Source organism: Schistocerca gregaria, chromosome X, assembly GCF_023897955.1.
Source record: "Schistocerca gregaria isolate iqSchGreg1 chromosome X, iqSchGreg1.2, whole genome shotgun sequence".
NCBI lineage: Eukaryota > Metazoa > Arthropoda > Insecta > Orthoptera > Acrididae > Schistocerca > Schistocerca gregaria.
In genome coordinates this window covers 696853208-696997386 of record NC_064931.1, presented here as the reverse complement: position 1 = coordinate 696997386, position 144179 = coordinate 696853208, and the positions used below count along the sequence as shown (strand labels likewise).

The 144179-nt window shown below is 40.6% G+C and overlaps 1 protein-coding gene across 2 annotated transcripts; it reads left to right on the top strand.

The window, feature by feature from the left end:
• Nucleotides 1-25080: 25080 nt before the first annotated feature.
• LOC126297599 (OTU domain-containing protein 5-like) lies at nucleotides 25081-122708 on the top strand. 2 transcript variants are annotated; one of them, XM_049988580.1, is made up of 9 exons: nucleotides 25081-25522; nucleotides 78289-78431; nucleotides 81047-81239; nucleotides 86652-86807; nucleotides 108101-108257; nucleotides 115790-116001; nucleotides 116073-116198; nucleotides 116311-116584; nucleotides 116861-122708. In XM_049988580.1, exons 1-9 carry the CDS (start codon nucleotides 25400-25402, stop codon nucleotides 117010-117012), a joined length of 1536 nt encoding a protein of 511 aa, XP_049844537.1. In that variant the 5' UTR covers nucleotides 25081-25399; the 3' UTR covers nucleotides 117013-122708. The 2 variants fall into 2 exon arrangements, with proteins under 2 accessions (XP_049844537.1, XP_049844538.1); XM_049988581.1 differs by having other exon boundaries at nucleotides 25249-25522; nucleotides 81050-81239.
• The last annotated feature ends 21471 nt before the right edge of the window (nucleotides 122709-144179 follow it).

Below are 144179 nucleotides of genomic sequence, written 5' to 3'. Positions count from 1 at the left end.
CTAGTGCATTTACTTCTTATCTAATCTGTCTATTGAAGGTTTAGCTTTTCTAAACGTAATTAATTCGAAAAGGAAGTATTTCCTAAAGGCTGGCAGTCGCGAGTTTGTTTACATACTTAGTCGTAAATTTCGTACCAGCGTAGATATTTGTTTTTGACTAGACTTAGCGCTTCAGAGTTAAATTAATCGGTGTCTCTCATCCAGAATTTGTGTGGTTAATTAAAAGTTTCTGAAGCAGGTTTATAAGTTTGTTTACATTAGTGTTTAGTTGCGTATTAGTACAGGTTACGAAACTATTGTGTTGTCGAAGTTATTTTCTGCTTTTGTGTTACGTTTTAATATCAAACCATGTGTAACATGTGTGGTGGTTGCCGCAGAAATTTGGAGAAGGGTGTGTTCTGTACAGACTGTAGGTTGTGGTTTCATTGGGGCGAGTGCAGCGGAGAGGAAACGAGGGTAGGTAATGAGGCTCTTCCATGGCAATGTAGGCTATGAAGAAAGGACAGAAAAATCGCGGAACAGGAGGCAAAGATTTGTGCCCTTAAGGCTGAATTAGAAGTCGCGAATTTTGAATTATGTAAGCTAATCGAGGAAAAGGACTCTGGGCGGTGGGAAAAGGTAGCAAGCAAAGGGCGAAAAAGGGAAACAATTGATAAAAACTTCTGAAATTCAGTTAGCAAATCAGTTTGGCTTGCTATCTGAAGTAGTGGAGGAAGGGTCTCATTCAGATGTAGTTGAATGTAGGTTGAAGCAGAATACCAGCTTATAGAAAAAAGACAGGTCGGGGTCAAACCAGAATAGGAAAAGAAAAATTCTGCTTATAGGTAGCAGTCATGGGAGTGGTGTGGGCCAACAGCTTCAGGAGAAATTAGGGACAGAGTACCAGGTCACAAGTTTTGTGAAACCAAGTGCTAGCCTTATCCAGGTGATAGTAAACTTAGGTCAGCTATGCAAGGACTTTGAGAAGGAAGATCAGGTAATTATAGTTGGGGGAGCAGGAAACAGCCTGGCTATGAATCCAAGATACAGTATTAGGAGTGACCTGGATAAAATATGAGCAGAAACTGGGCACACAAATGTGGGGTTTGTGGAGGTATTTCAGCGCCGTGATCAGCCCTGGGTAAACACTGCTGTAAGGCGTGTTAACACTGAGCTGAACGGGATGCTCCATACACTGGCAAACTCTCATATGAGTGTTGTTCCAGTTGATACTATTGGTAGGTGTGGTTACACTACACATGGCCTGTAAGGGAGGCCACAGTGACACAAAGGGGGATCCCTGTGATTATTGGGACCAGGCAGACAGGTTTTTTAGGTTAAAGCCAAACTCCAGACAGACAACAACCAAGGAAAATAGAAGAAAAGAAACTTCATGCACAGCAAATAGGGATAAAGCTAAGTGTGGTTTCAACTTACTTCACCAAAATATCAGAGGAATAAAAAATAAAGTAGATGAGCTGATAATGTTTTTAGATGATCTCAAAATTAAGCATGAGATTGATATACTTTGTCTGCCTGAGCACCATGTAACTGTGGGGATGGAAAATGTCAGTATAAATGGGTATAATTTAGCATCTTACACTTGTAGATCTAGTATGGTTAAAGGAGGAGTTCCCATTTTCATAAAACAAGGGTATAAATACAGCACTCTTGAAGTAAGCAAATTTTGTGTTGATCAGCACTTTGAGGTTTGTGCATGTGCACTTCAGATAGATAATGTTGTGTTGATATTAGCAACAGTGTACAGGTCTCCACTAGGAGATTGGGAGCTATTCATAAAAAAGTTTGACTCCCTATTATGCTGTCTGTCAGACAAAAAGAAGGAGTTATTAATCTGTGGTGATTTCAACGTTAACTTTCTAAGCAATTCTGATAGGAAAAGTGAACTAGAAGTGTTGTTAACAAGATATAACTGAGAATCAGTGATCAATTTCCCTACATGTACAGCTCAGGACAGTAGTACACTAACAGATAATGTATTTGTACAGCAAGAGGGTGTAGAACAAACACATGTTTTCTCTGTGGTAAATGGATTATCTGACCATGATGCACAACCAATTAACTTACAAAACCTAACAGGGTGTACACTTCAGAAACCATTAAGTAAAAGTGTGAGGGTGATCAGCCTGGTATCTATAGATACTTCAGAGAAAGTTTAGGAAATGTCAACCGGGAAGATGTATATAATGAGCTAAATGCTAATGATAAATGCAGAATATTTTTTTATAAATTTGCATCCCTTTTTGAACATTGTTTTCCAAATAAAGTTACTAAATATAACACCACAAACATTTCAAAGAAACCTTGGATTACTACAGGTATTAAAGTGTCTTCAGAAAGAAAAAGAAAACTGTATGAGACAGCAAGAACTAGTAAAGATCCAGAAGTAGTTTTACACTATAAACATTATTGTAACATACTGAGAAAAGTTGTAAGGAAATCAAGAAATTTTTATGTTAGAGAAGAAATTAACAACTCCAGCAATAAAATCAAATCAGTATGGAATGTTGTTAGAAGGGAGACAGGAAAAGTAACGACTCGGGTAGGTAGTATTACTTTTAAAGAGAATGAGACCATCTTAACCAACAGTACACAGGTAGCCAATGTATTTAACAATCACTTCTTAAGTGTAGGAGAAAAAACTGGTGAGAATAGTTGAAGAGAAAAAGACAGTCAGTATATGGATGAGCCAGATTTGAAAAATTTTATTCAGATTACGTTTCATCTAACAACCTGTTGTGAAATAAGGAAAATTATTAAATCTTTGAAAAAAAAATGTAGATGACATCTCTAACAAGTTATTGAAACAATGTGGAGCTATTAAAGCTGATGTTTTGAGTCACATATGTAACGTATCACTGACTCAGGGTATTTTTCCAGACAGGTTAAAATATGCCATTGTCAGGCCTCTCTACAAAACGGGGGAAAGGACAGATGTCAATAATTACCAGCCAGTAATCTTGCTTACAGCATTTTCAAAAATCTTTGAGAAAGTAATGTACTCAAGAGTGGTTAGCCATCTCAACAGTAATAGGATACTTAGTAATTCACAGTTCAGATTTCAGAAATGCTGTTGCACTGAGACAGCAATATACAATTTCACTGTCCACTTAATAGAGTCTTTAAATAGTAAAATGTCACCAATGGGAATATTCCTGTGACTTATCCAAAGCATTTCATTGTGTGAACCATAACGTTATGTTAGAGATATTACAATTCTGTCGTATAAATGGAACGGCATATGAGTGGTTAAAGTCATATCTACAAGAACAGGAAGCAAAAAGTCTCTTTATATGCTTCAAGTGACTCAGAGGAGTTTGCCACTTCATCTAAGTGGGGTGAAATTACATTAGGTGTTCCACAAGGTTCGATCATGGGTACCCTCCTATTCTTGATATATGTGAATGACCTCCCTTCTTATGGAAACAAGATGCTGAACTCACACTGTTTGCTGATGATACAAGCATAATGATTAATCCAATAAAAGGAAGTCCGATAGAAAATGATACAAATAAGATCTTTGGAAAAGTTATTACTTGATTTTCTGCGAATGGGCTTGCTCTGAACTTTGAAAAAACACAGTACATCTAATTTTCTGCTGCAAAAAGTATAATTCCTTCAATAACACATCAAAAGAAGTCAGTAGCCAGGGTAGAGTAAACTAAGTTCTTGGGTGTACATATAGATGAGAATATTAATTGGAAAATTCATATTTTGGATCTCCTAGGTTCAGAAACTTCTGCAATCAGAATAATTGCCAATTTTGAGGATGTAGAAATTAGTAAGCTAACATAATTTGCATACTTCCACTCTCTGATGTTATACGGAATAATATTCTGGGGCAACTAAACATTTAGGCAAAAGGTTTTCACTGCTCAAAAGAAAGTAGTTAGAATAATGTGTGGGGTTCATAGTCGCACATCTTGTAGGCATCTGTTTAAAAGGTTAGGAATTTTTACAACTGCTTCACAGTACATTTACTCAGTAATACAATTTTTTCTCAACAACACGGACCAGTTTAAAATCAACAGTGACATACATGGTTAAAATACCAGCAAAAAAATAGACCTACACAATCCTTTACTGAACCTATCTTTGGCATAGAAAGGGGTAAAATATGGTGCTATATACCTTTTTGATAAATTACCAGATGAAATAAAATGTCTAACTGACAGCAGTAATAGTTTCAAAAACAAATTGAAATCATACGTCCTTGACAACTCCTTGTATACCATAGACGAATTCTTGAATATGAGCAAATAAATTTGGAGATACAATATATGCGTTTTGTGTCATTTAAGGGAATGGGATTGATAACAGAAATATTTAGGTATAACACTAATATAAGCAAAAAATGGAAAAAAACTTGTTTCCTCTGCGTATTTCTTGTGCATTTGAAACGTTCCACATCATAACGGTTTTTCCGTGCTATTGGTCAATGGAACATGTAACTAACTAACTCCTCCACATTCATTCCCCTTGCCTGAATTCTTACGTTAAACTTTCGCGCTCTGATTTCGGACTAACCGACTCACTTCCGTTTTCAGAATTACTCATACTACGTGACTGTTTTGTATCCGCGACATCTATAAATGGAAGTTGAATTTCAGAGTTAAACTCTATCTCACTACTTGCACAGGCACTTACCTGATCTGAAATGGTTCCCTCTGCCATAGTGATGCCGTCGGTTGTAGTGCAAGTCGACAGTGAAGACTGCCGTGGAGTACCCGAAGAAGCTGCCGTCGTACTGATGTTGATCTGCGTTCGCCGCTGGAGAAGTCGACTGATGTAATCGTAGCTGCCACTGCCAGCCCACAGTGTAATATATGACTGTGGCCACCCGTTACCGTGTGTTCCAAACGTATCGGATACCGCTGTCCGTTAAACGCGCTAACCGCTTCTGTTCCCTGCACTCAACTTATTTAGACTCTGAGCCCCCACACAATTTGCCTATAACCTGATAGATTAGGACCTCTATCGATAGCACGTGTTAGTTGTGATAATTACTGTGTAATTTCCCTATTTCCAGAAAACTACTTGCGAAAAAAAACGCGATCTCGCACTGTATTTTGTGAGAGGTTCACTCTACAGAACTCTCTACTGGTTTTGCAAAGGTTTTTATTTATTTATTTATTTATTTATTTATTTATTTATTTATTTATTTAACCTGGCAAGATTAGGGCCATCAGGCCCTCTCTTACATCTAACCAGGCATTCTACTTATTTTACAGTCATATGTTTCAGTAGGCATGTTAAACTACATCTAATACAAAAAGTGAGATAAACAATTAGAAAGGTACACCTCGAAAAATACATTATTGAAGAGAAAGATTTAAGATAGGAGTGCTGGCAGCAGGGAGTATGAGGGAGACTCATGGTGAAGCGAGGAGAAGAATAGAGAGACATGATGAAACATAATTAAGGAAAATATAAAGGAAAAGGAGACTGCGTGTCTAATAGAGATAGATGAAGAGGAAGGCATCTCAGGAGCAAGATAGGAGACACTAGCTTTGCTATTTGACAGATGAGAGGATTTGCCTTGCACATTAATTTTGTGGAGAATTTTATGCGGATGATAGTAGGAAATGCTTCAACTTCTTCTTAAAAGCAACAGGAGATTGAATTTTCCTCAAGGTAAGGGGCAGTTTGTTCCAGAGGCGGACAGCGGCAACTGAGAAGGAGTTTGCAAAAGTTTTTGTTTTGTGAGTGGGCACAGTTAGGATACCAGATAAGAGTGACCTCGTGTTTCGATTATGATGGTATGACAGGATTTTAATCTCTGAAGCTAGGTACTGGGGTGCTTGCGCGATGAGGAGTCGGTGAAGTAGACATAGAGTGTGGTAGTCACGCAGTTTGTCCGGCCGCAGCCACCCTAGCTCGGAGTATGAAGCACTAACATGATCATATCGGCGAATGTTGCAGGTGTAACGCACACAGGCATTCATGGTTAGCTCTAGCCGTCTTTTGTTTTCACTACTCATGCCTTGTTGAATCACATCACAATAGTGGAGGTTCGGTAGAACGAGTGCTTGCACGAGCTGGCGTTTCAAGTCCTGTGGGAATATGTTCCGAAACTTTTTGAGAGCATAGAGACAAGCAGACGTTTTTCGGCACACTGCGACTGTATTCTCCGCCCAGTTGAGATGCTCGTCCAAAGTTACACCCAAGTTCTTCACTGTTTTCTGATATGGTATTGGAGTACCTTCGAGCAGAATAGGAGGTAGCCGTTCGCGGAAATCTGAACTTATTAATTTCTGATGGGCTATTAAGATTACTTGCGTCTTTTTTGCATTTAATTTAAGCCCCAGGTTTTTCGCCCATGTCACTACTGAAGACAGATCATCATTCATCAGAGCGATTGCAGTGTTTACGTCTTCAGGTCTGACGCTGAGATAGAGCTGGAGGTCGTCGGCATAGAAATGATGTTTACAGGAGGACAAAACCGACGAAATATCGTTGACATATAAAGAAAACAAAAGTGGTCCTAAGACTGATCCTTGTGGCACTCCCGAAGAAACATGTTTCCAGGAAGATTTTTCATTTGCGCAGACAACACATTGCTGTCTGTCTTTTAAGTAGCTTTCAAACCATCTCATTGCACTATCAGAGAAATTAAGCTGTTGCATTTTTCTGAGTAATATGTCAAAGTTAACAGTGTCAAAAGCTTTGCTGAAGTCCAGTAGCGTCAATATTGTTGCCTTTCGATTGTCGATGGCATATTTCAGGTCATCAGTTACTTTAATTAGAGCAGTGTTTGTGCTGTGATGTTTACGGAAACCGGATTGAAATTTGTCATATAGACTGAATTCATGCAAGTGTTCAGTGATTTGGTCATGAACAATATATTCCAGTGCTTTGGAAACAGCAGGCAGTATGCTAATTGGTCGGTAATCACTAGGCAGTTGCGGGTTTTCGACCTTAGGGATGGGTCGAATTATGCTTCTTTTCCATGCAGTGGGGTATATTCCGTTCACGAGGGAAAAATTAAATATGTCAGTTAAGACAGGTACTAAGATATCGGCAACATTCTTAATCATGGTTATACCGATACTGTCGTTGCCTATTGCATCAGAAGAGATTCTCATTATTGCTTTTCTTGCCGTATTTGTTGTTACATGTTTTAGATGAAAGGTATCGTTGTTAGTTATCCTGTTTGGGGATTCTTGTGGACGGAAATACTTTGCATAGTACGCTGAATAACAGAGAGCAGGGCACAAATCCCGGATGAGCCTCCAATTGCAGGCTTTCAAATAATAAATTTTGATTATGGTGTGGAGGCCTTCAACTATGTACCTTCAGACTCAGAGTTGAAATATTATAAGTTTTGGCTGGTTTCGTTGACTAGGGTCTGGGATATGTAGTTGCCACATTACAAGCCAAATACTGCTTAGACTACAGTATACAATATGTATATATACATGAATCGAATGGTCGAAGGTTCCTATCACTCAGCAATTGCGAATTTTGAACTAATATTGACATTTATAAATGAAAGACTGCAATTAAATAAATTCTGCAGGTACTATTTTAATGACTTTAAATGATGACTACGATAGCAGAAGTACCTTTAAGAATGCCCTTTATTACTTTAAAACACTTATTGGTGTCGATGGTCCAGCAATTAAATAAAATATAAGTTTAATAACAGGGAAACAATAGATTCCTACTGCACATAATTAGTAATGAAGAACAACATAGCTCGCAAGATATTTACTTCTAAACGCACACTACGTCTTTTTTTTATTATTATATTGTTCTGTGGGACCAAATTAAGGAGAAGTCTCCATGGTCATGGAACGAGTCAATACATGAAATTATAAAACGATAGTAGAAACAGATAAAATGAAATATAAGTAACATATTCAGGCGACAATTCGTAAGTTTAAATAAAGAAAATCAACAATGTACCACTGGAGTTTTGCTTAATTTTTCAGCTCTTCCAGGAGCTCCTCGACATAATAGAAGGAGTGAGCCATGAGGAAACTCTTCAGTTTGGACTTAAAAGTGTCTGGGCTACTGCTAAGATTTTTGAGTTCTTGTGGTAGGTTATTGAAAATGGATGCAGCGTAATACTGCACTCCTTTCTGTACAAGAGTCAAGGAAGTGCATTCCACATGCAGATTTGATTTCTGCCTAGTATTAACTGAGTGAAAGCTGCTAACTCTTGGCAATAAGCTAATATTGCTAACAACAAACGAATTAACTGAGTGAAAGCTGCTAACTCTTGGGAATAAGCTAATATTGCTAACAACAAACGACATTAAAGAAAATATATACTGTGAGGGCAATGTCAGAATTCCCAGACTATTGAATAGGTGTCGGCACTGTAGAAGCCACGGAAATCTCACAAGTGCATACTACTGGCCATTAAAATAGCTACACCACGAAGATGACTTGCTACAGAAATTTAACCGACAGGAAGAAGATACTGGGGTATGCAAATGATTAGCTTTTCAGAGCATTCATACTAGGTTGGCGCCGGTGGCGACACCTTCAAAGTGCTGACATGAGGAAAGTTTCCAACCGATTTCTGATACAAAAACAGCAGTTGACCGGCGTTGCCTGGTGAAACATTGTTGTGAGGCCTCGTGTAGGGAGGAGAAATGCGTACCATCACGTTTCCGACTTTGATAAAGGTCGGATTGTAGCCGATCGAGATTGCGGTTTATCGCATCGCGACATTGATGCTCGCGAGGTATTTCCCATAGGAGAGCGTGAAGTGTCTCAGGGACGGTTTCACAAGTGTGTCGCGATCTTTTAAGAGTCGGTGTTCGAGTGTGGCTGTGGTGGTATTCCTCGGAATAAAACCTGTAGTTTTTTTAATATTTTCACGTCATCTGCAAAGCTCTCTCTCTCTCTCTCTCTCTCTCTCTCTCTCTCTCTCTCTCTCTCTCTCTCTCTCTGTACACTAGTAGATTTAGGTCCAGTGCCATCTTCAAGTTATGTATGTGACAAAATTCCACAACACCAGATGTAATAATTTCCAAAGCAATTCGTGTTCGACTACAATGAGTATCCGTGTGCTGGGGATGTTAAGGAGCAAAGCTGTTGGTATTTCCAACGTGACAGGAAGTTCGCGGCCGCACTGAACCCAGCGTGTGGCCTCTGGGGGACAGGGAGGGCGAATGCACAGGAGTGAATATCCTGCCTCTTGCACTTCGGAAGAGTGACTGGACTTTATCGAATGATTTACAGTTACAGCACACGCATTTATCAGCATAATTTGGAAGTGTAACTTAGCCTCGTCATGCTGCATCTTCATTATTTGATGAAGCATATTCATCTTCACCAAATATTATTGCTATTGACACAGCCCCTCAGCTGCATGATTGCGGCCAATATACCCGTCAAACTCCTCCTTCTCTAGCACAAACATCTCATCCATTGAATACGGTAAACAAATGCATCTGTCCTCCCAGTCCAACAGCTAGAAACAGAGTCAGTCCTTTTCCTGCCAATTTCCAGATATCTAGATGGGACAGGAGAGGGAAAAGAAGGGGAGGGGGATTAGGTTATTGGAGATAGCACAACTAACTTATTTTCGAGCCAAAATTAGAACTTCCCACCACGACATCTTTGTGATGTTACTACATCTATGGCCACCATCTTGGATCCGCCATCTTGAATAGATGTGGCAACATTGCAGAGTGGGATGATGCCGCCATTGTCCCCCTACTATCAGTTTAGGAAACGAGATACTTAAAGTAATAGATGAGTTTTGCTATTTGGGCAGCAGAATAACTGATGATGGGTGAAGCGTTGTCTGCCATAGCAATAGCGATTTCATCAACCACCAGTGATGCAACCGGACGTCGGCCTCTTCCTGGAGCGATGCCCAGTTCTCCAATTGATTCCAACTTCTTCATTATGCTCCGTACAGCAGATGGAGACAGAGGACCCTTCCATAATCCTTTCAGCCAGCGACTTTCTCGATGTGCAGCTGCAGCATTACTGATGTTTTGACAACAGAGCTCCACCAATAATGCCTTTCTCCTTCTGTCCAAGCTCATTTTGAAACGTCAACAAGTGCACTGTGGCTGGTCAGGTGTGTGAAACTGTAAATCACGATGACTGATCGCGACACCTGGTAGCCATAGTTGGAACTGGACGGTGGCGCTGTGACTACTAGAGTAGCGATTCTCCAGCTGAAAGAGGTTCCTACTCAATGGTCTGAAGATGACCACAGCTGTGGTCAAACCGGTCACCTTAATAAATAAATCGTGATCAAGACTGTTTTTAATAGTAAATATTTACAACACATTGATCACTGCCACTCCCATAATGTATTCAAAAGTAAAGAATTTAAAAGTTTAGGTGACAATGAAAGAGCAAAGGATTACAACGATCGACAGAAGAGATTCGTGGTTCTGTAGATCAAGCAACATTGCGTGCTAAATTTGCAAGAATGCAGCAAGTGAAGAACCTAGTGGAACAAATAGGAAAATTTCTGAACTTCCACGCATTATTCCGAGTCAGTTGCAACAATTTTCGATGGAGCTGAACGAAGAGCATGGAGACTTTATACACTGCTGCAAAGTACGTTGTTTGAGTCAAGGGGCATGCCTGCAACGATTTTTCGATTTAAAACTCTCTACTCTAGAATTGATTAAGGAAAATGAGTGCAGGAACGAAAATTAGAATATCCGGAATGGATTCTGAACATTGCATTTTAAGCGGACTGCCCACAGTAAGACATTGCAAGATGAGAAACAACTTCTTTCTAGTTTGATGGGGACACATTTAGAAATAAAATCGCGTTACAGAAAGGACACATTTTCACGAACACAATTTAGTTTCCTAAGCTCACTGCCGTTAAAGAAAACGCTAGGTTCGAAGAATTCAATGTACAGTAGCCTTGAAAGAATTACAAGGGTAGTTTCGTAAACGTTTTGAGGACGCTACCAATCCTACATCTGTTTTCGAGCTACACACATCAAAAAAAAGATTTGCATCGCCCTGGTTCCAGAACTCCTGGAGGGGGTCCGACAGCCGATCAGTTCCAGTCATTACACCAGCATGGAGGTACACGGCTCATGTTGTCTGTAGTTCAACCATGCCTAGACGATCAATATCGCGGTTCGATAGCGTCCGCATTGTTGCTTTATGCCAGGAAGGGCTCTCAACAAGGGAGTGAACCAAAGCGATGTTGTTCGGACATGGAGGAGATACATAAAGACAGGAACTGTCGATGACATGCCTCTCTCAGCCCGCCTAAGGGCTACTACTGCAGTGAATGACCGCTACCTACGGATAATGGCTCGGAGGAACTCTGACAGCAACGCCACCATGTTGAATAATGCTTTTCGTGCACCCACAGGACTTCGTGTTACGCCTCAAACTGTGCGCAATAGGCTGCATGAAGCGCAAATTCACTCCCGACGTCCATGGCGAGGTCCATCTTTGCAACCACGACACCATTCAGCACAGTACAGATGGGCCCAACAACATGCCAAATGGACCGCTCAGGATTGGCATCACGTTCTCTTTATCTATGAGCGTCGCATATGCCTTCAACCACACAATCATCGGAGACTTGTTTGGAGGCAACCCGGACAGGCTGAACCGCTGAACGCCTTAGACACACTGTCCAGCGAGTGCAGCAAGGTGGAGGTTCTCTGCTGTTTTGGGATGGCATTATGTGGGACCGACGTACGCCGCTGATGGTCATGGAAGGCGCCGTAACGTCTGTACGATACGTGAATGCCATCCTCCGACCGATAGTCGAACCATATCGGCAGCATATTGGCGAGGCATTCGTCTTCATGGACGACAATTCGCGCCCCCATCGTGCACATCTAGTGAATTACTTCCTTCAGGATAACAACATCGCTCGACTAGAGTGGCCAGCATGTTCTACAGACATGAACCCTATCGAACATGCCTGGGATAGATTGAAAATGGCTGTTTATATGGACGACGTAACCCACCAACCACTCTGAGGGATCTGCACCGAATCGCCGTTGAGGAGTGGGACAATCTGGACCAACAGTGCCTTGATGAACTTATGGATTGTTGCCACGACGAATACAGGCATGCATCAATGCAAGAGGACGTACTACTAGGTATTAGAGGTACCGGTGTGTATAGAAATCTGCACCACCACCTCTGAAGGGCTCGTTGTATGGTTGTACAACATGCAATGTGTGGTTTTCATGAGCAATAAAAAGGGCGGAAATGATGTTTATGTTGATCTTTATTCCAATTTTCTGTACAGGTTCCGGAACTCTCGGAAGTGTATCTTCGAGGCTATTTACCCTTTCAGTTGAAAGCGCCGCTTTGCATGTGCAAGCGTAGCTCATTTACGTGAAAGGCAGTTCCCGTTTTAATTGCAAATTCTTTTGCAGTAAAACTGTCCAGGACGTCTACATTGCTTCCCTTAGACAGAATTTCCACGGCTCCATAAGAGATTGCAAAAGTGCTACAATATTCCGATCGACACATTTGTATGAAAGACCTTTTTTCGATTAAGAAACAAAATAATTCACGATTACGTGGTAATAAGAGTACGAAAATGTGTGAAATTGTTTGCGTCTGTCCGTCTGCCGACAGTTTGTAACAGATAAAAATCATATTATGCCGTCAGCGCGGCAAAAATAATTAAACAACACTGAATTTTTTTTGGTTTTGATCTACGTTGATGCGAAATGTGAAAGAATACAGAAACAGCTTTCAAAAACTCGTTGACGATAGAGGACTGCAGCACCATTCCCTCTTTCAATTATCGAACAAACGAAAGGATGGCTGACATAGTGTTTAGTGTATCTGGGTTTGTAAAACAGTTAAGATCCTTAGCCGCTAGGAAGACATCTGGCCCAGACGTATCCCGGTAAGATTTTATGTTGACTATGCTACAAATATAGCACCATTCTTATCCGTCATCTATCAGAGATCATTGGAACAGCGGAAAGTTCCACGGGACTGGAAGAAGGCCCAGGTCATAGCAATCTGTAAAAAGGGTAGAAAATCGGATGCACATAATTACCGGCCAATTTCACTGACATCGATTTGTTGCAGAATCATGGAATATATCATGTGTTCAGACATAATGACCTTTCTAGACTCTGAGAAGCTCATCTGCAGAAACCAGCACGGTTTTAGGAAACAGCGGCCATGCGAGACACAGCTGGCTCTCTTTGTGCATGATATACAGCAGGCTCTAGACACTGGCTCCCAGGTTGATGCCATATTTCTCGACTCACTTCCGCACTGTCGCTTGCTACAAGAAATGCGCTCTTACGGTCTATCCAGTGACTTATGCGGTTGGATAGAAAGTTTTCTAACAGACAGGGAGCAGTATGTCGTCCTTATGGGATAATTTCAACATAAACAAGAGTAACTTCAAGTGTGCCCCAGTGCAGCGTAATAGGTCCTCTGATTTTTAAGATTTACATAAACGATCTGGTTGATGGTATTGACAGCGGCCTTAGCCTGTTTACCGATGATGCTGTAGTGTACAGGAAAGTAGTATCACACGAAAGTTGTGAACAAATCAATGAGGATTTGCAGAAAATAAATGCGTGGTATAATGTCTGGCAGTTATCTCTCAATATTAGTAAGTGTAGCCTACTGCGTATAACAAGGCGAAAATCCCCAGTCATGTATGAGTACAAAATAAATGACCAGTCTTTGGAAGCGGTAACATCAGTCAAGTATCTGGCTGTGACTATTCGAAATGATCTCAAATGGAATGATCAGATTACACAAGTAACGGGTAAGGTGAACTCTAAATTGCGCTTTATTGGTAGAATCCTGAAGCGATGCAGTCCTTCAACAAAGGAAATAGCTTACAATACGTTAGTTCGTCCAGTCTTAGAGTATTGTTCGTCTGTATGGGACCCTTACCAGTTGGGTCTGATTCAAGAAATTGAGAAGGTCCAAAGAAGAGCGGCAAGATTCGTGACTGGTACATTTAGCCATCGCGAGAGCGTTACAAATCTCATAGAAAGTTTGAAGTGGGGCACACTTGCAGATAGAAGACGCACTAAACAGAAGGGGCTGCTCACTAAATTCCGAAATCCCATCTCCACCGAGGATGCAGAGCATCCATTATTACCACCAACTATCAAATCGCATAATGATCATCATTCAAAGATAAGGGAAAGAAGAGCTCGTACTGAGGCGTTCAGACAGTCATTTTTCCCTCGTGCGATCCGCCAAGTGGAACACAGGGGGAGGGGGGGGGGCGGGGGATATGACTTTGGCGCGAATTGTGCCCTCCGCCACACACCGCTTGGTGGCTAGCGGAGTATACAGGGTGTTACAAAAAGGTACGGCCAAACTTTCAGGAAACATTCCTCACAAACAAAGAAAGAAAATATGTTATGTGGACATGTGTCCGGAAACGCTTACTTTCCATGTTAGAGCTCATTTTATTACTTCTCTTCAAATCACATTAATCATGGAATGGAAACACACAGCAACAGAACGTACCAGCGTGACTTCAAACACTTTGTTACAGGAAATGTTCAAAATGTCATCCGTTAGCGAGGATACATGCATCCACCCTCCGTCGCATGGAATTCCTGATGCGCTGATGCAGCCCTGGAGAATGGCGTATTGTATCACAGTCGTCCACAATACGAGCACGCAGAGTCTCTAAATTTGGTACCGGGGTTGCGTAGACAAGAGCTTTCAAATGCCCGCATAAATGTAAGTCAAGAGAGTTGAGGTCACCGAATCTGTTGTTCAGAACCGTACGAACACTTCGACTGAAAATGTGCAGGATCTCCATCGTGCATGAACCACATGTTGTGTCGTATTTGTAAAGGCACATGTTCTAGCTGCACAGGTAGAGTATCCCGTATGAAATCATGATAACGTGCTCTATTGAGCGTAGGTGGATGAACATGGGGCCCAATCAAGACATTACCAACAATGCCTGCCCAAACGTTCACAGAAAATCTGTGTTGATGACGTGATTGCACAACTGCGTGCGGATTTTCATCAGTCCACACATGTTTATTGTGAAAATTTACAATTTGATCACGTTGGGATGAAGCCTCATCCGTAAAGAGAACATTTGCACTGAAATGAGGATTGACACATTGTTGGATGAACCATTCGCAGAAGTGTACCCGTGGAGGCCAATCAGCTTCTAATAGTGCCTGCACACGCTGTACATGGTACGGAAACAACTGGTTCTCCCGTAGCACTCTCCGTACAGTGACGTGGTCAACGTTACCTTGTACAGCAGCAACTTCTCTGACGCTGACATTAGGGTTATCGTCAACTGCACGAAGAATTGCCTCGTCTATTGCAGATGTCCTCGTCGTTCTAGGTCTTCCCCAGTCTCGAGTCATAGGCTGGAATGTTCCGTGCTCCCTAAGACGCCGGTCAATTGCTTCGAACGTCTTCCTGTCGGGACACCTTCATTCTGGAAATCTGTCTCAATACAAACGTACAGCGTCACGGCTATTGCCCCGTGCTAATCCATACATCAAATGGGCATCTGCCAACTCCGCATTTGTAAACATTGCACTGACTGCAAAACCACGTTCGTGATGAACACTAACCTGTTGATGCTACGTACTGATTTGCTTGATGCTAGTACTGTAGAGCAATGAGTCGCATGTCAACACAAGCACCGAAGTCAACATTATCTTCCTACAATTGGGCCAACTGGCGGTGAATCGACGAAGTACAGTACATACTGACGAAACTAAAATGAGCTCTAACATGGAAATTAAGCGTTTCCGGAGACATGTCCACATAACATATTTTCTTTATTTGTGTGTGAGCAATGTTTCCTGAAAGTTTGGCCGTACCCTTTTGTAACGCCCTGTATATGTAGATGTATGTAGATTTCGATCTACACTCCTGGAAATTGAAATAAGAACACCGTGAATTCATTGTCCCAGGAAGGGGAAACTTTATTGACACATTCCTGGGGTCAGATACATCACATGATTACACTGACAGAACCACAGGCACATAGACACAGGCAACAGAGCATGCACAATGTCGGCACTAGTACAGTGTATATCCACCTTTCGCAGCAATGCAGGCTGCTATTCTCCCATGGAGACGACCGTAGAGATGCTGGATGTAGTCCTGTGGAACGGCTTGCCATGCCATTTCCACCTGGCGCCTCAGTTGGACCAGCGTTCGTGCTGGACGTGCAGACCGCGTGAGACGACGCTTCGTCCAGTCCCAAACATGCTCAATGGGGGACAGATCCGGAGATCTTGCTGGCCAGGGTAGTTGACTTACACCTTCTAGAGCACGTTGGGTGGCACGGGATACATGCGGACGTGCATTGTCCTGTTGGAACAGCAAGTTCCCTTGCCGGTCTAGGAATGGTAGAACGATGGGTTCGATGACGGTTTGGATGTACCGTGCACTATTCAGTGTCCCCTCGACGATCACCAGAGGTGTACGGCCAGTGTAGGAGATCGCTCCCCATACCATGATGCCGGGTGTTGGCCCTGTGTGCCTCGGTCGTTTGCAGTCCTGATTGTGGCGCTCACCTGCACGGCGCCAAACACGCATACGACCATCATTGGCACCAAGGCAGAAGCGACTCTCATCGCTGAAGACGACACGTCTCCATTCGTCCCTCCATTCACGCCTGTCGCGACACCACTGGAGGCGGGCTGCACGATGTTGGGGCGTGAGCGGAAGACGGCCTAACGGTGTGCGGGACCGTAGCCCAGCTTCATGGAGACGGTTGCGAATGGTCTTTGCCGATACCCCAGGAGCAACAGTGTCCCTAATTTGCTGGGAAGTGGCGGTGCGGTCCCCTACGGCATTGCGTAGGATCCTACGGTCTTGGCGTGCTTCCGTGCGTCGCTGCGGTCCGGTCCCAGGTCGACGGGCACGTGCACCTTACGCCGACCACTGGCGACAACATCGATGTACTGTGGAGACCTCACGCCCCACGTGTTGAGCAATTCGGCGGTACGTCCACCCGGCCTCCCGCATGCCCACTATACGCCCTCGCTCAAAGTCCGTCAACTGCACATACGGTTCACGTCCACGCTGTCGCGGCATGCTACCAGTGTTAAAAGACTGCGATGGAGCTCCGTATGCCATGGCAAAGTGGCTGACACTGACGGCGGCGGTGCACAAATGCTGCGCAACTAGCGCCATTCGACGGCCAACACCGCGGTTCCTGGTGTGCCCGCTGTGCCGTGCGTGTGATCATTGCTTGTACAGCCCTCTCGCAGTGTCCGGAGCAAGTATGGTGGGTCTGACACACCGGTGTCAATGTGTTCTTTTTTCCATTTCCAGGAGTGTATTTACATACCCCGCAAGCCATCGTACAGTGCGTGGCAGAGGGTGCCCTTTACCAAAACTAGTAGTATCCTTTCCTGTTCCACTCGCAGAGAGAGCGAGGGAGAAATGACTGGCTGTATGCCTCCGTATGAGCCGTAATTTTTCGTATCTTATCTTCGCGGTCCCAGCGTGTAGTGTATGTTGGCAGTAGTAGGATCGTTGTGCAGTCAGCCTCAAGTGACCGTTCTCTAAGCTCTCTCGGTAGTGTTCCTCGAAATGAACGTCTTCTTCCTTCCAGGGTTCACACTCAAGCCCCCGAAGCATATCTGTAACACTTGCATGCTGATCGAACCTACCGGTAACAAATCTAGCTCTCGCACCTGAGTTGCTTCGATGTCTTGTTTCAATCCGACTCGGTGCGGATCCCAGACACTCCAGCAGTACTCAAGAATAGGTCGCCCTAGCGTCCTGTATGCGGTCTCCTTTACAGATGAACCACGGTTTCCTAAAATTTTCCCAATAAACCGAAGTCAACCATTCGCCTTCGCTTCCACAATCCTCGTATGCACCTTCCATTTCATATAGCTTCACAAAGTTTCGCCAAGATATTTAAACGACTTGACTGTGTCAAGCAGGATACTACTAATGCTGTATCCGAACATAACGGGTTCATTTTTCCTACTCATCCGCATTAACTTACATTTTACTACATTAAGAGTAAGCTGCCATTCATCACACCAACTTATCTTCGACACCTTCTTGTACGTCACAGTATCATCAGCGAACAACCACCCTGAAACTTCCTGGCATGTTGAAACTGTGTGCCGGACCGAGACTCGAACTCGGGACCTTTGCCCTTCTCGGGCAAGCGCTCTACCGACTGAGCTACCCAAGCACGACTCACGCCCCGTCCTCACAGCTTTACTTCTGCCAGTACCTCGTCTCCTACCTTCCAAACTTTACAGAAGCTCTCCTGCGAACCTTGCAGAACTAGCACTCCTGAAAGAAAGGATATTGCGGAGACATGGCTTAGCCACAGCCTGGGGGATGTTTCTAGAATGAAATTTTCACTCGACAGAGGAGTGTGCGCTGATATGAAACTTCCTGGCAGATTAAAACTGTGTGCCGGACCGAGACTCGAACTCGGGACCTTTGCCTTTCGCGGGCTAGTGCTCTACCAGACAAAGGTCCCGAGTTCGAGTCTCGGTCCGGCACACAGTTTTAATCTGCCAGGAAGTTTCATATCAGCGCACACTCCGCTGTAGAGTGAAAATTTCATTCTAGAAATATCCCCCAGGCTGTGGCGAAGCCGTCTTCGGACCGCTCGCCTGGTGCAAGTTATTTGATTTGACGCCACTTCGGCGACCTGCGCGTCGATGGGAATTAAATGATGATGACTAGGACAACACAACACCCAGTCCCTGAGCGGAGAAAAATCTCCTACCCAGCCGGGAATCGAACCCGGGCCCTTAGGATTGACAGTCTGTCGCGCTGAACACTTCTTTTTTTAATCTCATTTTGTTCGGTTCTGTTCGTTGCACCTGCTCGAGGCGGACGTCGTAAGACATCCGTTTAAGTTCGTTGTTGATTGATTAACTCAGTTTTTTTTATTACAGAGGGTAGCTAAACACTCTGACCGAACACGCTGAGCTACAGTGCCGGCATACCACTCAGCTACCGGGGGCGGAATCTTTCAGGAGTGCTAGTTCTCCAAGGTTCGCAGGAGGGCTTCTGTAAAGTTTGGAAGGTAGGAGACGAGGAACTGGCAGAAGTAAAGCTGTGAGGACAGGGAGTGAGTCGTGCTTCGGTAGCTCAGTGGCAGAGCACTTGCCCGCGAAAGGCGAAGGTCCCGATCTCGAGTCTCGGTCCGGTACACAGTTTTAATCTGCCAGGAAGTTTCATATCAGCGCACACTCCGCTGTAGAGCGATAATTTCATTCTAGAACAATCACCCAGTCTGCCAGATCATTTATGCATATAGAAAATAGCAACCCTCCAGTCACAGTTCCCTGGGACACTCCTGATGTTACTCGTGTCTCCAATGAACGCGCGCCGTCGAGGGCAGCATACTGGGTTCTATTATGAAGTCTTAGAGCCAGTCACATATCTGGAAGCCTATTCCGTATGCACTTACCTGCGTTAACAGTCTGCAGTGGAGTGCTGTGCAGAATGTTTTTCAGAAATGTAGAAAGATTAAATCTGCCTGTTGCCCTTCATCCATAGTTCGCAAAAAAAGCAATACGGGTTTCGCTCGAGCGATTCGAGGACATGATCTTTTCGGTCTCTAAGAAATTAATATATTCGAACTTAGAATATGCTGTAGAATTCTGCAGCATATTGGTCTGTAAAAATGGCTCTGAGCACTACGGGACTTAACTTCTGAGATCATCAGTCCCCTTGAACTTAGAACTACTTAAACCTAACTAACCTAAGGACATCACACACATCCATGCCCGAGGCAGGATTTGAACCTGCGACCGTAGCGGTCTCGCGGTTCCAGACTGTGGCGCCTAGAACCGCAGGCCACCCAGGTCGGCTATTGGTCTGTAATTTTCGGGTCTGTTCTTTTACCCTTCTTATACACAGGAGTCACCTGAGCTTTTTTCCAGTCGCTTGGCACTTTGCGCTGGTCGAGAGGTCCGCGATAATTGCAAACTAAGTGAGGTGCCAGTGACGTAGAGTAGTCTTTGAGGGACGCAATTGGGAGTCCATCCGGACCCGGCGACTTATTTGTTTTCAACTCTTTCAGTTGTTTCTCTATGCCAGGGGTGGTTATTACTATATAATCCATATGAAACTCTGTGCGATGATCAAACGACGATACATTTGTACGATTCTCCTGCGTGAAGGATTTCTTAAATGCGAAATCTAAAAATTCTGTCTTCCTTTCGCTTTTTTCTATTGCCAAACCAGACTGGTCAACGAGGGACTGGGTGGAAGCCTTAGACCCACTTAAAGATTTTTTTTTGGGTTCTCTGCCAGATCTTTAGCCAAGATATGATGGTAGTAGCCATTGTATACTTAGCGCATATATCTTTTCTCAGACGCACGAATCTACTAATCTTTCCCTGTCGTCATTTGCGCGTCCTTTTTTCAATGGAGACTGCAACAGCCTTTGAATCCTCAGAATTTTCCGAATTTAGTTATTAAACCACGGTTGGTCTTATCCATCCTTAACCCACTTACTAGACACATACTTTTCCAGAACACGATTTACAATCTGGTTCAACTTTGCCCATAATTCCTCTATGGGCATCATTCTGGAACTAACAACAGCTTATCTGCTCTTTCTAGCAGAAAGACTGTCCTAGCACTCTTGAGTGATTCAACAACTTTCGCAACCATAGTCGTTATGATGACATCATGATCACTAATCCCCGTCTCCACACTGACGCCGTCGATAAGGTCCGGCCTGCTTGTTGCTACAAGATCCAAGACACGTCCATTGCGTGTTGGCTGCCAAACTATCTGCTCAAGATGTTTTCGGAAAACGTGTTAAAAAGTACTTCACAAGACTGTCTGTCTGTATCCACTGCAACGAATTCATACACGTCCCAGTCTATACTCGGCAGGTTAAAGTCACTACCAACTAGTGTTGTATAATCTGAGTATTTATGCACAACTGACCATAGACTTTCTTTGAACGACTCTAGAACTGTCACAGCGGAATCAAAATGGTTCAAATGGCTCTGAGCACTATGGGACTTAACATCTGAGGTCATCAGTCCCCTAGACTTAGGACTACTTAAACCTAACTAACCTAAGGACACCACACACATCCATGCCCGAGGCAGGATTCGAACCTGCGACCGTAGCAGTCACACGGTTCCAAACTGAAGCGCCTAGAACCGCACGGCCACTCTGGCCGGCTCAGCGGAATCGGGTGGTCGCAAAAAAATCCAACAATTAATTTGGTTTCACCTAGACCTGTTATGCGCGACCAGATAACTTCACTGTCATTCAATTTCAACCTTCGTAGCGACAATATTTTTGTCGACTGCAATGAACAGTCCTCCTCCTAGGCGTCTAATCTGTCTTTCCGGGCCAGCCGGTGTGGACGAGCGGTTCTAGGCGCTACGGTAGCAGGTTCGAATCCTGCCTCAGGCATGGATGTGTGTGATGTCCTTACGTTAGTTAGGTTTAAGTAGTTCTAAGTTCTAGGGGACTGATGACCTCAGAAGTTAAGTCCCATAGTGCTCAGAGTCATTTGAACCATTTTGTCTTTTCGGTAAACATTCCAAGAGTCCCTAAATATCTTGGAGCATTTTCCTTCTGGTTTTAGCCAGCTCTCAGTCCCAAGAATAATTTGAGGTTGAGAACTTTCCTGGAGGGCAGTAAATTCTGAAACTTTGTTACGAATACTTCGACAATTTAGTGATAAAATTTTGATAGTTGAACTGTCTTTACTCTGAACGCGGTCTGATTTCCCTATATGCCTATCGACTGGCGACTGTTCTCGAAGAGTACGTCAAACTACCGCCTACCCTAAAAAGCCCCTTTGTGCGCTCACAGATACTTTGCTACACGAGTAGCTGCTTCCTTTGTGTAGTGCACCCCAGACCTGTCAAGGGGAGTCCTACAAGTCCTCACCCGATAACTCTGGTCCAGAAATCTGTATCCAAGACTGCGACTAAATTGCCTTTTAAATGCGGCGCCTTCAGCGTTTTTCCCTCTTGCCCCTCCTCACGTACAGACAGCGGTGGGGGAAATGCGCAGCGAGACTGAGCTCTATGGCAGTCTTGGTCACCACTGCTCCAGAATCTAAATCACTAAATGATCTAGATTCTAGAGCAGTGGTGACCATGAGGATGATTCTGTGGTGACGTTAAAAACTTTCAGTGATGATGAAGAAGGGCAAATGTATCAATATGAGGCACAGAACCCTGATCCGGGAACGACCGAGTCGAAAGTTATGAGAGAAAATTTAATTGTTCTAATTCTTCTGACAGCGGAATGCTTGTGTAGCGGCGCTTTTGTTGCTGAAACTGCATGGCATGCAACTTCCCTGGGTGGCAGTACGAATCAAAATAAGAAAAAAATGTCCAGTAAATATGGGCTCTAAAATGTTATGTTGAGAGCTATGGGCACTTGTTCGGTAGAAGAGATGTGTTTCACAATGGCAAAGAAGAACAAGTACCCATAGCTCTAAAGGAATGCATCTTAGAGTCGATTGTTACTAGACAGATTTTTCTTGTTTAGTCCGTACTACCACTTCTGGCAGTTGCCTACCGTACTATTTTAGCAGCAGCAGTGCCAGTACATGTATTCCACTGTCAGAAGTATAAGAACGATTTTAGCTCGCAACTTTTCACTTAGTCGTTTCTGGACCAGGGCCCTTTACCTCAAATTGAGATATTTACAATTCTCCAACGAACCTGAAAGTCTGTAATACCATCAAGGATTAATCCTATATATTGTAAAGAGCAAGATATCAAAACTCCTTTGGGGTTGCAAAAAAATGGTTCAAATGGCTCTGAGCACTATGGGACTCAACTGCTGAGGTCATCAGTCCCCTAGAACTTAGAACTACTTAAACCTAACTAACATAGGGACATCACACACATCCATGCCCGAGGCAGGATTTGAACCTGCGACCGAGCGGTCTCGAGGCTACAGACTGTAGCGCCTAGAACCGCACGGCCATTCCGGCCGGCTTTGGGGTTGCAGAAACAGTTTTTATATCTTTTGATTTCTCGTGTTAACAACGACATATTGAGTTCTACAATCTAGAAAGTCAAGAAACCAGTAACATATCTAATCCGAATATTTGACAGGCTTGTATACTGTTCACTAAACGACATACCTGGATTGTATTGAATGCCTTCCAGAGTTCTAGCAACACGTCATAGGCTTGGGCGTCGTCTGCGACGCTCTGAAACTCATCGACGAACAGGGAGAGCTGTGTTCGGTATGATATCTGTTTTCGGAATCCGTGTTGATTTTTATGGAGAAGATTTTCATTTTTCAAAAAGGTCGTAATGCATGAGCATTAAATACGTTCCACAATTCTGCAACACTTCTTGAAAATGGGGAAGATACAAACTTTTTTTTTTCAAACGGCTTGGTACTCGGCGTTTCTTCAACGGCCTACGATAAACTGCTGTCTCGAACAGGGAAAGTTCTTTTGCATAACCTGGGTAGAATCTTACAAGTACCTTATCCGATCCAGATGCCTTTCTTCTGTTGAACAATGTTAGTCGATTTTCTATTCCGTGATCGCCCACCTCTATAGCTGTTTTTTCGCCATTCGTGCCACAATTGAAAGCAAGAATCGTATTATGATCTTCCTCAGTAAAACAATTACCGAATATTGAATTCAATACTTCGATCTTCTCTCTGACATTATTCGTTCTGTTTCCTGTATGGTCGCTGAGCGACTGAATAATTGACCGCTAAAGCTTACTGACTTTACGTTAAACACTAACTTCTTAAGACTTCTGTTCATTTAGGCTGGCAAAATTTTACTTTCCGATTCATTGATCGCTTCCTGTATTTTTCTTCTTCCGCTCATTTTGGCTTCGTTAGATTTCGTTTGTCAACAAGATTTTGACTTCACTTAAATCTATGAACACGCTGTCCTTGCTTTCGTGACAACTTTCTAACAAGGCTATTGAATCTCTTTGGGACTCCATACCACTCACAACAATGCTCAGCATATAAGGCGTATTGTATAATCTTCCCAATAATATCCATATGTGTTCCACATCTTCGTCCGCAGAGTTTAATATTTGATTTTGGCTACTCAGATACTGTGCAATTTGCTAAGTAAAAACTAGCTTTCTCCACATTCCTGGTAGCAGTTGTAGTCATTGATCCGGTAACATCATTTTCTACGTTAAATGATTTAAAAAGTCCGGGTACGTTATTTACTGGGAAGTGTAAGACGCCCTCACGAGTCGATCCTTTAAGAGCACCGAGTACTTGTCGGGGAAAAACTTTGACAAAAATTATAACTGAGGCCTTGTCTCTAGAACCAGTTTCAGTCGCACAACACTGCCAATGAATAGTTCGAAAACTGAAGTCTCTCCAGATTTTAATTTCATGGTCAGAAAACGTAGCTCACGAAATTCTCTCTAGTTTTTCTTAAGCTTTCTGCGAGTACAACTCCTGTAGCAGGTGGTCTGTAGAGGCATTTGATGCTTATCTGCATTTAAGATGAAACGGAATTTAATATGTAAAGTTTCGAGTGCTTATTATTAGAAAATGTGAAAGACTTTTAATCGATTTCCTCATGGGAATGAACAAAAGCGGAAGCTACTGAAATCGGTGGCTACACTGTGGAATCTACACTTTACAAATATGACTAAAGCACGGCGTCAAGAAAATGTATTAAAATTTGTGAAATAGTAAACTAAAGCATAGCACCGTGGCGCTTTGAACTCTGTATTCTACTGCTACAACAATTGGCATATTTTAATGTGTATATCTTTTCCGTAAACGAAAGCAAAATGTGACGCAAGATCTTTTACTGTTTATGTCTTTCTCGCAGGTGAAAAAGAACTATGACGCAACAGCTTTTAGTGCTTATATCTTTCCCGCAGGCGAAAGGGAAAAGCGGAAGCTACTGAAATCGGTGGCTACACTGTGATCTCTACACTTTACAAATATGACGAAAGCACGGCGTAAGAAAATGTATTAAAATTGAAATATGTGAAATAGAAAACTAGAGCATAGCACCGTGGCGCTTTGAACTCTGTATTCTACTGCTACAACAATTGACATATTTTAATGTGTATATCTTTTCCGTAAACGAAAGCAAAAGGTGACGTAAGATCTTTTACTGTTTACATCTTTCCCGCAGGTGAAAAAGAACTGTGACGCAACAGCTTTTAGTGCTTATATCTTTCCCGCAGGTGAAAGGGAACTAAGACAGAGCGTCTTTTACTGTAGATATCTTTTCCGAAGCCAAATAAAATTTTGTTGGGACATTTTTAGACGACAGACGGGCGTGGCCACTAGGATATTCTCTGGTCAATGTGTTTCAGAGAAGGAAACCATGTGACGTGGAGTGACTCAACAGTGCTGCTCTCTGGTGGAGGGGAGGTAGAGTTATTAATGTGTTTGGCGTAGTGTGTGTTGGTGTGCGTGACCGAGTGAGGGCTGTTGTGGTTATTGAACTGGTGCTACGTGTGGTACATGACGGATTCTTGATTTAGTATCCAGAGAAGATTCTGTCTCTGTAAATATGACTATTTTATCCAAGAAGAAGTCCAGTGGGCCAGGAAAATCGGAAGATCAAAATGACTCGGGGAACCATCATGGAGGAACTCATTCTCTTTCACTGGCGTCGATACAGAGCCATTCTCAGGTGAGATGCAAAGGCTTTATTTTAAATAATGGTTCACGCGTAGAGTACAGCAAGAAATGGGATTCTATAGCCTCGCACGAAGTTACGTGAGACACTTGTTTCTTCCCTATTTCCGATGATGTATTAGTGGATCGTATTGCGTATAGATAAAACTTGGACAGACTGCCCGAGAAATACGTCATATATTCCGACGCAATTGTTATGAGGCAGGTTGTTTTCCAAACTTTGTTTCCTCAACAAGGTTTTAAAAAGTAAGGTATGTTTATTGCTTGACTGACGAGATTGGTAATAATACTTGTATATTCTGATAACTTCGCTGTTGTGCGTATTAGTTGACACAGCGTAAGAGTCAAGGCAAAGATTTTAATATAAAGCACATTTTGCTGCACAAGCGCTTGGATGCTGTTGCACCAACAGTTAGCTGTAGGTACAAACCGTACACTGAAAATCGTGACCTGAAAATACTGTGCCTCTTTTTTTTTTTTCTCCATAATCTTAGTTATTTTGTGTCCTGTAATAACCACGGTTAGTTTGATTTTTGTTTCCCACCAGTTTACATTGTAATTGCTTCAGTATCTCTTGTTGTTAGCCATTAAACAATTCCAAATACTAGTATTTGGTTTATGAGTGAGATTACTTTTTGTTTGCTATCTCCCTAGATTTACTATTCATCAAAACAAAGTTAATCCCCCCCCCCTCTCCGGTTCTCTCCTAGTTCGTTTTCGTAATAATAAAGATATGGCCATTGTAATAAGATTTTTTTCAAAATTGACGTGTGAGGCAGTCGGAGTTCAGTGAATTCTAAATTCATTTTAATGTTTTGCTGTTCTGCTATCTAAGGTGATATTAGCTTCAGTTGCAGTAACGGGCCTGAGCTTATTAACAGTTAATATTATTTGCCTGCAGTTCATTAACCTTTTATAGTTTGTGTCCCAGTAAATTTCGAAATTCATGGTATATGGTCCCGAGAAAAGTTCCTTCTGTCTTTTACTGAGTAGTTCTTTTCAGCCTGAACATCTAATTTATGCTTTTTGTAGAGTTTTTGAAAAGCAGATTGTATCAAAGTTGTGTATATGCTATTAGCATGTAATATTTATATTTGTTGTTCTCTGCAGAGTTTGCTTTTGGCTTTTATTGCGGTACTTAACCTTTTTACTGTAAACAACACAAATTCTGTGTGTGGCTCAATTGTGAAAATGTTGATTATTTATTCCAGTCATTATCTGTTATCCTTAGATAATGAATGCCATAATTTGTTACCTTTTTACCAGCATTTAGTTTTCTTGTTTCTTTGCGTTTCTTTCTTTGTCGAGTTAATTGTCGCCTTTTTTCTGAAATTCCATGATTGTGTCTTAAATAAGGTGCCTGTCATCCATAGTTTTACAGTGAAACAGCTGATTATTTCTTCCACTCATCTTTGTGTTTTGGTTATATGGAGGTGTTACGTTGTATTACTTGAGTACGTCTTGAATATTCTTTGTGTCCATAGGCATTGAATAAATGAAAGTAACTTGAGGGGGGGGGGGGCTGTTTATTTATTTATTTGACCCCTTAGGTGATTGATGCATCGGTAGTTTCTTCAAGTGTAAACAAATATGGGAAACGTTGAATTAATGGGCGCGTATGACCCTAGTTGTTTTTGCGCCCTGAAACAAAAACTTGAATTAGTAGCTTTGCTGACTATTCGAAGAAATCCGGTTGCGACTATAAACTCGTTGAAATGGCAAAACTGTTACGTTGGTGATAACAGGAGACGATTTCGTCAGTGGCATTTGCTATGCAAGCTAGGGTGTGCATCACGTCTGTTCAGACAAAGAAAAATCTTAGTAATACTGGAAGTGTTAGATAACTGTTGCTGTTCACCGTTCCTGAAAGTGATTATAGTGAAAAACTTGAACATGAGTACATTCGAAGAGCACAAACAATGTTAAAAGCTGAGAGATGGAAATCATTGTTCTTACTGAAAACAGTAAATGGATGCATATGTTACAGATTTTATTAGTTGGCCTGTGATTAAGAACAGTAGTGAACGCATTAGAGAAAACCAAGTAAATTATCAAGTAGTGTTAGTAAACACACTTTGTTCTTGAAGAGAAACTTCTTTGTGTAAGATATAACGATGTGAATACTAGTAAGAATATTTTTGATTTGCGTGAATGGAATCCAAGGCTACGTGGAAATTAAGAAGTGTTAACACGCGGTCTGTCAATGAAACTGAGAAATCTCGAAACACGACTGTTGTGAAAAACTGCATTAAGTAGTTCCATGGGAAGTAGTATAAAACAGTAGTATTGAAACCATTTATGCAACTGCGATTTATTATGGTCGTATTGATGACTAATTTAATAATGCGATAACTTACGTAAATACAATGTGAGACGACTTGAACCAGGATATAAAACGAGAATTGTTCGCTAGTAGCACACTGGTACTATCTAACGTGAAATTTGTGCGACAACTGAAATGTATATTTCATTGGCGTAAGTACATACGGGTGTTCCATCGTGGCGTATTGTATAAGTGCAGGATTACCAATGATAGGGTCCGGGGTTCGATCCCCAGTCGTTCCTTAATTTTTTTTAAGGCAAATCATTTGTTTTTTATCACATCAGGTTATTACAAATATGAAAAATAAGCTGTACCATTGTTCGGAGTGCACGTTAAACTTTGTGCCCTTTTATAATTCGGTGGTAAGTCATTTCGAAAGTAGGAAGTCAAGGTCTAACCAGCAATAGGGAGTGTCTTGTAAGGCATCATATCTTTGTAATCCAACTTCGCGTTGAGGAAAACTTTACCAGTTAACCACAGAAAACCTCGTTTCTTATTTCGCTGGAACAAAACATGTATACTAATTAGCTTGTTCTCTCTGAAAGGAGGCAAAGACACCCACTAGTATTAACTAAGCTATGTGATTTTTAGACTACATCTCAGAAGTACTGGTGTTAAACTCTGTTCCTGTATGGATTTATTTCTTGGCTGAATATCTGGCAATAAGGTATTTCGTGTATACGAAAAAAATGGTACGTCCGTGCTTCAATCTGTGTTACCCTTTTTTATGTTCTAGTGATCATTTGCACGCTTTCTTCCGAAGTTATTTGGAAAGATTCTGTATAGTGTATGAGGCAGAAACTGGCTGGCAAAGCTATTCTCAGGTTAAAGGCAACGGCAGAGCGCTTGTAAAACATTGCCGTGCCGAAGCGTTGTTTGGCGGTATCATTACTGAATTGTTTATGCCAGAAAGCTTATCGTTGGTAGTATAACCAAAATAATAAATAGTTTTAATGGATGTTTGCCAAGTTTAAACTCTTCTTCGTGCATCACAGTGCGCTTTTGAAATACTGCCGAAGTCACACACTGCCGGGTGTACTGGCTATTCAATTAACATAGGCTTGTACAGTGCGTTTCAAGAGGAATCCGGCATGCCGATTAGGGTTTAGATGATACTGTGTCATTCAGAGTGGGAATCGTCGTGTTAACATGTGCCCTGTTGTCACATGTGCTCTGTTGTCAACACAGCTTTTTCAGGTCGAGGAAAATGAGCGGATGATGGTGACGTGTGTTTATTGGAAATGTCGTTTCACAGCACATTCGAAAGTGCCACCACAAATTACAGACCGTTTTGCTATACCTTGTGATCAATGCTATATGTTAATCGGTGTTGGTGTAGCTTTAATGTATATCAAATTGTTTAGAACGTGAGTAAAATGCTTTGAAGTTTGCGAAGGAACATTTGAACACGAGCTATTATAAGAAATTTACAGATTTACAATAAAACACAAGTTGTTACAGTTACCAGTCTGAAGCTGCATTCAAGACTTGTTCTCCCTCTACAATTTTACCTGCCTCTCCCCCACCCGTTGCCCGCCGTCCTTACACATTCGCTCCAATACGTTATTAAACTTTTCCGTAGTATCTCTGGCTGTCTGTGCTGTCAAGCCCACTAATCGTTTAGCCAAATTGTACTGTAAAACTCTTTTCTTCACAATTCTCTTCAGTACCTCTTTATTAGATACTCGATCTACCCATCTAACCTGTTCTGCAGCACCACTTTTCAAAAGCTGCTAGCCTCTTCTTGTGTGTAATGTGTATCGTCCATGTTTCACTTCCATGAAGGTGACACTGAAAATAATGACTTTCGGGAAAGTTTCCGGAGTTTAGTTTCAAACTGCAGAATTGTATCAAAATATTCACGAGATCATTACGGTAGTCGTTTAGAACATCATAGTACTTTAAAAAGTATGGTTTTTTCCCATCCTGCGAGGTGATAAAGCTGTTAGTGCCCTGTACTTGCATTCTGGAGGGCTGAGGTTCAAACATTCGACGGGCAATCGAGACTTTCGCTTTCAGTGTTCTAAATTCGAATGTCGCGCTGGTTCATTCGAAAACGTCGTGGTCACTTTCTGTCCCATCCTTGCTTAATTGGAGCTTCGACTATTCTCTACTAGCATGGTCGTCAGCAGGATGTTACACCATAATATTCAGCCAGTTCCATCATTTTTAGTGTATCCACCCTACAGTAGTCCAGTATCTAAAGCGACAGTGTTCACATTGTTCAGGTCTTTACCATGAACTTTTTCATTCCACCTGTCTCAATCGCAATTTTAAACATGACTGTGAGACACCAATCGTACAAGAATATGATAGGTATAAAACAGCCAACCGGAAGGAACAAAATTTTACTTATAGGAGGTTACACGTACTATGGATGTCTTCATCAGAAAATCTAGTTCCCTAATTGACGAACAAATTTTAGAGATATACTGTACTCGCCACGTTAAATACGTCATTGAGAAGTTAATATTAAAAACATTGGAGTTGACGTGTAGCTAGTAATTGACAGTAAAAGTATAGTCACATAGAGGAGCACAGCACGGGATGTTACAGGTAAGTCACTGGAATTGACATCAGACTCGTTTCGCGCGTTTAGTATTAATAAGAAAATAACGTAAGACACCAGCTTCAGCCCCAGAAAATATTCTGGAAGTATTGAAAGTGTGGACATATCTTGTTTGAAGCATTTGCTCTTGGTGGTTGTGTCTGTTCCACGGCATTGCTTCTCTGAAATCCTTAGATTTCGAACGTGATTATACACAATGCTAAAATTTTACACGAAAATGACCTTGATGAGTGACACATCAGTCGTATCTTTTTCAGTAACCCCCTCGTCTAGTACAGCAACTTAAAATTGATAACCAGAAACTTCGCAGATAAAAGGTGGCATAGTTAAAATTTCGGTGGATTTTGTTAGTTATGGTCCTACGAGTGATTGTTCCTGATTGGGGTACAACTCTGACACTCAAAGTGAAATGTTTGAAGCAGACTTGACATCACACGTTGGCTTCGTTACATGGCACTAATCCCATACTGTGATGTTGACAGAACTTAAAGGGGGATGTTTGTATGAAGCCAAGCCATTGTTGCCACAAATTTGATTTGTGTACACGTAGGCGGTACAGCAGTTCCACTACCTGTGTCATATATATCTTGTGTAAGGATCATCGAATAAGACTCATTTACCCCAAACTCTGTACGCGGGCACAATAGGACAGGGTGACTGATATTGACACGAAGTATCCTCTGCCATTCAGTGCACCTAGAGATGAGCAAACTCATTCATATGTGGGAAGCAGTTCACTAGTAATCCTTCCTTTTTGGGAACCCTTCATCGTTATCCCTTCGCCGTACCTTTTCTGTTTAATTGTGCAGTCTATGTGGATTTTAGAGAAATTTCCAAAACATACCAAGTACACGCAAGAATTATTTCTCCACGATACATTCGTTGACTACCTTGCGCAGTGTTTACTTCTATTTCCTTAGCTGAATGCGTCCTTAGAAAGAATCATATTTGTCGGGCCAGTGACCGCAGGCTCTACGGAAGATGGAACTGTTTACGCCCCAGCGCGCATCACCCCACTTGTCATTCACTTTCGAGAGGAAGACATAATCGTAGCAAGTACAATGTCCTCGTTTTCGCTTCGTTTAAAGAAAATGATATAAACGTACATGAGCATTACTAGCATGAAATAACTGCAAGTAATCTATGATCTGTGAAACCAACAGAATACTATTCATTTACGATATGCGTTTGCGTAAATGAAGTATGCATTCAAGTGCCATATCGCAGGCGTGGGAAGTGAAAATTTGTTTGGAAAAATCGTAACTTTCGACACTGTGGGAAATTATGTATTATAATTAGCAGCTTTGCATCACTAAAGGGGCAGTTGTATGAAAATACCGGGAAATCGTTGGAACTTCGGTAAGTGAAAAGAAACAAGATTCTTTTTTCACAACCTTGAACTCATAGAACACATCAGTGCTTTGATGATATTTACAATGAAAAACATAACCAAATTTTGTTCGGTTATCAGGTGAGTGGAACTCCTAGGTTCATGCACGGAATCAGTCGTCAGGTATTTGGGAAGGAACGACTGAGCCAGCACAGACAACCATTAACAGGCAAGAGTGAAACGAATATGAAAGTCAACGAATTGAATATGTATTAGTGTACTTAAAATACAAATTTTACACACAGATGTATTTAAAAATAAAAGAAAATTAAAGTTCACTTCTAGTTCAATGATAATTTTATGTATATATCGATCATTTTACTTAGTACGGAAAAGAGCAGGACAATGTACATGAAACTCGTGAAGAATGACTTTTTAATTAGAAATCATTAGTTTCTGTCGAAACACCTTAAAATACGACCACTTTCGGTGGTGCTTGTGTTTTGATTGAAAACGTTTTGGAAAAAGAACTGTGTTTAACTTGCACGCATAAGATACATGAGATGATAGTTTTTCAATCAACTGCGAACTCTTGTCTCGAAGAACCATCTCCTGGAGTATCTTTCCGTGCTCCAAAGGGATCTATCATACAAGGTGGATGGCGAAAGCCATATTATACCTATTGAAAAAGTTGCCTTAATCTTCTGAATCAGTGACTACACTGACCCATGAGGCAGAACCAACAGACTAAAGGAACCAAATGGGAATCGATCAAATCGCAAAAATTACGACTAATGGGATGGAAAAGTTCGTCACTAATAAAATAAGAGTATCTTTAAACGTATTTTGAGTGGCGAGTTCTTTTAATACAGATTCTTCCCAGCGGCGTGAAAATGAAGATGTCAACGTTCGACACCTAGTTACTGAGCAAAAGTTTTAAATTATCCGTCTTGAGGCACGCGTCAAGGTCCTGGAATACTGTAACAAAACAGGTTTTTTTTTTTTTTTTTTTTTTTTTTTTTTTTTTTTTTTTTTTAAATGTAACAAGCTATATATACTTCTTCTTGTATCTGAGTATTCCGATGAGATTCCAGAGGGAAAAAAAGCTTTATTGAAGAATAAGCATGTATAAACTAAAATCTGATTTTCTCCTGATATTTGGCTCGCACACTTAATAAATAATAGGTTTACAAGTGGTATTATCAAAATTAACACGGCAGTACGGTGTTAATAATTAATCTGAAAGTAAAATAAGTGTTTCGTTTAAAAGGTAATTGTGAACAATATTTTCTGATTCTGTTCCATTCTGTGATCTTTCAAATAGGGAGGTTCCCCTTCCCCTTTTCATACTAGCCGAAATCACGCACAGCCAAACTGGGACCGAGCGGGTGGCGCAGTGGTTAGCATTCGGGAGGACGACGGTTCAAACCCGCGTCCAGTCGTCCTGATTTAGGTTTTCCGTGATTTACCTAAATTGCTTCAGGCAAATGCCGGGATGGTTCCTTTCAAAAGTCACGGCTGACTTCCTTCTCTTATCCGATGGGACCAATGACCTCGCTGTTTGGTCACACACACACACACGCCCCTCCCCCCTCGCCACCAAAATCAACCAACCAACCAAACTTGAAAAATAAAGAGCCTCCCTAAGTCTCATGTTTTATTTTTGCAGGAAATGCGAATTTCTTTCTTACACTACAATTAAAAAATGCTTAAGTTTTCTTAAAAACTAAGCGTTAAATCAAGCAGACGCAATTAAAAACCTGCGAATAAAAAAAAAAAACCTTGATTGGTGATAAGTGTGCATGTTCTATAGTTGATCATAACGACGAAGAGAGAAACAATTTCTCTTTATTTTACATGAAAAATATGTATGTATTCTGGCCGTATGGGAAGTATACAAGCGGCAAGGAACAATCAATACCTTCACTGCGCCATAACAACGGCAATGTTACTGATGACGGTGCCACTAAAGCAGTGTTACGAAACGGGTTTCCGAAATTCCTTCACAAAAGACGGCGCAGTAAATATTCCAGAATTAGAATCTAGGATAACTGCCAACATGAATAACTTAGAAGTAGATATCCACAGTTGAGCGATGCGGCTTAAATCACTTAATAAAGGCAAGACCTCCAGTCCAGACAGTAGACCTATTAGTTTCCTTTCAGCGTAGGCCTACGCCGATACAAATCTCCATACTTAGCAATCATATACAGTCAGTCACTCGTCGAAAGTATCGAAAATTGCACAGGTCACACCAACACTCAAAGGAAATAACAGTAATCCGCTGAATTACAGACCCAAATAACTGATGTCTATTTGTAGTAGTATCTTGAAACGTATACTGTGTCAGAACATTTTAAATTACCTCGAATTAAACGATCTATTGACAAATCGTCAGAACAGATTCAGAAAATGTCGTTCTTGTGCAACACAACTGGCTCTTTATTCTCAAGAAGTAACGAGTGCTATCGACTGGCGATCTCAAATTGATTCCAAACTTTTAGATTCCCAGAAGGCTTTTTGACACCGTTTCTCATAAATGACTTATAATCAAATTGCGTGCCTGTGGAATATAGTTTCAGTTGTGCGACTGAACTCGTGATTTCCAGTCGGAAAGGTCACAGTTCGTAGTAACTGGCCGAAACTCGTCGAGTAAAAAAGAAGTGACACTTGGCGTTCCCAAAGTAAGTGTTATAGGCCCCCTGCTGTTTCTGCTCTGCCTAAGAGTTTTAAGAAACTAACTGATCAGCCCTTTTAAATTGTTTGTGGATAATGCTGTTATTTACCGTCTCGTAAAGTCATCAGATGGTTCAAAACCGGCCGGCCTGAGTGACCGAGCGGTTCCAGGCGCTTCGATCTGGAACCGCGCGACCGCTGCGGTCTCAGGTTCGAATCATGCCTCGGGCATGGATGTGTGTGATGTCCTTGGGTTAGTTCGGTTTAAGTAGTTCTAAGTTCTAGGGGACTGATGACCTCAGATGTTAAGTCCCATAGTGCTCAGAGCCATTTGAACCACTTTTGATTCAAAACCGACTGCAAAATGATTTAGACAAGATATCTATAAGGTACTAAAAGTGACAATTGATTGTAAATAATGAAAATTGTGTACTAAAAGGAATCAGCTAAATTTCGGTTACACGACATATAACAAAAATCTAAATGCTGTGAACTCAGCTAAATACTTTGGGAGTACAATTTTAAATAACTTAAATTGGATCGATCACATAGATAATGTTGTAGGGAAAGGAAACAAATAACTGCGATCTATCTGAAGGTCAATAGGTCTACTAAAGAAACTGCCAACACTACGTGTGTGCATATTCTTCTAGAGTAATGCATCGCGGTGTGGGGTTCGCATCAGACAAGATTGATGCGACCATCGAAAAAGTCCAAAGAAAGGCAGTTCGTTTTGTATTATCGCAAAATGGGAGAGAGTGCTACGGATACTGGGGAATGGGGAGGTCTTAAAACAAAGGCGTTTTTCGTTGCGGCAGCATTTTGTCACGAAATTTCAATCACCAACCTTCCCCTCCGAATGCGAATATATTTTGTTGGCGCCTACCTACATAGGGAGAAATGACCATTGTAATAAATTAAGAGGGATTAGAGATCGCACGGAAAGATTTAAGTGATTTTCCGCTCGCTGTTCGAGAGTGGACCGGCAGAGAAATAGTGTGAAGATGGTTCAACGAATCCTCTGCCAAACTGCAGTGTAGTCACGTACATATAGATGTTAGGCAAGTAACATCTTTCATACAAAGCAATTTGCGATTAAGTAAAGCGCTCATGAAGAACACGACATTACTGTACTAGGCATGGTCCTATTGCTTAACCTTTGATGCGACAGCCAGCCAGTTTTAAGGGGAAACTACAGTTTAACGCGCGCTCCGAACCACGGCACAACTCGACGAATATTACCATAGATGAAAGTGCTAAGTGACAGATAAAACGGGGCATCGTACCCACCAACTTCGCTTTTGTGTTCTTTGCACTTTCACAAGATTTTGCCGATGCTGAAATGTAAGAATCATTCATTTTAGAATAGCTATGATTTTTTGTGTTTCGTCTGCGCAAATGTTACGACATATTCAGAGTCTGTAATGTTATTAACGCTTTCAAAGTCGCTCTGACTAGTGACATGTCACACGAAGTCGTTTGTCTCCGGTCGGAGATTGACTGCGCCTTTTAACCGATTTGTTAGCGTTCGACATAGCGACGCCTTTGCGTGTGTATTTTGTGTAACTTAGGAAAAGGTTTGGGATCTGAGGAGTAACTGGTTTGTTATTAGTGTTTGTGTTGTCATCAGTGCTTAGCGACGTAGACTCGTAATCAGCAGGACCGGTTTCAAAGTCATGTCAAGGCAACTAAATGTACTTTCTTGGGTGGTTACCGTACACAAGTCCCGTCGGATGCTGTCTCCGTTCCGTGGCACAGGACACGGATAATTTTTCTTTTCCAGCTCTTTCCAGTCCGAGTTTGCGTTTCGCTTATAATGGAGCTCGTCAGTTTGAAGGTAAACCCTATTCATCCTTTTAATTAACGGCTGCTCCTTTGGCTCCTCTAGTCTCACACCCCAGTACTTCAGAGCAAATTGTCTTACGTGCAGTTTTAGGCCATCGTTTTCTCATGTAGCACGTATTTCTCGTAGGTTCGAGTCAGTTAACTTACCTCCACCTCCCCCCTTCTCTCTCTCTCTCTCTCTCTCTCTCTCTCTCTCTCTCTCACACACACACACACACACACACACACACACACACACACACACACACACGAATCCGTAATTGGTCGTCAGTGACTTGTTACCTCTGGCGAGCAGTCGACCAGACTCGTAAATATGCTAAAACTGCGTGTCTGAACGTGCCACAGCACAGACAGATTTCATTAACAGTTCCTGCATTCTGCTGACTAGTGCTGACTCACTTTCGGTATCTTTACGTGAAGCACAACGCCGTATCGCACAGCGGCCATATTCTCGGTACTTTGGGCAGTATGAGAATGAGTGACTGCATTCAGACAATAGTTTTTTAAAATTTTTCATGTTGGTTTTAAGGCAGTGTGTTTTATTTGTTATTTTCACGACAGTGAAATTTCGTGTCTCAAAAAATGGTAAACGAAAAGAGACGTTAGTGTAGGAAGTAAGATACTACTATAAGAAGGGAGAGAGAATGGTTGATGCTTTTGCCAGATAAATCTGGTATTGGAAGAAATAACTACAGTACAAACGGGACTTTAAATAAGAAAAAGAGAGTGTCAACTATTCGAAGGTTGGTTTGTAAATATAATTTGACAGTGCGTTGAAATACCTAAGCCGAAACAAGGCCCGTGGATTAGACGACATTCCTTGAGAAGAAAATCCGTTGGAGAGCCAGCCACGGCGAATCTATTTCACCTGTTGTGCAAGATATATGGAACAGGCGAGAAATACTATCAGACTTAAGAAACAACGTAAGAATTAAAAATCAAAAGAAGACGGGTGTTGAAAGGTGTGAATATTACGATCTATTAGTTAATAAGTTATGGTTGTAAAATATTGACACGAATCATATACAGGAGATTTGGAAAACCGGTAGAAGCTGTCCTTGGGACTATCAGTTTGGGTTCCAGACAAATGTAGGAACACGCGAGGTAATACTGGCCCTACGACGTATCTTGAGAAAGCTTTTGACAATGTGGACTGCACTTTCTGAAATTTTTGAAGCAGCAGAAATAAAGTACAGTGACCGAAGGTTTATTTGAGGCTTGCGCAGAAACCATACTGCAGCTACAAGAGTCGAAACACACGAGACGGAAGCCATAGTTGAGAAGGGAGTGAGACAGGGTTGTAACCTATACCCCATGGTATTCAGTCTGTATATAGAGCACGCTGTGAAGGAAACCGAGGAGAAATTTGGAAAGAGAATGAACGTTCAGGGAGAAGAAATAAAACCTCTGTGGCTTGCCAATGACATAGTAATTCTGAGAGACGACCGCGGGCATGACAAAGCAGTTGATCGAAACATACATTGTCTTGAAAAGAGACGACAAGATCAACACAAAAAGTAAAACAAGGGTAATCGACTGTAGTGATGCTGAGGGAGTTGATTAGAAAATGAGATACTAACAGGAGTAAATGAGTTGCGTTATTTGGGTAGCAAAATTACAGATGTTGGCTGAAGTAGGTAAGATATAGAATGCAGACTGGCAATAGCAAGAAATTCGTGTCTGAACAAAGGAACTTGTTAGCTTCAAATATAAATTGAAGGGTTAGGGAATCTTTTCTGACGGTATTTGACCGAGGTTGTGGTTTCTAAGTAGGAGAAACATGAGCATCAGGCAATTCAGAAAGAAGACAGAAGCTATTAAAATACGGTGCTACAAAAGAATGCTGAAGATTAAATGGCTACGGCATAACTTGACTAAGAGGAATGGAAATAAGTATGTGGGGTAAAAATAGTAGTAGACAAAAGCGTGAATACAGTAAGCAGGCTCAAATGGACGTAGGTTGCAGTTTTATGCAGAGACGTCGAGGCTTGCACAGGATAAAGCTGCATCAAACCAACAACAACAGTCAAACATTGCCAGAGGTGAAGAAAGTTGGGCGTAACAAGTGGTCAATGGTCTTTGGCGGAAATACATGAACAGAAATTAAGGTGCAACATTTGGATTAGTGACACTTTTTGGAGGTAAAGCAGTTGGCTTACTTTATTTTATTTGTATATTATTCGACACAATCACATGAGCATTTCAGAATGCCGCTAGTGGTTTCGACCAGCCAGAAGTCATATTCTGTCTGTCTGAACTGGTAAGAGCATTGTGAAATTCTCATGTGACTTTGTCTAAAAATATAAAAACGAAAATCGGATTAGTGCTAGCAGCAATCAAGACAACCGAACGAATGAAATTTGTAACGTCATTCTTACTGAGGTTAGAGCTACGTGCGTTCGTCCGACTGAAGTAAACTGGAAGTGTGGGCGGATGCAGCAGTTGGTAAGGCTTGGCCATAAGATTCGTCCCGAGAAAAAATGTCTGAGCCTTTTTGGCCTGTCTACAGAGTAAAAATGGTCGCTGGTATTAATTTAAATGAACTTAAGTCATTGGCATTGGGGTCATTTACAAAAAGGGGTATAACATAATTCTGTGTTTCATATACCATTGGCAAGGTTTTTTACCATGTATACATATTTTTGTTTGTATGGCCACATGTTGGCCGTTAACAAGTTACTAAATAGCGTAGTAGCTTAAATTTAGTAGAAATGAGCGTAGCGTTTTTTTTCAATTGCTGCCATGCCTAGTGCAACATATTTCAATTTAACAACAAAACTAAAGAACTTTATCGTCTGTAATGCACATTGTGGTAGTTTTTAATTAAAAATTCGTCTGTAGAACGGGAGTTCCCCGGAAGAAACAACTTCGGATTGGTCTTTCAGTTTGTTTCCCAACGTATTATGTTGTTCAGCAAATGACCTGTGATTTTTGTGGCTCGTATTGAACTTCTTTCCGAGCCATCGACAGCTATTATCTAGGACGAAATTCACTTGCTCGCGCACAAAACTCAAAACGCTTGTCTTTGTCGTCGTTATTGAGCTTTCAATTTGAATGGTTTCATAGACAGTGTCATTGGAGTCATTACGAGTTCACGGGATGCACGATGCACCGATTTCTTTGGACTCCTTATGAATGGACTGATGACCATAGATGTTAAGTCCCATAGTGCTCAGAGCCATTTGAACCTTATGAATGTCTCTCGTACGCGCTCCACATCCACTTCACTCACACTGGGACGTCCGCTTCTCTTTGCCAGGCACAACCAACCCGTCGTAACGGATTTCTTGTGACAGCGGTAAATGGCCTTCCTTATTGGTGGCTTTTTACCGTACTTGGTTCTAAATATCCGTTGAACAGCTGTTGCACACTTGTTTTTGTCGAACTCCAACACACAGAAAGCCCGCTCCGCACCTACTCGCCATTTTTGCCACTAGCGCTGACTATCGGCGAATTACCAAACTACGCTGTGGCGGTATACATGGAGGGAGAAACAAAAAAGAAAGAAAAACACCTTTCAAGGGTTCTCTTCAATGTGACAAATATCTGTACAATGTTTGGTTCTTGTGCAATAAATAATTGAAAGTTCCTGGACTTAATGTGCACCCTATACTTTCGCTCTTTGTGGTTTAGTATTGTGTATTCAACGGACTGTTCCATAGATGGCTCCACCCTTGAACTGACGTTTTATTCTAGGCCAGCTTACCCTCCTCCTATGCGGCACGTACTCGCAGCAGATCGATCGCAGCTAAGGCGCGGGAGTGAATCTGAATGTTCTCAGCAACCCTGAAACTTCAGCTGTTTGTCCCGAAAGATGTAGAATGCAAACTCTTCGAAATTAGCACGTTTCACGACTCGAGGTGGCCCATGAAGCCGGTATTCTTGTCGCAGTTATTATGCCGGAGGAGCATGTCAATTTGTTTCGTAGCGAACACCTACACAAAGATTTAAATATTGACGCGTGTGTTGAATTTTGTGCTCGTCAATTAGCTCTGTATTAATTCACTAGGTTTATGTTCTTGCGTATTCCGCGGTTGATATTTGCTATGTTTGTTTGCACCAATCAGAGAAAATACACAAAAGGAAACAAACGCCAGGTGTAAAAAGAAGAAAAATGTACAGGATTGTAGTAACAGTGATAGTAGTAGAGAGTAATCGATGTACAATGGTAGGGGATAGAACGCCACGAAATGAAGGAAAAAGTGCATGCATAGAAACCCAGAACATACGTAGTTATAAAGTTGTACTAATGCACCTAATTACTTCGACGCTGAAACGAAAATTGTATGTAAGCATCCTATCGCCTATTTAATCATCAGATGGACAAAGATCGAGCAGCAAGTAGGTGCGTCCGTGATGAAGGGGGCCTTCCCAGAATTTGCTCAAAGTAATTCAGGAAGCCACTGGAGGACCTAAGTGTTTGGCTAGATAGGGATATGAAACCCATTCGTACAGAATAGCGTACTGTGTAGTCAGTTCGTATACTTTGCGTATGGTATGTCTAGGCCACCAATGCTATTGAAACTATAAAGCCAAACGCATAAAACTCGCTTTAACATAGCAAATTACAGCTGCGCAGTGAACTAATACATGATATTTGTTAATTATTTAAAACATGATCTGACCTTTTGGGCCGTTCCACATGATATCGTTGCAATGAAGTAATGCCAAGGTCAAAGCCTTATTTTGTAGATAAGTGTCGTTGAAGTATTGGTTGCGTGGTAGAGGTTCCTGAAAAATGGGTAATGAAATAGAAGTAAAACAAGGATAGTACATTGTAGCTGATGCTTGGGGAATTAGATCGGAAAATGAGTACTGAGAGAGGCAGACGAGTTTTGATATTTGGGCAGCAAAATAACTGGCGACGGCGGAAGTAAAGAAGATATGAGATGTAAACTTAGAACAGCAAGTATAGCTTTCCAGAAGAACAGAAACTTGTTAACTTCGAATAAAAATGTGCTAGGAAGCGTTTCAGGAAAGTATTTGTCTGCAGTTGAGCTATATATACAAGAGGAGGATAGCCTTTGTAATGTAGCGGAGATTGATATACCGATCGAGTTAGTAATGAAGTATCCAGAATAAATTTTCAATTTGCAACGGAGTTTGTGCTGATTAGAAACTTCTTGCCAGGTTAAAACTGTATTCCGGACTAGTGCTCGAACCTGTGACATTAGTCGTTCACTTTCTTACGAAAGGAAAAGGTCCCAGTCCGGCACATAATTTTAATGTCAGAAAGTTTCAAGTAATGAAGTAACTAACTCGAATTAGAGAGAAAACTGCTGTATGGCACAAACTGAGTAATAGAAGGGATGAGCTCGAAGGACACGTCCTTGAGGCATCGAGTAATAATTGTGAGGTTACAAGCTGCAGACGGAAAAGAAAGTAACGACGTCAAATGAATGTAGGTTGCAGTATTTATGCTGCAGTAGAGACCTGCACACAGGGTAGGCTCAGTGTTTTGACGATGAGGGAACATCCTGCGAATATGTCCACTTTTCTGTGCACAGCTATGCGAATTAGCGAAGTGATTAAGACACTGATTTCTGAAATTAGTGACTTGTTGCACGGGAAGAGCGTGGTTTAAAACTCCGTCCAGTCATCCAGATTTAGTTTTCCGAGGTTGCCCAAAATCTATCAGAACCAATGTAGGAAAGGCGCCTTTGAAAAGGACCTGGCCGATTTTCGAACACTACCCCAACGGAGCGTGGTTGTGCATATTGGTGAAAACGTAAATTGGAGAAAAAGAGTTCAGATGTACTGTATATTTTAGATTCAGATACTTTTGTCAGTAGAATAATTACCAACTTTGGAGACAGAAACATACTTGACATATTTCCATCCGCTGATGTCCTTCGGATGAATATAGTATTATTGGGTAACTCCTCACTTATATGTAAAAATTATTCATTCTTCAAAATAATTAGGAATATATATAGCGTTCACACATATTGCAGACATGTATCGAAACAATTGGGAATATTAAACACAGTTTTGCAGTACGTTTATCCATTCACGAAATCGTTGCCTACGTCAATAGCGTTGTGAGAGTAACAGAGATATGCACCAATAGAATACCAGAAGGAAAAAGTGATCTCCTCTTCCTTCTAACTTTGACACAGGAGTAATGCAATACTCAGCCATAAAAGTTTTTGGTTTATCTGCTCGTTAAAATAAAATTTGTGGCAACCAGCAGTAATGTTCGGTTCGATTCCCGGTGGGGTCAGGGATTTTCTCTGCCTCGTGATGGCTAGGTGTAGTGTGATGTCCTTAGGTTAGTTAGGTTTAAGTAGTTCTAAGTTCTAGGAGACTGATGATCTAAGATGTTAAGTCCCATAGTGCTCAGAGCCATTTGAACCATTTTTCGGAGCTTAGTCTCTATTGGCGGAAGTGTCGACTGAAAGATAAAATGCAGTCATTCTTCTTTGGTGTATCTTCGAACAGTAAACAAACACAACAGGCCTTGAAGGCCAAACGGTACTGACCGGCCGCCGTGTCATCCTCAGCCCGTAGGCGTCATCAGATGCAGGTACGGAGGGACATGTGGTCAGCACGCCGCTCTCCCGACCGTTGTCAGTTTTCGTGCCCGGTGTCGTTACCTCTCAATCAAGTGAGTCCTCAGTTGGCCTCACAAGGGCTGAGTGCAGCCCGCTTGCTAACAATACTCGGCAAACCCGAAAGGTATCCCATCCAAGTGCCAGTCAAACCCGACAGCGCTTAACTTCGGTGATCTGACGGGAACTGGTGTTACCTTCGAACAGCAGCCTCAAATGAAATCGAAAAGTGTCTGGAACTCCTTAAAACAGCTTAGGCTTGAACATATTTTATTCAGTATCCTTGTTCAGCAATTACGGCTTACTTGTCTGTGTACTTGAACCACCTCGTACTATTCGGCGGCGACTCTTGACTGTGCAACACGCCTTTGAAGCCCAATCGGCTAGTGCCAACACCGACTCAAAGGAAGGCCTCGGCGCTTGTTGGTGACGTCACGTCAGCTAGGCACGGCGGAACGCCAGGTCTGTTGCAGGCAGAAACGCCTGGGCGTGCTTATCACTATAAATCTCTTATTTTTGGACAAACTGTGTGGTATTGTTTTGGATTCTGCAGTTTTATTTAGATGAAAGATTTTCTTACTATCGTAAAGCTACAAATGAAGATCATAGTTCTGTATTACTGAATCCTGTCGAAACAAACGTAGATCAATATGAGAAGAAGCTTTGCTCCATTGCAAGCTTGGGAAATTTTACATTCAAGAAACTATATTTACTTGATCTATTTAGCTATCGAAACTTACCCCAACCCCCTCACAATGAACTCGTTTTATTTATTTATTTATTTTCGTTTGACATCGTCACTGGAAATGTGAACTAATTAACATGTGTAAATATCCAACTGTTGCCAGTCATTAGATTACAGTCGTTTTCAACGAAAGGAATTCTAAACAGGAAACAAAATATCTTCATACATCTAAAATACTGCTGAGCTTAAACTTTTATGAACATTAGAAAAGATAAATATTCCCCTCTTGCAACTGAGAGGAGAAACTTTATAAGATAAAAAAAAATTATTTGATAAAACAAGTATCTCTTTTTCCTCTTCTTCTGTCCCCCACCCCCTCCCCCAACGTGTACAATCGCAAGATATTTCATTGACATTCAGTGCTCCTCATCCCATAGTCAACCAAGATACCTAAAGAAGAGCACCAATATGTTTAGTTTCTTGTAAAAGCAACCCAGTACAAACGCGACTTCCTCAGATTTACAAATAAGGTAAAGTAGCACGAATTCTGTTGCTGCTGCACCATGAAGTTGTTTTTGTATGTCAATCCTTAAAACAGGTGGAAATTTAAGTTCAGGAGTACACTATTTGTTAAGAAGTGTAATGAATTGCACAATTAATTGATTGCAGAAACCTCTCAGAACAATGTGTGTTGGTCAACTACCGCCAATAGTTTCACATTTTCCTATGTCAGAGAGGGAGACACCACCATTATGAGTATGCCTGCAACAGACCTGGCGTTCGCAGTGCCTAGCTGACGTGACGTCACGAACAAGCGCCGAGGCCTTCCTTTGAGTCGGTGTTGCTAGTGCCCGTCTTTGCTAACAGCCATGCAGAGCGGCAACAAAGCTGTTAGGAATCCGGGCGAAAGAAGGCACGGTAGATGACATCTCCTGCAGTGTTGGAACAAGCTCACACATTTACTGATCACGAGGCCTCGGATAAATTTTTAATTACTTTCGTATGAGAAGCCAATATGGCACACATTCCGTCGGATTTTAAACACACGCTGTAACAGTACAGTAGTTTATGCCGGCACAATACGAAAGCAGTTGCTGTTCCGGCTTTCCTCAGATAAGGTCCTGAGGACTCATCTATTGGCAGACTTAAAGCGTCGTCGATGCCGAGTATATACAGTCCTGTGACCTATTAAAATGGCTCTGCGCACTATGGGACTTAACATCTGAGGTCACCAGTCCCCTAGAACTTAGAACTACTTAAACCTAACTAACCTAAGGACTACACACACATCCATGTCCGAGGCAGGATTCGAACCTGCGACCGTAGCGGTCGCGCGGTTCCAGACTGAAGCGCCTAGAACCGCTCGGCCACTCCGGCCCTCTCACCTATTAAGCAGGTGACGTGTCCATACAAGTATTTTCATCCGGTACGACTCGCAGAATGCTCTTCAGAGTATCCGAAGAATTTGCAGAGACAGAGTAAAAAGTTTCTGTGTGATGGGACACGACAGAATGAGATCGCTGTGGCTTTTCGAGATAATGCGGCGACATCGCCTTCCCCACGGGAAACACGGGCCCCCTCGCAACGACTATGTGACGTCACAGTACTAGCCCGACATTCCTCGCGTACGCTCGGCTACGTCCGGGGCCAGACGGGAAATCTGTATGTCAGTGTAACGGTATCCATCATCCCTTAACTTTGTCGTATGTTATTTATAACGTGTGTTTATTTAAATGCACAGCTTCGAAGTGTTGACGCTGTAACTCGTAAAATCCGTTGTGTCACACGCTGTGACGTACGCCACAGGGTCCGTATATATCGTTGGCCCCGCCTTGCCGCCAGACACGTCATCGACGCTAAGGGCATTCGTGGGGACGTGGGTGAGAGTGAATGGTTAGTAAACTTAACAGTTAAACTGAGCCCTTGTCCCTGGAGTACCTCCACCCACTCAGACGAAACGAGATAATTGTCGCTCGCCTTTGTGTAGGGGCACTGCCTAACCCCCGACTTCCTACCGTCTCACGAAGAGGATCCAGGGTGTGATGCGTGTCGCAACGTCTTTCCAGGGCCATATGTTGACAAGGAATTTGCATACAACCAACAGGGCGTGAGGCTGCTTGTCAAGACATGTCCTCTATTCTATTCGGAAAGACCATTGCTCGGCTGTGGCACGGGTTCCAAAATTTTGTGACGAATCTTGACTCAGTTTTGTAAGCGCAGATTTTAATGTGTGCCTCATTCTACACCTGTTCTTACTATCACAATTTCGCGAGACTTGTGTGCGATATAGTAACATGTCACTTCTCTCTTCTTCGAACGCGTGTTTCCGGAATTTTAACAGCAAATCAGGATGTTCAGTGCCCATCTCCGTTCCGTTACTAAACAAACCCTTCACTAAATACTCGAGAATCAATAAAAAAAAGTTCAAACGTGTGTGAAATCTTATGGGACTTAACTGCTAAGGTCATCAGTCCCTAAGCTTACACACTACTTAACCTAAATTATCCCAAGGACAAACACACACACCCATGCCCGAGGGAGGACGCGAACCTCCACCAGGATCAGGTAGAATTAATCGAACGAAAGTTTAGTGAACCACCATCTCCCTGGGTGAATTAAATTTTCTTAAGAGTCGTCAAATAAATGTCTGGAATCTGACTTTCCTCTTAATTCTATCAGACCTTTCAGTTTTAGGTTCATGGGACGCTTTAGGTTCATAGGACGCTTACTCTCAGATCATTTGCTATTACTGGTTTTCTCCAGTTCTTTTGTATTCGTGATTACCCAGCTGAGTGTATCTGCGGGAAAAGTTCTGCTTTTTATTCAGATAGTACTTGTTTCGTTAAGATTAGAAATAAAACTTTTATAGGCAGTAATAACCTCGCTGTTAGGTTACACCAATCAGAAAACCATACACTATCAGCCCAGTGTAATTGACGGCTAGGTGTCACTGGATGTCGTCTCCCCGACGCTTCTAAAGCTGCCCGAATCGACTTTCGGTGATGTGACTGTGAAGCAAAAATGCGAAGGAACAATCACAGCTAAACAACATTATATACTGACTGATAGGAACCGTCGAGTACTGAGGATGATCGTTGCAAAATCATCACGTGAAACCAGCAGAAGGAATCGCTCGTGCGTTTCGCACTGCGACCAGCAGCTCAGCTAGCACAATGTGCGTGGGGAGGTAAAGAGTGACGTACAATGTTTGAGCAGCTCCACACATTTCTGTAGTCAGACTGTCGAGTTATGTGGAGTGACGAATCACCGTTATACCTCTGAGAATCCGATGGAAGGGTATAGATTCGGCGAATGCCAGAGGAACGTGTGTAGTACGGAGGAGCTGGTCGTACGGTGTGGGTTTCTGTGGTTAAGATTTGAAATCGCTAAATGCGGAAGAATATGAACACATTTTACATAATTATGTGCTGCGTAGTGTTGAGGAACAATTCCGAACTTGTGATTGATTGTATCAGCATGCTCCCCCCCCCCCCCCCCTACCCCTCCTCCGCCATGAACCATGAACCTTCCCGCTGGTAGGGAGGCTTGCGCGCCTCGGCGATACAGATAGCCGTACCGTAGGTGCAACCACAACGTAGGGTACAAACGGTGTACTTCCTGAAGGGGGCAGCAGCCTTTTCAGTAGCTGCAGGGGCAACAGTCTGGATGCTTGACTGATCTGACCTTGTAACATAACCAAAACGGCATTGCTGTGCTGGTATCGCGAACGGCTGAAAGCAAGGGGAAACTGCAGCCGTATTTTTTTCCGAGGGCATGCAGCTCTACTGCATGGTTAAATGATGATGGTACTCAGGAGGACGTCGTTATCAGGAGGAAGAAAACTGGCGTTCTACGGATCGGAGCGTGGAATGTCGAATCCATTAATCAGTTAGGCAAGTTAGAAAATTTAAAAAGGGAAATGGTTAGGTTAAAGTTAGATATAGTGGGAACTAGTGAAGTACGGTGGCAGGAGGAACAAGACTTTTCGTCAGGTGAATACAGGTTTATAAATACAAAATCAAATAGAGGTAATGCAGGAGTAGGTTTAATAATGAATAAAAAATATAGGAGTGCGGATAAGCTACTACAAGTAGCATAGTGAAGGCATTATTGTAGCCACGATAGACACGAAGCCCACGCCCACCACAGTGGTACAAGTTTATATGCCAACTAGCTCCGCAGATGACGAAGAGATACATGAAATGTATGATGAGGTAAAAGAAATTATTCAGATAGTGAAGGGAGACGACGAAAATTTAATAGGCATGGGCGACTATAATTAGATAGTACGAACAGGAAGAGAAGGAAACGTAGTAGGTGAATATGGAATGGGGATAAGAAATGAAAGAAGAAGCTGCCTGGTAAAATTTTGCACCGAGCATAACTTAATCATAGCTAACAATTGGTTTCAACATCATGAAAGAAGGTTGTATGCGTGGAAGAGGCCTGGGGACATTGGAAGGTTTCAGGTAGATTATATAATGGCAAGACAGAAATTTAGGAACCACTTTTTAAATTCCAAGACATTTCCAGGTGCAGATGCGGACTGTTACCACAATCTATTGGTTATGAACTGTAGATTAAAACCAAAGAAACTGCGAAAAGGTGGGAATTTAAGGAGATGGGATTTGGATAAACTGAAAGAACCAGTGGTTGTAGGGAGTTTCAGAGAGAGCATTTCAGAAAGATTGACAAGAACGGGGGAAAGAAATACAGTAGAAGAAGAATGGATAGCTTTGAGAGGTGAAACAGTAAAGGCAGCAGAGGATAAAGTAATTAAAAAGACGAGGGCTAGTAGAAATCCTTGGGCAACAGAAGAGATTTTGAATTTAATTGATGAAAGGAGAATATATAAAAATACAGTAAATGAAATAGGCAAAAAGGAATACAAACGTCTCAAAAGTGAGACCGACAGGAAGTGCAAAATGGCTAAGTACGGATGACTAGAGGACAAATGTAAGGATGTACAGGCATATATCACTAGGGGTAAGATATATACTGCCTACAGGAAAATTAGAGACCTTTGGAGAAAAGAGAACCACTTGTATGAATATCAAGAGCTCAATTGGAAAACCAGTTCTAGGCAAAGAAGGGAAAGAAGAAATGTTGAAGTAGTATATAGAAGGTTTATACAAGGGCGATGTACTTGAGGACGATATGTTGGAAATGGAAGAGGACGTAGATGAAGATGAAATGGGCTATATGATACTGCGTGAAGAATTTGACAGAGCACTGAAAGATCTACGTCGAAACAAGGCTCCGGGAGTATACAACATTCCATTAGAGCTACTGACTGCCTTTGGAGAGACAACCATGTGAAAACTTTACCATCTGGTGAGCAATATGTATGAGACAGCGAAATACCCTCAGACTTCAAGCAGAATATAATAATTCCAATCCCAAAGAAAGCAGGTGTTGGCAGGCGTGAAAATTACCCATGAATTGTTTACAGACGAATGGAAAAACTGGTAGAAGCCGATCTCGGGGAGGATCAGTTTGGATTCTGTAGGAATGTTGGAACACGTTAGGCAATACTGATCCTACGACTTATCTTAGAAGACAGATTAAGGAAAGGCAAACCTACGTTTCTAGCATTTGTAGACTTCGCGAATGCTTTTGAATATGTTGATTGGAATACACTCTTTCAAATTCTGATGGTGGCAGGGGTCAAATACAGGGACCGAAAGACTATTTACGGTTTGTACATAAACCAGATGGCAGTTAGATGAGTTGAGGGGCACGAAAGGGAAGCGGTTGTTGGGAAGGGAGTGAGACAGGGGTGTGGCCTATACCCGATGTTATTCGATCTCTATATTGAGCATGCAGTAAAGGAAACAAAAGAAAAATTCGGAGTAGGAATTAAAAACCACGGAGAAGAAATAAAAGCTTTATGGTTAGCCGATGACATTGTAATTCTGTCAGACAGCAAAAGACCTGGAAGAGCAGTTGAACGGAATGGGCAGTGTCTTGAAAGGAGGATATGAGATGAATATCAGCAAAATCAAAACGAGGATAATTGAATTTAGTCGAATTAAATCAGGTGATGCTGAGGGAATAAGATTAGGAAACGGGACACTTGCAGTAGCAGATGAGTTTTGCTATTTGGGGAGCAAAATAACTGTTGATGGGCGAAGTAGAGAGGATATAAAATGTAGACTTGCAAGGGAAAGGAAAGCGTTTCTGAAGAAGAGAAATTTGTTACCACCGAGTATAGATTTAAGTGTCAAAGTCATTTCTGAAAGCATTTGTATGGAGTGTAGCCATGTATGAAAGTGAAATGTGGTGCTACGAAGAATGCTGAAGATTAGGTGGGTAGATCACGTAACTAATGAGGTGGTACTGAATAGAATTGGGGAGAAGAGGAATTTGTGGCACAACTTGAGTAGAAGGTAGGATCGGTTGGTCGGACATGTTCTGAGGCATCAAGGGATCACCAATTTAGTACTGGAGGGCAGCGTGGAAGGTAAAAACTATAGAGGGAGACCAAGAGATGAATACACTAAGCAGATTCTGAAGGATGTAGGTTGCAGTAGTTACTTGGAGATGAAGCAGCTTGCACAGGACAGAGTAGCATGAAGGGCCGCATCAAACCAGTCTCTGGACTGAAGAAGACGACGACAACAACAACAACAACAACAACAACACGTATCAGCATGACAAAATGCTCTGTCATGAAGTAACATCTGTAAGACAGAAATTTGTGGACAATACGTTAATGAACTGGATTGCCCCTTGGAATAGAACGTGGACTTCGCTCGAGACCCAAGCGTCCAACATCACCACCTTCTCCGGTTTCGGATCTCGAGAAAGAATGGACTGCCATTCCCCCCGCAGAGATTGACACAGCATTGAAAGTCTCCTAGAGCTGGGTGCAGCTGATATTAATGTTCACTAACAACTGTCCGGATACTTTTGATCAGATGGTGTATAACCTACCGTTTTGTTAACAGTTTACGAATACCGTAAGTATTATGCAGTTACCCACTGGGGGACTTAATGAATTGCTGTTTCTTTTCAATCTCGCTTTTTTCAGTGTCCATTCAGACATGTTAGTAGAAAAGAAGCATTTAGTAGTAACACCTTCTCTTATAAACGTGTCAACTGAAGACTGGTTTTTTATCCCCCTCCAACATACACGTTTAGTTGTTTCTTTCATTGTTTCTCATTTTCGTAGTACCACGTTATCTAGAACTGTTAATCATTTATAACATAACTCATTTCTCACTCTTAGCTTCCCAGTGACAATACTGAAGATTGCCCCGCAGCGTGAGCCACCAGTAGGGCAGCAGTGTAATCGTTTCTTTGCTTAGTGATTGGTTGGGGGAGGGGGAGGAGACAGGAAGTTCTTTCTGCGGGCTCATTCGCTCGATTAAACGTTGTCATTCACCAAAAGGTACCTAGAGATTGAAGTCCTGGACGCCGGTCTGTATTACCTCCATGACCCCCTGGCGAGAAGTGCCCATACAAGCATTTACAGCTGTGCCCGTTTTGATCCCTAATGCTAATGAAAAGATCATATTTGTATAAAATATATCATCGAAAATTTGTTAAAATTTCAGTTTGATACTATGGAATTCAAATAAAAAAAATGTTGTTAGTGACAATCGAAACAGCGAATACGTGATTGCAAGGCAAGAACACTACACTGTGGAAGCGACTCCATTAAGACATTTGAAATGTCTTACAATTATTACTGTTCGTAACACTTCATAGTGGATTTTTTCGAATGTTCTGAGAAGTAAGTCGCGCTGCTACAGCAAATTCGTGTCAGGGAAACGACCTTCAAATTCGTTACAAGTACGAAGAAAATAGAAGTGGGTCAGTCCGTTACATGCCGTTGCAAGAGGAAGTACCCGCGTTGGAATACTGCTACCACAAGTCTGCTGCTGTATGTTAGACGGCGCTAAGAAATGATGATATTCATAGTTTAGTTTCAGTTTGGCAGCCTTTTCAGTAAGTTGGGCTACTTCGTCTTCGCGTAAAAGGAAAAAAGTGCTGTTTAGCGTTTGGAAGGGGATTTCGAAACCTAAACCAAATTGCTTAACATCTTTCAATATGTTTCATATTTGACTTCTTGGCTAGGAAAAGCGAATTTATTGACAAAATAATTTTGTAAAGGTTTCGTTTTTACCGACTGGTGTAATGACCCCTGAAAAGTGACTGTATACAAAAACCCTTCTTTAACTTCCTTTCCGAAGCTCGGGCGTATAGCTAGTATTACATAAGGTGAGGGTGCAAAATATGTCGGTCCGATGTGTGCCAGTATTGCTGACGTTGAGCAACAAGCAGCGTCTGTTTTAATCTTTGAAGCCGTCATTGTATCAATTTACGCGAACTCCGAGGAACTTTTGCGTCACGTTTTCACTGAAGATGAGATCTGGATACACCACTGTACCCCAGAGAGGAACAGTCAAAACAATTGGTTACTCCTGTTGAATCTGCTCCAGAGAAGGCGAAGACGGAATGCGAAGGCGCTATACTCGTAAACGCAAGTCTGAGCGGATAATAAAAGTTTTAAACCCCTTTAATCTGTTCTTTACGCCGGAGCTTGCATTTGGCCCTAATTTTCGTCAACTGACAGTCTGACCTTGTAATTTACATTCCATTGACTACGAACGTAGAGGCTGCTCGTGACCACAAATAATAAATCATTGATTCATATTCTTGATACGTTATGTAAATTAGTTTCCTGTCGTAATTACCGAAACTGAGGTTTCAAATTTTTCTGTGAAGTATTTACGTAATATTTGAAAGTCAAATGAAATCGCTACAAGTAGTCGCATAATACATACTGTAAAATGTTTTTAATGTTGTTCGTTTATAAAATGTACGTTAATTCACCGTAATGGTAAACATGTGAATGTTTTCTGCAGTTCAATGTAATAAGCGTTGCATTGTGTACTTGTAAATACATTTAAGAGGATATTGAGAGATTCACTGTTTGTTTACTGTCCATTATTTGTCGTATGTGAAAAATAAACAGTAGCCAGATTGTGGAGCGAAGGTTCCAAAGATTTGAGTATCCTACAGTAGCCTGTTTTCCACTTTGTGCAACTTTTGGTAATTACGTAACTGACAGCTGTTACTGCAAATGAAACCGGAATCACCCAGACCTAGGCATTTGCACGGGTTTTTATCTGCAAAGTAATTACTACTGCAAGTATACGAATCTGTGCAAGCCTTGAGTACATTTCTAAGAAAATGGAGGATCGATCATTCAACAATACTACAATGATATACTGGACCGCCTAGTCAATAAATGGAAGGAAATATTGCAAATTTTGGTAAAGGAGAAAGTGCTGTCTTAGCACTACAACGCCACTGTACATTCAGCAGGAGTTGCATTTTCGCCTCTCATTCCGTATTGATGATGTGATCTTGCTCCCTACCGTTATCTTCTTATCTCCAAACACAAAGACATGGCTCGCCGATAAAACAGAGGGGCTGCTCAAACAAGGTGAACATCAAACGAGTCAGAGGCGTATTTTGAAAGAGCGTGACAATTTCTATTTTCGGAGGGATACAAAATAGATAGGATGGCGGAGAACCCCAAACGGGGTTTATATATAAAAATAGTTTAGATTTGAAAGGATTGGCGTCCTCATCCCTCTCGTATATATTACGCCTAACGAAGTGACGCAGTGGTAAGAAACGCGATCTGCATTTGGGAAGACGGCAGTTCAAATCCCTTTTCAGCCATCCATATTTAGGTGATTTCTCTAAATCGCTCAGTGCAGTAACCAGGATGGTTCTTTAGAAAAGTACGCGGCCGATTTCCGTTCCGCCCTTCCCAAACGCGACCTTGTCCTGTCTCTAAATGACACTGTTGTCGGTGGGACGTTAAACCTTAGTATTCCTTCTTTTTTCGCAAACGTACTTGTCTGTCGATTTTACAACACAGGATACATGTAAATTGTCAATGGAACATGGTGATAATCATTTAACCGATCTTAGGAAACTTGCACTTCAGCTTTACAAGAATCAAAATTCATGAGAAAGCAGATGATCCTTTTTGGGGTGAGCTTGGCAGCGCTGTCGGCGACTAACGTCCATAAGTCCGTCTTCCTCTTGTCAGTATGACGCGGCTGCGAGATGTAGGTGCTGCGTGGCGCAAAATTAGTACTCACTGACGGTGAGTCAAATGAAAACATTAAATGTGTTATAACAAATCGAAATATCGCGCCGTTATCCTGTAAGTTGGTAAGCGTGCAGAATGGCCTGTAGGTGGCAGCATAGTGTAGATGCACACGTACCGTCGCAGTATCAGTATAAAGATGGCCGCCACACTTGCGACTTGCACCAGGGAAGTTATTCGGTTTTTTGCGTAGTGAAGGTGTGAAACCTGCTGAAATTAATCGACGAATGAAGGTTCAGTACGGTGATGCATGTTTGTCACAGCAGCAAGTCTACGAATGGAGTAGGAAGTTCGCAAATGGCGTGACTTCAGTGGAAGATGCTCCTCGTCCAGGTCAGGCACAACGAGTTGTGGCTCCACAGAACATTGAGCGGTTGAAGCCATATAGTGAAGGAAAACCGCCGAGTGACACTGAATGACATTGCAGCATGTTTACAAATTAGTCATGGGTCAGCACACCACATTGTGCATGATGTGCTCCAATTTCACAAAGTGTCTGCAAGATGGGTTCCACGGCAGCGGACTCCTCTGAAATAAGAGAACGACGTGTTGATGCTTCTGAAAAACTACTTCGACCCTTTGAATGAGAAGGTGATGGCTTCCTTGCAAGAATTGTAAGTGAAGACGAAACCTGGGTTCACTTCCATCAACTGGAAACGAAGAGAGCGAGCATCACCAAAACCAAAAAAGTTTCGAACAGAACCATCAGCAGGGAAGGTTATGCTGACTCTTTTGGGACGAAAAATGCCTAGAGGGAGCACTGTCACCAGTGCATCACACACACATTTCCTACAAAAAAAAAAAAAAAAAAAAAAAAAAAAATACCGAGCGAGGTGGCGCAGTGGTTAGCACACTGGACTAGCATTCGGGAGGACGACGGTTCAACTCGTCTCCAGCCATCCTGATTTAGGTTTTCCGTGATTTCCCTAAATCGTTTCAGGCAAATGCCGGGATGGTTCCTTTGATTGGGCACGGCCGATTTCCTTCCACATCCTTCCGTAACCCGAGCTTGCGCTCCGTCTCTAATGACCTCGTTGTCGACGGGACGTTAAACACTAATCATTACCACCACCACCACCACCACCTACAAAATCATCTGCGGCCTGCAATCAAATCAAAGCGACGTGGATTGCTGTGAACAGGCGTCCTTTTGCAATATGACAACGCAAGGCCCCACACTGCCCGTACAACAGTTGCAACAATCACAGACCTGCATTCTGAGTGTCTTCCTCATCCACCATACTCACCAGACCTTGACCCCAAGTGATTTCCATGTATTTGGACCACTCAGAGACACAGTGGGAGGAAAGAATTTACGTTCTGATGAAGAGGTACGTCACGCGGTGCATGAGTGGTTGCGCGATTACCAAAAGAATTTTTTTCTAAAGGAATTTATGCACTTTGTAAGCGCTGGAGGTCTTGCATTGAGCGTGGGGGAGATTATGTTGAAAAGTGATACAGCTTTACACCACTTCTGCACAATAAATATTTAAAAAAATATTTAAGTTTTTCATTTGACTCACCTCGTATCTACAGCTTGCGGAAGCAAAGTCGCTCCTGATGAAATACACCCGAAGAAGAAGACGCACACCATAAAGGAATTATCCAATGGGACGGAAATCGGAAGATGTTGTGTACATGTGCAAATATACTACTGATTACAGTCCCAGAAAGAGTGGAGTTTTTATTCTAGAGAAAGCACTTCACAAAATGAGTAAGTTAACAACGCGTTGGTCCACTGCAGGCCCTTGTGCAAGCAGTTACTCGGCTTTGCATTGGTTGATAGTTGTTGGATGTCCTCGTGAGGGATATAGTGTTAAATTTTATCCAGTTGGCTTGTTAGAGCGTCAAAATCCCCAGCTGGATGGAGGGCACTGCCCATAATGTTCCAAACATTGTCCGCTGAGGAAGTATCCGGTGACCTTGCTGCCGAAGTTAGGGTTTGGCAAGCACGAAGACAAGCAGTAGAAACTCTCGCCGTGTGCGGGCGGGCATTGTCTTACTGAAATGTAAGCCCAGGATGGCTTGTCGTGAAGGGCAACAAAATGAAGCATAGAATATTGTCGACGTACCGCTGTGCTGTAAGAACGGCGCGTTTGACAACCAGAGGTGTCCTGCTACGAAATGAAATGGCACCCCAGACCATCACTGCCGTATGGCTGGCGACAATCCCCTTGGTATACCACCGCTGTCAGGGACGTCTCCAGAGTGTCTTCGAAGGTCGTCAGGACTCATCACTGAAGACAATTCTACTGCAGTCTCCGCCGGAGACGTCCCAGACGGCAGCTGACGGTTGTCCGCCATACAGCCCGACAACCAGGAGTCGTGGTCTGGGATGCCATTCCTTTTTCCTTTGGGTATCATCCACGGCACCTTACAGCACAGCGGCACGTTGACGATTTTCTACGCCCCGTTTAGTTGCCCTTCATGGCAGGCCATCCTAGGCTTAAATTTCAGCAAGATAATCCGCTACCACGGACAGCGAAAGTCTTTACTGCTTGCCAAACCCTACATTGGCCAGCAAGGTCGAAGGGCCCTCCATCCATCGTGGGATTTTGAAGATCTGACGCGTCAGTAGGGCAGAATTTGGCTCGATATCCCTCAGGAAGACGTCAAATAGCGCTACCAACCAATTCCGAGCCGAATAGCTACTTGCATAAGGCCAGAGACGGACCAACACGTTATTGATTTGCTCAGTTTGTCAAGCTCTTTTTCTTGAATAAATCGTGCAATTTTTCTGAAATTGTAATCACGTGTTCGCTTGTACATCTACCTATTTCCATTCCATACGGTTCATTCCTTCGTGGTGCGTCGTTTTTCTTGTCTTAGAGTGTTAGAGTGTGTTCATTACAGTCGTGGCAGTAATCTTTACTTGGGCATTCGAAAACTGGGCGAAATCAAAAAAATGTTCAAATGTGTGTGAAATCTTATGGGACTTAATTGCTAAGGTCATCAGTCCCTAAGTTTCACAAACACACACACACACACACACACACACACACACACACACACACACACACACACACACACACACACACACGAGGGAGGACTCGAACCTCCGCCGGGCTGGGCGAAAAGAACAGATATCAGACATTAAGAGGTGGCAGTATACTGTTCACAAGTAAAAACGCCGTTTTGACTTCAGTGGCTTTCGGAGTACAAATAAAATGGTTCAAATGAGTCTGAGCACTATGGAACTTAACTTCTGAGGCCATCAGTCCCCTAGAACTTAGAACTAGTTAAACCTAACTAACCTGAGGACATCACACACATCCATGCCCGTGGCAGGATTCGAACCTGCGACCGGAGTGGTCGCGCGGTTCCAGACTGTAGCGCCTAGAACCGCTTGGCCACCTTGGCCGGCCTTCAGAGTACAGCTCTTTACCTTCAGCACTCTTGACATGTTGACTTGACTGCACACGTGGTCTGTTACGCTGCAAAATTTTTTTAGATTATTTAGATACCGAAATCTACTCCAGGAAAGTGCAAATATGAAAGAAATTGTTCAGATTTACGATAACTGCATCTAGGAAGTAGACGAGAATAGAGGAAATATTTGTGGTAAGCTCTCTTGAGAATTGTACACGGAACACGCTTAGAGTAAGTACAGGGTGTTTCAAAAATGACCGGTATATTTGAAACGGCAATGAAAACTAAACGAGCAGCGGTAGAAATACACCGTTTGTTGCAATATGCTTGGGACAACAGTACATTTTCAGGCGGACAAACTTTCGAAATTACAGTAGTTACAATTTTCAACAACAGATGGCGCTGCAACTGATGTGAAAGATATAGAAGACAGCGCAGTCTTTGGGTGCGCCATTCTGTACGTCGTCTTTCTGCTGTAAGCGTGTGCTGTTCGCAACGTGCAAGTGTGCTGTGGACAACATGGTTTATTCCTTAGAACAGAGGATTTTTCTGGTGTTGGAATTCCACCGCCCAGAACACAGTGTTGTTGCAACAAGACGAAGTTTTCAACGGAGGTTTAATGTAACCAAAGGACCGAAAAGCGATACAATAAAGGATCTGTTTGAAAAATTTCAACGGTCTGGGAAAGTGATGGATGAACGTGCTGGAAAGGTAGGGCGACCGCGTACAGCAACCACAGAGGGCAACGCACAGCTAGTGCAGCAGGTGATCCAACAGCGGCCTCGGGTTTCCGTTCGCCATGTTGCAGCTGCGGTCCAAATGACGCCAACGTCCACGTATCGTCTCATGCGCCAGAGTTTACACCTTTATCCATACAAAATTCAAACGCGGCAACCCCTCAGCGCCGCTACCATTGCTGCAGGAGAGACATTCGCTAACGATATAGTGCACAGGATTGATGACGGCGATATGCATGTGGGCAGCATTTGGTTTACTGACGAAGCTTATTTTTACCTGGACGGCTTCGTCAATAAACAGAACTGACGCATATGGGGAACCGAAAAGCCCCATGTTGCAGTCCCATCGTCCCTGCATCCTCAAAAAGTACTGGCCTGGGCCGCCATTTCTTCCAAAGGAATCATTCGCCCATTTTTCAGATCCGAAACGATTACTGCATCTCGCTATCTGGACATTCTTCGTGAATTTGTGGCGGTACAAACTGCCTTAAACGACACTGCGAACACCTCGTGGTTTATGCAAGATGGTGCCGGGCTACATCGCACGGCCGACGTCTTTAATTTCCTGAATGAATATTTCGATGATCGTGTGATTGCTTTGGGATATCCGAAACATACAGGAGGCGGCGTGGATTGGCCCCCCTATTCCCAAGACATGAACCCCTGTGACTTCTTTCTGTGGGGACACTTGAAAGACCAGGCGTACCGCCAGAATCCAGAAACAATTGAACAGCTGAAGCAGTACATCTCATCTGCATGTGAAGCCATTCCGCCAGACACGTTGTCAAAGGTTTCGGGTAATTTCATTCAGAGACTACGCCATATTATTGCTAAGCATGGTGGATATGTGGAAAATATCGTACTACAGAGTTTCCCAGACCGCACCGCCATCTGTTGTTGACAATTATAACTACTGTAATTTCGAAAGTTTGTCTGCCTGAAAATGTACTGTTGTCCCAAGCATATTGCAACAAACGGTGTATTTCTATGGCTGCTCGTTTATTTTGTATTGCCGTTTCAAATATACCGGTCATTTTTGAAACACCCTGTATGTTCCCTTGTGAAAACACCCTACGTTTGTAGCACTTATAATTAGTTTTAGGAGCTTCATTTCAGAACAGTAGCATCTAAACAATGTAATAAAAATATGAGCACGAAACGTCGGATCAGTTTTACTGCTGACTACACGTTTGTGACGTTCTGAACTGTCATATTAGTTGTGCATTTGTCTAATGTTCGTAAAATACCATCTGTTCTGCCTCATAACGTAGTTTTCCATGAAAATTAACGTCGACTGCCCCGCTAGCGTAGTTTCCTATACACAGAATATACATTTTCTACGTCGCCAGAGGATCATGTTCCGAGGACTGAAATTACGCCGGGTATTGATAATAGGAGTAATTTTGACAAATTTATTGGTAATTTTTATCCAGTAGCGTTATCCTGAATTGAGATGTTCTTACAGAAGCAGCATGTTGTTTCGATTTACGTGCCGTGTCTTAATTTGTGTATAAATTTTTCTGGTAGTGTTTCATAGTGTTGGTAGAACCCAAATTATCTGGGAAGTATGCCAGCTCGAAATACCAAAATTTTAAAATATGGAAGCACCTGTTCTGCTATCCAACAAGGTCATTTACATACAAGACTTTGCATTTATGTACAACCGATGCGTCAAGGTTAACGATTATAAAGACAGAGCGCCGAAGAAACAATACTATTTAATTTTTTTGCCCATCTAACATAATTCTTTGTGTCAATACTCACTTATAGGCCTAAACAATTTGGCTTATACGTTCCTATACTTTCTATCTTTTGGATATACCTGTAGTTAACATTTGCAGTTATTAAAAAGGATAGACTGCTACTCATCACCGTAAAGATGATACATTGAATTACAGACAGGCACAATGAAAAGACTGTTACACAGTAAGCTTTGGACCAAAGCCTTCTTCAGAAAAGAACGGAAAATACACACATTCACACATGACCGCTATCTCCGGCACCTGTTGGCAGACTGCAAGTGTTGCGTTATTTGTGCAGAGATTCTTTGGATATTACAATATGATTGTGCTTGTATATCTATATACTCGTAAAATGTCCCATATTTTCGAAGAACAATTTTTTTTACAGCTATGAACTCTCGCTGAAGTTGTGCACATGATTTAGGGCAAGAGGCAACAGAAAATGTAAATTTTCAGGGACCGCTTCTGAAGTTTCAAAAGACTGTAACTCACTTAATATATGCTTAATTTTTTATTTTTAGTCACTCAGAAGCACCCTGCACCAAACTGTATATCATCCTCTTTATCCTTTTCCAAGTCTTGTCTTCTTCTTTCTGGACTTATTAGTGGCCAACTGTGCTGTATATGTTGCTTTATGAAAGCGAACCTTGTCCATCCGTTTAAGTTCTCTGATGCAGTTGGCTTCAGGATTAATTCCAATTTGCTGCAGCACTTTCTCCCTACCAATGTTGCCATCATTAAAGGCAATAACATCATCACTGACCCCCCACTTTATTGTCTTCATTCCAATAAAAACATTTTTTGGTAAGCAGGTCCATATAAGATTATTGCACTCATTGGGATTTTGAGTCTGACTATGCAGACTCTTCTTCAGTAATTCAGGATTTGCCAGGTCTCTGTAAATAGGTTTTATGATATCCATTACTGCTGCTGGGATGGAATGTCTATGGCTGTATGAACTGTTGGAGTACTGGGCATTGCGGTAATTGCACCATGAACTAGGTCCAGGAGGCAAAGATGGTGTACTGGTTTTTCATCAGTTGTCAGCCTGTGGAAGAAGGTAGCCCATACTGCCAGCTTCATTTCCAACAAATCCTCAGTATTATTTCTAATAGCCCTCCCATAATACTGCTGTAGTTCATCAATCATTTTGTCTGTCAACCTGCCTCTTATGGTTTTACCATCAGAAAGTTTCTTGTTCCACAAACTTTGTTTCAAGTTCCTCAACCTGGTGCCCATCCTCGTCTGGGAATGAACAATACAAACACTTGATTTAACGTTTATAACGCTATATATATATTTATTTATTTTCGGAAAATTGCAAATTTTATAATGAGATAAAAATCCGAAAATGTGAAAGAAAAGACTCTGATCTAACCCCCCTTAGGTACCGTGTAACACAGGTGTCATCAGCTGATGAAGAAATCACATGTGAGGCATTATTTGGTAAAAAGTTAAACATTTGGCTGAAATAGCCGGAAATAATATTTGCTGTGTCTTGCAGTACTTAGTCATATTTTGAAAACAGAAGTTGCTGTGTTATCGTTTATTCTTCCCTTATTCATTATCGAAGAGCAAATGTGAAGTTTGAAATGATTAAAACACAGTGAAATGAAGTTATGTACGCTTGACAACGGCAACATGTAGCCATTCTACTCGTACCTCATTTTCGATGTGTCCACAGTGCAGCAGTCACAGTGATCGCATCTTTCCCTGGGCTGTTCTATTTGACTGTGTTGTAATCACTTCGTAGAAAATCCATATTTTCACTACAGTGGGGAATAGAGGAAGAACGTAGGACAACACAGCAACTTCTAAACCTTTATTTTGGGAAATATGATTCTGTAACTACTGCATGTATTGTCTCGGGCAAACGTTTAGCCTTCTGCCAAATTACACCTCTTGTGAATCTGTTGGTCATCAACACGTCATACGTCATCATGTACTCACTGACTAACGCTTCTGTTGTAGTGTCTTAGATGCGTTAACTTTCGAACATCGATAATACACAAATGCTGAATTTTAAAGAAATGACCTTGATAATATAACACACGTCAGTATTTTAATATAATTATATTCGGTTTTAGCCGTTAGAGCTTCTGTACCTCAGCTGTTAGTGGCAGAGAACTACTAAGAATGTATCTGCGATGCGACGGATTCAAAACGGATATGGAGGTCACACACGTGCCCGTCACGTACTTACGTAATACACTAGCTTGTAACTCCGTCTTCTAGTCTCGCTCCCTTTGGGTGCCTGGGAACTGCTTTAGTATACCCACAGCATATGATGCATTCGGTGACGTGATTGCAAAGCAAGACTCAAAAGTCTGTACACCCTTCAGTTTATCAGCTGTTAACTTTTCTTCGTGACTCTTTCTTACATTTTTTCCTGAAAAAGAAAGTGTTAATATTCTGTTATGTGTTGTTTTTTTCCTCGGACACACTCACGAGATATTAATTAATCGTGAAAGCAAGCACAGTCGAACATATAATTTAACAGGACTGTATTAAAATCTGCATTGGCGTGGAGCATTTCGTGGGTGATATATACTGTGGTCGGACTCAGACCGAGCGAGGTGGGCTCGCATTCGGGAGGACGTCGGTTCAGTTCCGCATCCGCCCATCCAGATTTAGGTTTTCCGTGATTTCCCTAAATCGCTTCAGGCAAATTCCGGGATTATTCCTTGTAAAGGCCACGGCCGATTTTTTTTTTTTTTTTCCTATCCTTGATCCTTGAAAACATTCCGAGATTGTGTTCCATCTCTAATGACCTCGATGTCGACGGGACTTTAAATCCTCACCTTCCTTCCTCGGTCAGATACTGTTAACAGTCGATTGTTGTCTGTTTATTATTGAAAACACTGACAAAAATGGTAACAGGAATAATACTTATTGTAGTTAAGCAAGCTTTAGGAATGTTTTAAATCAGATAAAAAGTAATAACCACTGTCCACTGCACGCTGACTTTCTGTCGTTATTACATCAGCGTATGGGTGCGAGCGGGAAATAACTTGAATACGTACACCAGTTATCTTATCTTATTCCCATATTCGCGATGTATGCAACAGATTTGTTATGATCATAGATTTAAGAGTTTATTAAAAGTATTTAAATTCAAAATACAAATACTTGGTTATTTTTTCTATTTCAGATTGCTAAACAAATATTATATTTAAGGAAAATTTTTATACAGTTGGATATCTCTTCAAGGAATCTAGACCAATATCATTATATTTTAAATATTGTAATGTTTCCAGATCTATTGTACTGTTGCCACTATCGCAGGCTACAGACGAGTAAGTCCTCAACAAACATATAATATGATTCAATCCTCTTTTTATAATTTCGATCAGCACACCACATTATGTAGGTTTGTCCATTTGCAAACTGCTTTGCAGTCTTTACGTTCTCAGTATTTCTGGCATAAGACATGCATAGTAGGTATCCTTTGCCCTCCTAAACTTGTTATGCTGTCAGCAGTAGGTTTTGAACAGCTTATGTTTTCATGAAGAAAAGGTATTTCAGTCCCTTTAAAAGCTGCTAATACGAGTTTCCTTATGTTTCTTTTAGTGTGTCCTTGACTGCGAGTAGATCTTGACAAGAATTACAGTATAAATTGCATCGTGTTGGACATGTGTGAGTAGGGGATTTTCCAGTTGATTCTAAATAGGTTTCGTAAGCTCTAGGAGACCTTGAATACAGATTACAAAGTGCTTGTTATTTTGACATGGCTGCCTCATAAAAATTTTTGGGTGAGTTACTTTGAGGTCTGGCTTTAATACGTGCTATCTCTTGAAACTATTAAATGTAATGTGTGTGACCTCGCTCCCTCCTCCATTCAATTCCAATTATCAGATTTCGGTACGTTTAACGTTAAACAAACAATAATGGTGAACATATAGTATGTACTCAAGCCAGGGTCATGGTCATATTCACTTGACAGGGATACCTCTGGCGCTTTTTGCGCCATTGTAGCCGTCGTGGGCCTACGTCTGTTTATAAACAAATGACTCCTTAAATAAATGAAAACGAAGTATGAAATTAAAAAAAAAACGAGAGGCATTTTGTATTTTATGAATACAAGAATCAATATTTTAAGGATCTCAAATAAAATAGAAAATGCTTTTCGAAAAAATGAAAATAGGTATTTTGCATTTTGTATTTGCATTTCAAATAAAAGTATTTCACATAATGCACATCTCAGCTTACGATTCTGTTAACGAGAATCTTCATTCGTTTGCTGTCGGATGTGTAAGGACTCTAGAATTGTCGAAACTAACTTAAAATATACTGGTCCTGTTACGTATGCAATGCACTTTCCCACAGCCCTTCCAATAAATTAAATTTTGCACTAGACTTCTCTACAAAAAATTTTACGTGTTCAAACTGTTTCATTATCGCTTTGTAGTATTACCTTTAAACATTTAAATGTTATGACGAGCTCAAACAGTTCGCCACAAATCTTGTAATAGCGTTCTCTCTCATTATCCATATTTAGAGAGAGCTGTCAAAAGGGGAAATACGATGTTTCTCTATGCATTTGCTGTGTAGTGCGTTGTCTGCACGTCAGCTGAGGCAAGTTTAATAATTTACCCCTTATTTGACACTGTTTTAAAGTTTTCAGAAGACAGTTATTGTAGCGTTGTTTGGAATAAATGGGGCGTCCTGAACGCAATAGAGCATTTACACTAATTTGTGTAAAAAATATCGGATGTTGCTTTAAAAAATTCTTTCCAGTACACGTTTCATTGTTTTGTATGTAATTATTAATTTACCTGTATGAGTTTCATAAAAATGAATTGATAACGCTTGCTTGAAAGCGTTTTCGCATTTATAAGCAAACTACCCACGGCAGCTCACAGTTGGGTGTAATCTAGTGACAAAATACTGCACTGATTGCCAATGGATAACTGGATGCAACAGTGCTTCATAAAATGTACTAGAATTCTTAGTGCTTATACCATATGTTAGAAATCGTTGTCAATTAAAGGATTATGGAACGTATGATGTGGTTGTCAGGCTATAAACTGTACACCTACGGCTCTGTTCTCTCTTGTTCCATTTTCTTTAGTTTTCGTGAACGGCCTTCACAATGCGAGAGTCCCTCTACGGCTGTGTGGGTGAGTTAGGCCCAAGGAAGGTATGGGCAACTCGAGGCCAAATAAATACAAAAACAACTCACATTTGAGAACAGAACGTTGGTGGTCAACTAACTTTCGGATCGATGACATCCTTACACACGATTTTTCTCACGAACACTTTCTTCCTTCATTGAAGGGACACACAGCATATCGTGTCACTGCTCCCCATCTTATCTCCGCACGCGTCGGAAGTATCATATTAGCAGTTTAGTTAATGTTGATCACTCATAATGCTTGGATATTTGGGTGGGAAGAGTAACTCTGACGGAACGCCTCTTCGTCTCAAATGTAACATACTAATCAGTAATGAAAATATTATGGCATTTTTGCACTGCCCGTGTAATTATGATAAGAATGTAAAATATTATGTGAAACTAGGCTGAAGTGCGTCTGTGGAGAATCGTAATCATCGTCAGTACTTCTATATCACACGAAAGTTTAAAGTTTTTCTAGTACTGTTATTCTGTTGGGTCACACTTAATTTTATGAAATTTGGGATTGTTAATTTTTCTTGTTTATGGTGTGTGGAGGAGTGGTTCACGGTTCTAGACTTTACTTTACATTTCAGTCAAGTGCTGATTCGAAACTTCGCCTAGGGTTTATTCCCCGACCTTCTTGTAAACGTGGTTTTCTTGAAAATACCGTGTTATAGTTCTGATTTGTCGGTTCACTTAGTTTACCATGTTGTCGTTTCACGTTGGTTAAATTCACGGGAAGAGTCTGTTCATAAGACTCATCTTTCTGGGAACTGCTCTCACAATTTTATGCTCATTCTGTAATGGACGTTTTCTTTGGCCCCGAGATGCCATCCGTGTTATGTACTAACTCGTATCTGCCCGTATGTTGATGTAGGCCTACTATCTTCTTAGTGAGCTGCTTTACTAACACATGCGTTTATGCTGACATACACAATTTTAATATAAAATGCACCTTTCGGCAAAAAAATGCCCTTACTGTATTTAGTATTTAAATGTTGTTAATTTATTTGCTGTGGAAGAACTGCCCATGTAGACTATTCATTTCCAGCCCTTGGTGCAGCAAAATCATGCATCTATGTTATTTCCTCGCCAAATCCCATCATATGCGTACAGGTATTGTCTTCATTGAGTGACTGTAGGAAGAAACAGGACGACTTAGACATAATTTCTACTTAGTGTGATTAATTGCAGCTCGCTGTAAACGTAGAAAAATGTAAGTTGATAGAGATGAGTAGGAAGACAACCCTCTATTGTTCAAATATAATGCGACTGGTATGCTGCTGGACACAGTCACATCGATTAATTTAGATGTAATGTTGCAAAGCTATATGAAACAGAAAGAGCACGTAAGGTCTGTAGTGGGGAAAGTAAATGGTCGGCTTCGGTTTATTGGGAGAATTCTAGAAAAGTGTAGCTCACCTATAAAGGAGGTCGCTTATAAAACTTTGGTGCTGTCCATTCTTTAGTACCAGTTGAGTACCTGGAATCGCCACCTGGTCCGATTAAAGGAATACATAGAAGCTATTCAGAGGCGTGCTTCTAGATATATCATATATGCTCTATCATCGTGGTAGTATTACGGAAATGCTCCGTGAACTCAGGTGGGAATCCGTGTAATGATGACGACGTTCTTTTCGCGTATCACTATTGAAAAAATGTAGGGAACCGGCATAGAACCCTCCGCCGTACATCGAGTGGTGCCTTGCCGAGAATGCATGTAGATAAAGATCGTTTGCGAAATGCGAAAGGTGTAAGTTGAAATTAAATTCATATTAAGGAATAGTGATGGTTCAAGTGATTCAAATGGCTCTGAGCACTATGGGACTTAACATCTAAGGTTATCAGTCCCCTAGAACTTAAACCTAACTAACCTAAGGACATCACACACATCCATGCCCGAGGCAGGATTCGAACCTGCGACGTAGCGGTCGCGCGGTTCCAGACTGAAGCGCCTATAACCGCTCGGCCACACAGCCGGCGAATAGTGATGATTAGGCGTATTATATGAGGGAATTCGATAACTTTTTATTTAGTCCGTCTCAATTGCACTGATATAAAATTTAGCTGTAGTGATTACCGGTTCCAAGCAGACAGGCCCATTCTTAAACAACACACACCTTGCTATATGGTAGTTTGGTTGTCAGTCAGTTGCAACGGGGACACAGGCTAAGTAAGATCGGTGAGGGTACTTGTTGTCCATTGTATACTTCGTTGTACAGAAGCTGTTCGTGCCTTTTGCCACCAAATTGTGTGAATAATTACGGTTAATAGCAAGGTGCGTGGTTGGAAAATGGGCATGTCAGCCCGAAACCGGCAACCACTACAGCTGATTTTTTTATATCAATGCAACTGAGATGGACGAAATAAAAAAAAAATATCCAATTTCCTCGGTACTGAACAGTAGCGGACCTACCGTCCCGTCCGGTGGCTGCATGCCTCGAATAAGCGTCCCGTGGCTGCATGCCTCGAATAAGCATTATTATGAAATGCAAATTCGGTTTTTTTTATAACATATAATGTTGAAGTGAAATGATAACACAAAATAAAAATTTAAAAGTTTGTTGCTCTTCCACACGAAATGAATAAAATTATTTGTAATATTGAATTACTGATTTTGTTCCCCGACAAAGTTTGTTTTACGTAAAACGTCAAAGAGGCGGAAGGCTAGTGCACAAGTCTGGTGCCTGCCCACGGGACTTGCACGGCAAATTCGTGCTCATTATGACTAAGGCAACACACACAAATTCTACGTCGATACTCCCAAAAACTCGAAAGTGTCAAGTCAAAAGTTAACAGGCCACCGTCTTTTCTTCGACGATGGAACATTTTTTGGTGTCGAATTTGATCGTCTCGTTTCGCCAGCTAACGGTTACGGCTCCAACCGCTCTCTTTACCATTTGGTTAGAACTCCTTAGATACAAATGTAGGCAAATATAGTGAAGGGCGTTTACGTGTAGTACGGGTAGAACAGTGTCTAGAAATGCTGGTTTCGCTTCCAGTAGATTGTTGCTCCATGTATTCACTCTTCCGTATTTAAATCGTGATTAGGTTGTTAGGCTGCTAATTACTTTTTAAAATGATGGTTCACGTAGAGTTATAAACGAAGTGATCCATGTGGAGTGAAGGGAAAGCAGATGTATTGGACTGACGAGTAAGTTGTTCCCTTTATTTAAATGAAGAAACCACTTTCGTCATGATTAACTTCAGAGTTGCATATAAATCATGAAATATTTGCTGAATTATCAAAAGTGAGTTGTATGGCAACCACACTATTCCTGCGTTGGTGGCTAATTTGTAAACTGCTGTACGCGCTATATCTTTTTGTGGAAAGATTCTCGCCCACAGGCAGTGGGATAGGTATGTTTCTTTAATCATTCGTAAGTTTTCTACGCATTTAAAATCTCCAAATTTTGGAATGCATTGTTGTGCCAGCATGGATCACTTTGTGCTTTTTTCCACAATGTGCGTTATTTGGCTTGGTGTATTACCGTAACAGTTTCGCGGGCATTAATTGGCGTGGATAACATTTTCAAAAATCATTTTTGAACGATCTCCCCTCCTCCCTCTCACCCCTTTAGAGTTCACGGACATTTGTGTGTGTGTGGGGGGGGGGGGGTTAACTACATGTTTATTAAAAACTATTACGAAGGTAGTGACAAACTTCGTTTCATGATGCTGAAGAAGTCTGAAACAGCTGATCTACACACACTATCTGTGTGCAACTACTAACACTCGGAAAACAGAGATTTGATCGCCCTAGCAATACCTGTTCACGTCCACTACATCGAAATTCAGTTTCCGTCTTCCGTAACACGTGTCGCGTGTAAATGTTGTGACGTGTGCCCTGTTGCGTCGTACAGTGTGCGACCTTGCCGCGCATCTAGTCGTCACGTGATGTCGCACAATTCTTTCCTGTGCGAAACCTTTCGAAAAGATGGCGTTCTTTTTCAAGCGCCTTGATTACTCTGTGTTCTGAGGTCAGACGCGATGTGTATTCACCTCGTCACTCTGACTTTGGTTCCCATATGTTCCACTAAATCTTCCAAGCATAAATAGGGGCGGTACATAAAGGACACAGTTCAATTCATACCACATCTTCCGTCTTTTGTACTGTGCGGAATACCTAGTGTTCGGCTACCGTTGTTAACGATTACACTTTATTTTCCAAATCAGTATCGAAAATGACCCCACATTCACTGGTATCTTCTGCATTCATTTCTATCGCTAGCTGCTTGTGCACCGAAGTGAAAATTTTTTATGTCGCGTGCAAGCCCCAGATCGGGAAAAATTCTTAAGATGCCAGTGAAGATGGGACATGCTCGATACTTGTTTTGTAAATAAAGCATGATGATTAACATTAAAAGTTTTTCGCGTGTTAATGAGTTAACATACCCCATCAAATGATTTCAGTGTACGTGGCTTAATTTATAATGCAATGAAATTTTCAGTTGTGCAGATCTTTAAACTTTCCTCATCATTTAATCATTGTAAGTGGTGCTTGATATTGTTAGTATGACAAAGTGCAAACAATTTTCAAGATTTTACATGTGTGAATTTTTTTTTATTCTTCCGGGTATTTTAAACTATTTGTGTCGTCATTCGTCCAGATCATTGTCTTACTGATGTTACATGTTCACATATGGAAAATAAATCTCCTCTATCTATATCCAATATTGGGTAAAATATGTCGTCATTTATGAATAAAAGTTCACAGTGAGCGCCCACATACTTGCAAATCACATATTTGTTTCTGCCTAACAACATAATGGCAAGGTGCCAGTGCAATTGCTGTCTGAAAAGTTGCGCGTCTTCACCCGTGGAGAATCTAAGCATTAAGAATGGAATGGCATTGATTTTTAATCAGAAGTATGGTTTTATTTCCTCGTGGTACTATTTCAGGCATTGGGTGGCAACAATTAAATAGTTAATTTAATAGTGAAAAAGAAAATGCAGCACAAAGGGTTTTATCAAGAATTTACTGAAATGCATATTCATACACAGAGAAGCTGATTGAGAGAGAGTGGCATTGCACATAATGAGAACAGATCGACACCATTTCAAAATTCAAGTGTAAATTCCTGCTACACTAGTATTGTTATTTGCAGGGAGAGGGGCAGGTGAGGGGGGCAGAAAATAAATGTGTTTTTACTAAGCTAAATTTCCACAGGCGCTATTGTTTTCAAATTAACTGCAAAGCCTTATGCCTGGCCTTATTGCCTTGTGATTTGTCTAAAAATCACTGTGTTCTTTTTCAAATAGTTAATTGGCAGCAATTTCTTTTAAATACATTACTGCTTAAGTTTATCTCATTGAAGAAAGTGTGGTTCTCAGTGTTATATGAATGGCTTAAGCTCATCTGAAGTAAATTTAGTAATGTAGATAAGGTGATAAGTATCAGTGTTGAAATAGCTTTAGCAAACAGCTTACAACAGATTGGAAAACAAATGGAAGACCTTGTTAAAATAACAAAACAAAAATTTCATCTAGTAGCAATACCCTACTCTCATTTCAGAGTCAAGTGATCGATTAAATAGGATGCCAGCCACTGGGACAAAATTATTCATAACATGCTTTAAGAGGATAGGACAGGTAGCCTATGGGTATAGCACAGGTGGTCGGCTGTGGCCTTTATTAAGAAACCGTTCTGACATTTGACTTAGCGACCTAGGAAAACCAAAGAACACCCAAATTACGATGGCCGGACAGGGCAGCTCCATCCTTCTGAATATGAGGACAGTGTCCTAACAGCTGCACTGGCTGATTCAGTAATTCTCTGTTGTTTAATGTTTCTTCATTTACACACACATTGTTTCAGATAACTTGCAATATAAAACATAGTTTCCCTCTTCACTGTCCACACACTGAGGTCACCTACTGGAGAATCCTGGACTAGTTCCAGTCACTTTTAATGTAAAACACTGTTCCACTCTTCACTGATGCTCGCCCTAAGACACCCACCAATGGTCCCGGACTGAGAAGTTGCTGCTGTGCCCCTGGCCTCAATTCTGGAATCCATATTTAGCTATGTGCTACTGCCCAACTAAAATATTAAGCAGACAGGCATTGCTATTGTGTATTATACATCTTGTCAGATGATCTTCGTGAAATCTGTAAACATTTTAGTACTTTCAACATTGCAGCCCAGTCACCAATCGTGATACTCTAATATATAAGAAACTATCAGCCTCGATTGCAGTAATGAATCAAACCTTTATCCAGGTTTCAGCCCAAGTAATTGATCCTTCTGAAGAAGATAAACCTGATTCTATAATATTTCTGTGAGGGCATTGTCTAGAAATAAAACTAAAACAGCCTGAATTGGCATAGTCAAATTGAGTTTCACATGAGCTTCCGAGGCACACTGCATGGTGTCCATGGAGACGAGGCGCTCGCTGGAGCTTAAGACAAGTGGTGACTTAGTACCTATGTACCGCATTTTTAAAATATGACTACACCTATTCTGGCTGTTTTAGTTTTATTTCTAGACCATGCCCTTGTAGATATATTATAGAATCAGGTTTATATTCAGAAGAAGGCTCAATTACTTGGTCAGAAACCCAGGTAAAGGTTTGTTTCATTACTGCAATCGGGGCTGATAGTTTCTTATATATTAAATCTGTAAACACATCATGTACTGAAATGTGACGAGGTGCTGTAGTTATACTCTTTCATTACTATCCAGTACTCTGAGTCCTCTTAAGTAAACTTTGCGTAATATGTAAAACAGTTTTATCCCCTGATATAAAATGCAGTTTTGAATTTTTCTTGATTTTTTTTCTGGATAAATGTAACTCCAAACTGGCTCTTGTTCCATGATTGTGTATAGAACTATTAGTGTAAACACCCTTGAGGGTGTCATTTACTTTCTCTAATAAGAGTTCTGATGTTTTATCAGTGTCGAAACAGGATTAATAATGTCTAGACAAAACTCATCATGTAATGACGAGAAACATTTTGACAAATGAAAACTGTGTGCCAGGCTGGGACTTGAACCTGAAATATTGTTTTTTGCAGGAAATTCTTGTACATGCTTAGATATCCAATTACAACCCAGGATCTACTTTCACAGTGTCAATTCTATCACTATGGCTCTCCTTTTCAAACTACACAGGTTGTCTCCTACATTACATGTGAAAGAGTTATATTCCCCATTTGAGCCTGGTCTGGCTCACAGTTCTTATCTGTTAGGAAGTTTCACAGTAGTGTGTACTCTGCTGTAGAATGAAAGATTCAGTCTGCAAAAATTACTTGTTTATTTTGTTTATTGTCATAGTAACATCCTTAAATACTGTATTCTGTTTTAATTGTTCATTACTGTTTGACATTTGTTTAGCTAAATAATAAACAGTTGAGGCTTAGTATGACACAGTCATATATTGTCCAGGCAGTTGTTTGAATGTGTCTGAATTATGACTTTCGTATCAAACTAAATTAACGTGTTCAGGAGAAAGTCGCATCCAGTTTTAGGAAAAGAACAAAACACCTATGGCAACTAGGGAATTGGATTAAAATCTTTTCTATTACTAATTTGTAACTTAACTATCACAGTTCCGTGCTTGTCTGTACACACGCGCAACAGCATGGACATACCTAATATGTTGCGTTGAACCACACCCTTTTTCAGTAGGGACCATCTGCATACCTAACAGAAGGATAATCTTACAGTAAATAACCTACAGTACAGGGTCTTCCTCCATCTTAGGCAAATGGGCCAAATCAGCGGGTTACTTTTGCATTAGATGTGGTTTACAGTGCACATTAGGGGTTTATGGAGGCACCATTTAGTTCATGAGAAAGGCTGAAATTTGTATGAGGTATTCCTAAGATCCCAATCTTGCAGAACTGTGAAAATTTTCTTGAATCTTTATCTGTTTCTGAAATACAGTGGTTCAAACTTACCTTACATTTACACGTAAAATTCAGGGTGAGGCACAAACATTTATAAAGTGATGTAGCACAGAGAGATACACTATAAAGTCTCTCTTCTATCATAGAAGGATTCAAGGAACCACAGGTTGTTTTCAGAGAACCACATGTTGTTGTACTGAAGCCCACGCAAAATTTTTGTGCACATAAAATCCGGTCTGAGGTGTTAAATTTTACAGTTTTGTGATATTTCAACTTGGCATAAGTAAACTATAAGTATTGTAGTGACCCTTAAACTTTCTTTTTGTATGAGTGACGTGGCCTGCTGTAGCAGGGAAAAGAAAGCAACCGACAGAAAAATGCTCCTATCAGAGTGCAAAAATGTGAATATGCTTCTGTTTGTTAAAAGTCTGACTGGAAAGTGGGTCCTAGGTGCCTCATTCTGTCTTTCTCAGCACCTTTGAAAACTGTCCCAATAATTTTGACTTGCAAACATATTCACACTTTTTATGTTGAAAGAGGAGGATACAGTGGCAGTGTGAAAGAGACAGATACGTAATAAATAGTGGAAGGTAGTAGACACTTGTGTATAGGAAGAGTGACGGAAACAGTGGTATTTTGAGAGGAGGAGGGACACAGTAGTAGTGGAACATAGTGGACAGTGACAGAACAGTGCTAGGAAAAGAGGGAAGAAAATAGTGCCAGTGGGAGAGGAATAAAGAGAAGGTGGGCATGGGTGAGAGGCAGTGATAATGAGACAGTCAATGGCAATGAAGGGGAGAGAGAGAGAGAGAGAGAGAGAGAGAGAGAGAGAGAGAGAGAGAGAGAGAGAGAGAGAGAGCAGCAGTGGGAAGGAATGACGGAGGTGGAGGAGGAGAGAGCAAGAGGGAAACGTGACAGTGAGAGCAGACAGTATTAGGAGGACAGAACAAAGGAGACTGGCTATGAGACCGGACGGTGACAGTCACAAAGAGAGACTGACAATGAAAGGAGACTGGCTATGAGACCGGACAGTGACAGTCACAAAGAGAGACTGACAATGAATTTGGCTGAGTGGACGAGTGAGAATAGGCAAGTGGGAGTGGGTGGGTGAAAGACTTACGGTGTCGGACTAGTGAGTGTGAATGAGTTACAGCTGAATAGGATCTTGTGGGAGTGGGAGGTGAGTTGCATGTTAAAAATATCATTAATATGTTCGCATTAAAAAATTTGTGGGCAAATTTTTAAAGGTGCTGAGGAAGGTAGAATGAGGCAAATGATACTCCACTTTTCAGACGATCTTTTAATAAACGGGAGCATATTTGCCATTTTTTTGCTCCGATGGAAATATTTTCCACCGCTATGTAATAGCGTGAACTGAAATGGAGAAATGAAGTATGAAAAGAAGTGTTGGCTATGATACATACACTTCTGGAAATTGAAATAAGAACACCGTCAATTCATTGTCGCAGGAAGGGGAAACTTTATTGACACATTCCTGGGGTCAGATACATCACATGATCACACTGACAACCACAGGCAACAGAGCATGCACAATGTCGGCACTAGTACAGTGTATATCCACCTTTCGCAGCAATGCAGGCTGCTATTCTCCCATGGAGACGATCGTAGAGATGCTGGATGTAGTCCTGTGCAACGGCTTGCCATGCCATTTCCACCTGGCGCCTCAATTGGACCAGCGCTCGTGCTGGACGTGCAGACCGCGTGAGACGACGCTTCAGCCAGTCCCAAACATGCTGAATGGGGGACAGATCCGGAGATCTTGCTGGCCAGGGTAGTTGACTTACACCTTCTAGAGCACGTTGGGTGGCACGGGATACATGCGGACGTGCATTGTCCTGTTGGAACAGCAAGTTCCCTTGCCGGTCTAGGAATGGTAGAACGATGGGTTCAATGACGGTTTGGATGTACCGTGCACTATTCAGTGTCCCCTCGACGATCACCAGAGGTGTAGGAGATCGCTCCCCACACCATGATGCCGGGTGTTGGCCCTGTGTGCCTCGGTCGTTTGCAGTCCTGATTGTGACGCTCACCTGCACGGCGCCAAACACGCATACGACCATCATTGGCACCAAGGCAGAAGCGACTCTCATCGCTGAAGACGACACGTCTCCATTCGTCCCTTCATTCACACCTGTCGCGACACCACTGGAGGCGGGCTGCACGATGTTGGGGCGTGAGCGGAAGACGGCCTAACGTTGTGCGGGACCGTAGCCCAGCTTCATGGAGACGGTTGCGAATGGTCCTCGCCGATACCCCAGGAGCAACAGTGTCCCTAATTTGCTGGAAAGTGGTGGTGCGGTCCCCTACGGCATTGCGTAGGATCCTACGGTATTGCGTAGGATCGTACGGTCTTGGCGTGCATCTGTGGGTCGCTGCGGTCCGGTCCCAGGTCGACGGGCACGTGCACCTTCCGCCGACCACTGGCGACAACATCGATGTACTGTGGAGACCTCACGCCCCACGTGTTGAGCAATTTGGCGGTACGTCCACCCGGCCTCCCGCATGCCCACTATACGCCCTCGCTCAAAGTCCGTCAACTGCACATACAGTTCACGTCCACGCTGTCGCTGCATGCTACCAGTATTAAAGACTGCGATGGAGCTCCGTATTCCACAGCAAACTGGCTGACACTGATGGCAGCGGTGCACAAATGCTGCGCAGCTAGCGCCATTCGACAGCCAACACCTCGGTTCCTGGTGTGTCCGCTGTGCCGTGCGTGTGATCATTGCTTGTACAGCCCTCTCGCAGTGTCCGGAGCAAGTATGGTGGGTCTGACACACCGGTGTCATTGTGTTCTTTTTTCCATTTCCAGGAGTGTATATAAGGGAAAATGAAGTGAAGGGAGTAACTGAATCTCTCATTCACTTGCTCACTCTATTGAGAAAACGATAAGTGAAAAGTTGTCAAACAATTTTCTGTGTGGAATGAAAATGTTGACTTTATAATGTTTCTATACGTATCTTTTCAAAGTACCCAGTAAGTTATTTCATAAGAAGTAATTAACCTGATATGAAATGAAGCTTTCGGTGTGTTCTGTTTGGAAAGATTTTCTGTAGCAGTATAAAATTGTAGTAACAGCAGCAATAAGGGTATGTACATCAACTATGGATGCCTGTGTCTAGAAAACATTGGCATTATGGAAAATAATGTAGATAGTCCTACGATCTGTCAGTTCTAAGGTTCTGTCAATTATCGTGTGTTACAATAGTTAATAATGCCAATTCACACATGGAGAATTTTTTAAAATTATAGTCAATGAAAAACAAAGAATCGAGATACATATGATGATTTTTGTGAGATTCAGTGGCCCAGTGCAAGTACTTCAATCAAATGCCACTTCGGCGACATTTCTCTCTTCGACCTATCCCAGTTATCTGAGCAGGAAATCAGAACCTTGATTTGTTTCTGAGAGATGTCAGCACTGTTGAGAGGTGAATGCTAGATTAAAGACAGACTGAAAAATCAGTGATACAACCGGGATTCAATCCCACGACCTTTTGGTTTCTGGCAATGCACTTCACTGTTAAACTGCCGGGCTTGACAGGGTTGAGATAAACAGAGATCTCCTATTATAATATGAATAAAATGATTGAACACTTAGAACCTACTTAAAGCACAAGCAGCAATAATGAATAAATTCTCATACTATTTGAGCATTTGACTTACTCATACAAAGGGAATAGAGGATGACTCAGTAGTCTGTTCCTAACAAAAGGTTATATTTTGAATTAATGTAATTATGCTAGAGATTAAGTTAAATTTGTAAAATAATCATTGCACAAGCAACCAATAGGGAAAAAAATCAAAAGGAAATTTCCACTCTGCACTGGAGCGTGTGCTGCTATGAAATTCCCTGGCAGATTAAAACTGTTTGCTGGACCGAGACTCGAACTCGTCACCTCTACCTTTTGTGGTAAAGTGCTCTGCCAACAGAGCTGCTTGAGCAGAATTCATCACCCATTCTCACCGCTTCCTGCCAGGAGTGTTAGGTTTGCAGGACGACTTCTGTGAGGTTTGAAAGATAGGAGACAAGGTACTGGCAGGAGTAGCTGTGAGCACAGGTCATGAATTGTGTTTGGGTACCTCAGTTGGTAGAATACATGTTTACGAAAGGCAAAGGTCCTGAGCTCGAGTCTCAGTCTGGAACACAGTTTTAATATGCTAGAAAGTTCCAGAAAAATTTCATCTTTAAAGTGTTGGTGGGATTGAATGGAAAATAATTGCAAGAAAGTGACATTGTGTAAAACACACTATATGATAAGTGCAATAATGACAAGACATTTGCCATTGAAATATGTGAATCAAAGCTAACTAGTTAATTTTATGCTTGAGAACAGTATGCTACAAGATGTGATACATTCATGCAAAGAAAGTGTAGCTTGTTTTGAAATAACCTTAAAGTGAATATTGCTCCCGATTGTGTTTATAATAATCATTGACCATGGAGTGAACAAAGTTGTACTGATTAAATAATGGTGCCTACATAAAAATGTGAGGTATATTACACCAAAGTTGGGAATACACTGGGAATAGTGGAGTCCACAATAAATACAATTTTGCCATTGTGAAACACAGACAAAATTATGAATTACTCTTGTTCCTCATAAAGATCTCCACATTACTTAAATGGTTATGTGCCTTAAGATAAGGGTGTTCGTAAGCTGTAAATCAATGGGGTAGTTATTGCTAAGTGCCTATTGTTGCATTCTAAATAATGGCAGATTATCCTATGTTTTTGGCCTGCCATAAAATGATGCACTGTTTTGCAATAATTGGCTGTTGTGATGTTATATGTCTTTGTGCTAACTCAAAGTATTAAGCTACCAAAGTTATACTGATAGTTTTTGTATTTTCATCTGTTCTTAAGTGACATTGTCTGAGGAACATTTTAAGATTACACAACTGGCTGATTATAAGTGACAGTTGTTAATTTTGGGAAGTAGTGCAGTTCGTTGCAGTTGACTCCTAAGCTGTGTTAAAAATGGGAGTTAAGTTCTCTTATGGCAATGTCTGGCAGGAACAAGACTCTGATCAAATTACAAATGTGATATAACTCACCACTAACAAAAAATCGTAAAAATTTAGTCACATTATCATATGCAGAAAAGGTTATAAAAAGTCAGCGTAAATACAAGTAGGTTCTCCTTCAGGCTTGTGCATCCATACAAAATCCTAACCCTCCAGTGAATTTCACCTGTAGTCAGTGTTTGTCATAGCCATCACCAGAGTCATGTTTGACCTTTCAAATTGATTTTCATACCAAATGTGAATCACTAAATTAGTGTGGATTGTTAAAAATGATCTTCAGTAACGTCTCCTCAAATTGAAAACAAACTAAATTATTTACCTACACTGTCGTGCATGGCATATCATGGCATGACATGAATTCATTGTTTGTTTTGATGTCATTATGAGATCAATGATTTGACAATAAGTCTCAGAACTTGCTTTTAAACCTTGGTCTGCCAGAAGTACAGGAGGACAAGTGAAGTGGTTTCTGCCACCATTAACAATGCAAGATAAGTGCTCTTGTTTTAATACACTTGAGCTTTATGACATTATAGGAATCATTCATATCAAGAATTATAAATAGAATTGCATCACAGTACATTCAGATTGTTGGTAAGGACTTTTATCTCTCCTTTGTGCAAATTGTATTTGTATTTTTCATGATTCATTTGATGGGACTCTCAACTGATACACTACCACTTTCTCTTAAGCTGTTCTGAAACTTGATTACAATGCTTCAGCACCATATTTATGTCATCTTATGGATCAATTTTTTTAACAATTCAAAATTTATTCCTGTAGGCCAGTGAGAGTCATGAAAGACTAAACTCACCATCGTGCTGGTCAAGGGAAGAGAAACGAAGTCCACATTATGATGACTATGAACATGACAGTGGCCCAAGCCATGGAGCAACAAAACGTCGACACCGTTCCAGTCCTCACAGGTACTGATATCAGAACCACAACTATATATACTAGCTTAGCGCCTGCTGCTTCGCTCACATAGACTGTGTGGCCTCCATAGATTTTTTTAAAATCAAATTTTGTATGTTACACCCATTGCTCATCTGTTAATCTACACACAGTGCAAATAGTATATCTATTCTATGCAACCTAAACTTCAAATAGGCTATTAAAGTTTAATAAAGCAATTCTTCCTACAAGATTTGGAATTTTTATAAAAAAAATTTTAATTTAAATACACATTGTACGTGTACAAATCAACAATCTAGAAACAGTGCACCTAGTCATCTCAAATGGATATTCCTGTATATGGAATTGCATTCGAACATGGTATCTATTTTGTCATCACTAATGATTAGTTTGTGGAGTATTTACAACAAAAATAATTTTACGACTATATATTAGGTTTATTGAAAATTTAATGTATTAATGAGCCATTTCTTTTTGTATGTGATTCTGACGGAACCAATTTGTCATGGTGACTGTTAAATAGCTTTCTTTGGTTTAGTTCGCAAATTGCAACACCTTCTAAACTTTTCACACTAAGGCCATTGCAGCAATGGTCTTTTGCAAATGTGTGTGTGTGACCAAAAAGTGATGCTGCTAACTAGAGTCAGTGGTGTTTGTTAATCTTGCCTTTTGATTTCTTGTGGTGACATTTTGATAGAAACTTTCATCTTCTGACACATATGTCTGTATTTTTAACTTGGTAGTCAAATACAAATTTTCATTTATTTAGCTTTAAAAATCCTTTCATAATGAAATATTTCCTTAAAATATCTTCCACTCCATTAGGTTGTCTGGTACAGCAACAATATTTAGGATATTTGAAGTAAAAATGGTCTTGGTTGCAATTTATTATTTCATTGACAACACATTTTGGCTTCATAGGGCATCTTCAGATTATCTTAAAATTTTCCATTTACAACATTGTAAAAACCATAAAATGGCCCAGTGCTAGATTGAAAAATGCATCAAATCACATGATTGTATTCAAACCTTATTCCACTGCTTCCATTAAACACACACAAACTTGAACCCGTTTATAATGTTTATTTGCTAGCAAGTAGAGTGGCTTTGTTAGATGAGGTTAGAGTCAGCATTCAGTAATAATCTTGGAACTTGTCCAATGTTTCAACAGCAAAGTGAACTTTGCATTTCTTTAATTTTTCACTACAGACTTTAACATGAATATTAGTATTAAATTCTGATTAAAGTTCAGTTTCCCTTAACTCAAAAAGTTTGTGGTTATATAGTCTTTTGGGACTGTAAGTCAATTCTGAAGCACTAAGTTTAAATTTATAGAATAATCAGAGTATTGTTTTGTATAGCCATCAAAATAAAATTACACTCAAGTTCAATGATAAATCTTCATTTGTAATAAAGCAAGTATTTTTAAGAAACTTTCTCATGCTTAGCATCACTTCTTCAGTCTTCAGTAGTAGCAACAAGAAGAAAATGTGTGTTCCTTTAAGACACTTACAAATAGTATACCAATGAAGAAATATATTGTCACGTAGAAGAAGGTGGAATTAGATGATTGACGAACGCTAACTTCACTTAACGAAGGTTTATTCAGCACTTACACATAAAAGAGCAAGGAGTGAACTGCCTCTGGCCAGTACACATACAGTATATATACAGCTACAGAGCATTCCAGTACAATGATTCTTGGCATTTGTGGATACTTCGAGAATGTACTCGAACCGAATATAGAAATAAAAAATTGTACAGTCCAGGTGAGTTTTGAACTCACGACCCTCCATGCGACAGTTTAGTATCATAACCACTACACCACAGTGCTACTCAGCTTCTTCTTTGCCAATATTAATATTTTGGGTTTGAATTTTTTTTTAAATGTAGAAGCTAGATAATTATGTGAAGAACTCAACTAATTCCTCGCAATTTTGATGTCATTTAGTATCTTACATCAGAATGTGTGTAAAGCCACAATTTGGTGAGCTGCACTCAAGGCACATAATCTCCCTATATTGCATCTAAAATATGTGCAGTAGTATAGTAGTATTTGGGCGGGAGGGGGGGGAGGGGGGGGGGGCAGCTGTATATCAGCACTCTAATGTCTACAGTTTGTAAGCAGCAACAAGATGGTGCATTTTCTTGCAAAAGCAACAGATCATCTGCAGGTAGTTGTAAGTGACCGCACAATGTTCATACAAAACATGACTGCGAATATTCTATTATAGGAATGATGAATCACCAACAAGTACAAAGACAGTAAATTCAACAATTTAACAAAATCTGTTCAGAATTTCAGGCGTTCTAGAATTTTCGGCTGGGGTCAGTGTTTTGCATTGTCAAGTGTAAACTTAATTGACAATAAGTAATGTTCAGCACAGCACTGTGCATTTTGTGTATGCATTTTCTGTGTTAATGGTGTTAGCACATCTTACAGTAAATCATAGACTGGTACTTGCTGAGAGTGACATCTACACTGCAATATTAGTTTTTGCTTTGAGGTACCTGGGTACATAACATTATCAAAATTTTTCATTTTCCATAGTAGAAATTTTCCTGTTCAGCAAACAAGTTTTGCTAAGTTTGGAAATGTGAGATGTACTTGGTTTGATATTTTCAGAAGCAGTCGAAGTAAGCTACGCGAAAGAAATGCAGCCTCCCCACCAAGTTTTGCTGGTTGTAGTGGAGTTGTTGTCACTTCACCAAAAGCAGGTCCATCTCAGTCTGCTGATGACCATGCTAATGGTTACAACAGTGGTGATGAGTATGGACCGTGTGATGACCAAGCCCTGAGTGAGACTGACTGGTTGGAGGTAAGACCTTGGGCATATACTGAGCTATAATATTCACTATCATGTATAAAGTTTTGTATGTCCTAATCTTGGGGTAGCCAGTGAAATTTCTATTATGAAGACCCTAAGAATAACTCTCAGTAACTAGAAATAGCCACACTTATAAATATTGTAAAAGTTATGTGGTTTTGATATCTCCAGAATTCCATAGTGGATGTAGTCAGAAGTATGTGGGCTCAGCCATTAGTATTATAAACACACTTTAGAATGTTAGCTATTTAAATTAATATCAGGCTAATTCCTTAACTCACCTGCTTCAGTTCCAGGGATACATTTCTCTCTGAATTATCAAAGCTTATCATGAGTGTAACTAAATTTGTCAAGAGTTAAAATTGTGTTGGAGGCAGGACTTCAAACTTGGCTGCCTTTCTTCCACAGACAGTGAACTATCATTTGCAGTTTCTGAATGCATCATATGGCTTGTGAACTAATATAATTTGCCCCGAGCATACATTTAGTGATAGGAATTATGTTTATCTCGAAACATGCCAATGAAGCCTTATTTCTGTCATTAAATTAGCATGCTTGAGTCAAACTATCTTATTGTATGTATTGTCACAACCATAGCCTTACTTCCATTTGAAATGGGTAAGTGTAATTAAGCCTTGTGGACACCCTCACTACTTGCCACTGTTTCCTCTCTATAATATCAAAGTTGAAACTTTTGAGTCATTACTCAGATAGCATAATTGGTAATATTCTGTTTGTGAAAGTACAGGGTCCAAGCTTCTCGTGATCCAACACACAGCTTTAATCAATTCTCTTTCTTCTTTTTACACAGAAATAGAGATTTCACTTTTACCAATTGCATGTACATTACCCGTCTTCGGGAACTAAAACAAAACTGACACTAAAATCATTAAATATAAAAAAATTTTTATTGTATATGATGTAAACACCTCAAAATTTGAGTATAGGTTCAGCAGTTGTTGGCAATATATACCAATTAACTTGATATTTCCTTCTTTCTTATTATTGTATACAAAGCCCTTGCACTGTTTTAAGTATATTTTTATTACTTTTATGGTACACACACTATCTGAATATGGAATAGATAACAAGTTGTTAGCACTTATTAATTTCTGTGAGGAATATTATAAATTATTTGATGTATTTTTAAAAAACAAAAGGTTGTGTATAAATGAAAGAACAGTAGAATAGAAAATGAAGAAAGTTTGAAACACTATTTGATGCTGTTATCCTGAAGATTTGCTAGGTTCTACAGCGATGTAATGAACTATACCATTTTTAATTTTACTTTATAAAACTTTGGAGTAGAACTGGCAAAAATTCAAAGATTTTAATGTATAAAATCATCTTCTGTAATTTTCAGAAAGAAATAAAAATAATTGTACAAGGCATGTCATTTACTTATATACATAGAAGGAATGTAGCTTTTTCCCAATCACAATTTTAACCTGGCGCAAATGATCATTTGCACATTGCTGTTCTGGTTGCTCTGGGTTTATTTATCAATTGCCATTTTTTATTTGTAGTTCACTGCCACAATTTGAGGGTACATATTGTCATTTTGTCATGTGGGAATCGTGAGGGGAGCTGTGGACACTAGAAAATGTCGTGCTAAGTGGAGAAAGCAGGACATTTCTGACGTATTCTTCTGTTTGAATTCCATTGAGGGGTGATAGCATTGCAGGCAGCCAGAAACATTTCCACCATGTGTACAGATAATGCCATTGGATGGAGCATGGCAAGAAAAATGGTTTTCTCGTTTTGAGAAGATTCTTTTTGGCATAATGACTCTTTGTGTTCAGGAAGTCCTTCAGGATTTGAAGAAGATTTTTTAAGTGCATTAATCCACAATGATCTACATCAGTGTACTGGAGAACTGTCAAATGTGATGAACTGTGATCATTCCACTATTATGCGATGTTTGCTTGCAATGGGAAAGATTCAAAGACTGGGTGCATGGGTACCACAGCCTCTAAGCCAAAATCACAGAAATCAGTGGGTGGCCATATGTGCATCTCTTCTTGCTCGTCATCAATTGGCTCATGAACAACACTGACCATTCCTATCCTGTATCATATCTTTATGGTAGCATAAGTAAAATGAAAGTATGGTTGAGCCCAAACAAAGGAGCAACTCCCTGTACAGGGACTTCACACATCCGCAAAAGATAATGTTACACATCTGGTGGAACAGCGACAGGGTGGTGTACTACAAACTGCTTCCCTGAGGTGTAATCATCACTGCTGACATTCATTGTCAACAATTGAAACATATTTCAGATACAATTCGAGAACAATGCACAAGAAGACTGTGTGAAATGATGCTGTTCCACAATAAGGCCTGCCAGCATTCTGCTAGACCGACTAAAAATGCTATACAGGAGCTGGGTTGGGAAGTCACTCCATAACCACCTTATTCAACTGAACTTGTTCCCTCTAGAGTTTCACCTTTTCCACGCTATTGAACAACCACCAAAGAAACTTCTGAACTTGTGCCCTCAGAGTTTCACCTTTTCCACGCTATTGAACAACCACCAAAGAAACTTCCTGGGAGATTAAAAGTGTGTGCTGGACTCAGACTCGAACTCAGGACCTTTGGCTTTCGTTGGCAGGTGCTTTACAGATAGAGGTATTGGTGGAAGTAAACCTTTGAAGAAGGGTCATGAGCCCTGCTTCAGATGCTCAGTCGGTAGACCACTTGCTCATGATAGGCAAAGTCCCGAGTCTGAGTCTCCATCTGGCATGCAGTTTTAATCTGTCAGGAAGTTTCATATCAGTGTACACTCCACTACAGAGAAAAAAATTTCATTCTGAAACCTTCAAGGAACTCACATTCCAGATGAAAATGGGTTTTGAATATGGCTCAAAGAGTTCACCACCTCAAAACCATGCAGTTTCTACAGTCGTAGTATCAAAAAGTTACACCAGCATTGGGAGACTGTTGTAAATAGTGAAAGAGTGTGTGTTATTGATGACTGAAGTGTGTGTTACTTGTATCTGTGGTATTTATTAAACTAATGGAAAAACACTGTGAACTTATGGGCCAACCAAATATATAATATCTGTAATACACAGGGTGTTCCATACCTCAAGGGTCAAAATTAAACGTGTATCAGAAGTGTGTTCAGATCATGAGCACGTGGACAGAAGTGAATATTATTTTTTTTACGTAAGCAACTTACACCTCATATAACTTGAGCTCATCAAGAGTGGTTACCATCAGTCTTAATGCATATATTATAATGCATGCATTGACAGACCTAAGCTCTACTGACTCCCAATGCTTGCACACATTGTTAGTGCTGAGTTTGTAATTACTGCTCCACACTATATTTTTTTAATGTGGGTGTTTCAGGGGCAAGTTGACATGTACTTATTGATCAGATTTCTCCCATGTGATCTCAAATTCTCCTGTGTGAAAAAACCTTAGCCAGATTTCTTTGGCTATAACATCCTAATTTTTTGCCCATTTCTGATCATGGTGATGAATTTCTTTCACTTAGTATCACGTCCATCACAAAACTTAAATCTGTACATTTGTTTGGCATTCTGGGTGCTACCACCTGCTGTACCATCTGTTAACCACATAGGCGAAGTTCCGCTAATGAGCAGTGCTCCTCTATGGACATAGACTGATGAGGAAAAATATTACAACACCAAGGAGGAGTTGTATGACAAACAAATGTTGTTACGTATGTTTCTACATGATGTCTATTTAAATTTCACACCAGTCGCGCAAGAGTAGCCTTAGTACTGTCACTATAAGGATGCAACTCAGATTTGCTTTAAATATACACTGTAATAGTTGTGAGCATCAGTTACCTTTGTAATTAGATGTGGTGAGCTGATGTTAGTCAAGAATATCTTTAACGGACAAAGACGTCATTATCATCTCCTCGCCGAGTTTGAACGAGGTCAAGTAATAGGGCTACAAGAAGCTGGATGTTCCTTCTGTGATATTGCAGAATAATTTGGCAGGATTGTAGCCACTGTACACGATTGCTGGCAGCAGTGGGTATGAGACCATACAGTTGTAGAAAGAGCAGACTTCAAATGGCCACATGGAACTACCAAAAGTGAACACCATCGTGTTCAGAGTATGGCTCTGGTGCATCCTGTTGCATCTGCAAAGCAATTTCAGCAGCTGTTGGCACCACAGTGATACAACGAACTGTTAAAAATCAGTTACTTCAAGGACAGCTCCCAGCCAGATGCCTTGCAGCATGCATTCCACTGACCCCAAACCACAGCCATTTGTGACTTCAGTGGTGTCAAGTGAGAGTTCATTGGAGGGCAGAATGAAAGTCTTTTGCATTTTAGGATGAAAGGTGATTCTGCTCTGTGCCAGTAATGGCCTTGCGTTGGTTAGGAGGCAGCCAGTTGTGGGTGTGAAAAGAACCTGTCTGCTTGCTAGACACACTTTACCTACACCTACACCTGCAGCTTTGATTTGGAGTGTGATCTCCTATGACAGCAGGAGCACTCCTGTAGTTATCCCATGCACTTTGACTGCAAGTGTGTGCATCAGTCTGGTGATTTGACCTCTTGTCGCAATTCATCAAGGGCATTCCACAAGTTGTTTTCCAACAGGATAATGGTCACCCACATACCACTGATGTAACCCAACATGCTCTACAGTGTGTTGACATGTTCCCTTGGCCTACTTGATCACAAGATCTGTCTCCAATTTAGCACATGTGGGGCACATTGGACAAAAACTCCAACATCACCCACAACCAGCAATAACGCTGCCTGTATTGACTGACCGAGTGCAGTATGCGTGGAATTCAATCCCACAGACTGACATCTGATTCCTGTACAACACAATGCATGCATGTCTGTATGCTGGCATTCAACATTTTAGCAGCTGCGCTGGTTATTGGTGTGCCAGCATTTCACATTGTAATGGCTTATCTTGCACATAGATTAACGTGTGATCTTGCAGTGTTAATCACTTAAATATGTCACCTAGACAAATGTATTCCTAAAATTTCATTACTGTGCATTAATTTTTTTTGTTACAATTTTTTTCAGTCATTTCATTACAGAAAACTGTGTGTTGCTTTCCAAGGTTGTGCCACCAACGTCAGTGCATAAACCTAAGCTCTATACAAATGTGTAACCCCAGATGCATAGCTCATGCAAGACATCACGTCATCTGAAATACTCATTTCCGACTATTGGTTCCTCATATCTCAATCAGTTTGTGATGCTTTACTGTCTGTATGATTTTTGACTCCAATGGCATGACAAATCCTATATTTTCATACGAAAATACAATTGAAGTTCCTCTTGTCATTTCTACACACCTAAACAGTTAACTTGTTCACATATTTGTTATCTGTTTAAACTGCTTTGAGATAGATTAATAAATCATTTACTCAATGGTATAACATAATTACAGCGTGACCGTTGGTTTGAAAAAATTATCAAGAGGAAAGGCTTCATCATCAAGAAAATGGAAGAAGATGGAGCATGTTTGTTTCGTGCAGTAGCTGACCAAGTTTATGGTGACCAAGACATGCATGCAGTCGTGAGAAATCACTGTATGGATTACATTGTGAGTTGCTGATTCTTTGTTTTGTATCATACATCACTATGTTTTAGTTTTTGAGAATATCATAAAGTCCATTTGCCACATGTGTAAGCCAGAGCTTTACATCTGTTGGCAACAGTTTTATGTCATCTTGCTGGGCAGGGAATGACTTTCAGCCTTCTATATCCATGTATGTGAATGCTGGAAATTTTCACTATTTCAGTCTAAACAGAGTACACAACTGTGCAGAACACACACACAATTCAAATCTTGGAATGTGAGTGTAACTGTTAAGTTTCCATGCGGTGACTACAGTTGTCAACAAAGGACCGTGATGGGACCGTGCTATAATTGTCAGAACAGGACTGTGACAGCAGCAGAGTTATAAAGGCATATGAAGCTTGCTTCAGAGACAGCTTTGAGGAGTACAAGCAACTGAAAGACTTGTACGACAGGGATAAGGATATGACATAAAAATAACCAATACATGTTTACTGTTGTACCTGACGAAAATGCAGTCGTCCTCACAACAGTGGGTTCGTTACTTGTTCCTAGAGGAGGAGTGGAAAGTAGAACATGTAAAATATTAGTTCACGTTATTCTAATGTAAGTATGAAGATGTACTTATGTTCATATAATCCATTTTCACTGGAATGTTCTGAGTATTTACAAAAAGTATTGTTTGATACACACATTTACAAGGCTCTTCATTTGGAGTACATAGACATAATGTTCACAATTAAAGTTTAAAATGAGACATAAAATTCACTAGTGCCCTACATGATGATGCCATCATCTTAATTGTTGATCATGAACTGGGGGTATGTGTTGTTCTGCTCAGCCGTATTTCAGTGTCTCTGTGCGTCTGCGAAATTGAGATAGGGTGTGGCTTTGCCGATTTAGTTACAGTACTGTGTTCTTTGAACAATGCCACATTTATGAGTTTTAATTTTTTTATTAATAAAGTAAATGAATGAGTGATGTGTAGGGTTATTAAAGGAGGTAACAGATCCAATGTGATTTGTAATAGAATAGGGGTCATGTGATGTTGAACGGCCTCCTTGTCAGACTGCAGTTATTTTTTTTTACCGTAATCAGGAAGCATGTAATCTAGAATGTATGTAATCTAGAATGTATTTAAAGTTTGGTAACACCAAAAATTACACCCTATAAGTAATATTGTAACTATTCAACTGACCAAAGAAAAGTTGCAACATTGAAAATATATTAGCGCGTTGAAGGTACCAAATCAATTACAGATTGATTATAGCTGAGCATCAACAAGTATGAAATTAAATAGATACATCAAACGAAAGTTTAAATTGACAACTACAAAACGTGAAGCTTCTCGCTGCATTGAATCATTTACAACAGACACCTGAAAGGTGAATCCTTTGACCAAAATTTACGTGATTGCACAAGTGAGTTAATTAAGTTCAGTTAACTGAATAGAAATATTGTAAAAACAACCCATGACAACAAAATAATATCAAATGACCAAACAGACACAATAATAAAACAGTTTTGTTTGTAAGTCACAAAAGTAAACAATTCATAAGACAATTACAAAGTAATACTTTTAATTAAAATAAAACAATCCCAAGTGAGAGTAAAAAATTACAGTTCATCACAGTAGAAATATAAGTTGTCATTAATTTATGCACTGGAACATGGACAGGGCACATAGAGAGCTGGGGTGGCTGTATGTCTTCTGCTATATAAATTGCGTGTGAAACATCAGTATATAGTCACGCTCAGTATTGGAATAGCAAGCAGGGTGGGAGTCACTGCAGGAACAGTTATATTAAGGAGAATATGGTAGAATGCTGTAATATGGTGGCAGCTCAATACCATGAGTTAATATGGGTAGTGGTTATTGTTGACAACCAGAATACAATAATAATTGAATCCTTTTACTTACCTACCAACTCAGGTGATAAAATTGCTGAAAGAATCAAAGAAAACTTGAGTCTAATTTCAAACACATATCTGACTAATTTTATAAGTTGTTGACAGCTTTTAATTTTCCCACGATATGTTTGAGAAAATACATGTGAAATTGGCAGAAATACATGTTAAATACATGTTAAAATCCGAAGGTATGCATAAAAAATCATCTGAAATTATGCCAAACGCTTTCTCGGAACACTATTTTGAGCAATTATTTCAAGAGTCCGCTCGAATAGTAAACAGTTGTGAAATCACACTTCCTGAGCTAATAATGCACATCAAACTGGATACAGTGATTAATGAATACAGGGTTGTTATAGTGAGACTCAATACCACAACTCCCAAATCCACCAAAAATGAATGAAAAAGATATCTATTCAAAACAGTGGATAAAAATTTGGTTGATGCCTTACTGATAGACAATCTTGACTCCTTCCAAATTAACAATGTAAGTGTAGGCCAGATGTGACTTGAATTCAAAGAAATAGTATCAGAAACAATTGAGAGATTTATAACAAATAAATTAACAAAGGACACAGAGATGATTCCCATGACATACAACACAGGTCAGAACACTGATGCAGAAACAACGAAAAAAAAAGCATGTCAAATTTAAATGAATGCAAGAACCTCAAGATTGGCAATCTTTTACAGCAGCTTGAAATTTAGCATAGACATAAATATGAAATGCTATAAATATGAAATGCTTAAGATAGTTTCCACAATGAAACTTTCGTCTCAAAATCTGGAAGTGGAAACCCAAAGATATTCTGGTTGTATGTATAGTATGCTACCCACAAGACACAATCAATGCCTTCTGTGTCCGATAGCAGTGGAAATACTATTAATGACAGACCTGCTAAAGCAGAATTACTACACACAGCTTTCCAAAATTCCCTCACCAAAGACACAGTTGTAAATATTCCAGAACTCGAATCAAGAGCAGCTGCCAAGTTATCCTCGGAGTAGTGAAGCAGTTTAAATCACTTTACGAAAGCAAGTATTCTGGCCCAGATTGTATACCAGTTAGGTTCCTTTGAGAGTAGGCTGATGCAATAGCCCTGTACTTAACAATTGTATACAACCACTCAGTTGACGAAATAACTGTGCCCAAAGACTGGAAAAATGCATAGGTAACACCACTGTTCAAGGAAGGCAATAGGAGTAATCCACTAAATTACAAGCTCATATCATTAACGTAGATACAAAGAGGATATTGGAACACAAATTGTATTCAAACATAATGAATTACATCAGAGAGAATGGTCTTTTGACACAGTCAACACGGATTTAGAAAACATAATTCTTGTGGAACACAACTAGCTCTATACTCAGACGAAGCGTTGAGTGCTATCGACAAAGGATTTGAAAATGATTCCATATTTCTAGACTTATGGAAGGCTTTTCACACTACAGTGGCTTGCAATCAAGTTGCATGCTTGTGAAATATTGTCTCAGATATCCAACTGATTTGTGATTTCGTTCAGAGAGGTCACAGTTCTTAGTAATTGGTGGGAAGTGATTGAGTAAAACAGAAGTTATTTCTGGCATTCCCCAAGATAATGTTACAGGCCCTCTGTTGTTCATTATCTCTAAAAATGATTTAAGACACAATCTGAGCAGGTGATGCTGTCATTTATCATCTAGTCAAGTAATAATACAATCAAAACTAATTGCAAACCAATTTAGATAGCTATCTGTATGGTATGACAATTGACAGTTGACCCTAAATAATGAAAAATGTGAGGTCAACCACTTGAGTGCAAAAAGGAATCCACTGAACTTTGGTTACACAATAAATAAGTTGAATCTAAAGTCTGTTAATTCTACTAAATGTCTAGGAATTACAACTATAGTCAACTTAATTTGGAAAGAACACACACAAAATGTGTTAGGAGGCAAACCAAAGACTGCAATTTATTGGCAGAACATTTAGAAGATTCAGCATATCTACAAAAGGTACTGCCTACACTACACTTGTCCATTCTCTTTTGGAGTATTGCTCCACTGTGTGGGATCCTTATCAGATAGGATTAACAGAGTACATAGAGAAAGTTCAGAAAAGGGCAGCACATTTTGTATTATTAAAAAATAGGAGAGAGTGTCATGGAAATGATACAGAATGTGGAGTGGACATAATTAAAACAGACATTTTCATTGTGCTGGGAGCTTCTAACAAAGTTTGTCACCGACTTCATCCTCTGAATGTGAAAATATTTTGTTGACACCAACTGACATAGAGAGTAATGATCATCATAAGCAAACAAGGGAAATAAGAGCTCACACAGAAAGATTTTGTTTTTTATGCATCCTGTTCAAGAGTGGAATAACAGAGAATTATTGTTAAGGTGATTCGATGAACCCTCAGCCAGGCACTCCAGTGTGATTTTCAGAGTAGCCATTTAGATGTAGATGTAGTGCAATTTGTTCATGCCCCTGTGCCAGCAACTACTCCAAGGACTTGAACAATTCATCTTGTTAGTCTCTGGAAGAGATTAGAAGGCAGCATGTGTACTGAGAGAGAAGTCAAATTTCCGAATGAATTGTGTGTACAGGAGCAAAGCCAGAAGTAAAACAAAATCCCAACTTGGTACGCATACTACTTCCTGTGTGGAAAGAAATACTGTGAAGGAAAGAACCAACAACCTCCTGTTGTGCTAGGTATGATGACCTGGAAAGAGAAAAGGAGGGGGGGGGGGGGAGGAGGAATATAGAGAGAGGGGAGAGGAGTAGGCAGACAGGTGGGAGTTGAGAGGAGGTTGGGGAGGCAGGATTGGGTGGCAGATGTGTAAAGGGGGAGGGGGCTGAAGAGGAGTAGAGTAGTCAGCATGAAAATTTCATCTTCAACACTGACAGTGTTGAGTATGAGTGGACAAAGGTCAACAGTATTGTGTAACAGGTCTCAAAGAAGGTATGTGCCGAGCAAACTTGATGGATAGAAATGACCCACTGTGGCTTGACAGCCATGTTAGAAAGCTGATACAAAACTAGAGAGAGCTTCACTGTGAATTTAAATGTAGCCAAATCCACACAGATAAACAAAAATTGAACAAAACCAAAATTAGCATCAGGGCAGGTCTTGTGTGCTGTGTTCGGCATATTCAAAAGGAATATTATCCACTGACTTGACAGGAAAGCTTAAGAAGTCTTGGTCTTACGTTCCAGTAAACAGATAGAAGCCATCTGTCCAGACATGCTGCGACTGTAATGGCTCCGAAAAGGGAGGATGATAGAGAGAGGGCCACAATACTAAACATCTTTTTCCAAAACTGCTTCACAGAGGAATACTGTACTGTAGTTCCTCCTCTAAATCTTTGCACAAATGTCAAAATGACATATATCAAAATTGTAACCTTGTGATAGAAAAGCAACTGAAACCACTCAGTTGAAGAAAGGCCACTGGACCTGCTGTGGTACCAGTCGCGATTCTACGTAGAGTATGAGAAGAGTTAGATATCTTCTAACAGCAGTGTACCATAGGTGGCTGGAGGAGTGAAGCATTTCTGGTGACTGGTAAACAGCCCAGGTCATTCCTGTATTCCAAAAAGGTCATTGAACAGAAGCTCCAAACTATAGACGCATATATCTGTGGTATCAGTCTGCTGTAGAATTTTGGAACATGTTGTATAAACATATTATGACATTTATAGAGAAAAATCTCCTCTGTAGAAATTAACAACAGTTCGAAAAACAACAGGTGTGTGAAATCTAGTTCATCCTGTATGTCCACTTGACCCAGAAAGCAGTAGATGCCAGCACCCAGGTCAATGCTCTGTTCCTTGACTTCCGGAAAGTATTAGATGCAGCTCCAGAATGCCACCTAATGAACAAAAGTAAGAGATTATGAAACATCAGACCAGCTGAGAGACTGAATTGAAGAGTTTGAAGCAAACAGAACTTTTTTAGTGCACGACTCACCACACGCTATTAGATGCCGAATGGCAACTTCTGTGAATAGTGGGAAAGTGTTGCTGTGGGTAGTCCACTTAGTCCGGTAGTGGCCAACATTTTGAAACACATGCTGGACTTGCCACCTTGTAAACCTAAGGTGTAGCACAGATGTCATGAGACCTATGTGAGCCATGGTGGGGAACAGCTCAGTGACTTCCTAAGACATCTGACCAGGCTACATGCCAACATAAAATTGACTGTGGAGGTAGAAAAGGATGAACAGATACACTTTCTTGATATTCTGGTTACAAGGTATGGTGAAAACCTGAGGCACATTGTGTATCAAAAATTGACACACAAGGACCGATGCTTGCACAAACAGTCAAATCACTATGCGAACCAGAAAAAAGGGATGCTTAATATACTCGTAACGCACCCAAGGTGAACACATGAGCCGCAGCACCTTAGACGCGAGATGCAGCATTTGGAAAGTGTTCTGAGGAGCAGTGGGTACTTCATCAGCTACATAAGAAGTATCACAGATACAAACTCTTGTCAAGGAGACACATTTGAAGAAGAAATGTTGGGTATGGCCTTACTGCCATACATTGCCAGAGTGATGGACAGAATCACCCATGTCTTGTGTAAACATGGCATAAAAACTATTTATAAACTGACAAAGGTGATCAAAGTGTTTCTCTCATTGGTGAAGGACCAAAGGGACCTACTTGCAATGTCGGGAATGTATCACATACCATGTACATGTGAAAAGTCTATGTTGGAATGATTGGACAATCAGTCAACACTAGGATCACTGAACATCTGCTAGTTCCATGAAGCTATAGAAATCCATAAATGTGACAATAGTTTCAACAGGAAAGTGGAAAGCCTGAGGGTGAACGGATCCTGGATTTGTGTGCTTCAGCAAATGGCCATTGTAGGTAACAAGGAGAGAATCACTTCAGTAATTACCACAAAAAATCCCTGGAGCTTTGGTGTAACAGGTACATACATCCAACAGCCATGAGCTTGACTCCAGTGTGTCACCAGCAATGAAGGTTGAAGCTTTGACAAAGTCAGCCACTTGTGCTGGCAAAATATCAAAAATCGTCAAATGAGCATTGGCCAAGGAACCTGAGACAGAAGCCAACAGGCAATTTTTTCAACAAGTGACTACGAAAGCCGTAACAATTTTGTAAAAAACAGAGCCTATCATTCTCAACTGAGAAAAATCATAAGGCATAAATGTACCCCATAGTGGTGTTATAGGACCATTATTTTCCAAAATATACGCTGTCCAGTCTCATTATTGTGCCCACTTCTCAAAAGCCTGAATAACTACCTTTTGCAGCACAGACCACTGCGAGACATGCAGGAAGTGTGTTAGTGAGGTTCTGGAAGGTACCAACAAGGATACAGACTCCAATGCTTTGGCCAGTTGTGCTAGGTTTTCCTGTTGAAGAGCTGTGGTGAGAACAGCCTGATCGAGGTGGTCCCACAGATTTTCGACTGGCTTTAAATTCAGGAAGTTTAGTGGGCAGGGGAGTACAGTAAACTCCCCCTGATGCTCTATGAACCACGCATGTATACTGCGAGCTGTGTGACACATTGAATTGCCCTGCTGGTAGACACCAGTGTGCTGAGGAAAATCAAAGTGCATGTGGGAGTGGACATGGTCCCCAAGGATAGGTGCATACTTCGGTTGATCCACTGTGCCTTCCAAAATGAGAAGATTGCCAAGGGAATGACACAAAAACATTCCAAAGATCATTATGCCTCCTCATCTGGCCTGGACCCTTTCGACAATTTTTGTAGAGTGTTTGCTTTCAGATGCTGATGGAGCATGAAACGTGATTCATCTCAAAAGATCCTTCTGTTGCCATTTGGTGGACATCCAGTAGCAGTATTGGTGAGCAAATTCCACCCTTCATCATTGATGAATAGCAGTAAGCACGGGTGCATGAACCGTGCGCCTACTGCAAAGGCCCACACACACTGAATGGTCATTGAGGAGACACTGTGGTAACCCCTCAGTTCATCTGAGCAGTCAGTTGCTCGTCAGTTGCACGTCTCTTTGCCCCTGCAAATCTCTAAGCCGTTGTTCATCCCTGTCACGTATGGCCCACGGTGCATCATAGTTGCGGCAGTGCCAGTTTAGGATAGCAGCGTTTCACTGTGCACAGAATACTTTAATTATGGCAGCTCATGAACAGTTTACAAACTTCTTCATGCTTCTGACAAAATTAGCTGCAAATTATTTATTTCTTGTTGGTTACATAGGTTCATAACAAGCTTCTTTTGGCATATGTGCGATTTTCAAATATACCTGTTGACATTACATTTATATATTGTTTTATTCTATGTCTATGTATAGTACTATTAGATTTTTTTAATATAACACTAGTATCAAGGAGGAGTGATGCACATAAATCATCTTCCCACCCGTGGGCTCACCTCTTCGTGGTGAGTTCGTGCTTGGTACCATGGAGACCCAGCCTTTGCAGCACTTTTCTCTTCCATGCTGCATGTCTGTCATCCTGCTATTCTTTTTTCCCTCTCTCGGGGAACATGGCTGGGATATTTTTTGGGAATATTCCTGTATTTTCAGTAGCCTGACATCTGAACAGCCTCTCCATTGTTTTTTCTTTCTTCGTTCTACTTGTCCTATCCTTCCTCCACTTCGGTATTTGAGGGTACTCTTTTTTTCTTCTTCCTCCTATGCACTCCTGAAGGCCAGCCCATGCATCTGACATGTAACAGGTGACTAGGTACTGCGTTATTCCTAGCCCCATCTTGGGGAGGGGGGGGGGGGGGCGGAGACATTGGAAGGAGCACGCCATCGGAGACACCGACAGTCGTGGGGAATTTTCTTGGAATGAGCCAGTCATCATCATCTCAGTATATGTCTATTTAACGTGAACAGGCTGAGGCTAATGATTCAAAGACCCTGCCAGCTGCATGTTGGTTCCACATGGCTTCACGTATGAAGGCGGTCAGACCTTTGCTACGGTAAATTAATTTATTATTCAGAAAGTTGTTGATGCAATTGCCGATTCTGTGGAATCTTGCACTTTTACCCAATGACATTTTGCCTTTGGAGACAACTTGTCTCAAGCCCAACGACTACTTGCAGCTTTGCTACTTCACGGCTATCCTGTTTGTCGAGGCCCATCGAATGTTGAATTCTTCGGGTGGTGTTATTTACACTAGGCTGCTTGATGGTCTGACTGAGGCAGAAATAATAACTTACCCCTCTGATCAGTGTGTCACTGCAGTCCATTGAGTGATGAAAAAGGTAGATGCATCCTTAGTGCCCACATGCAATCATTTTGTTGTGTGTGATAGAGTAGTGCTACCGTGAAAAGGTAAAAGCAGGTTATGAAGTTATCAGAGTCTGACTGTACATTCCAAACCCGATGTGCTGCTACCAGTGTCATTGTTACAACCACATTCAAATGTCCTGTTGACACCTGGAAATATGTAACCTGAATGTCCTGTGTATCTTGACAAGTGGGCTGTCCTGAAGACCTGGGCGAAGGAAAAATTGATTTACCCTGTTGCTCGCAAGTTGTTGGCTAGTTGGAAACCCTGCGTTTCGCCATCTGGCACTTACAGTACTGTTCTTGCTACATCGCCATCCACAAAGGACATGGCCACACAGACAGCACCGCAGTTGTAAAATTGCCCAGTGTTACATTAGCATCCCTGTCTCCTTCTCTAGCTGTGCAAGAAGCCACCAAATCTTTGCCTTGCACAGCAAAATCACCTGCTACCCAACCAGCAGGTTGGTCAGGATGGAAAGATGACTCCCACAAAGACTTTTTACATCCCTCCAGCCAACAAACATCTGAATCTTCATGTGCCAGCTGTAAAGGCTCCAGAAATTCAAACAAAGGCAAATTTTTTTGGCAACTCAGAGGTTCTCTCAGTGGTGTCACCGTGTGATGACGTCTCCTGGCCCTCTTCAGCATCGCCAGTGTGCACTGCTAACAGTTTTTCTGCCCAGGACAACACAGACTGACCAGGTGAGAATGCCAATACCTCTATAGATTTCATGAACCCAGACCCTCCAACCTCTGTGCCATGCAGCAGTGTGTCTTTGAAGGCTGGCACTGTGCAGCCACCAAGGTGACACCCCTTCATTTTTTCCCCCTTGCCTTTCCCCATCATGATTGACCTCCAATGAGTGGAACATTCGTGGCACAGAGGAATTCTAGCTGCTCTTGGAATCACAGCATCCAGTTGTTCTCTGCCTCCAGGAAACAAAATTGCTTCCTGAAAATTACTTTCACCTCTCACATTTCTTTGTCCGCTTTGACCTTCCCCTCAAGAACAGCACGGGAGAGCTAAGCATCTCATTCAGGATGACATTTGTAATCAAATCATCTTCTTGAACACCCAGCTAAAAGCTGTTGCAGTCTGCATTTTCCTTCCTCATTTCACCTTTTCTTTTTGTACCATTTACTCTTCTGTCATTTGTTGTCATCAGGGCAGACTTTCTCCAGCTTATTGATCAACACCCTCATCCCTTTTTGCTGTTCAGTGACTTCAATGCGTACCATCCCCTTTGGGGCTCTCCCAGAACCTGACAGAGAGGTGTCCTCTTAGCTTACCGCCTTGATCAACTCGTCCTCATGTGCCTTAACACTGGAGCACCCATGTTCCTTTCAGACGCCACGTACACCCATTCCCATTTGGCCCCTCATTCTGCACTGCCCAGCTTGCCCATCATCTTGAGTGGTCTGTTCTCTGACACATACTTGAGTGACCATTTCCTATGTGCTATCCATTTGCTGATTCCTACCTTACATTTGTGCAAACCCAAATGGCAGCTTTTTAACACCGACTGGAGGCTTTACCCCTCTCTGGCAGCCTATAACAAACAACTTTTCCCCAGTTGTGATGGACAAGTAGAATACCTTAAAAACATTATCATTACCACTGCAGTAAGTTCCATTCTTTGTACTTCATCTTTACCATCCCGTGTCCCGGTCCCTTTGTGGACTGAGACGTACCACACAATTCACACATGTAGATGTACTCTCCACATTTTTAACCATCATTCTATGATGGCAAACTGTATTCATCATAAACAGTTACATGTGCAGTGTCGTTGCATTCTTTGGGATAGCAAAAAAGCTAGCTGGTTTTCATTGGCTGGTTCTTTTAACAGTTCCATTCCCTCTTCCTTCATGTGGGCCAAACTCGAATGGCTCTCTGGGACCAAGATCGATTCCCCACTTTCCGGCCTGACCATAGCAGATGATTTCATAGTGGACTCTATTACTATCTCCAACACCTTGGGCTACTATTTTGCGAAGATTTTGAGCTCCACCGACTATCTCACTCTGCCTCCCTCCATTGGAAACGAGTGGAGGAGGCTTGGGAAATGCCCTTCTTTTCTCATAATTCTGAGTGCTATAAAGCAGCTTTTATTATTTGGGACCTAGATCATGATGCTCTCACTCCATCCCAATCCTCTGCCCCAGGACCAGACAATGTTCACATTCCAATGTTGCAGCACATTCTTCTTGCGGGCAATCACTTTCTCCTTCATACATACAATCGCACCTGGGCAGAGGGCACATTTCCCAGATGCTGGAGTGAAGCTGTTGTCATACCCATACCTAAGCCCAGTAAGGACAAACACCTTCTATCTAGCTACTGCCCCATTTCTCCCACCAACTGGTTTTGCGAGGTGATGGAATGTATGATTCATGCCCACCTGGTATGCTGGCATGAGTCTCGTAATTTACTAACCACTGCACAATGTGGATTTCGAGCACAGCACTATGCATCTTACTTTGTCAACCAATGTCATGAATGGTTTTCTGCAGAAATACCAGACTGTGGCCATGTTTCTTGTTTGGAGAAAGCCTAAGACACCTGCTGGAGGACTAGTATCCTCCGTACTCTTCACATGTGGGGCTTCTGAGGCTGCCTGCCCCATTTCCTTACTGAATTTTTAAAAGACCATGTTTTCAAGGTATGAGTGGACACCTTTATCCAGGAAAACGGTGTGCCTCAATGCCTCATCCAGATGGTCATCGTATCTGGTATCACTGTAAACCCTCTTGTGGCCTGTCTCCCGCTGGCATCTCCGGCTCCCCTTTCATTGACGATTTTGCCATCTGTTGCAGTTCTCCGCAGACTTAAGTCTGTGAGCAGTGTCTTTAGTGTTGTCTTGATAGTCTTTACTCATGGAGCATCAACAATGTTTTTTGCTTTTCCACTGACAGAATTGCTTGTATGAATTTCTTTCAGTGCAGTGGGTTTCTTCCACAGTCTTTACGTCTTGGGCCTGTTGCTTTTCCACCGGTGTTTCATTTATACGTTTGCACATCTGTCCACCTTATGCCATCTCAATACAGTCCACCATTGTGGCATCTGTTTGATCACTGGCACCTTTACACTAGCCCAGTTGAGAGTCGATATGCAGAAGCTGCCAAACTACTGCTGTCACACCGACGTGATGTTCTCCTCAGCAGATTTGCATGCCGTTGGTCTGCCATGCCTGTCCATCCGTCCTATGCCGCCTCCTTTGATGACTCCTTTGACCACCAGTATGGGGCGCATCTCTCTTCTGTTACCTCCTCGAGTTCACTTTCGACTACTGCTCTAGAAGCTTAATTTCATGCTACCTACCACTTTCCTGATGGGTGCGAACCCTTCCCCACATTGGCTTCATATGGCGGCCTGTGTTCCTTGGACTTTATTCACTTCCTAAGAACATTACTCCAGACTCACTCTATCCCTGTAAGTTTCTAGACCTCTGTACGGAACGTCATGATAGTACCTTTGTGTACACTGATAGCTCTCCAACTGACCGTGGTGTTGGGTGTCGGGTGCGCCTTCATCATTGGCACTGACGATTTTCGATATTGGCTTCCGGAACACTGTTAAGTATTTTCCAATTTTGTCATTTGCCCTGACACCCTCACTGCCCTTTAGAGTCTCTGTGTACTGTACACCGTCCATCCCTTAATGCAATGGGTCCAAGAGAACTTTCACTTGCCCACTCTTGATGGCGCCACTGTGATGTTTATGTCGGTCCCTAATCACATTGATCTGATGGTAAACGAGGCCACTGACACGGCTGCCAAGGCTGCAGTCCTCCTACCTTGACCCGCTACTTCTTCCATTCCTTCCAATCTCTGTGTTACTGTCTGTCAGTGGGTTCTTATTTATGTCTGCTGTCTGAGTTACGGCCATTTTAGCAAGGACACACAGATATCAGCCTCGTTTTACTTTTTATCCATCATAACAATATCGCGAAGGACATTTAATCTTCAGTTCAGGACCTCTGTTGTCTCTATGACGTATTTTATGGACTTTTTTCCAGGAGAAAGTCCGTTTTCAGCTGTCTTTCCTCCTGTCGTTTAGGCTTACCATGTAGTCACTTGTAACTCCTCCTTTGTGTTTGTGTTCTATGGTTCTCACAATGGCGTGTATGGTCTTAGTTGTTTTTGTACCCTATACCAAAACAAAACCTAAAACATCTTGGGAAGCCAGTTCTTTTACTGTTAACATTGGACACGTACTTAAATTCTGTAGAAATTTTTTGACAGCTGTAAAATGACAGAGCAGTCCAATGATGTTTTATGTTAACTAGTAAGTTATATCTTAAGTAGTCAGAAATATTTTTTGGTAGAGATATTGTGTATTATGTAGATGTGCAATCATAATGTTGTTTGTTGTTTTTTGTGTAGTGTTCATCCCTTTTCTTTGCCTATTATGCCAATAAAGTTTTACAGGTATTTTTTATGTTTGATGTCCGTCTCTTTAGAATGTCATTCTGATACATACAGGGTGATTCAAAAAGAATACCACAACTTTAAAAATGTGTATTTAATGAAAGAAACATAATATAACCTTGTGTTATACATCATTACAAAGAGTATTTAAAAAGGTTTTTTTTTTTTTTTCACTCAAAACCAAGTTCAGAGATGTTCAATATGGCCCCCTCCAGACACTTGAGCAATATCAACCCGATACTCCAACTCGTTCCACACTCTCTGTAGCATATCAGGCGTAACAGTTTGGATAGCTGCTGTTATTTCTCGTTTCAAATCATCAATGGTGGCTGGGAGAGGTGGCCGAAACACCATTATCCTTAACATACCCCCATAAGAAAAAATCGCAGGGGGTAAAATCAGGGCTTCTTGGAGGCCAGTGATGAAGTGCTCTGGCACGGGCTGCCTGGCAGCCTATCCATCGCCTCGGGTAGTTGACGTTCAGGTAGTTACGGCCAGATAAGTGCCAATGTGGTGGCGCTCCATCCTGCTGAAATATGAATTGTTGTGCTTCTTGTTCTAGCTGAGGGAACAGCCAATTCTCTAACATCTCCAGATACTGTAGTCCACCAATTCTCTAACATCTCCAGATACTGTAGTCCAGTTACAGTAGCACCTTCGAAGAAGGCCGTCCAGAACTTTTCCCTTTGTACAAACACCCATTCTCTGTAAACTGTTTATACCAACGTTTAATACACCACCTATCAGGAGGTTTAACACCATACTTCGTTCGAAATGCACGCTGAACAACTGTCGTCGATTCACTTCTGCCGTACTCAATAACACAAAAAGCTTTCTGTTGAGCGGTCGCCTTCTTAGCATCAACTGACGCTGACACCTAGTCAACAGCGCCTCAAGCGAACAAATGTACAACCAAATGAAACTTTATAGCTCCCTTAATTCGCTGACAGATAGTGCTTAGCTCTGCCTTTTGTCATTGCAGAATTTTAAATTCCTAAAGTTGTGGTATTCTTTTTGAATCACCCTGTATTTCTGTGTGGATAAATTTCTAGTTCCTCCAGGCTGTTAAACCTTTATCTTTTGATATCCTATGTAGAATTTTGAAAGTGTTTTCGATTATGTTTCACTATGGTTTCTGTTTACTACGTGTAGGTAAAAACTTGATTGGTTGCTTTCATGATCTCTTGTGTTTTCTTTAAATCTGATACTAAAACTTCTTCCTGTTTGTCCAATGTGAAAACTATTGCAGTCATTACAGGAAATTTTGTGTACACATGGATTAGATAAGGATGTTGCCCTTTCCTGATCTCAACTTTGTTTGTATGTAGAAATAACCAATGATGATAATCAATACAATAAAAATTATTGACACCCCAGGTTGCATAAGTATGCATATTTTAAATTGATGATCAATAGAATCGTAAATTTAGTGCTTGAAGAACACACAATAAAAAATGAAATTACAGCACTACAATATTTAGCACAAAAAACAATTTCGAGCCTGCTATAGTACTCAAAAATCTACAAAGACCATACTAAACCTAAAGCAGACAACATACATGAAGATGTAACATTGAAAAGATTGGGCAAAACCAAAGCCAGATTGACATATGTACCAACAACATATATAGCCAACATATCTCACAAAATAAACAAATTGTTAAGGAATACAAAAAAGTACAACTAGCATTTCACACTATCAATAACTTATAAAGAAAGATGAGATCAGGAAAGAGGAACATCCCTATCTTTTCTAATTCAGGTGTATCCAGCATTTCCTGTGGTGACTGCAACTGTTTTTACTTTGGACTAACAGGGAGAAGTTTTAGTATCAGAGAAAGCCAGCACAAATGGTCACAGGTTTGTTTGATCCATGGGAGTGTGTGTCAGAAACACTGAAGGAATTCAACTTGAAGACTCTTGAAGATAGACATAAACTATCCCACGAAAGCCTGTCAACAAAGTTTCAAGAACTGTCTTTAAATGAGTACTTAAGTAATATACAACAACCCTTATGTATCACTCACATAGAGATCATGAGGATAAGACTACAATAATTACTGCACACACAAAGACACTGAGTCAGTCATTCTTCTCGCACTCCATACAAGAATGGAACAGGAAGAAACACTAATAACTGGTACAGTGGGACACGCTCTCTGCCGTGCACCTCACATTGGTTTGCAGTTTGCAGAGTGTAGATGTAGATGTAGATCTGAAGACCACAAAAAAGCTTGTGGAAGTGATCAATCCAGTTTTTACGTACACTTACAAAAGAAAAATCATAGAATGAACACAATCAAAAGTGCTTTGAAAATTCTACACTGGTTACCGAAAGGTCAAACTGTGAACATTTTGGAAGATCTAGAAATTTATGCACACACAGAGGTAGATCCAAATGACACTCTAAACAAACACAAAAATTATCTGGAAAACTTTATTGACATAATAGAAAAAGTAAATGGATAACTGTCAAAAACAAATTTCTATAGAAAGTACATAAGTGACCTATGTTAACAATGTAGTACCTAAAATACACTCCTGGAAATTGAAAGAAGAACACCGTGAATTCATTGTCCCAGGAAGGGGAAACTTTATTGACACATTCCTGGGGTCAGATACATCACATGATCACACTGACAGAACCACAGGCACATAGACACAGGCAACAGAGCATGCACAATGTCGGCACTAGTACAGTGTATATCCACCATTCGCAGCAATGCCGGCTGCTATTCTCCCATGGAAATGCCGGCTGCTATTCTCCCATGGAGACGATCGTAGAGATGCTGGATGTAGTCCTGTGGAACGGCTTGCCATGCCATTTCCACCTGGCGCCTCAGTTGGACCAGCGTTCGTGCTAGACGTGCAGATCGCGTGAGACGACGCTTCATCCAGTCCCAATCATGCTCAATGGGGGAGAGATCCGGAGATCTTGCTGGCCAGGGTAGTTGAGTTACACCTTCTAGAGCACGTTGGGTGACACGGGATACATGCGGACGTGCATTGTCCTGTTGGAACAGCAAGTTCCCTTGCCGGTCTAGGAATGGTAGAACGATGGGTTCAATGACGGTTTGGATGTACCGTGCACTATTCAGTGTCCCCTCGACGATCACCAGAGGTGTAGGAGATCGCTCCCCACACCATGATGCCGGGTGTTGGCCCTGTGTGCCTCGGTCGTTTGCAGTCCTGATTGTGGCGCTCACCTGCACGGCGCCAAACACGCATACGACCATCATTGGCACCAAGGCAGAAGCGACTCTCATCGCTGAAGACGACACGTCTCCATTTGTCCCTCCATTCACGCCTGTCGACCACTGGAGGCGGGCTGCACGATGTTGGGGCGTGAGCGGAAGACGGCCTAACGGTGTGCGGGACCGTAGCCCAGCTTCATGGAGACGGTTGCGAATGGTCCTCGCCGATACCCCAGGAGCAACAGTGTCCCTAAATTGCTGGGAAGTGGCGGTGCGGTCCCCTACGGCACTGCGTAGGATCCTTCGGTCTTGGCGTGCATCCGTGCGTCGCTGCGGTCCGGTCCCAGGTCGACGGGCACGTGCACCTTCCGCCGACCACTGGCGACAACATCGATGTACTGTGGAGACCTCACGCCCCACGTGTTGAGCAATTCGACGATACGTCCACCCGGCCTCCCGCATGCCCACTATACGCCCTCGCTCAAAGTCCGTCAACTGCACATACGGTTCATGTCCATGCTGTCGCGGCATGCTACCAGTGTTAAAGACTGCGATGGAGCTCCGTATGCCATGGCAAACTGGCTGACACTGACGGCGGCAGTGCACAAATGCTGCGCAGCTAGCGCCATTCGACGGCCAACACCGCGGTTCCTGGTGTGTCCACTGTGCCATGCGTGTGATCATTGCTTGTACAGCCCTCTCGCAGTGTCTGGAGCAAGTATGGTGGGTCTGACACACTGGTGTCAATGTGTTCTTTTTTCCATTTCCAGGAGTGTAACTTATGTTTCAAGATGTTTTATGGATGTAACCCCATCTAGACACAAATGTTATGTAAGATAGAAACTCATAGTACTTAATAAACAGACATAGAATAAAAATATATAGAAATGTAATGTCAACAGGAACACTTGAAAATGGCACATGTGGCAAAACAAGGTTGTTGTGAACCATCAACAAGAAATTAAGAAAATTGCAGCTAATTGAGTTAACAATATAAAGATAGTAATATATCATGACCTTATTCAAACTTGGGCTCAGCAGATAAGTTAGATATTTTGGAAATGCTTCCACTCAGTCCGATAGCCCAAGATCATGCCCATTTGGATGCCAGATGACTCACTCTGTTTACGCATTATGATGATGACTGCACTTTTCTATAAAATTTTGGGAGAATGGCGGAATATCTGTAGCTTGCTAGTATGATATTTTGGAGCAGTGTGTTCTGGCCATCCTCAGGTTAATACTGATGAGCAATGCTAAGCTCCCCTATTTAAAATCCCACTGGCACATGCATGGTATCTTAGTTGGCAATGCACATGCATTGTTTGAGCACATGTGCTTCTGCTGTAAATCTGTGTGCCACTCTGCATGCCCTCCATAGTGAAAGCTTGCCTCTTCGATATCAAAATGATTGTCTTCGCCCAGTAAGATCACAGGAGAGCGCCGATTATGCAGAGCGCAAAGCATTTCTGTAATCGGCTCCCATGCAGTATTTCACTGGAAACTGCTGTCTCGAGTCATAAGGGATTCACACAGTCGTATTGCCACTGATCCACTGATAACTGAGCCCTAAATCTTCCATGGAAGAACTGGAGAAACCAACATTTGTCTTGGCTATTTCAAAACCGACAGTACTTTGGCCATATATTGTTGATAGTTTTATAGTTTGGCCACATGGACAGTTTCCATGAGTTCCTTCATTTTCTGAACTCCATACTTGGAAAAAAGTGAAATTTACTGTGGAGCTGGAGAAAGATGGTTGCTTGCCATTTTTAGACGTCTTGGTGTGATGTAAGAGTGAGGGCACAATTTGGCATTCAGTGTTTAGAAAGGCCACTCATATTGACCTTTATTTAAATCTACTGGTTGCCACCGCTATGCACAAAACAAGATGGGAATTCTAAAGACCTTGAACCAATGAGCACATACTATTTCAGATGTATATAGCCTGGAAAGTGAATTGGAGCACCTGTAAACTGTGTTTCTGAACAACCGATAATTGTCTTAACAAGTACAGAGAGAGCTACAGATGACGTACAAACAACATAGCAAGGAAGAGAATGATGCCTTCAAAACAACTGCTTGTTTATTGTATATTGAGAATGTATCAGCTAAAATATGCAGAATGTTAAGAAGATACAAAATTAAAGTAATCTTTCGACCTCATTCCAAAATACCAGCGCTTTTGGGATCTGTTAAAGAATATGTAGAGTAGCTCAGAGCAGGTGTTTACAGGATTCTGTGTGGATGCAGCAGATCTTAGATAGGGCAAACAACACACTCTTTGCAGGATTGCATTATAGAACATCAGTGGCATATGCGTCCTCTTCGCGCAAATAAGTCTGCTATTGCTGAACACTGTATTTCCACTGGTCATTCAATTATATTTAATGGAACAAAAATTGTGGTCCATACGTCAAACAGCTGAGGAAATAAGACTGTCTGAATCCCTTACGAATCAAGATGGCAGTTTCCAGTTAAATTCTGCACGGAACCTGATTATATAAAAACATGGTGCTCTGCATAATTGGTGTTATCCTGAGATCTTATTATGTGAAGACAGTCGTTTTGATATCAAAGAGGCAAGCTTCCACCACAGAGGATCCGCAGAGCAGTGCATAGACTTACAGCAGAAGTACATGCGCTTGAGCAATGTGCACATTACCAATTAGGACACCACTCAAGTGCCGGCTGGATTTTAAATAGGGAATCTTAGTGTATTGCTCGTCACTATTTGCCAGAAGACTGTGCCGAAATGTTGTACCAGTAAGTTGTAGACATCTGGCAGTTCTCTTGACATTTTATAGAAAGTGTACACCAAAAAAGTTTTAAAATTCAGAATGACTGCACTGTTTTCTGTAGCTCCATGACATGCTTTGTATACCCTCCACTGGTAGTGCTGCCACCTCCAACCTGCGAGTGATTATTGCACACTGACATAGAACATCAGTTGGTGGTCACGCTGATGTGACTGGAATGTGTATACATAAATGAGTTAGTGGATAACAACATTGGAAGTTCCACGAGGCTTTCTGCGGATGATGCTGTTGTGTACGAAGAAGTCGCAGCACGAGCTAACTGTAGTGAAATGCAGGAAGACCTGCAGTGCTGAGTATCGTCAGTGCTTGGTCACAAATTGGTAGTTGATCCTTAACATAAATGTAATATTTGGGGCATAAATATGTGGAAGAACCATTATTGTATCGTTACATTAATGCAGAACAGTTACTGGAATCAGTCACATCCATAAAATATCTAAGAGTATGCATATGAGGTGATTTAAAGTGGAATGATCACATAAAACTAATTGCAGATAAGGCAGGTGGCAGGCAGAGATTCACTGGAATATTTGTCAGGAAGTGTGGTCCAACCAGAAAGGAGGTATCTTCCAAAACCCTCATTTCACTGTTACCTGAATATTGCTCATCAGTTTGGGATCTGTGCCACATAGTATTTATGGAGGAAATAGAGGCGATTCAAAGATACATTGTGTTACTTGTTCACTTATTAAGTTTGAAAGGGTCATGGAGAGGGTTGGCCAATTCCAGTGGCAGACACAGAAAGAGAGGCATTTGGCATTGTGAAGTTCCAGGAGTGTATTTTCGTATAAAAATCAGTCAACATAATGCTTCTTCCCACTTACATTTAGCAAAAAGATCATGAAAGTAAAATTAGAGCTGCAACTGGAGCAGGAGAGGACAGAAGTGACACACCATAAGGTGGCTTATGGAGTATATGAGTAGAGGTAGATGTAAGTGTAGCTGTAAACAAGAATATGGATGTAGAAGATGCAAAGTTGTGTTCTCCTCAAAACGTTAAATATCAGTGTCGGGCAACATAAAATTATTTTTTTGACCTTGTTCGACATAATTTTCTTCTTGTTTCTGCAACTGAAGTTCAAAAAGAGTGCAATTTGATACTAATGAAGAGGTCCTACAGTTGTTGGATGATGAACATGTAGAGCTTGGTAAGAAAAGAATCATGTTTGCAGATGGCGGAATTAACTGAGAGTGGTGTAAGTTAATTTAAAGGAGTAAAGTGATTTTTGAATCAATGGAACCATTGGTTAGAGCCAATTTCTTTGTATGACTTATAAGTAATTTGTTGTAGCATCCATAGTTTTGTTTGTACTTTTATTTCTCTGCTATTGTCACAAAAAGATAGCTTACAAACGTACCAGTTCAGCCTAAATAATTTTTTCTATGAAAAGCTGGCAGTGCAGTAAGAATTAGAGTAAGGCAATATGCGAGGAGAACAGCTCAGGTATACCGTTTTGTTTTGATCTTCAGCACTCCTTAAATTGTAATCTTTAATTTAAACACTGTTTTTGAAATTCTCACTTGCAGTGCTGGTTATGCGCGCAAACTAGTTCTGCTGCCCCTCCCCCGCACACACACACACACACACACACACACACACACACACACACACACACACACACACACAGAGAGAGAGAGAGAGAGAGAGAGAGAGAGAGAGAGAGAGAGAGAGAGAGAGAGTAATTCCCCCTTTTTTTTTCCTTTTCCAGGCTGCTAACGGAGATTATTTCTCTCATTACGTCACAGAGGATTTTGACAGGTACGTTAACAGGAAGAGACGTGATTATGTTCATGGAAATCACATAGAGATGCAAGCAATGAGTGAGATGTACAATCGTACTGTCGAAGTATTCTGTTATGGAACAGGTAAGACATCAACATCTCTTTAAAATTAACAGAGTAATTTCTGTCTAAAGTCTCAATCCGCAGAATGATTTATTGTGCCATTCTACTAATGGAAGACCTGGCTGCTTAAACTTTCCTTTTCACAAGTAGCATAATTATTATTCTTTCCCTGAAACTGTCGACAGAGGTAGTTAGTGGCTCCACATAGTAAATGGAAGTTGAAGCTTGATGGCTGTTGGCTTTTCTCTTTATTGGGATTATTTTATTTTGTCCTGTGAATTTTTATGTTCCTGGAAATATGGATCTCTGGACAGAATCTAAATATAGTTACAATCAAATAATGACAGCAAAAGCTTCTACTCAGCAGAGAGATATAAATCTACTAAAGTTGACACTAGTAAAGTAATTCTGCACTTGAATAACAAGTGAACACATGGGAGGATGTAAAGTAGTTCAGTAATTTAACAAGCCTTTTACCCTCTCCTCTACCAATGTTCTTGAACTGTGATTTTTGGTAACACCCTCTGTAAAACTTATCCTGGGCACATCTTATCACTCGTAAGTCTATGGTGATGTAACGTTCATCATGTCTGTAGTATTCATTACACTGCTTGTGCCTCTGACACCCAAACCTTCAGATGTCAAACAGTCAGATTGGTAGCAAATGTCACATGTTGACAGAGTATCAACCAAATCTCTGATATAGTTTGTACCATGTGCTGTCTTCCTGGAGAATATGCATAAACAGTAACTAATAAGTAACATCTGAAGTACAGAGCACAAGAAATGCATTATTGTGAGCATATGTTGTGTAGAGCGCTTGTGGGGAAGTCTGTGGAGCATTAGATCGTCGTACCCAGGGTCCTGAGTTTGAGCCCTCATCATGACAGTTTCTGCGCTATAGTGGGTGTGAATCTGTTATGTGGGACAACATGTTCCTGACATGTAAAAGGCCTGTTTGGAGTTTATAGCAATGTTTTATTGGCTGTCCACTTTCACTTAATTTATTTGAAAGTAGGAAACATACAGAGTACACTTATAGTTCCACAGAATAAATGTAAACAATCAAAACAGAAGAATAAAGAATCAGTTACATGACGTGTGGAAGTATTACTAATAATAATAATAATAATAATAATGTCTGAGAAAGAAAAGAAATAATAATAATAATTCACATATGTGATGCAATTGTTTCTTTATTTTTCTGTTCCATTCGTTTGTTTATTCTGTGAAACTACAAATGTACTCTATAGGTTCGCTCTTTTCAAATAAATAAAGGGAAAGTGGACTTCCAATAAAACATTGCTTTTACATGTCAGGAACATGTTGTCCCATGTAACATTTTCACATGTACTACACTAAAACTCAAACTCGTTACCCTTTGTACAGCAAACTAATGCTCTACTGGCTTTATCACAGGAACTCTATGAGATAAATGCTTGTAGTTATGCTTTTCCTGTGCTCCTTACATCAGGTGTTACTATTTATTTTTCATTTACATACATGCTCCTGGATGACGGCACATAGCAAAAACTATATCGGAGTTTTGGTTGATGCTCTGTTGGTATACAACATTTTGTATCAGTCTGTCTGTCTGACATCTGGAGGTTTGGGTGTGAGAGATGCTAAATTATGAACATGTTTGAAAGACCAGTCATTTCTACCTTGGTTTCATATATCCAGGGTTCCTGAGCTGGAGAATAGCCTGCTATTTATCATTAGAAACTTTGCTTGTGCTTAACCAATATCAGTTGAGAGCAAAGACTGAAATTGATGTTTTCTGCAGAAAGGTGCACTTCGTGTAACTGGTTGGATTTTGGGAAAGGTAGCAACCTCAATAATACATACAATGTATGAGAAACAAGCCTCCAGCCACACGTAGCATGAATATAAGTTAGAGCATAGGATGGCACTTGTTGCTGTGATAGTGATTTAGATTAGTTAATGACCCATACATCATTTGAATGATTCTTTTATCAGACTGGTGCGGAAGAAGTCACTTTACAGGATGTGTATACATGATTAGTTTCAATGTTAATGAGTATATTTGTCAGCCCTATTCATATGCAACTACACTTGAAAACTACTCCTTTCCTAGCCAGTGATAGCTTTGATAATGTGTAATAAAGATCTTTTTGCTTTAGTGTTGTAGGTATGGATATCATTATACAGCAACAGCAGGGGAAGAAAGCCAATTTGCATTCCCTGTACGTACACAGTGGAATCATTCCAGATGTGAAACGGGTCCTTCCAGATGCCACGAAGAGCACAGGATGCAGCCAACTGCAGGTGGTGGCTCATGTCGGTACCAGTGATGTGTGTCGCTTTGGAATGGAAGAGATTATTTCTGGTTTCAAGCGGCTATCAGAAGTGGTAAAGGCTGCCAGTCTTGCTTGTGAGATGAAAGCAGAGCTCACCATTTGCAGCATAGTCGACAGGCCCGATTGTGGACCTCTGGTACAGAGCCAACTGAAGGGTCTGAATCAGAGACTTAGATGGTTGTGCTACCATGTAGGCTGCAGATTCCTCCATGTGCAAAATAGGGTGGTTGGATTTAGAGTTCTGCCAAATAGTTCAGGAGTCTATTACATGCAGGAGCTGGCTACACGGGTAGCTAGGGCTGTGTGGTATGGACTGGGCAGTTTTTTTAGGTTAGAGGGTCTTGGGGAAACACAGAAAGGGTTTCAGCCTCAAAGGGTGTAGGTCGAACAAAGGAAGAACGTAGATGTAGGAACCATCAGTATGACAGTTGCAAATTGTTGTAGCCGTTTTGGGAAAGTACCAGAGCTCCAAGCCTTAATAGAAAGCAATGATGCTGAAATCGTTACAGGCACTGAAAGCTGGCTAAAGTCAGAGATAAGTTCAGCTGAAATTTTTGTGAAGACCTCATGTGTTCAGAAGGGATAGGCTAAACACAGCTAGTGGTGGAGTGTTTGTTGCTGTTAGAAGTAGTTTATCTTGGAGTGAAATTGATGTAGATAGTTCCTGTGAGTTAATATGGGTAGAGGTCATTCTTGACAACCAGAATAAAATAATAATCAGATCCTTTTACCAACCTCCCAACTCGAATGATAAAATTGCTGAAATGTTCAAAGAAAATCTGAGTCTTAATTTCAAACACTTGCCCAACTCATATAATTATAGTTGGCGGTGACTTCAATTTACCATTGATACGTTGGCGAAAATACATGTTTAAAACTGAAGGTATGCATAAAACATCATCCAGAATTGTGCTAAATGCATTCTCTAGAAATAATGTCTAGTGATCCATTCATGTGTTGTGAAAACACATTGATCTCTTAGCAGCAAATAATCCTGAGCTAATAATGAGCATCAAAACAGGTACAGGGAGTAGTGAACACATGGTTGTTGTGGCAAGTCTGAATACCGTAACTCCTAAATCCTCCAGAAATTAACAAAAAAAAAAATCCTATTCAAAAGAAGCAGATAAAAATTTGCTTGATGCCTTCCTGAGAAACAATCTCCATGCCTTCCAAAATAAGTGTAGACCAGATGTGGCTTGAATTCAAAGAAATATTATCAACAGCAATTGAGAGATTTATACCAAATAAATTAACAAATGGTGGAGTTGATCCCCCTTAGTACACAAAACGGGTCAGAACACTGTTGCAGAAACAGCAAACAAAAGCATGCCAAATTGAAATGCACTGAAAATCCTCAAGATTGATGATCTCTTACAGAAACTCGAAATTTAGTGTGGACCTTAATGCGAGTTGCTTATAATAGTTTCCACAATGAAACTTTGTCTTGAAACCTGGCGGATAATACAGAGAGATTCTGGCCATATATTAAAATATGCAGGCAGCAAGACGCAGTCAATGCCTTCTCTGTGATGTTAAGAAAGTGATTCTTAAAAATACTTGCAACTTGTGAATGTGTCACAACCTTGTTGTGTAGTTTGTGATGACAAACTCATTTCACATAGACAAATTATGGAGACTTACGTGAACTTACTCTTGGTATAAATTTGTATGAATGTACAGTTTATATTTGTTAGACTTGCAAAAAACTTTTACATGGAACAGACGAGATAAAGACTTCTCAAATACTGGTAGTCGCAGTAGGAAAGACGAGATTAATTCAAAAAAATTGTCATTGTGCACATTTTTAGGTATAACAGTGTGCAGATTTCCCTTGCAGAGCAAGTTAATAAAGTACAACAAATATTACATATTACTAGAATCACAATCATCATCAGCCGCAGCATCAGTAGTATTTCCCCTATAAGGAAAATGCTAACACACAGTTAATTTTCATGGGACGCTCCCTCTCCCGCCCTCTGTTCTTTCTGCCCAAAAACCTCTCCTATATTCTTTGTGTTTCTTCTTCCTCTCTTTTGTCTATTTCTTTCCTTCTTTTTCTGTTTGCACAAATTTCTGTCTCCCCCCCCCCCCCCCCCCCCCCCCAATCCCCCCGTCCCCACATCTGTTGTCTTCTGTTCTTCTGTGGAGATGTTCAGTTTCTTTAGGTCTTCCAGTGTCTCCTTTATCCAGATAGTTTTCTCCCTATTAGTTGTCCTATGTAAAAATGTTCTGTTTTAGTCTGTCTCCAGTCAACCTACATAGTGTCTGTAGCACTTAGCTCCTCTTTTTCTGATGATTTTAATACTCTGTCTGTTCATACAGTTCTTTTATCAGGCAACTTATCCAGATATCCACTTCCTGAACTGCCCTCTAGGTTTTTTTCCCAGTATTTTCCTCTCCTGTTTTGCTATCTCCTTGCTTTTCAATCTCTTCATATTGCTGTTTCTATGGCCTTTAAGGCCTCTGTTAAGACTGGCATATTACAGTGTCATAATTTGCCATTGATGGCTCCATGTAAGTCTTATGTAAGCTTTCTGTAATTTTTTGATTCTTTCTGTATAGGACATAAAGTTCAGCTCTGTATTCTATGTAATCTATCTCAGGTATTTGAAACTTCCTATGTTTGTTATCTTTCTGTACATGGTTTCTGGTGGGTGTCTGTGAATTTTGTCTCCATGTACAGAGTTTTTTCATAAGAGGTTTGTAGTCCTGTTTCGGCTGATATTTGGTGTAGTGTCTCTAGAGCTTTTTGGTTTCTTCTGAGTTGTTTGTTATGATGGTGATATCATCAGCAACGGCCAGACATTGTAGGTTGACGGTTCTTTCCTTATCTCTGCTGTTGACTCCTTTGTCCTGTGTCCTGATTATTTTCTCTAAAACTGTGGTAAGTAGAATGGGTGACAGGTCATTTTCCTGTCTCACCCCTGTCTTGATTTCCAAATGATTCCAACATATCTCCCACAAATTTGACTTGGGCTGTTGTAGTTGTTAGGAATAGTTTTCTGGTACTGCTGTATACCTTCATTTCTCCCAGTGTGTCGAAGAATACTTCTCTATCTACTGAGTCGTAGGCCTTCTTGAAGTTGACAAATGTTAGTGTGGTGTTCCGGGACTGCATGATCTTCTCTTCCTGAACCCTCCTTGATATTCTTCTTTCTGTGGATCTATCTGAGGCTGTAGCCAATTTATCAGGGCTTTGGGCAGAATTTTGTGTGTAACGAGTAGCAGTGAAGTTCCTCTGTATTTATTGGTGACTGTTTTATCTTTCTTCTGGAGGGGATTGAATTGGGGCTGACATTCATTCTTTTGTTATCTTTTCCGTTTCCCAGGTATCTTTGATGACTGTGTATTATGGGTGTCATGTTTTGATGGCCTGATTTTCAGATTTTTGAAATGGGTTCATCTTCTCCATGTGCTCTGTTATTTTTCAATGATTTTATTACCTTCTGGATTTCTTTGTGTGTTGGGGTTTGAAATCCAGATTAGGTTTTTGGTTTTTCAAACTTTTAGTATATGTCGACACCGGCCGGTGTGCCCGAGCGGTTCTAGGCACTTCGGTCTGGAACCACGCGACCGCAACAGTTGCAGGTTCGAATCCTGCCTTGGGCATGGATGTGTGTGATGTCCTTAGGTTAGTTAGTAGGTTTAAGTAGTTCTAAGTTCCAGGGGATTGATGACCACAGATGTTAAGTCCCATAGTGCTCAGAGCCATTTTGAGCCATATTTGTCGGCATATCACAGTTGAGTACTGTATAAAAGTACTGTGCCAATATATCGGTTCTTTTTCACATTCATATCCGGTGTTCCATCTTGTCATTTTGAAGCATAATCTCAGTAATATCTATACTACTATATAAAGGTAAGTTGTTGTTTTAATGTTGTTACCAAAAATCTCATAGCTCTTGACCAGTTTGCTTCAAATTTTTACATAATACTCTGACATTCAGAGAGACATAGACTACAGTTTTTAAACAACAATGTACAGGTTTTCTGTTAAAACCCACTGTGAGAAAGAAAATGCTGTGCTGTGCTTTGGATATGTGCAGTTTCGTTTTCTTTCTCAGTGAGTTTTAATTATAATAGTAGGGCATTTAAGCTATTAGACATATCGCTTCTCCCGTCTATATTTTTTCTTTATATATAATTTTACACTAAAGTTATATGCAAAACAATGTGTTGTTTTGTTTTCTTCCTCGTGGTTGGTTGTAACAGAAAACGGAAAAGTTCTACTTGTGGCTGACTTTCTAATCCTACCTGTTTGCAGATTAAAATTATGCAAAATACTGTCATTAAAGCTACCATTCTCACAGATCCAGCGGGAGGAGGTTTCTCTCTTACCCTGTATACCAATGATCCCAACTGATTTAGCCATTCCTTTTAAGTGACTTTAATTCCCAATGGAGCTTTAATGGGCAAAAACAGTGATCAAGGCTGAAGGTCAGAGAGGGGAGGGGAGGGGGCGGGGCGGGGAAGGGAAGATGGGGAAGAGAGAGATCGGGTGGGGAGGAGGAGGAAATGAATATAAAGTGGGAAGAGAGAGTGGGAGGAGGAGGGAGGATAACAGGGAGAGGGGCAGAGACAGGAAAATGAGGACATATCACTGATTTAGCAGTTACGAAGCATTACTTGGTTCGCTAGTCCTGTAATGTTTTCTCTGACTGTGATGTTAAATTTTGTTGTGTTTCTATTGAAATCCTCTTCCGTCTCCTTAAACCTATTATTTTCCTAATGTCTTTTTTTTCTCTGCAGATTATTTTCAAAGAAGTTTTCCGTAACTTGATGATTTCTTCCCATTTTTCAAATTTTTTGGCTGTTAAAATTTTTTACAGGCTTTTATCCTTTATTCTGTGGCACTTTACACCATGTGTGTTTCCTTTTTTTGTGGTGGTTACTCCAGTTTTATCAGGTCTTTCATGTTTTGACAGTTCTGTCCAGTCATTACTCTAGATTTTCTTCATTTTTTTCTATTGTTTCTTTGTTCTTTTACACTATATACTCTGGATATGTTCTTTAAATTCTATTGGTTCTCTTGATTTGTCTGTTAGGTATAAATTTCACTTTGACTGGGAGTAGGTGATAAGATTCAAATTTTAATTGACTTGTTAAAAAGTGTCACACACACACACACACACACACACACACACACACACACACACACACACACACACACAAAATCAATTTTAACACAGGCTTTCACAAATTAACTCGTAACTTTAATAACATTTTCAGAACCCATAAATATCTTCCATGGAAAACATAAGACAGATAATGAGCCTATAAGATTGTCATACCACCGTGGAAGTCACTATAACAGCATTGTTGATCCTTATAAAGCAACAATAGGTGTTGGCTTGGGTTTACCAAGCTACACACCAGGACTTGCAGAAAAAAATTTAATGAAGGAAGCTGTGAGTGTTAGTGAAGATTTTCATATTGAGCAGGTATGGAATTTAATATTCACAATATATATCTAACTGTTACTAGACAGATGCTAATGTATTTTTATTTGCAGACAATGTTGGAGGATAAACTAAGAGCTACTGACTGGGAAGCCACAAATGAAGCTATAGAGGAGCAGGTGGCTAGGGAGAGCTATTTACAATGGTTACGAGACAATGAGAAAAGAAACAAATCAAAGGTAATTGTTTTTTCTGTTCTAAACTTTTTCTGGTATAGGAATATGTCTTCTAGTGCTACATTACACAATGTTTTTAAAAAAATGTGTAAATAATTGAACATATCTGTTCCAGCTCCCAGTTACAGAGACTGGCAGCTCGGCAACTGTAACTTCATCAGAACTGAGATCATCTCCTAGAGGCAGATTTCCAGGACACGGATCACCACCGCGTTCAGACTTGACACGCAATTCTCCAAAGACTGGTGAAACTCATTTAGATGCAGCAGTAGCATCTTCATCTGAGAGCAATAACTCATGTGGTGACCACAAGCGGGCTGCACATTACCAAGGGTTTCAGCTGTTGGAGACAGCATCATTCATGAATCATCTGTCGCCTGAGCTTTTTGGTTTGTAAAAAATGGAGATTATGTGTAATTATGTGTGATGATAAAAGTGAAATGTTAGAAAATATGTGTGTGTGTGGGGGGGGGGGGGGTTGAGGAAAAGGGGGGGGGGAGGAGTGGATGACGGTGGCTCATATGCCTGTGAATATATGGAGGCAAAAGCATGTTACATCATGTGGGGTGTACGAAGTATTGTCTATAATAGTTGTCTGAATTATTCATCACTATTATTAATCTGATATCAGATCTTTTTTACTTTATTCAACTGATATGTTACAGGGCTGACTGAATGGGAAGATGCTGACATTTTGGCGCAAGTATTAGCTACTTCACAGCAGGAATACATGGATAACTTAAAGAAACAACGAGGGCCAGAAGAGATGAATGATCAAGAGTCTATAGACAGTAACCGACCGTCGACATCACGGTAACAAATAATTCAGCATATTGTAAGAGTGTCAGCAGTGAGCATGCGTGTGTGCATGCATGTGAAAGTGTGTTGTGGCAGAAAGACATGTATTCTTCAATCATTTACTTAAAACTAATTGAAAAAGCAGCTGCCTTATTAAAATATATTAGCAAAAGTTTTTGCAGATAAGCATAGTGCAAAAGTGTAGATAGTTCCGGAAACAGAGCACAAAACCTGCAAGGAGTTGTGACATGCATAAAATAACAGATCAAATTAAGTGAAATATGAGACATCACCATTTTTTCATCACTTGCATTGTAATAGGTTTGTGTTCTGGATTTAAACAATTTGTCACTGTGATGTACTGGGATAGCCAGTCCCTTTCAGACATTTAAGAAGATCCATCAATTCCAGTCTTTCATATCATTTCATATGAAGTAATGGTTACACTAATCAGTATAAGACTAATAACTTTATTGTACAATAATCATGCTGCAACGATTAGTTGCATTTAGAGTTTGCTATCTTTTCAAATAAGAGGAATAATTTGTGAAAATAATCATCTGATCATTATGAATTAGCCATGATTGAGGAATCAACTTTTGAGTAAACCCCTAGGGGTTATTCAAAAAGTCTGGAGGAAGCTTAGAAAGCATTGTGGTTGTGATCACATATTATCCTGCAATTTTCAATCATGTTTACCAGATAATGATTAGAAAATTTTGTGATAAAAGTGTCACTCAAGTACCAAGCAAACCTTACATACATAAATACATACATTCAAAAGCAATAGTCACAGATTAATAAAATTGCTAATATTTGTCAGTACTAGAAGTTATTTATGTTGTTGTTATAAGTTTCATTTACATATTCTGGCAGTTATGAATCACAGTGATGAAAAATCAGTATCAACTATTTACTTTTTAAGAAATGCAATAAAGAAAATTTTGACAAACTCAGATGTGCAGGCTGTATTTCCGTAATTGAAGGTGACTGACCATCACAATCACTTCTGTGAATTTAAAATTTATCCAGTAAAGAGGGGTAAAACAAGTAGGTAGGCTTATGACAGCAGGCAGGTGGTAAGAATGTAGTACTCAGAGTTATTGCTGAAAGAATATTGTAATCGAATGATGTGAAGATAGACACCAAGATAGGAAGGAAGAAAATGGAATATAAATTGATATAATATTGTGCTTTGCTTGTTGTTATCATTAGGAATAGGTAAGTGTACAGTACTAACAACAGGTTGATTGTTTCTCGTACGTAGTGTTGAATTTTGTAGGACATGTTTTAAACACTCTTCAGTTAATGTGTGCTGTGGAGCAGTAATAAGTTTAGGCAGTTATACTAGAGAATCTGGAATTACTTTATTTTTGAAAAAACTCACAGTAATGATTGACCAGTATCTATCAAAATTTCGTGTTGGGTTTTCGAAGTCCCCACGGTTGGTGCTAAGCCCTTACTGTATTGTTGTGTTGGGCACTGTCATCATTCAGAATTCTTCGCCCAGGATTTTAGATGAGTTTTTGCAGGTTCTGTTATATCATTGTCTTGTTAATTACTGGCTGGTTCCCCAAAATATTAATAGCTTATTGGTCCTCTGACCATTTTAACTTCACACAGTAGTGCTGAGACAATCGGGCCATGATATATTAGGCCACAACTTTTCTACCCAGCTAAATAAAATTTTTCTTAGGGACATTCGTTTGCTGTAAATAGTTCAAAATCTTTTACATTGTGCTTGGGTATGAGGTCTTGTAATTCAGTCTATCAGATATCTTTGGGTATTTACATCAGATATCTTTGGGTATTTACATCTGTTCCGTTACAGTATATCCATTATTGGTGTAAATGTTCCTTACACATGCTTTAGTTACCTTTTTGTATGCTTATCTGTATTTTCCCATTTGGTCTTTTATAATATTTTCTCCATGTATTTTGTCACAAGAAGAATGAAATGTAATTGTAATACAGTGATTCAATTAAGTTTTTCAGATTTCAAACTGTTTAACACAATTTCTTGGCACTAGTTGGCTGTAATGTATCGCTTTTGACTGGTATACATGCCTTGCAATAGCATCGATTTGAAAAAAATATATATCGGTTTTTAATTATTGTGGTTTGGTAAAGTTTGAACTAAGTTAAATTTGTTTATCTAATTGTAAAAGTACTGCATTCAAAAAGCGCTGTGGTTAATTGACATTCTACATTCTTGTGTCAATGTCTGTTTACAGGTAAACAGTATATGTCATTATCAGATTGATCTGTTCCTAATTCTATTGCTGTGTCTGTGTATTTGATTGAGACTGACACTGTTAATGAGATCCATGGTTTTGCCGATTACATTCATAGGTTACAGAATTCGAAGGTCAGTGTGTGATGAAACAATCTTTAAGCTTTCTGTTTATTCTTGAGCACCATCTAAGATATAGAATTTGGTGCTGCAATTGAGGTGGGATATTGTGTAGTGATGAAGGTTGGACAGGCTGTGGGCGAAAGGGTGGGAGTGCCTCCCGAACACCACCAAAAAAAAAAAAAAAAAAAAAGTAGTTGTAGGAATATGGCAACCAGCTTTGACATCTGTACAAGCAGTTCCCCAGTTTCCTGAAATGTTGTTGCAGCTTTGTGGATGTAACAACTTCATACAATATCCATTTATGGATGAGTTGCCTCATATTGTTTATAAAGACTACTTCAGAGAACAGAGGTAAGATTTCATGGTTATAGACTTTATAGAGTTCTGTTTCCTTTTAGCTGTGTGCTAAAGTGAATATTGCCACAGCTATAGTCACTTATTTCATCATACTGTTCTCAGTTTGTTTTTGTATGAACTGGATGATTTTAGAGGACTTTCTAATCACTTTGTACTGTCTCATTAACATGTCAGTTAGCATTTTGCTATACAATTACTGTACTTGCTTCCGTCAGTGGTAATTATACTTCCCTGTCGTCTGTCTTTTCCAAGAGCACAGTTTTGTATCAGTTGAAATTGTGCTATCCTGTGATCTCATTGCTATACACGCTATTGTCAAACAGCATTCTCTTATATTTTCTCTTCTCAATCACCTGAAGCTGTGGGTTTTATGGGGACAGTTTCAAATGATTTGAGAGTTTTGTGGAAAGATTTCATCAATATATTATAAAAAATTATATTTGTTCCACACGTAACTAGTTTTGTCACTTTCTGCACAGAGTGACACATTTAATCTCTTCTTACTCTTAATGGTCCAAGTATCTCCCCCCCCCCCCCCCCCCCCCACACACACACACACACCTTCACTTGTATTTGAGAGAGATTGTGTCCATATTCTTATCCAATCAGTCTGATGCAGGTTTTTCAGAGACTCCCTCACCCAACTCCAGGGGAATGCTGGTGTGATTCCTTCACCATGAACAATTCCTTCTCATTCTTGTCTAATTTGAGCTTCCACTAAGGCTCTAATGACCTAGGCAGCGAACTTAAAAACCTCGCATTTATTTTTACACTATTTTCGTAGCGGAATATTGCTCACTTCAGTTGCTTCTGACAGGTATCAGTCGTGTATTACTTTTATTTTTGGTACTTCCTCAATTTTTTTTATTAATTCTTAAACATTCCTTCAGTTTCAAGGTGTTCTGGATTACAGTTGGTTTATTATTAGTGTGTGTGTGTGTGTGTGTGTATTATATGGATCTTCCCCTATTTATCAGTTTCTGTGATATATTTCAGCTTAATGGAAAATTTTGTAAATTCATAAATTTGAAGCAAGGCATCTATCGTGTGTGGATATGTATAAGATATAATCATCACTGTGGTAAAAAAGACCATTTTAATCTTTTTTTGTGGCACAGATATGACAAAATTATACTTTTTGTACATAATGGTATTATGTAAGATTTGCAAATTGAATGTTAATTTTTTAAAATTTTCTTAAGGTAATCATTTGTAAATACTGGTTAACAACCATATTGTAATTAGCTATGACTTGCAGCCAAATTATAGGCATAATATTTGCTTAGCTTTTCTTAAAATTAAGAGTGTAACATTTTGGCAAAGCATGAAATTGCCTGTCAATTTTCAGGTTCTGTGTTATAGGGAAGACATCAGTTTAGAATCATTTTGTGGAGTGAAGTGCATTAAAACAGAAAAAAGTGACTTAAAAGTTGTTAAATTTGGCAGAAAATACATAGTTGTCTGTCAACTGTTTTTTTGTAATAACTATCTAACAAAACATGGAAACAAGTTACGAATTCAGTCACCAGCATTGTTTCTACTGTATTCGTGGAGTTCTGTGACATATCATTTTGTAATCAGATTAATATGAACAGCATAATAATGTATAAATTTCTGATACTTGTATTTTAAATTTGTTTATCATGTGTATGTAATTTCAAATTTCACCCAGTGAAACAGAACATCGAAGACACTCTGAATTATATACCTCTGAAAAGTGTGAAGTGAGGGGTGTAAGAAAAAGTTGATTGTATTTTTTAATTAGTGAGAGCATTATTTGATTTTCTTGAGTTCAGTTGAAATTAAATTTCAGCACTTATAAAATTTTCTCAGGCTGCTTGAAGATAAGCTTCTGCTTCTTCCTTTCATTTCAGTACTGCAGTTGATTTATTACAATTATATTTTCCTCTGCTGTAATATTATACTGGAATTTGTAAGTTTTTATATTCAGTGACCCACTCTGTGATATTTTAAGAGGTGTTGTTGATAAAGTTATGTTGACAAACAGTATGTGCTCTGAGTAAAACACAAACACCATACACTTTTGTTAATATGTTCATGCTTCAGTTTTCTGTTGTTTGTTTATCATATAGTGACCTTATGTTATAAATCTGTTCTTTCCTTTCCAAAATTATGCATATTTAGTTGTATATTTTTATAGTTATATTGATTAAAGTTTTGTTATGCCTAATCTGTTTGTGCTTTCGTTCATGTGTATTTATCGTTTTCTTTTAGAGATATTTAAAAGGCAGTAGATAGTCTTCAGAAGGACAGAGGCATAAATGTGTTGCCATTATTCTCCTACAAATGTTATATTGCAGTCTGCTGCAATGTTAATATTAAATCTTTTGTTTCACTTAATTTATTTTTAAAAAAATCTAGAACTTTAGGATCACATACATGTGTAAACATGGTTGAAAAATTAGTGGAACAGAACTGCCTCCATTGAATTTCTAAATACTGCAATAAATACATACTTTTGCATATACAATAAATTTGTAAATGTGTACTGCCTGTGTGATAGATTACTGCCATTACAATTTAGATGTAGACCATTCACGTATTGTTTGACACGATTTTTAATTAATAAAAGACTAGGTAAAGAGGTGCGTGCGTGCGTGTGTGTGCGTGCGTGTGTTACAATCAGTAAGAGTGTTTACCAGCTTTATCTGTTTTGTGGAAAACACCAATTCTTGGCCCAGTCGTGCCTTCCTGAAACTGTAGAAGGTGCTATAACATTTCAGAATTTTTTAATAGATATGTTTGAAACTTTTTGTGATATTTCTATGTTTTCATGAGTACACTGTCCTTTGTTGCAGTATGCCATTTTTGTGAAAGTATGTCTGCAGTCTGCGTAAGGACAGTGTAATCAGATATATTCGTTTTAAGATGCCTTGGAATATGTAGGCAAGTTGCTATCTCTGCCTAAATATTGTGGTGACAAGTTTTTTATGTTGATTGTGTATGTAAACTGAGGAGCAAAACAAGACATTTTAAAGTGAGAGATTTTGTTTAGCTGCTACTCTGAAGACATCTCATAACAGTTGATTATTTTTCCACCTCCCCTAGCCCCACCTGCATCCCCCCCCCCCCCCCAAACACTGGCCTAGCACTTATGTTCATTGTATAAATCCATAAACTGTTGCATAAAAACATTGATAGTTGGACACCATAAAATTCTGTGCAACAGTGTAATTGCAAGTACCTACCTACTCTGAATTTTCAGAGTTCATAAAGACTGTGATATCATGTAAATATGACCACTGGCTTACATGTGGTTTTTATCCCTATAATTTTGTTTTCTTTGCCAGTTTGAAATTTGCTAACAGTCTGATGATGTATGGCTAATAAATGCATGTGGCGTAATACCAGATCTTTCTGCTTATTACACATTCCATCTCAAGTATCTTTACAGACACTTAATTGCACAGTTATATCAGTTAAGGTAACACAACAGAATTTCACCAGCTGTACTGTGGCCATGGTAAGTTGCTGTATATAGGAACATAATTTTCTGCTTGATTTTACACACTGCTTATTATAGTACAGAATGAATTGACTATTAACTTTATACCTTATCTGGTAGTGAAAAATTGAAAGCACTTGGTTACCCGTGCCAATTATGAAGATACACCAGTATTAGTTGTTTTGTGGGTAGTGGGCTTTTACGCTCACAGTCATTATTTTACTACATCTTGTACCTATTTAACTGACACCATCCATAATCAGATATGCAAGAAAAGCCTTTGGTAATTTGGTAATTTTGAATTTTTGTATGTGCTTCCAGCTGAAAGAGAGCTTGAATGTTGTAAACTCCTGAAGTGCAGATAATTGTGGAATGATGATGAGGGAAGAAAGTTTATAGCTCTGTCATCTGAATGATAAAATTGGTAGGCAAATTGGAGCATTTTCAGAGTGTTTGATGTACTTGTTACAGTTTGGCAGAAAATGGAGTGATGGTTGTTTTGCACTTTCACATTTGGAAGTCATCCTTAAATGCTACCCTATACTTTTTTTGTATATTGGAAAATTACGGTGCAAGCAGCAAATCCCAAAATTGTTAATTGATTACCTGATTGCATAATATGTTTTAACTATTTCCTTCAGAAACCACCTTATTCCAGAGAATGATACTGCCCAAAAGTCCGAAAACAAGAAGTGGTATGTGCAGTTACGCAAATTAAGAATACACAGCAGGGAGACTGCTATGATGCAGGATAGACATTGTACAGGAGACTGTGAGGGAGGTCTGAGATTTAAATAGTGACTTAAATGTGCAACTGACAAAGAACCTACAATGAAATGAGCACCCTTAGCTCCTTACTGGTGTTGACATATGTTAACGGCAACAGATGAAAATGTGTGCCACAACCGGGACTTGAACCTGGGATCTCCTGCTTACATGGCAGACACTCTATCCATCTGAGCCACCGAGGACACAGACAATAGTGTGACTGCAGGGATTTATCTCTGGCACGCCTCCTGCAAAACCCACATTCTCAACATATTGTCCCGCACTACGTTCGTAGTGCCCCCGCTCAGATGGATAGAGCGTCTGCCATGTAAGCAGGAGATCCCTGTTTAGAGTCCCAGTCGGGGCACACATTTTCATCTGTCCCTGTTGACATGTCAACGCCTGTAAGCAGCGAAGGGTATTCATTTCATTGTAATTTCATTCTAACGAGATGCATGGTCGCCGATGTTATCTGTTCTTTCGGACATGTCCGAAAGAACAGATAACATCTTAGAACCAATTAACCTGCATATGAAAGAATACTGAAACTAAGTAACACTCTTGCTGTATAAAAATGTAAAAGTTCTGGTAGAACATGAATAATTTAGGAGTAAAGGAGATCACTCACTGAATAGCAGAAGTGTAGAGTTGTCAGAGGGCACACACAGAAGAGACAGCATTTATTCCAAAGAGTGTGTGTGTGTGTGTGTGTGTGTGTGTGTGTGTGTGTGGCTTCTGGTGTTTTGCAAGTTGTCTCCTTTACTCCTAAATTACTTAAATTTCTGTTGCTGGGCTGTTGTGACAATTAATGATGTGGACAACTGCTGAAAGATAGAAATGTGATTTCTGTACAGAAAAATGTTACATGTTAATATATTGGAGGCTGGCCTAGAGCATATCTGTGAAAATAAATATGTGTATATATTTTATCATTGCAAGGGAATATGAAAGGAGTATTGATGCTGGGGATAGTAGTTTAATTTGATGTACAAAAGACAAAGTATTAGTAAAATTACTGAGGTATTAACAGAAAATAGTATTGAGGTGGTGTACTCAGTCCAATATTAGTGCAATGGAAATTTGTGAGCAGACATAAAAATTAGGGATGGAAATGAACAAAACGAAATTGCATGACAGGGTGGTGGTGGTGGTGGTGGTGGTGGTGGTGGTGGTGGTGGTCGGCGTCGGCGGCGTCGTCTCTTCAGCCAGAAGAATGTACCAACATTAGCTACGGTGCAGTCGTAGGCAGCGTGCCCTTGTCTTCCTCTGGCCTATAAACTATCTTTCCATGCCAGTTATAGAGTGACCTACTGTTTAACATGGACACCAAACCACTAAGAAACTCAGGATTTTTCACATTAACTTATCATTGCTAGGGGTGAAAAAAGTAATAACTGACAGGATAAAAATCCAATGACTGAGTATTGAGGCCCTAACCTATGCACTTTTATTGTGACATTAACACTCAGTCACACTTTTGACTTATTTATTTGAGTTGCTTATTTAGCTTGACCAGGAACAACACATACGAAAAATATTACATAAGCCACAATAATTATAATTTGTATTATTAATAAAAAGTAATTGGCAATAATAATAATAATAATAATAATAATAATAATAATAATAATAATAATAATGGTGATAAAATAATGGAGAAATTGAGAATGATATTTATTAGTTACAACATAACAAACTCAATAATAATAACAACAATAATTTGCAATGATAATAAAGTGACACTAATATATTATTATTATTATTATTATTATTATTATTAGTAGTAGTAGTAGTAGTAGTAGTAGTAGTAGTAGTAAAATAATGGAGTTTTTAAGAATGATTTAGATTTCTTTAGCATTTGTGAAGCCTTGTTTTGTATTTTTTTTTAAAGTGGGAGAGATAATGAAAGTGACAGTGGTTGCTAGGAAAGAAGAGAATCTGAATAGAGAACTTAGTAGACAATGGGAGGGAAAAGTGGTGGGAGAGGGAGGGTTGATGAGAGTGAGCTGCAAGAAGAGAGAGCTATTGTGACAGAAGGTGGCCCATTATCTGTCTCTTTAAATTTGAAGGGATTTTAATTTCTCTAATATTTTCAGGAAGACTGTTCTAAAGTCAGCTTCCTTATACAGAAAATGATTATTTTATATATTTTTTTACTGTCTATTGTGACACCTTGAACTAAAAGCTGTGTAGTGCATTAAGTTAGCTTCTTGAAGATTTTCATTGCAGTAGATTTTATAAATTGATAATATTAAGTCAACCGTAACAATGGTATCTTTTCTTCGCAGCACTATGATATTGTATCTTCCATTTGTTTGTTTCTGTTTTTATTCCATTTTACAGAATTCTACTGTTATCACAATTTATATAATTTTATTGTACATGGTGAGATACATAGTAGAGTGTCTCTTTGCCGCAGTGACAAGTTATTTTATATGGACGTACAAGGTAATCCAGACCTCTTCTGTCAAACATTTGGAGGCCATTCAGGGAGACCATCTGAGTATTTTGGTATTGGGGACCCACAGAGTTATTGCATTTCATTTGGTTTAATGCCACCACTAGCTTTGTATCTTTATTGTGCTGAAAATTGTACATAGCAGAGCAGATATTCATGTACACTGTGTGTCTCTGAAACAAAAACTTGTTCCATTCACTCGTGATACTTACTGTCCACAACAAAAATGCTCGTTTTACTCTACGCCCTCAAACTTGCTTTCAGTACTACACTGTTCTGTCTAGTGTTTGTTTTTCTTGCAGTGTTAGTTGTATGTTAATAGTGATACATAGCATTGTGGATAGGTTGACTGATGGAGGTGACTGATAAGCACTTCATACACAGTTTCGCCAAATGCAGTGGAAGAATGGCACAACAAGACCCACACTGAACTGGTCATGCAGTGATAACTGCATCACAGTCCTTTTGCATCTGTACGTAGGATTCTACGAGAAATGAGATGTGTTGTACATTTTGTTGGTTGTGCATTACATTCTTTTTCATTGTTGTGATGGTAGTTGCACAGAAAGGAAAATAATTGGGGTAACAAACAGAATAGATGACTGTTTTATTATTACTTTGTAATGGGCCACTGGAGGCTGTAGGTCACTTCCACCAGAATACTCAGAAGGTATCCCTGAACAACCTCTGAAAGTTTGTCAACAGATTTCTGCTTCCGCCTGTGTAATGGTAACTGAAATGGGACCAGGTCTTTTTCTTTTGTATCTTGTTGTTCCCACATCATCACAGGACAGCTGCTATGCAGTTTGCAACTGTAGAACAGTGGAATGCCAAAAGATTGTCTCAGAAGTACGTTCACTGAGCTCAACTGAAAAAGTAATACTTGTAAAGGGATCCAGCTTCATCTTGAGTCCACTATGCAGTTTTAATCAGCATTGAAATTACTTTCTATTGGTTATTTTCTCAATTTCAACCAGAAACATTTGATTTCTTGAATGTTTCATGACAAAGGTAGTTTGGTAACAACAAAATGATACGGCTGTTTTTACAAGAATGTGAAATTTCTTTAATGTAAATTGAGTTTGTGGCCTGCAGTCTGAGAAAGAAACAGAAGTTTGCTGTAGAAAGGATTAGTAATTTTGCTGAAAAGAAAACCATAAATCTGTATCCTGTTTGAAATTAAAGTGAGCGGGATTACAGAAAAAAACAGGTATTTGAAATAGAGAGAAATTTTGTGATAAATAGTGAAGAAAGGTACAGCATACAATTACTTAAACGAACATTTTCTGAATTCCAAAACTGAAATTGATTTGTAATTTTGATTTGCCTACTGATTTAGAAGTTTACAGAGGTGTTCTTCAGCTTGTGCTGCCTCTACACTATTCTCCCTGTGCTTTGCCTAGAAAGTGTTCCTCTACCAATGAGACTTGTGGCTCAGTTCCTATGACTCCCTTTATTCAACAGTCATTTCATGTTTGAGGTTCTGTGTAATTCATTAGATGTCCTTAACAGTACAGTGTTTCACAATAGTAGCTCGTGTAAATTTCTGGAGCCCAATGTCTGCATTAATTTCTGAACACTATGTCTACTGTTCAGAATGTTCGGCTGAATTCTTTTTTCTGCTATGGTAAAATACGTTGCACTCAGTTCTAAAGTTGTTGTAGTTTGTACCCTGTGCTGAGCAGAATGGCTTCTGCAATGGCTGACAGTCAGAGTACATATTTGATATGATGTGATAGTATATCATTCCTAAATTGGGAGATGAAGACTGCTTTCACTTGATCTTACTATTTTGCTATTTGCGATAGTGCAGTCTGCTCAAAAGTGTCTCACATTTTTTGCCTAACAAAAGGCTTTATGAAGAGTATGAAGTCATACCTGGATTGAAGTTTCTTGAATACAGGTTGTTGGACCAAATGCATCTACAACTATAACGGGTGAAGCACATGGCAGAGGATACAGCCCACTGTACCTGGTATTGGGGCTTTTTCCCCGTTCCACTCACATGTTGAGTTCAAGAAAAATGATCATTTAAACCCCTATGTGCATGCTGTAATGCCAGCCGGTGTGGCCGAACGGTTCTAGGCGCTACAGTACGGAACCGCGTGACCGCTACGGTCGCAGGTTCGAATCCTGCCTCGGGCATGGATGTGTGTGATGTTCTTAGATTAGTTAGGTTTAAGTAGTTCCAAGTTCTAGGGGACTGATGACCTCAGAAGTTAAGTCCCATAGTGCTCAGAGCCATTTGAACCATGCTGTAATTAATCTAATCTTATCCCCATCATCCCTCTGGGAGCGATATGTTCAGAATTGTAGTATATTTGTAGAGTCATCATTTAGAGTCGGTTTATGTAACTTCCTCTGTAGACTTTCTGTCTTAGTGTCTGAAAGTACAGTTCTTTGAACATCTCCATGACTCTCCCATGGGTCAAACAAACCTGTGACCATATGTGCTACCCTTTTCTGTATACATTAAATATCCCCTGCCAGTCCTATTTAGTATGGGTCCAACATACGAGAGCAATATCCTAGGATAGGTTGCGTGAGTGATATGCAAGCAGTTTGCTTTGTAGATTGATTGCATTTCCTTGGTATTCTACAAATGAACCAGTCTGCTACCTATTTAACCCACAACTGAGCCTATGTGGCTGTTCCACTTCATGTCCCTAGTAAGTGTTATGCTAAAGTATCTATGCTGAGGTGACAAAAGTCATGGGACACCTCTTAATAACGTGTTGGACCTCTTTTTTCCCAGCACGGAGCAGCAAATTGGCGTGGCATGGACTCAACGGGTTGCTGGAAGTCCCCCGAAGAAATATTGAGCCATGATGCCTCTGTAGCTCCCCACAATTGCTAAAGTGTTGCAGGTGCAGGATATTGTGTGTGAACTGATCTCTAGATTATCTCCTATAAATGTTTGATGGGTAGCAAAGCATTAACTCGAACTGTCCAGAATGTTCTTCAAACCAATTGCAAAAAGTTGTGGCCCAGTGATATGGTGCATTGTTACCCATAAAAATTCCATAATTGTTTGGAACATGAAGTCCATGAATGGGTGTAAATGGTCTCCAAGTAGTCAAATATAACCATTTCCAGTTAATGGTCAGTTCATTTGGACAGGAGGACCCAGTCCATTCCAAGTAAACACAGCCCACACCATTATGGAATCTCCACAAGTTTGCTCAGTGCCTTGTTGACAACATCATAGGTCTGCTCCATACTCAAACCCTATCATCAACTCTTTCTAACTGAAATCGGGACTCATCTGACTAGAACAGTTTCTGACCAGAACACAGTTATCTAGAGTCCAACCAATATGGTCACGACCCCAGGAGAGGCTATAGGCAATGTGCTCTTAGCAAAGGCACATCAGTCGTCTGCTTCCGTAGCCCATTGACAAATTTTGCCACAGTGTCATGACAGATATGTTTTTTGTACACCACACATTGACTTCTGTGGCTGTTTCGTGCAGTGTTGCTTGTCTGTTAGCACTGACAACTCTACCCAAATGCCGCTTCTCTTGGTCGTTAAGTGAAGGCCATCAGCCACTGCATTGTCTGTGGTGAGACGTAATGCAAGAAATTTGGAATTCTCAGCACACTCTTGAGACCGTGGACCTCAGAATATTGAATTCCGTGACGATTACCGAAATGGAATGTCCGATGCATCTAGCTCCAACTACCACTCCTGCATTCAAAGTATGTTAATTCCCGTTGTGTGGCCATAATCGTGTTAAAAACCTTTTCACATGAATCACCTGAGTACAAATAACAGCCCCACCAAAATGGAGTTCTTTTCTACCTTGCATACGCGATACTACTACAATCTGTATATGTACATATCACTACCCCATGAATTTTGTCACCTCAAGTTTATATGAGCTTACAGATTCCAGCTGTAATACACTTATATATTGATGGGATACTATGTTCCTTTGTTTTGTGAAGTGCTCAGTTTTGCATTTTTGAACACTGAAAGCAGGCTGCCAATCGTTGCACTGCTTTGAAATCTTATGGAGGTCTGACTGAATATTTGCACAGCTTTGTTCAGACTGTACTTCATTGTAGATAAATGTATCATCTGCCAAAAATCCGAATTTACTATTAATATTGTCCAAATATTGTCAAGAATCATGAAAGAAGGTTGTATACATGGAAGAAGCCTGCAGATACTAAAAGGTATCAGATAGATTATATAATCGTAAGACAGAGATTTAGGAACCAGGTTTTAAATTGTAAGACATTTCCTGGGGCAGATGTGGACCAATACATTGTGGTCAACCACAATGTATTGGTTATGAACTGTAGATTAAAACTGAAGAAACTGCAAAAAGGTGGGAATTTAAGGAGATGGGACCTGGATAAACTGAAAGAACCAGAGGTTGTACAGTTTCAGGGAGAGCATAAGGGAACAAATGACAGGAATGGGGGAAAGAAATACAGTAGAAGAGGAATGGGTAGCTTTGAGGGATGAAATAGTGAAGACAGTGGAGGATCAAATAGGTGAAAAGACGAGGGCTGGTAGAAACCCTTGGGTAACAGAAGAAATATTGAATTTAATTGATGAAAGGAGAAAATATAAAAATGTAGTAAATGAAGCAGGCAAAAAGGAATACAAACGTCTCAAAAATGAGATCAACAGGAAGTGCAAAATGGCTAAGCAGGGATGGCTAGAGGACAAATGTAAGGATGTAGAGGCTTATCTCACTAGGAGTAAGATAGATACTGCCTACAGGAAAATTAAAGAGACCTTTGGAGAAAGGAGAACCAATTGCATGAATATCAAAAGCTTTGATGGAAACCCAGTTCTAAGCAAAGAAGGGAAAGCAGAAAGTTGGAAGGAGTATATAGAGGGTCTATACAAGGGCGATGTACTTGAGGACAATATTATGGAAATGAAAGAGGATATAGATGAAGATGAAATGGGAGATATGATACTGCGTGACGAGTTTAACAGAGCACTGAAAGACCTGAGTCAAAACAAGGCCCCCCCGGATTAGACAACATTCCATTAGAACTACTGATAGCCTTGGGAGAGCCAGTCCTGACAAAACTCTACCATCTGATGAGCAAGATGCATGAGACAGGCGAAATACCCTCAGACTTCCAGAAGAATATAATAATTCCAATCCCAAAGAAAGCAGGTGTTGACAGATGTGAAAATTACCGAACTATCAGTTTAATAAGTCCCAGCTGCAAAATACTAATGCAAATTCTTTACAGACGAATGGAAAAACTGATAGAAGCCAACCTCAGGGAAGATCAATTTGGATTCCGCAGAAATGTTGTAACACATGAGGCAATACTGACCCTACGACTTATCTTAGAAGAAAGATTAAGGAAAGACAAACCTACGCTTCTAGCATTTGTAGACTTAGAGAAAGCTTTTGACAATGTTGACTGGAATACTCTCTTTCAAATTCTGAAGGTGGCAGGGGTAAAATACGGGGAGCGAAAGGCTATTTACAATTTGTACAGAAAGCAGATGGCAGTTATATAAGTCGAGGGGTATGAAAGGGAAGCAGTGGTTGGGAAGGGAGTGAGGCAGGGTTGTAGCCTCTCCCCGATGTTATTCAATCTGTATATTGAGCAAGCAATAAAGGAAACAAAAGAAAAGTTCGGAGTAGGTATTAAAATCCATGGAGAAGAAATAAAAACTTTGAGGTTCGCCGATGAGATTGTAATTCTGTCAGAGACAGCAAAGGACTTGGAAGAGCAGTTGAATGGAATGGACAGTGTCTTGAAAGGAGGATATAAGATGAACATCAACAAAAGCAAAACGAGGATAATGGAATGTAGTCGAATTAAGTCGGGTGATGGTGAGGGAATTAGATTAGGAAATGAGACACTTAAAGCAGTAAAGGAGTTTTGCTGTTTGGGGAGCAAAATAACTGATGATGGTCGAAGTAGAGAGGATATAAAATGTAGACTGGCAATGGCAAGGAAAGCGTTTCTGAATAAGAGAAATTTGTTAACACAGAGTATAGATTTAAATGTCAGGAAGTCGTATCTGAAAGTATTTGTATGGAGTGTAGCCATGTATGGAAGTGAAACATGGACGATAAATAGTTTAGGCAAGAAGAGAATAGAAGCTTTCGAAATGTGGTGCTACAGAAGAATGCTGAAGATTAGATGGGTAGATCACATAACTAATGAGGAGGTACTGAACAGAATTGGGGAGAAGAGGAATGGGTGGCACAACTTGACTAGAAGAAGGGATCGGTTGGTGGCACATGTTCTGAGATATGAAGCGATCACCAACTTAGTATTGGAGGGCAGTGTGGAGGTTAAAAATCGTAGGTGGACACCAAGAGATGACTACACTAAGCAGATTCAGAAGGATGTAGGCTGCAGTAGGTACTGGGAGATGAAGAAGCATGGAGAGCTGCATCAAACCAGTCTCAGGACTGAAGATCACAACAACAACATTGTCCACAAGATCATAACATATTAAATGAACAGAAAGGGCCCCCAACACACTTCCCTGGGTTACACATGTAGTTAGTGCTACATCTGTCAGTGATGCTCCATTCACAATCTTTTCTGGGGAAATTGCTGCAGATTGTGAGCAAAGTTGAAACTCCATGAGTGAGGCTGGTATTCTCAACCCTCTGTGCTAGTCACTAGAATGATCCAAGTATGACCGAAGAGCCCAGACGACAGGCATTGTTTGTTCCAACGTGTGCCAAAATCTGTAGTTGGTTGTACCCTGTTCCCTTTCAGCATGCTGAATGAGGCCTCCAGGCACACGAACTGAGCATACCTAGTGTCACTTCCAATCCCTTGTTACCATTTCCCTAAGTGGTACCATTATTTGCTGTAAAATTGAACTGTTGATGATTAATAGACCCTACCCTTTTGCGTTTGCCTCCTCTTGACACGGGACAAAGTAGGTTTCCCCAAAATAGGTGAAATGAGTCCCATTGGCTCAGTTTCAGTGAAAGACAGAACCTCGAACTTGTTCATTTGAGGGATGTTACTGCACTTGAGTCCTCTGTCGCTGTCTACCTCCTAGAGGATTCCTGGACCCGTCATTGACAAGTTGCTCACAGTCAAGTGGAGGGGTAATAAGGGGGCTTTTATTTCCTGCAGGAGAAACGTTTCCACAGGAGAGCATAGTATTTGAGGAGTCTTCGGTACCTCTGGTACACAACTCTTGGTAGCCCTTCCAGCAGACCCATTCACAGCAGTCTCCAGTCACATGACAGTAGTTAAGGGCAATTTACTGTTGCTTACAAGTAGTGACCAACTCTTCCCGTGCCTAAGAACAGCACAGTGGGGCTGCATTATGCCTGGTGCAGTATTTTACAGAATAGTAAACAACTAACTTTAAACTAAGCTTGCTGATTCACTGTTAATTTAAAAGTTTGATATGCTACAAATACTGTCAACAGTCTTTTCGAATTTCGGTAATTGCTAGCAAGAAAGAGAGGTATCTATTACCACAACAAAAATTGGTATAGGTTTTATTGTAGTACTTACATAGAACGTTTTTCTGGTTGTTGTTACTAAGGAAGTTAGACAGTAAGTACTTTACGATAAATGTAGACAATATTCACTCTTATTTAGACAGAATTTATATGACGCGGTAAATTACTTATTCACACTAGAATCACAAATACCTATTTATTACGAAATAGGTTATACGAAACACACGTAAATTGCGAAAATCTTTGCAAGCATCCAAAACTTCACAAACTATATTATTTTGAGGTAAACGTATGCCTTAGCTGTGAACATGTATACTGTGGCCAAGATTTCTTCAAAGTATAGTTAACTACATGTGACAAAAATTACTGCCAATAGCGCATGACTCTATTGCTTACTAATGTGCGTAGTGTGCTTTCGCGTCATGAGGCAAGACTGTGGATAAATGAAAAGGGGTGAGGGAATGGCCAATGTTTATCGAAGAGTGTACTTTGGTTTAGTTGTATCTAACTAGGTAGAGTGAAAATAAGGAATTTGTGGGACTATGGAAATATCCTTCGGTAGATGAGTATAAGTTATGTTGAGGCAGTTAGAACTGTCGGACCGAGCGCCATCTATGGAAATAAGTCAGTTGGCGAGTATATCTATCAGCTATTTTTCTGTTTCAGTTACTTCTCGCCCACAGTTCTTTTTCTTTTCGGGTAACCTTGACTACAGGTAACCTGGAAGTCAGTAACTGACTATGATATTTCCAGAGAACAGATATTGGAGCGAAACCATTATTTTCGTTCTTCTAAGGAAATAACCGTCGGCTGTCAGGGGGTCCCACGCAGCCAATTTCAGATCAACTTCCCATTGAGCTAGACTTGAAGCTCTCAAACATAATTCAGAAGCGGATGACAGTGCAATATTAACTCGCTTTATTGTCTGGTGTGTGGCGGTGGGTAGTTTGTGTACCACTGCTATTTCCCCCTTTTCCTGATCCAGTCGCGGATGTTTTGTAGTAAGAAGAATTGTTGGTAAGCCACCAAGTTACCTCGAATCTGTCTAATTTTTACCTTCACGTCTTTCCACGATACTATAATACGCAGTAGGAAGCAATATATTAGTTGACTTAGATGAAGCGAAAATAAATAAGCCTGTTACCAAAAGTCTGTTGCGATGTCATAAAAATGTTTGAAATAGATTGAAAAATTTCACACACGGGAGACAAAAATACAGAAAATAATGATTTAAATAAAAAGCTTATGACTATACGTTTTTAAAACGGACTAAAAGTATAAAATAATTTGTCTTAGGCTCTTCGAGAATCCTAACCTCATAGAGATATCCTGAAAATCTATGCTTGTGAATTGTTGATAGCTACGACAGTATTCCTAAAATTTAAAGTGGAAAAATGTGGAGCATATGCAGTAGACAATAGCAAGGAGAGTAGTGTGTAGCTGTCACTGAGGAAAATCGCATAGCAGTTTATATTTGCAGTACTATAAAATTGTTAGTGACTTAAATAGACTGATAACTGAATAATCACATGTACCATACGGTCTTCTCTTTATTTTTATAAGTAGTGTTGTACCTATTAAAAATCCACAAGAACATATTTTTAGGACTATGTTTGTGGGGTTAGGAATCTGTATGGGACTTGGAGAAATTATTTTATACTTTTTAGTCCGTTTTAAAAAGTCTTATAAATAATGCGAAATGTAAGAGTTACACTACACTCCGAGGGCTTGAAGAAATCTAATCAGTCATTCTCACACTAAAAATTAAAGACCCTGTCGCCAGCCGAAGAAACTGAACAGTGTTTCAAATGACTCGATAGTAAGTCTTGCTATCGAGTCTTCGAATGAAGCACGTAGGAAACTGTTTTGAATTCATGACATCCAGGAATATGACAATATCGTTTGGTTCTGAGCGATGCATATGGGGCCTGAAGATAGCATAGTAGAATGCCAAAACTGGCCGTCAAAATAAAATATCTCAATTATACGGCTGTTGGCAAATTTCATTGATAATTACTTGATGAGATGATGTCCCCTGTCGATGATGGATGAACAGTGACTTTATTACCATACTCTCAATTTTCTCAAATGGATTGTACTTGCAATAAAGTAAATGGATTTATTGAGTTACGTTTATTTTTGTGTTTTACTTCATGGCCCTACACTTACTTCAGTAAGTGGACAGCGCCAGAAATTAAGCTTCGAATGTTGCCTACAGTATAGCGTATACAGTATAGTCCCTACTTGCAAGAGCACGTATTTAACATTTCATTTTTAATAGTTCTCAGGCAGAGTTTCGTATAATACCTGTAGCAGCTTCAAGAATTAATTTGTGATAGCGACTGATAACATATATACACATATGCCATCTATCCTATTTGCCACGTTCTTGCAATACTAATATTGATTACCATTTTTAGTTTCATAAACAATAAGACAGACTATGCGCTATGTTAATCCAACTATCTCAAATAAGTCCTATAAGATAAGAAATCTATTTACCAAAATGAGCTGCTTTTTCCATGCAGAACAAAACCAGGTACTTCATCTGTAATAAATTTCTTTCCAAATTGTCTACTATTATTGCTAAATGAAGTTTTGAAAATAATCATTACGAAAATCTCACTCTTACACTGTTCTGTACACACTAAGATAGTCATTAGATTTACATATTCTACATCCGGTTATTATCTGATAGTAAATTGCACAAGTATACTATCTATACACAAATTTAAATACAAGTTATGATGCTTTTAATTCCGGCTTATCGCCGTTCATGACACACGTACAAGCAATACATGGGAAACGTTTCTTTTCACTGTATTCCAGCTCACTGGAATTAAACACAGCTCTTTCATGAAGCACTTAAGACTATACATACATTATTTTAGAACACTTGCCACTCAGATTTTTTTTTCTCTCTCTTAAACCACTTTTAATCTTCTTGAGAATATGGTTATCCTCGCATGTTGAATGCATTTTAAGCAAATATCAAGTAAAAACCGTCTTCTGCTTCCAATCCGAAAATTACCTCGAGCAATTAAACAGAGAACCGACTCGTGGAGATAACGTCTTGGACCTACTGATAACAAACAGACCCGAACTTTTCGACCCTGTATGAGCAGAACAGGGAATCAGTGATCACAAGGCCTTTGCAGCAACCCCGAATATGGAAGTAAAACGAAAATTTGTTTTCCGACACTGACAATGTTAAGTGTTTATAGAAAAAGTTCAAGGCAATCGTAAAATACGTTTTAGACAGGTACGTACCGAGTAAAACTGAGGGACGGGAAAAACCCACCGTTGTTCAACAACAAAGTTAGGAAACTACTGCGAAAGCAAAGAGAGCTTCACTACAAATTTAAACGCAGCCAAAACCTCTCAGACAAACAGAAGCTAACATTCATTACGCCAGAGATTGCAATTGTGTGCAGCAAATGGCCACCACATTGAACATCTATTGGCCTGACATGTCGGGACACACTCTATTCCACTCTGTAATTGAAAACGGAATCCACGTGTGTACGTGTACCTCACTCCTCATGGTAATGTACATTTGCGTCAGTGAAAAGACCAATAAAAAGGTGTAAGCATGTGGATGTAATGTGCTCTTCCAGTCTTTTCTGTACCTAAGGTCCAACACCGTTCCCTTTGGATCCCTATGTAATTCGGTGCTCTCCGATACACACGATCGAACAGCGGAAGAGTGGTACTCAAGCGTCAACTTTAGGTTACAATATCTCCGGATGTAATTAACATTTTACAAGGCAACAAACGGCACTGATTACGTATTTGTTTATATGTTCAGATGTGCTAACAAAACTAACGGGGTTCAATTTAAAAAAAACGTTGGTTTGTGTTAAAAAACATACTTCCGTGCATTTTTTATGGTTTGTATTAACCAGTTACACTAGCTTCTCTCCTCACGTTCGGTCTGTGGAATCGATGCGTCAGTATTTGATGTGGTTTACGAAATGTATCCAGCGGTAATGTTAGGTGACTCACCCTGTATAAATGGCTTAGTAGATATTGTCGGAAGTTCCATGCGGTTTTGCCAGCAGGAGTGGCCGTGCGGTTCTAGGCACTACAGTGTGGAGCCGAGCGACCGCTACGGTCGCAGGTTCGAATCCTGCCTCGGGCATGGATGTGTGTGATGTCCTTAGGTTAGTTAGGTTTAATTAGTTCGAAGTTCTAGGCGACTGATGACCTCAGAAGTTAAATTGCGTAGTGCTCAGAGCCATTTGAACCATTTGAATCCATGCGGTTTTTCGCAGATGATGCTGTAGCATACAGATAAGTTGCAGCATTAGAAAATTGCAGCGAAATGCAGGAAGATCTGCAACGGATAGGCACTTGGTGCAGGGAGTGGCGACTGACCCTTAACAGACAAATGTAATGTATTGTGCATACATAGAAAGTAGGATACTTTGTTGTATGATTATATGATAGTGGAACAAACACTGGTAGCAGTTACTTCTGTAAAATATCTGTGAGTATGCATATGGAACGATTTGAAGTGGAATGATCATATAAAATTAATTGTTGGTAAGGCGGGTGCCAGGTTGAGATTCATTGGGACAGTCCTTGGAAAATGTAGTCCATCAACAAAGGAGGTGGCTTACAAAATACTCGTTCGACCTATACTTGAGTATTGCTCATCAGTGTGGGATCCGTACCAGGTCGGGTTGACAGAGGAGATAGAGAAGATCCAAAGAAGAGCGGCGCATTTCGTCTCAGGGTTAATTGGTAAGCGTGATAACCTTACAGAGATGTTTAGCAAACTCAAGTGGCAGACTCTGCATCGGGGTGTAGCTTGCTGTCCAGGTTTCTAGAGGGTGCGTTTCTGGATGAGGTATCGAATATATTGCTTCCCCCTACTTATACCTCCCGAGGAGATGACGAATATAAAATTAGAGAGATTTGAGCGCGCACGGATGCTTTCCGGCAGTCGTTCTTCCCGCGAACCATATGCGACTGGAACAGGAAAGGGAGGTAATAACAGTGGAACGTAAAGTGCCCTCTGCCACACACCGTTGGGTGGCTTGCGGAGTATAAATGTAGATGAACTAACACCAGAGCACTTCTTGGCGGTGTTAAGGACGACCTTGGTTTACATAAATCAGGGGTTTACAAAATACCGTGCCAATGCGGTAAGGAATACGTAGGTAGACAATTCGCACCATTGAAGACCGATGCCATGAACATCAATGGCACACGAGATTGCAACAGCCTAATAAGTCTGCAATCGCCGAGCATTGGCTTTCAGAACTTCACGGCATGGTTTATGACAAGACCGAGGTTCTGGTACAGACTTCGTAATATTGGGACTGTATCATCAAAGAAGGTATAGAGATCAGAGTAAGAAAACCTGAACTCAATCGTGACAGCAGCTATTCCCTTAACCAAGCTTGGGAACCAGTCATTACCTGGATTAAGGAGAAGATAGAAATATCCCAGAATGTACTGACTTAGAGTGTAGGGGGAGGAACCTCCAAAACGCCGGCAAATTTCCCTGGGCGCGGACCTACGAGGGAACACTCAGACGCTGTGCACAAGTCGGGCGTTGAATCCCGGCGCGGAGAGAGTGCCGGAGGGAGGGGGAAGGGGAAATCTGATACATACCTCACGCCTGCCATCCCTTGGCAGTACATCAGCACACCTGATGATGGCAATAAGGTCGTTTGCCGAAATGTCCTTTGTGCTCTCACACAAGGCTATTTATTTCGCCATGAAATATGCATGGGGAAATCGGAGAATCACACGACTTCCACTTGTTTCCCAAGATGAAGAACTGGCTTGCAATGCAGCACTTTGATGACGACGCGGAACTCCAGGTGGGTGTGACTCACTGGCTGAAGTCTCAGGTGACAGAATTTTATGTCATGTATGTCAAATCTCGTACACCGCTATGATAAGTGCGTGAATGTGTTTCATGACTGTGTCGAAAAGCAGTATGGCAGTCGCTCTTTGAGATGTACATAAAATGCATTTCTTCTACTTAGTTTTTTTTAAATGCCAAAACGTTTCCTACTTTCTGAATAGCCCTCGTGGTTCATTTTTCCTAGGACTGACTGCACTTCTGTGACATAACAAGGAACAGGCAAATTGTAGTAACCACAACCAACAGCGGGAACGACTTGGGCTGCGGATCGGAGCCGCCAGGCAGGGAAGCCGTCGGCGGTGGAGCACGCACCACAGGACGATTCGGACGACAGACCAACGACAACTGACAACAATCGACCACGACCGACTATGAGCGACACAACAAGGAAGAGATAAACAACGGAGGCTTGTGGAAACCACAACACCAAACACCAAATGTAAATCCACTCAGAAGCAGAACCAGGCAAATGTCAACAACGAGCAACGACCAGAACGCAGTACCGCCGAGATAGAAAGGAGATCCAGAGCGAGTACCAGACTGGCTGGACTAGGGCAGAGTGGGTCCCTATATACGAAACCGGAGGGAGTGGCTATTGGCCGTTGTCTGCAGGTGACTTAGCGATGGCGCCCTCGCTGCGCGAGAGCTGCTGCCCGGAATAGCAGCCGCGAAGGCGGAGCCCTCTATGGGCTGACCACGTCCATTTGTTCTGCCGCGTGTTCAACTTCCGCGGATGAAGGTACTAGACAAATCTCTTATGGCTAACAAATGCGACTGGAGAGGATGTACACCTTGACTCTTTATGACACGACCTAAGATACTGCAACTCAGGCTTAAAAAAATTACACTTGTCCAGTCTACACTTCAGTCCTGCATCAGATAACATGCAAAACAAAGCACACAAATTTGCAATATGTTCTTCAGGTGTACGACCTGCTACTACAAATCATCCAAAGAGTTTTAACAGTTTGGCACTTGTGACGTCAGCTGTTCCAAATGCCATTGGAAAATGGTGGTTGTGGAAGCACTGCCAAAAGACAAATGCAAATATTAAAACAAACTGAAAAGAGTATTTAGTACACATACTTTTTGAGATTCTTCATCGAGCGGCATTTGAAGATACATGTCGCACAAATCAATTTTTGTAAAGTAGCGTTCAGTGCCTATTTTGTCCATGAGATCCTCTGGGCGTGGAAATGGATAAGTATCAATGACAGTTTGTGGATTGACTGTAGACTTGAAATCAGCACAGAGGTGAATGCGACTTGAAGGTTTGGGGAGCAAATCCAGTGGACTTGCCAATTGACTAGCTCGTATGGGCGCAATAACTACGCTACCTTCCAATTACTTAAGTTCAGCCACAATGTTGTCTCGTAATGCAATGGGAACAGTTCTGGTTCAGCATTGTCTTTCAGAGCAATATGTGCAACAAAATTGTTAGCGTTGTCTAAACCTTCAGAAAAAAAAGTTCTGGGAATTCCTGTAGCAAGATAGCTGCACTGTCTTTTGCATTGAATGAAGACACTGACAACACATTGTCCTGAATGTTAGCCAAACAAATCGAAATAATTAAGACCAAATATGTTTCCACACTCGTATGAGAGTAGCACTGTAAAAGTCACTGTTCGCATATGTGAGCGATACGTGGCAGGCAAAGTACATTTTCCGAGAACGGGAATGTCTTGTCTATTATAAGCCGTCAGTTGCGTGCTAGGTTTAGGCAGGCGAGGAGAGCCTAAAGTTCATATATGTGACGATTTATCAATGTGGCAGAAGCACCCGTGTGCAATGGAAATTTCTCACGTTTCCCACAATGAAGTAAATGAACCAAACGTTTGTTTGACTGGTATGTCACCGAAGAAACTGCACGGTTGCTACTTTTACTAATGCCTGTTGTAGACTTGGAATATACTGCATGGGCCTTGTGACCAAATTTTTGTGAGTGGGCCGAATTCTTATGTTTGTTCCGTTGTAAACATACGGATTGCACACGTCCTTTGCTACCGCAAGTGCAACACTGAGTTTGTCAGAAGTGGCAGTCCTGGCGTTTGTGCTGTGAATAACACTGATGGCAAGACTTAATTCTGTTTTCCTGTGTTCTGGCCGTTTTTTGTAATTAAAGAATTGATACCGAGCTGCTAACACATTTACTTGTTGGTCATGATAGTTAACAAAGTGATAACTTGTTCACACGCAAGTTCACTCCGAGTGGCGTTAGGGAACAGTTTTTGTAGGAGTCTAAACACGGCACTTACTACTGTTGATAATAGATAGGAAAGTTTCACAGTACCTGGTGCACTGTGAGGTAGTAGGTGGACCCTGAACTGTGACAACCACTCAAGCCATTCCTCTTGTTCGTGAAACTGTTGAAAAGATGGTATAGCAGCTGTAGGTGGTGCTTGTTCCATTGGGCGTGCAGTGTTGGCCAGTAGCTGTTGCACTGTGTTAGAAATGGAAATGAGCGTTTGCGGTCATTGACCGGGAGGCCCCTTACGTTTCAGGTCCGGCCGCCTTGGTGCAGGTCTTATTACATTCGACACCAGGTACATTTCCTTTCTTCCCCCGCTTCTGTTCCGCATGTGCACACAGTGCAATTGTGGTACATGCAACTGTTAAAGTTAATAACAAGTTGCTGTTGTCAGCCATCTTGAACTTTGACGAAAAATATGATGACAGTCTAATAACCCTTTTTAGCGCCACATCAAAGATCTTTGTCAAATATATTTGACGTAAATTTGATCACATCTTTGATCAAATGTTTGACAAAGAAATTTGATAGTGTAATACCAGCCTTACAGGGTGCCTAAGGGATGCTGCCTTCTTAGATAGCTATACAACAACACAAGCAAATCACATTAATAATTTTTATTACATTAAACAAGATTGACAATACTTAACTTTGGATTTACATTCTCTATGGATTTATATTTTCTTCGAGTAGAGGCCGCCCCTATCGTGGTGCAGTCCTAATCAGCGCACCATTGGCCGATATCTTCTCACAGCCTTCTCTACTCTTGCATTCTTTATCTTTGTGCCGGCGCTTGTGGTTACGCTGGAACACTGCTAACCAATGTGGACCATCGAAAGTCTTACAAAATGTCTTTAGCTCGACAATTATCTTTGATGACTTCCCACGTCTTCTAATTAGAATTCTACCGCTTACCACTTATCCTTTTGGAATTATTTTGTCATACCTAGCTTTCCGAGATGCTCCTTTTTCTGCCAGCCTTTCTAAGGCTAATTTCCGTTTCTCCTTCAAACTCGTGTCAGTTAAATTCCGAAATTTCAGTAAACGCTCAGATTTGTAGACTTCTTACCAGTTAACAGTTCACCAGTAAGCCCCGAAGTCTTTAAGGAATCTAAATCACACATATAAAACAGCATCAAACATCTATGCACGTTACGTGTAAGTTAATATGTCAAATACACTAACAGAAAATGTCTCAACACAAAGCAGGAGTTGTGCGACATAAACGGAAGTTGGTAGATGTGTTTCTGCATCTGAAACGTGACGTCTGTTCAAATTTCGTGTCAGTTGCATTAGTGGCTCTAGGAGTGCCACTATGAGGATGGAAATCAGGTTTGCTGTAACTACACACTGTAACAGTCGTGAGTATTAGCTACTTTTGAGATTGAACGTGGTGAGTGGATGTTAGTCAAGACAGCCTTTAAAGCAGCGAAGACGCCGTTTTCCACACCTCACTAAGTTTGAAAGAGGTCGTGTAACAAAGCTGCAAGAAGCTGGATGTTCCTTCTGCGATATTGCAGTAAGACTCAGCAGGAATGTAGCCACTGTACGTGATTGCTAGCAGCGGTGGGAAATTGTAATTTGACATTCATTGGCAAAGTCATTTCAGTGACTTGGTATGGACTGTGGTACTTGGCTGAAAACTTTTTACTTTTACCTTGAGCAGTATATGGGTTTGTTAGCACAGCCCACTGACCATTTCTGTACTGCAGCAGTTTGCCTACATGTTGCCCCCTCCGTTCGTGACGTTTCATGACTTCACACGGACATTTTGCAAGTTCAGGCTTTATCTTATCAAAGGGAGATGACATATTTCTGCTGTAAACCACCTCGTATGGCGAGAAACTGCTACTTGTATGGACTTTGGAGTTGTATGGCAAGGCTATGAATTCAAGATACATATCCCGATCGTTATTAGGCTATTAACGTACTGGCTTAACAACCTAGAAGTGGTTCTATTCACCCTCCCTGTTCAACCATTTGCTTGCAGATGTAAAGGTGAATGTGAAGGAAACGAAACAACGCTTTGATAAATCTGATGTGAAATCTTGACTCTGATCTGTAATTATGGTATCTGGTACACCAAACTGAAACATACAGCTATTTACCATGGCTTGTGCTACTGTGTTAGCTTGATGATCATTGCTACACCTTATGAAGAAATGGTCTGTTATCGTTAGTATATACTTACTTCTACTGGTGTCCTATTAAATGGTCCTAACC

Coding starts and splice junctions, on each gene's coding strand:
- LOC126297599 (XM_049988580.1), top strand. CDS start 25,400: ATGACTATTTTATCCAAGAAGAAGTCCAGTGGGCCAGGAAAATCGGAA. Junction 78,432..81,046: donor CACCGTTCCAGTCCTCACAG/GTACTGATATCA, acceptor TGATATTTTCAG/AAGCAGTCGAAGTAAGCTAC. Junction 116,199..116,310: donor AGAAAAGAAACAAATCAAAG/GTAATTGTTTTT, acceptor TATCTGTTCCAG/CTCCCAGTTACAGAGACTGG.